General features: G+C 40.7%; 3 protein-coding genes and 1 pseudogene across 9 annotated transcripts; all 4 read left to right on the top strand.

The window, feature by feature from the left end:
• The first annotated feature begins 8958 nt into the window (after nt 1–8958).
• LOC133044374 (dihydrodiol dehydrogenase 3-like) lies at nt 8959–15641 on the top strand. Its single transcript, XM_061125765.1, has 7 exons — nt 8959–9042; nt 11276–11443; nt 11734–11850; nt 13095–13172; nt 13593–13715; nt 14527–14636; nt 15500–15641. Exons 1-7 carry the CDS (start codon nt 8959–8961, stop codon nt 15639–15641), a joined length of 822 nt encoding a protein of 273 aa, XP_060981748.1.
• Nucleotides 15642–30298: 14657 nt separating this feature from the next.
• LOC133044261 (prostaglandin F synthase 1-like) lies at nt 30299–33240 on the top strand (annotated as a pseudogene).
• A 17936-nt stretch (nt 33241–51176) lies between these two features.
• Nucleotides 51177–85799, top strand: LOC133044805 (dihydrodiol dehydrogenase 3). 6 transcript variants are annotated; one of them, XR_009690059.1, is made up of 10 exons: nt 51177–51328; nt 53150–53317; nt 62161–62277; nt 63559–63636; nt 64066–64188; nt 65200–65309; nt 66191–66356; nt 66550–66632; nt 71520–71627; nt 85286–85799. XR_009690059.1 is itself a non-coding variant. In XM_061126558.1 (10 exons), the coding sequence occupies exons 1-9, from the start codon at nt 51245–51247 to the stop codon at nt 71560–71562; spliced, it is 972 nt and encodes a 323-aa protein (XP_060982541.1). In that variant the 5' UTR covers nt 51177–51244; the 3' UTR covers nt 71563–71564; nt 85286–85799. The 6 variants fall into 6 exon arrangements, 4 of the variants coding, with proteins under 4 accessions (XP_060982541.1, XP_060982540.1, XP_060982539.1 ...); XR_009690058.1 differs by having other exon boundaries at nt 85340–85799; XM_061126558.1 differs by having other exon boundaries at nt 71520–71564.
• A 2019-nt stretch (nt 85800–87818) lies between these two features.
• On the top strand, nt 87819–110445 carry LOC133044808 (dihydrodiol dehydrogenase 3-like). Of its 2 annotated transcripts, none has more exons than XM_061126562.1 (10): nt 87819–87995; nt 88822–89104; nt 92105–92272; nt 93349–93465; nt 94876–94953; nt 95377–95499; nt 105455–105564; nt 107065–107230; nt 107423–107505; nt 110246–110445. In XM_061126562.1, exons 2-10 carry the CDS (start codon nt 89012–89014, stop codon nt 110286–110288), a joined length of 981 nt encoding a protein of 326 aa, XP_060982545.1. In that variant the 5' UTR covers nt 87819–87995; nt 88822–89011; the 3' UTR covers nt 110289–110445. The 2 variants fall into 2 exon arrangements, with proteins under 2 accessions (XP_060982545.1, XP_060982544.1); XM_061126561.1 differs by having other exon boundaries at nt 88930–89104.
• The last annotated feature ends 22835 nt before the right edge of the window (nt 110446–133280 follow it).

The raw sequence follows: 133280 nt of genomic DNA on the forward strand, positions 1-133280 counted from the left end.
TGGGTAGTATACTCATTTTCACTATATTGATTCTTCTGATCCATGAACTTGGTACATTTCTACATCTATTTGTGTCATCTTTGATTTCTTTCATCAGTGTTTTATAGTTTTCTATAAATAGGTCTTTTGTTTCTATAGGTATATTTGTTTCTAAGTATTTTATTCTTTTCTTCGCAATGGTGAAGAGAATTGCTTCCTTAATTTCTCTGTTTTCTCATTGTTAGTGTATAAGAATGCAAGGGATTTCTGTGTGTTAATTTTATATCCTGCAACTTTACTATATTCATTGATTAGCTCTAGTAATTGTCGATTTATTTTGTATTTCCATGAATCCTATAAGGTTTCACTTCACACATTTAATCTTGAGTTTCTGCTGTTGCAAAGTTCCTGGTCTAGACTGTGCTTATTTTTGCTAAGCTGTCTGTGTTTTGATTTCTGTGTAGGAGACCATTATTTTTACCCTTACAATAGCTGTACAGGAATATCTTCCCAGTTTCAGGATTTAATGCAGAGATCATTTCTGCATCTCTTGATTCTGTGGTTTGACAATCAGCTGGAACTCAGCTAAGCTGTTGTCCTCTAGGCTTGGTGCATTTGTGCATTTGCAGTTCAGAGGTTTACCAGGTGGATGTGACTCTTGTCAGAGGAGCCTGCACACTTCTTAGTATATTTTTCATATATATTTGGCTGTACTGTGACAACTATCTCAGCACAGCCCTATGATCCCAAGCCAGTCAGTCAGTTCAGTAATTCAGTTGGGTCTGACTCTGCAACCCCATGGACTGCAGCTTGCCAGACTTCCCTATCCATCAGCAACTCCTGGAGTTTACTCAAATTCATGTCCGTCGAGTTAGTGATGCCATCCAACCATGTCATCCTCTGTCATCCCCTTCTCCTCCTGCCTTCAATCTTTCTTAGCGTCAGGGTCTTTTCCAATGAGTCAGTACTTTGCAAAAGGTGGCCAAAGTATTGAAATTTCAGCTTCAGCATCAGTCCTTCAAATGAATATTCAGGAATGATTTCCTTTATGATTGACTAGTTTGATCTCCTTACAGTTCAAGGGACTCTCAAGAGTCTTCTCCAATGTCACAGTTCAAAAGCATAAATTCTTTGGTGTTCAGCTTTCTTTATAGTCCAACTATAACATCCATACATGACTAGAGGAAAAACCATAGCTTTGACTAGATGGACCTGTGTCAGAAAAGTGATGTCTCTGCTTTTTAAGAAGCTGTCTACGTTTGTCATAGCTTTTCTTCCAAGGAGCAAGCATCTTTTAATTTCCCAATTACGATCCCAAGCTAGGGAGTAGGAAAAAGTCCTCTTCATGTCTAGGCTCAGAATTAACTCACCATTTCTTCTGGCAAATTTCACTGCCCAATGCAAGTCAGGCCAAGTCAAGAGTCAACTACATGGTCCCATGAAAAGTTGTTTTTGTGTTTGCATTCAAATTTAGCTCTGAAATACATCTGGAACTGATTTTCTAATATGATATAAAATAACCTATATATATATATATATATATTAATTTAAATGGAAATTTAAGTGTCCACATTTTCCACAGATTTTCACTGCCAACTTTGTCATATATCAAATGTTCATAAATACATTTCTGGCCTCTCCCTTATATTTAACTATTCAGTTTTGTGTACTCTGTTACAAAAGTATAAAATAAGTCTTATTTTTCAGAATGGTATATTCCTCTTCTTTAAGGCCATCTGGACTGCTCTGGACTAGCTATTTCTTGTTTCAAACTTAGTATTACTTTACTGAATTCCACAAAATAATACGTACTTAAGTCTTTGGTTCATGTTGCACTGAAACCCTACATCACTTTAGAGAAAATGAATTTCTTGATAAAACTGAGCTTTCCGTTTCAAAATTATGATATGAATTTTTAATTATTTAGGTGTTCTCTAATGTCTTAAACACTTCACAACTTTTTCCACAAAGGCATTTACGAAAAGTTTTTTAGATTCAGTTGTAGGTAGTGAGTAAGCTTGATATCAGATTTTTGAATAGGCTTTCATGGAGGAGCCTCCTTCTGACACTGCTTCAGCTGAATGCTGTTACTCTTAGGGTATGTTGGGAGAGTTAATCAGACTAATGCTAGCTCAGGTTCGGTATCGAGTCAGAAATGTCCAACAACCGTGCTTGGTAAAAGAAGATTTTAATTTGTTTGTTTTCTGTCTCAAGTGATTCATTTAGAAAGATAAGGGACTGATGCACTGTAACATTTATGAGATGGACAGAGAAGGAGAAGGTGTGGGAAGGAGAGGTGAGAACTCAGCAGAGGCTCCCAGGCTTCTTCACCTGGAAGCTGAGGACAGACACAGCTTCCCTGTCCCCTCTTATCTCCATCCAGTGGGAAACTCCTCTTGTCCACAGAGGGAAGCCAGTTCTTGGGGGAGTTAGCCTGGTTCTTTCCTTTCTTCCAGGTGTTTGACTTTGAACTGAGTCCAGAGGATATGAAAGCAATTGATGGCCTCAACGGAAATAGAAGATACTATGAATTTCTACCGTAAGTGATTTGCAGATGTTTCACACATATGTTACTTTCTGTAGCAGGCGGTTCAGTAGGGGAACTAGGCTTTTTAAAGCTTAATTCTTGGAAGACAGTCCTGATTTTCAGCGTAGGAGTAAACCAGGGGCTTCCTGCAGACCTCACACCAGAGTTTTCCTCTAGGGGTTCATCTCTGACCAACAGAAATGTGATTGGAGCCCAGAACAGCACATCAATAAAATCCTGAGATCACATCATAGTGAATTCACTACTTCATGCCCCTGATCCCTATGCCTAGTGTGCTTCCTTTCAGGGCCGAGAGACTCAAGAAACAGATGGCACAGTGTCTGCAGCCCAGTATTCTTTCAGGGACTTGTGAACTTATTTCATCTTTAATTCTTTTTACATCAGGGAAAAATAATTATATTTATAATAAACATATAATAATGAATCCATCATGCATTACATTCATGTTTTGTTGTTTTTGTTTAATCTCTAAGTCCTGTATGACTCTCTACCCTCCCATGCTCTATAGACCAACAGGCTCCTCTGTTCTTGGGATTTCCCAGGCAGTAATACTGGAGTGGATTGCCGTTTCCTTCTCCAACAGATCTTGCAACCTTAGGGATCGAACCCAGGTCTCCTGCTTGGTGGGTGGACCCTTAACCACTGAGCCACCTGGGAAGAAGTCATTCATATTATGCCTAACAAAACTATAAAATGTATTGTTGATATTTTTTATGAAGAATGGTCCCATGAAATCCAATGTGCATCTGTGCTACGAAGTCACAGGGGGCCTGCTTCCACCCTGTCCCCTAAGTGTCTGGTGGATTTTGCATTTTTCTCCAAAACATCATCCATTTCTTTCAAATTGGCCTCTTAATTGGCCTTTTCTCCCTGTTATAACTCCCACATCCTCATCCTTGTTATCTCACAAAGCTGAATTACCAGTAGATCATGAGCTTAACTGACCCTCCAGTGAGTGACTGCTGTGTCATTAGCAGGACACACCCAGGTAAGATCATCTGCGTCTTCTGCTTTCTTGAGTAAAGACTCACACCTGTGTTGTATTTGTTCTTCAGTGATCCATCCACTGCGGAGTCCCTACCTCCTGTACTTTGACTTAGTCACTAGCATGGGATTCCAGCTGCCTAATTAGTGCAGGAGAATGTCAAGACTGAAGAGACAGATGACTGATCAAACTGGGGGAAGTTGGAAGGGAGTTTAGAGAGAAGAGAATACAAACTATTGGCAAAATGAAGATTTTATGTCTAATGAAGGATCTCAAAACTGTCCCTATTGCTTGTAAAGCAGTATAATGCTTCTGAGAAAAGCCATTATTAAAGAAAAGTTGGAAGGTTATTTTTCTGTACTTAGGGGCTCTTAAGTATAATTCTATGTTCTTCTTCATTAGGCTGTGAATGCCTAGACTTACTCATCTTTGTGGGCTCAGGTCCACAGCACAGCTCCTGGCACTTGGCATTGCTCATGCACTTTTTAATGAATTGAAAAGGACAAATTCAGAAAGAAAAATAAAAACATGGAAAAAAAGGAAAACAGCAGTAATACTAATTGCTGAGTAACAAGTGTTTTAATACAATATAAATTAAGAAAGCAATAATCCCACTTTGAGCTGTACGATTATTCAGGTTCTTGTAGTAGCTCTCCAAGAAATGACGGGTTCCAGGCACTCTGCATTTTTGGAGCACTCATTTGCTTATCCATGGATGTATGAAAAAGGGCAGTTAATTTGTTCACTGTGCACCTTTTCATCATCTAGGGGCAGAAGTTTCACCTGTGTCTGAAATGATTGCTACAGTTACTGCCAGGTCTTGTGGTCTCATATAAATTGTAACCTGAGTCAAACTACCTGTCACTGTGAAGTGAATATTACATGTGAATGTTGGGATTGGACGTGCAGGTGCAGTGTGCACATGGAGCAGACACCTGCGTGTGTGCTTGTCAGGGGAGAAGGAGGGATGTGTTTGTAGATTGAGAGTTTTAGCCCATCCTGACCACATTATAGAATAATGCTCTATGACAATATGACTGATTTAGTAAGTGAATCTTCCTCCTTCTCTTTCAATGGTGTTGGTCACCCTGAGTATCCATTCTCTGAAGAATATTGACTCTCAACTCTCACTGAGATTCTTTGAGAATTTCTTGCGTCTATGGTGGTGAAGACTTTTGTACTTGGTGGAGGTACTTAAATGAAGTGTCTGAACTTTTGAAAGCTTGCCTTTCCTTTTTAAAAAATAAAATGTTTATGAAATAATAAAGACTTCAAATAATAACTCTTGCTTCTGATCATTAAAATAATACCTCCAAATTATAGAAAATAGAAGGGACAGATAGAAAATAAACATCAGGTGTGTTTACCCATTTAAAATACTTACCTTTGGTATATTTACCCTTTGATTTTCCTAGACAAATATGTGCATTTGTTTACCTCCAAAGACAATTAAACTTCAATCCACAGGTTGTATACTTCTTTTGAAACTTAGCATAAGCATCTCGGTAAGCTAAAAGAATGATTTTAAAAAATTGGTGTTGTATTTTGCTTCCTGTAAAGCAGTACATTTTACTCATTTATGTAATTTCTTAATTGTCTGCCCATGCTTAGCATTTTGATGAATCCTTACATATTTTGAGTTCGTTCATTGGTCATTCAGCAAAACTTTATTGAACATTCTTTAGAAAGACATTGTTTCATCAAGAAATGTCAATAAGTGAAATAAATTCTTGAGTCGTTAGTCTCGTGGAGAATGAGACTATGAATGGTAGCAGGAGAATTTAGGTGTTAGAAATGGGTATGTGTCTGTTGAGATAGTTCTGCATAACATCTCACGTTTCTGTACATCTATTAGGCAGAGACACCAACTACCCTTCATCCCACACAAATTTTCATTTCTACAAAACAGCCTTGAAGATAGAGACAGTGGTTCCTGCATTTCTCTGGAACAGAAAACGCTTTTGCCAGGAAGGAAGAGTGTTCATGCAACATTTAAGGGCCAGCAAGTTGGCTGATGTGGGTGGAGTTTAGTGAGGTGGGGAGACAGGAGCTGAAGACAAGTCAGACAGCTGGTGGGGCAGGGGGTCCTTGTCACATAGGCTTTTAAAGGACTTTACTGTGAGGGAAATGGAGAAGGATATTTCCAGAACACTGCTCCTCGGGCCACTCGCTGATAGCTGATGGCCACCCTGACCTGTCCAGACATCCTTCTGGTCTGAGCTGGCTCTGTACCCCATACTGCCCACTCTGCCCAGTATGGGGGGCTCTCGCCCTGGGGGGGGGGGGAGTAAACTGGATCCAGAGGCACTGAGGGGGCATCTATGGGGCAGGGGGCACATGGGCTGCTCAGTAAGCCGGCCGACTCCTTGACAATGGCCGACTGCCTCCTCAGCCTGTTCCAGGAGCAGGAGTAGGTGCGTGTCTCAGGAGAGGAGTCAACTTCCTGGGCCTCTGGGGGGTCCACCCGAGTTCACAGCAGCTGTGGGGCTGCGACCTCCTGGGGTCGTCCCAGGGCTGCAGTGCCCAGTGTGTGGTGTGTATGGGTCTCTCCAGGGAGGACCTCTGAGCCCCTGCCCATCCTCCTCATCTAGGGCCCTCCTGTGGGCTCAGTCCTCATATGACGGCTTCTCTTCCCTTCCCATCCAGCTCCATGGGGATGGTTCTTTACAGCCTTGGTGTGGAGGAGGCTTCCTGCTTGTGTCATGTGTTTTCAGGAGATGGGACCCTCTAATGTGCTTCTGGGGGAGCTGAGTTCAGTGTCCTCTTGCCCACCCGGAGCTCCTCCCCAGGACAGTGTGTGACACTCACTGTGCACTAAGTGCGGCTCCTGTGATTGGTCAGGAAGAGTCAGTGTCGATTTTTTTTCTTCCTTTCATGGATCAGGCTTCCCAGGTAGGGCAGTTGTAAAGAATCTGCCTGACAGTGCAGGAGATATGGGATCTAGGAAGATCTACTGGAAAAGGAAATGGCAGTCCACTCTGGTATTCTTGCCTGGAGACTACCATGCACAGAGAAACCTGTGGGGTCCATTGGGTCACAGTAGAGGTATCTTGACTTAGCGACTAAACAGTAACAAAAACAGTTTCATGGCTCATGTTTTTCTCTCATTTTTTCTCTCTTTTTTTCCTCTCTCTCTCTTTTTTTAGCTTTGTTGTTTCACCTTTCTTTATTGTATGCTTTTTCCTCTCTCTTCTTCTGTGCATTCATGACTGGTTACTTGGACAAGTACAGCACACACACTATTCACAGATTTGTACCACATCCTGATTGTCCTTCACTAGCTGACGTGGCATGGCCTGGTCCTGGGTTCAGCCCAACAGGAAACTAAGGGAAATAGGTCATTTCTGAGTCAACAACTTACTTGGCTCATGAGTGGCCTTTTGATTCTGGGGTATTTATGATTATTTTTGAATGCCTTCAGTTCAGTTCATTCACTCACTTGTGTCCTACTCTGTGCGACCCCATGAATCACAGCACGCCAGGCCTCCTTGTCCATCACCAACTCTTGGAGTTTACTCAAACTCATGTCCATGGAGTCGATGATGCCATTTAGCCATCTCATCTTCTGTCATCCCCTTCTCCTCCTGTCCCCAATCCCTCCCAGCATCAGGGTCTTTTCCAATGAATCAACTCTTCACACGAGGTGGCCAAAGTATTGGAGTTTCAGCTTCAGCATCAGTCCTTCCAATGAACACCCAGGACTGATCTCCTTTAGGATGGACTGGTTGGATCTCCTTGCAGACCAAGGGACTCTCAAGAGTCTCTTTCAACATCACAGTTTTAAAACATCAAATTTTCTGCACTCAGCTTTCTTCACAGTCCAACTCTCACATCCATACGTGACCACTGGAAAAACCTTAGCCTTGACTAGACGGACCTTTGTTGGATGCCTTACTACCCCCCAAATCCACACCTAATTCTATCAGGGTTTTACATGATCTTGTGTGTGTTTCTACCCTTACTCCCTGACTCTGGCCCCATATATATCTAGTCCCACTGCAGGTGTAATGAGCCACTCCAGCTGCTCTTCAGTTCAAGCTCAGAGTTAAGTGAAATGGATGACAGTTTCCAGGCAGGCTCCAAGTAGGGGAGAATATTGCACATAAGGACTTCTGTGATGAGTTTGCTTTAAGGGAAGCAGCAGGGTGATGAGCTGCCGCTCTTTACAGATCAAGATGGCTCTGCTCAAGTCAGGGGAGAGGTGAGTCTGAATAAAAACATATGGAAATGTCCTTCCAGTCTTTTGGATCTTCCCTAGTTGCGTGTTCACTTTGTTGCTGTAGATGTTTTTTTGACTGTTTCCCATAACTCCTACATTTTTCAGCTGCTTTCTCTTTCCATACTTCCTACTCCTCCTAGCTCACAATTTTGCTGACATCACTATATACGCGAAATTGAATTTTTCTTCACCACATCTCCTTGTACCAGGGCATCATGATTTCCCTTACTCTCCCCAAATTTGTTGCAATTTCAGTTGCTTATAGGTTTTTCTTTTAGGCATAATGTTTAGCATGATAACAAACTGTAAAATATGTATTGGTTACATTATAAGGGTACTCTAAAAAGTTACATAGCTTAGTACAAGGTCTAAACACTCAAGCGTCTGTTTGAACCTACACATGGTATCCACAAACTGTTAATGATTAACACCAATAAACACTCTGCCAACACATCTGGTTTTGGTATCCTTTTCAGAATTTCACCCTAGTCAGGTCTGTAAGTGCTTCTCTGGTGGTCCAATGGTAAGAATTTGCCTGCCAATGTAAGTGACACAAGAAACTTGGGTTTGATCCCTGTATCAGGAAGTTACTGTGGTGTAGGAAATGGCAACTGACTCCAGTATTCTAACCTGGTAGTTCCATGAACTGTGGAGCCTGGCGGGGTACAGTCCATGGGGTTGTAAAAGAGTTGGATATGACTTACTGACTATACCTCTACCACCACAGGTGTGTAAAGCAAAATAATTTTGCTGCTGGAAAATTTTAAAAGGCAAAATTGGTTTGTTTCACATTTTGATTCTCTATTAAGAGATTACATTTTGGAAAATGCTTAATAATCAACACTTTTTAATTGTGTGATTAGTATGCCTTCTTGTACTCTGAAATAGTTGTTTCAATTGATGTTTGATCAAAAGTGGGCTTCATAATTAGAAAAGTGAAATGACTGGTGTGTGGAGGTTTCTGTGTAACATTTGGTCAATAATTGTTTGGCACATTTCATCATTATATAAGTGAAGTTATTCTGATAAAAAAACAAACAAACAAACTACCAATGTAACTGGCTTCATTCCTCTTCTTACGCTACATAGGTGCGCTGTTTTAATCCTCTCCTCCTCCAATGTATCTGCTTACATTGGACAGTCAGATGGGGTGTTAACTTCCTGTTATTTATAACATGTTAAGGCAGAAGAAAAGATCAGTCTGCTTATTCAGAGGTGAAATAAGCAATGGATCCCAAAGGCCAGAGAGTGAAGCTTAATGATGGCCACTTCATTCCTGTCCTGGGACTTGGCACCGCTGTACCTCCAGAGGTATCAGTACTGGTATGGGGTTGAGATATAAATACTAGTGGATGTAACATGAGTGGAAGGGACTTGGGTTGTCAAGCAATGAGATCCTGGTTAGCTCCTCTAGCCATGAACCAGGCTAGAATGATGCCCTGTGAAAGGGGAGAGAGCATCCAGTCTCCTTTCCGCATCAGGGTCTGAGGCTCGCTCACCTGCAGATTAGTCTGGGTTCCCCTCCAGATTCTATCTCTTTCCCAGCTTGGCAGAAGAGGTGAGACTTGACTGTCAAGATCACTGGCTGTCAACTGCTTTGCTTTGAGGGCGATTGCAGTGGCTGGGTTTCTCTGTGTATTTATTAGTTCCAGAACTCTTACCTCTCAAAAAAGATGTGACCCAGAGAAGTATTTGAGGGGGAAGGTCCTAAGGATGAGGTGAATAGGAACTAATTGAGGAGAATTGCTTTTCTACTGTGGGGTGCCTGGTAGGTGTCAGGCAAGACATTCCAGCTATGTTTTGCTTTGTACTTTGGTTGCTGCTTGGAAACTTCTTCTAATGTAAAATATAGTGTCATTTGAGGGGATAAGCTACCATCTTACAGGCCAGGTTTTGCAATGTATCCTTGGTTGTTTTAATGTCTTTTTATTAAAGTGTAGTTTTCAGTGCTTGGACAGAAAAGGGACTAGCAGACAAGTCTCTAGACCTGTAGCCAGAAAGTTTGCTGTCCCTCTTGTCTTTAGAGAATGTGGTTGTGACAAGGTCTGATCCTGAAACTTTCATTTCACTTTTATCATTTGGAGAATAGAAGGAAATATTCAGAGGCATTTTGGAAAGAGAAGGCAGGACTTTTTAGTGCAAAGTAGGGTGTGGGGAGTAAAGTGTCCAGGCTAGTACTGAAGCTCACTGGTCCATTGTTAGTATATCCTTGAATGCTCAAGTGTTTAAGAAAGACCAGGACTGCACCCAACAAAGGGTGATTACACCAATTGTCTACCTCCTTGAAATAGAAAAGATTCTGACACATGAAAAAGAAATGGAATATTATTCAGCATTTAAAACATAGTTAGTACTGGCATTTGAAATCACACAGGTGAACTGGGAGAACTTTAGCTAAGTGAAGTAAGCCAGAAATAAGAGACAAATACTACTTGATGTTTTTGTGAAAAGTGAAAGTGAAGTCGCTCAGTCGTGTCCGACTCTTTGCTACCCCATGGATTGTAGCCTACAAGACTCCTCTGTCCATGGGATTTTCCAGGCAAGAACACTGGAGTGGGTTGCCATTTCCTTCTCTAGGAGATCTTCTTGAACCAGGGATCAAACCCGGGTCTCCCTCATTGTAGGCAGACACTTTAACATCTGAGCCACCAAGGAAGTCTCTTTGTAGGTGGAATCTAAAATAGTGGAACATATAGAAACAGAGAGTAGAGAAATGAAGGCCAGAAGCTGGAGACAAATCTGTGAGAAATGGAAAGATGTTTGTCAACAGTCTAGACCTTCAGTGATAATATGAATAAGTTGGTGACCTGATGCACAGCACCATGACTATAGTTATAAATAATGGGTGATACCCTGAGATTTTGTAGAGACTAGATCTTAAGTTTTCTTACAAACCCCTAAAATAAGGTAAGTGAAATGAGGGATCTGCTAACTAGCTTGATTTTGGTGATCATCAGCAATGAATCCCTATATGAGAGCATCACTTTGTACACTTTGAATAGATACAGTTTTTATTTGGTGTATTCCATGTAGCTTCACTGGTAGACAGTGGTCTCGGAAGCTTTCACCTTGCTTCTTAATGCTTTTTGTTATTGTTGTTGTTCAGTCACTAAGTCATGTCTGATTCTTTGTGATTCTACGGATTGCAACAGGCCAGGCTCAATGTCTCTCACTATCTCCTGTAGTTTAATGTCTTTACTATATACCTTATACCTTTTTGATTTTTCTTCAAGTATCTTATAGTATAAATCATATTCATGACCACAACTTTATGCTGAGTCCTTTGGGTCCACTGAACCTGGAGGTTGTCTTGGGGTCCTCAGATGCCTGTGATCCACCACGGATCATTTGTGCTATAAGGGTTACTGTATATCTATTTAAAAACTGACCAGGAACGTTCAGGGAAACTGTCATGGGTTCAGCACCAGACATAGAGAACTAATCAAATATATGAAGAAAAGTTGATTCTTTGGAGGATCAAAGCTTGTGCTAGCAATCTCTTAATCATGTGGTTATTCAACTTCTACCTTTGTTGCTTATGTAGATTCCTAAGAGTGAAGCTCTGGAAGTCACCAAATTCGCTATAGAGGTTGGGTTCTGCCATATTGACTGTGCTCATATGTACCGAAATGAAGAACAGGTTGGCCAGGCCATTCAAAGCAAGATTGCAGATGGTACTGTGAAGAGAGAAGACATATTCTACACTTCAAAGGTGCTGCATGCTGTCTGTTTAACATGTGTGCTAGTGAGTGTGCCCAGGTGACTATTATATAATAGGATCATTTGTTTGGTGAACAGTTGATTGGTGAACTATGCTTCTTGGTATATTCTTAAGGTATTAGAAATCCTTGGTGTTCAGTCTTTAAGACTTGGCACATTACTATCATGGGCCCCCATTCCATCATGGGTCAGGAAAGTAATATCCCACAAGCCATGCAGTAAGACCAAAAGAAAATTTCCTAAAGTATTTTTAATAAAATTTTTATTCTTTTATATTTTCAGCTTTGGTGCACTTTCCTTCGACCAGAGTTGGTCAGACCAGCCTTGGAAAAATCACTGAAAACTCTTCAATTGGACTACATAGATCTCTATATTATTCATTTTCCACTGGCTGTGAAGGTTGGATATATGTGTGATCATATCAATTTTAAATCTTGCGTTAGAATGTGCGACAACTTGCATGGATGGTTGTATTAAGATTTTTCTTAGTAGATTGAAGTGATGATTACACTAGAGTAGAATCCCCCAAATAATCATTTGTGATCATCTTTTTACTGAGCTTCTTTGAATCTGTTACATGCCCCCCAGACAAAGGAGTTAATAATCCAAGACTCTCTGGCAGAAAAACTTGAGGAAGTAGAAATAGCCAAGTTCTGCACACAGTCTTGATTATGACTCCTGAGTCCCTGGGGATTTCATGAACCAAGAATTTGGTGCAGCTGTGGTGAAGCTGGCACTGCCTTATATTGAACATGATGAGTTTATCTTGTCTTTCACCCTTTCAAGGTGAGCAGATTTGGTGCTGTTCCCTCCGGGTGCGTCTAAATTTCATACCTTTATAAGGAGTTGGGATATTGTCTACAGTCTTCCTCAACTTTATGATGAGCTTTGTAGACTGCACTTGGTCATTAAGATTGGTTTACTTAGAAATCTTGATTTCTAGTTATATAAATCAACTCAAGCTATCTAATGCAAAATAACTTAGTGGAGTATGTAGGTGGCAAGTCCCAGACACAGAGAGTTTTGAGGATTTGCAGGACTCCTCAGAAATGTTTCTTTTTTTCTATCCCTTATAAAGGGATTACTTTATTTTTACTGAACATTTCCCATTGGTGGCAAACATGACCTTGGGGCATTTCAAAGCTCAGGGTCATAAACATTTGAGAGCATGTCTGGATCTTTCACATTCCATATCAACCTAATGAGAGCCTTGCTGGTTCACATGCCTGTCCTAGGGTATCTAATGCTAGAAGGGTAAAGGAAATCTGATTATCTAGCCCAGGTCTAGTTTACAATTTTTATTCTGGAAATTATGGCATGTAACTTACTGCCATTCTCAGATCAGAGACATTTCAAAAGAGCCAAGTACAGGGAACAGACAAAAATCACAGAAGTCACTGGAAGTCCCTTTTAGGACATAGAAAAATTATATATTTTGCAACATATATAAGTGTAAGGAATTAGAATAAGCCTCCCTCCTAAAGACACTGCTTACAACTCCATACACAAGTCACTTTGCAAATATTAGTAAGTATAAAGTTATAAATCTACCTCATGGAGGTTTAATTCTTAGTGCCTGGCAGCCTGGCTAAATGTGGAGAAATTATTTTGTCACATCTCTAATATATCTGTCTCTGTTCCAGCCAGGGGAGGAATTACTTCCAAAAGATGAAAATGGAAAACTGATAAGTGACTCAGTGGATCTCTGTCACACGTGCGAGGTGAGTCCAGGGAGGAGACAACCAGAAGAGGAACCAGGAGAAGGGGAAACTCCTTCATTTCTTCTACCTATGAGAATGGGCTGTGGGCCATCAGACTCAGTAGTTCATGAATCTAAGGGCTGGGATGCTGAGGTTGTGGTGAGGAAACCATTGATGAAATGTTCATAGAAAAGAACAGAGGAGGAGAATATGGGACAGTGCAGACAGATATCTCTTTCCTTCCATGTGATATGTCTTCTCCAGAGTTTTCTAAGGAGGAGTTGATAACTCATCTTCTTGTATCATGACCTTCTCCTCCTTTTTCCTTTCTTAAAATCAATGTAAATTCTTGACATGAGACACTTTTTACAGATTTTTTCAAATATTTATTCTTGATCTATCACTCATTTCAAATGACTGCTCACCAACCCTCCCTCCAAGGCCCTGGAGAAGTGTAAGGACGCAGGGCTGACCAAGTCCATTGGGGTGTCCAACTTCAACCACAAGCAGCTGGAGAAGATCCTGAACAAGCCGGGACTCAAGTACAAGCCTGTCTGCAACCAAGTGAGCAGCTCGACTCCTCTCCCTCCTGCTCTTTAGAGCCTCCTTCTTGCCCTGGAGCCTGATGTCTGTCTGTCCTCCCCTCCTGTTCATCCAACCTTTGTGGTACAGAGGATTCTAGAGTGTAGAGTCACTGTCTGGATGGTGTGAATAGAATCCCAAATGGTATCTCTATCTGATGTACCTGGATGGAAAAGGTCGGGAGGGCATCCTGCCAAATTTGGGTAGAACCTAGAGCTAGAGGTAGGATGTGTCATTTTCCTGAGATTAAAGGATGACAAGATTGGATGGGAAAATGCCCTGGAATAAACTTTGTGTACCAAGGAAGCCATGAAAACATTGAATGGGAAGTAAATTAATAAAGTAACCAATCAGCTGAGATGGGTGGTAAAGGTTTGTGTGGGGTTCCGATGGCTGATTCCTTAGTCTTGGTGTCTCAGCATTTATGAGTCTCAACAGGGAGCACAGAACAGAAAAATGTGCTGGAGATGATGAAACTCATCCAGGTTAGAGGGTGAAGTTAAAGGCTCGAGGTGATGCTAACAGAAGATAAAACATTTACCCGGGAATATCTACTGAAATATAGACTACACCTTTTTATTACTCAACTTCGACTGGTTCTCCCATCCACGGTCTGTCATAAAATTAACTGTATAAATACACTTTTCTCTACTTCTCTCTAGATGTTGATATTTCCATTTTACATTTAATGTTGCCATCTTTCATTTAGGCACTTAAAATTTTAATCTGCCTCTGTCATATTAATATTACCTTTTCAAATAATCTGACACTCTTCTCTGTTGACATTCTACAGGTGGAATGCCACCCTTATCTTAATCAGAGCAAACTGTTGGATTTCTGCAAGTCACATGATATTGTTCTTGTTGCCTATGGTGCTCTAGGATCCCAACGAATAAAAGAATGGTATTGAATCCTACTGAAGACAACTGGGAGTTTCCCTGAAATTCAATTTTTAATGAGATATTTTAAAATAGAGTACTCAGATAACTCTCATAAGCAAAGGGGAGAGAGGGGATGGATGGAATATTTTCTTCTATCTTCCTATCATCCAGCCATTTTTCTACACTGTATTAGCTTGTAGACTCATCATTAACAGATGTCTGCATTAAAATCTATATATAATCCCCCAGTTGAAACCAGAAACACAAGCTTATGTCATGATTTATATAGACATTAACTAATAAAACATTTCTAAAAATAGAAATTCCAAGCCTCACTTACCTTGTGTCTAAAACTGGGATAATAATATGCAATTCTCAGGTCTATTATGATAGAAAAAACTAAACTTGAACCATTTTTGTATATATCTAAAGAAGAGTAATGATGGAATAGATTTCTTTGATTTTGAGAGTATTCAATATTTATCAGTACCTTAGGAAACTGAAATTTTAAAAACTCCTTGGTTTTTCCCTTCTGTTCTCTGTTCATGCCCTTGATTATAGATGCAAAATAACCCCTGAGAATTAAAAAAAAAAAAAAAAATCCACGACTTTAGCAATCCTGGTCTCAGGTCATTAATGTATCAAAATAACCTGCGAAGCTTTGTAAACACAGAATGGGACGTGACACAGTTGAAATTCTGATTCAGTTTGTCTTTAGCTAGCCATGGAATTTTTATATCTGACAAGATCCCAGGTGATACTTATGATGCTGGTACACTTTGAGAAGCACTGATATAGAGTGGACCTACTTGATCTGTTTGGGAAAACTACTCACAAGTTGCATACTTAGTCTCAACTCCTCTGGATTTCTGATTTTTCTTCCAGGGTGAACTTGAACCTCCCCGTTCTCCTGGAGGACTCGGTTCTTTGTGCCTTTGCCAAAAAGCACAAGCAAACTCCAGCTCTGGTTGTCCTTCGTTACCAGATACAACGTGGGGTTGTGGTTCTGGCCAAAAGTTACAACTAGAAGCGAATCAAAGAGAACATACAGGTGATGAGTGGGGCTCTGGGCAGAGAGCTCCTATGGAATATCCTTCATGAGGGTCATTCTTTGTCTCTCAAGACTTTCCTTGAGTCAAGATGAATTACCTGTTCTTCCCTGTGCATGAATGCCTTGTGTGTATTCCCGATGGTTTTCTCCTCCTGCTGTGGCAACAGGAGAGGTGGCCTGCCTGGAGAGGGTTCAGTTCTGTTCAATTAAGTCACCCAGTCATGTCTGACTCTTTACAGCCTATGGATTTCAGCATGCCAGGCTTCCCTGTCTATTACCATCTCCTGGAGCTTGCTCAAACTCATGTCAATCATCTCATCCTCTGTCATCCTCCTTTCCTCCTGCCTTCCATCTTTCCCAGCATCAGGGTCTTTTCAAATGAGTCAGTTCTTTGCATCAGATGGCCAAAGTATTGGAGCTTCATCTTCAGCATCAGTCCTTCCAATGAATATTCAGAAATGATTTCCTTTACAATTGACTGGTTTGATCTCCTTGCAATCCAAGGGACTCTCAAGAGTCTTCTCCAACACCCCAGTTCAAAAGCATCAGTTCTTTGGTGCTCAGCTTTCTTTATGGTCCATGTCTCACATCTATACATGGCTACTGGAAAAACCATAGCTTTACTATATGAACCTTTGCGGTAAAGTAATATCTCTGCTTTATAATATGTTGTGCAGGTTTGTCACAGCTTTTCATAGAAAGAGCAAGGGTATTTTAATTTCATGGCTGCAGTCACCATCTGTAGTGATTTTGGAGCCCAAGAAAATAAAGTTGGACAGAAAAAAGAGATTTTAGTCCCAGTGATTATGTCTGCAATTTATCCTGTCACTTTGTACAAATGATGCCTCATTACCTTCTTTCTCATGGATGAAATTGCATTATGTGATTATTTTCAGCTGTTTGGACTGTCTTAACAAAACACCCCAGATTGGGTGTCTTGGAAACAATGAAAATTTGTTTGTCACATTTCTGAGGCTGGAAGTCTGAGGTCACGGTGCATTCATGGTCAGGTGAGGGCCCTCCTCCAGGTCACAGCCTTCTCCGTGTATCTTTACATGGTGAAGGGGCCAACAGAGCTCTCCCCAGTATCTTATATGACTATGATATTGTTGAAATTTCACTTTTGAAGGCTCCACCATCATGACCTAATTACCCCTCAAAGACTCCATTTCTAACACCATCCACTTGTGAAATTGGGGTCACAAAATTATGGATGATCTTTCACCTCTAAACCATAATGATTTTATTTTGCATTTCCCTGAATACTCATATGGTTTCGCCTTCATATATTTAATCTTCTTGAGTTTCTGTCTTTGTGAAGTCCACTTTTGCAAAGTGTCTGTCTTTAGTTTTCTGTGTAAGAGACCATTACTGTACCCTTAGGCAGAGCTGTATTGAAAACTCTACCCAGTTTTAAGATTTAATGCAGAAATCAGGTAAGCATCTCTTGATTGTGTGATTTGAGATACTGCCTGCACTCAGCTCAACTGTTGTCTTCTTGGCTGGGCTCTCTTATGCATTTGCTGTTCAGTGCAGAGCAGCTTGGCAGTTCTGCTTTAGCAGGTGGATATGACTCTTCTCAGAGGATCCTGCAGGCTTCTCCATATAGTTTTTCATATATATTTGGCTAGACTGTGGTCAGAAAACTTGATTTTCATCTCAGGACAGCACTGTGATTTCAAGCCAGGGAGTAGGAAAAAATCCACGTCATTGTGATTTATGTCAGAGAGGGTTTTACCTATGTTTTCCTCTAGGAGTTTTATAGTTTCTGGTTTCATATTTAGAGCTTTAATCCATTTTGAGTTTAATTTTGTGTATGATGCTAGAAAGTGTTCTAGTTTCGTTCTTTTGCAAGTGGTTGACCAGTTTTCCCAGCACCACTTGTTAAAAAGATTGTGTTTTCTCCATTGTATATTCTTGCCTCCTTTGTCAAAGATAAGGTGTCCATAGGTGCATGGATTTATCTCTGGGCTTTCTATTTTGTTCCACTGATCTATATTTCTGTCTTTGTGTCAGTACCATACTGTCTTAATGACTAGCTTTGTAGTATAGTCTGAGGTCAGGCAGGTTGATTACTCCAGTTCCATTCTTCTTTATCAAGATTGCTTTGGCTATCCGAGGTTTTTTGTGAAAGTGAAATGGCTCAGTCAGGTCCGACTCTGTGATCTCAAGGACTGTCGCCTACCAGGCTCCTCCGTCCATGGGATTTTCCAGGCAAGAGTACTGGAGTGAGTTGCCATTTCCTTCTCCAGGGGATCTCCCCAACCCAGGGATTGAACCCGGGTATCCGGCATTGTAAGCAGACGCTTTACTGTCTGAGCCATCAGGGAAGAGGTTTTTTGTATCTCCATACAAATTGTGAAATTATTTGTTCCAGTTCTGTGAAAAATACTGTTGGTAGCTTGATAGGGATTGTGTTGAATCTATAGATTGCTTTGGGTAGTAGAGTCATTTTTACTTTATTGATTCTTCTTATCCATGAACATGGTATATTTCTCCATCTATTTGTGTCATCTTTGATTTCTTTAAGGAGTGTTTTATAGTTTTCTATATATAGGTCTTTTGATTCTTTAGGTAGATTTATTCCTAAGTGTTTTGTTCTTTTCTTTGCAATGGTGAATGAAATTGTTTCCTTAATTTCTCTTTCTGCTTTCTCATTGTTAGTGTATAGGAACGCAAGGGATTTCTGTGTGTTAATTTTATATCCTGCAACTTTACTATATCCATTGATTCAGTTCAGTTCAGTTCAGTCGCTCAGTCATGTCCGACTCTTTGTGACCCCCAGGAGGCAGCACGACAGGCATCCCTGTCCATCACCAACTCCCAGAGTTTACTCAAACTCATGTCCACTGAGTCAGTGATGCCATCCAACCATCTCATCTTCTGTCACCCCCTTCTCCTCCTGCCTTCAATCTTTCCCAGTAGCAGGGTCTTTTCCAATGAGTAAGCTCCTCTCATCAGGTAGCCAAAGTATTGGCATTTCAGCTTCAGCATCAGGCCTTCCAATGAATATTCAGGGCTGATTTCCTTTAGGATGGACTGGTTGTATCTCCTTGCAGGCCATGGGACTCTCAAGAGTCTTCTCCAACACCATATTTTCAAGAGAACCAATTCTTCAGTGTTCAGCTTTCTTTATAGTCCAACTCTCACATCCATACATTACTATTGGAAAAACCATAGCCATGACTAGAACTAATGAATTGGTTAGCTCTAGTAATTTTCTGGTGGTGTCTTTAGGGTTTTTAATGTAGAGGATCATGTCATCTGCAAACAGTGAGAGTTTTACTTCTTCTTATCCAATCTGGATTCCTTTTTTTCTTTTTCTTCTCTCATTGCTGTGGCTAAAATCTCCAAAACTATGTTGAGTGGTAGTGGTGAGAGTGGCACCCTTGGCTTGCTCCTGACTTTAGGGGAAATGCTTTCAATTTTTCACCATTGAGGATAAACTTTGCTGTGGGTTTATTTTATATGGCTTTAATTATGTTGAGGTATGGTCCTTCTATGCCTGCTTTCTGGAGGGTTTTTATCTTAAATGGATGTTGAATTTTGTCAAAGGCCTTCTCTGCATCTATTGAGATAATCATATGTCTTTTATTTTTCAATTTGTTAATGTGGTATATCACATTGATTGATTTGTGAATATTGAAGAATCCTACATCACTGGTATAAAGCCCACTTGGTCATGATGTATCATCTTTTTGATATATTGTTGGATTCTGTTTGCTAGAATTTTGTTAAGGACTTTTGCATCTATGTTCATCAGTGATATTGGCCTGTAGTTTTATTTTTTGTGGCATCTTTGTCTGGTTTTGGTATTAGGGTGATGGTGGCCTCATAGAATGGGTATGGCAATTTACCTTCCTCTTCAATTTTCTGGAAGATTTTGAGTAAGATAGGTGTTAGCTCTTCTCTAAATTTTTGGTAGAATTCAGCTGTGAAACCATCTTGCCCTGGGCTTTTGTTTGTTGGAAGATTTTTTATTATAGTTTCGATTTCCATGCTTGTGATGGGTCTGTTAGGATTTTCTATTTCTTCCTGGTTCAGTTTTGGAAGGTTTTTTTTTCTAAGAATTCGTTCATTTCTTCCAAGTTGTCCATTTTATTGGCATATAGTTGCTGATAGTAGTCTCTTACTATCCTGTGTATTTCTGTTTTGTCTATTGTGATTTCTTCATTTTCATTTCTAATTTTGTTGATTTGATTCTTCTCCCCCCCCCCCCTTTTTTTTTTTGATGAGTCTGGCTAATGGATGGTCTATTTTATTTATCTTCTCAAAGAGCCAGCTTTCACTTTTGTAGATTTTTGCTATAGTCTCCTTTGCTTCTTTGTCATTCATTTCTGCCCTAATTTCTATTATTTCTTTCCTTCTACTAACCCTGGGGTGCTTCATTTCTTCTTCTAGCTGCTTTAGGTGCAAAGTTACATTATTTATTTGATTTTTCTCTTGGTTCTTGAGGTAAGCTTGTATTGCTATGAACCTTTCCCTTAGCACTGCTTTTACTGAATCCAATAGGTTTTGGGTGGTTGCATTTTCATTTTCTCATTTCTATGCATATTGTGATTTCTTCTGTGATTTTTAGGTTATTCAGAAGTGTGTTGTTCAGCCTCTGTATGCTTGTATCTTTAATAGTTTTTTTTTTTTTCTCCCTGTAGTTGATGTCTAATCTTTCTGCATTGTGATCAGAAAAGATGCTTGAAATGATTTAATTTTTCTTAAATTTACCAAGGCTAGATTTATGGCCCAGGATGTGGTCTATCCTGAAGAATGTTCCGTGTGAACTTGAGAAAAAGGTGAAATTCATTGTTTTGGGATGAAATATCCTATAGATATCAATTAGGTTTAACTGGTCCATTGCATCATTTAAAGTTTGTGTTTCCTTGCTAATTTTCTGTTTAGTTGATCTATCCATAGGTATGAGTGGGGGTATTTAAGTCTCCGACTCTTATTGTGTTACTGTTAATTTCCCCTTTCATACTTTTTAGCATTTGCCTTACATATTGCGGTGCTCCTATGTTGGGTGCATATATATTTATAATTGCTATATCTTCTTCTTGGATTGATCCTTTGATCATTATGTAGTGTCCTTCTTTGTCTCTTTTCACGGTCTTTATTTCAAAGTCTATTTTATCTGATATGAGTATTGCTATTCCTGCTTTCTTTTGGTCTCCATTTGCGTGAAATGTCTTTTTCCAGCCCTTCACTTTCAGTCTGTATGTGTCCCTTGTTTTGAGGTGGGTCTCTTATAGACAGCATATATAGAGGTCTTGTTTTTGTATCCATTCAGCCAGTCTTTGTCTTTTGGTTGGGGCATTCAATCCATTTACTTTTAAGGTAATTATTGATAAGTATGATCCTGTTGCCATTTACTTTATTGTTTTAGGTTTGAGTTTATAAACCATTTCTGTGTTTCCTGTCTAGAGAAGATCCTTTAGAATTTGTTGAAGTGCTGGTTTGGTGGTGCTGAATTCTCTCAGCCTTTGCTTGTCTGTAAAGCTTGCAATTTCTCCTTCATATTTGAATGAGATCCTTGCTGGATATAGTAATCTGGGTTGCTGGTTCTTCTCTTTCGTCACTTTAAATATGTCCCGCCATTCCCTTCTGGCCTGAAGAGGTTCTATTGACAGATCAGCTGTTATCCTTATGGGAATTCCCATGTGTGTGGTTTGTTGCTTTGCCCTTGCTACTTTTAATATTTGCTCTTTGTGTTTGATCTTCATTAATTTGATTAATATGTGTCTTGGAATGTTTCAGCTTGGGTTTATCCTGTTTGGGACTCTCTGGGTTCCTTGGACTTGTGTGACTATTTCCTTCCCCATTTTAGGAAAGTTTTCAACTATTATCTCCTCAAGTATTTTCTTATGGCCTTTCTTTTTGTCTTCTTCTTCTGGGACTCCTATGATTCGAATGTTGTGGCATTTAACATTGTCCCAGAGGTCTCTGAGATTGTCCTCATTTCTTTTCATTCTTTTTTCCTCTCTGCTTCATTTATTTCCACCATTCTATCTTCCACCTCACTTATGCTATCTTCTGCCTCAGTTATTCTACTGTTGGTTCCCTCCATCTTAGTTATTGCATTATTCATTATTGATTGACTCTTTTTTTTTTTAATTTTGTCTAGCTCCTTGTTAAATATTTCTTGCATCTTCTCAATACTTCTCTCTAGTCTATTTATCTGCAACTCTATTTTGTTTTCAAGATTTTGGATCATCTTTACTATCATTATTCTGAATTCTTTTTCAGGTAGACTCCCTATCGCTTCATCTTTTGTTTGGTATGGTGGGCATTTATCATGTCCCTTACCTGCTGAATATTTCTATGCCTTTTCATTTTGTTTAGATTGGTCTGTTTGGGGTGACCTTTCTGTATTCTGGAAGTTTATGGTTTCTCTTTATTGTGGAGGTTGCTCCCTGTGTGTAGGGTTGGACTAGTGTCTTGTCAACGTTTCCTTGACAAGGGGAGGAAGAGAAGCTTTTGCCAGTGTTTTGGTGGGTGGAGCTGGATCTCTTCTCTCTGGAGTGCAACGAAGTGTCCAGTAGTGAGTTTTGAGATGTCTATATGTTTGTTGTGACTTTGGGCAGCCTGTATTTTAATGCTCAGGGCTATGTTCCTGTATTGCTGGAGAATTAGCATTGTATGTCTTGCTCTGGAACTTGTTGGCTCTTCAGTGGAGCTGGGTTTCAGTGTAGATATGGAGGCTTTTGGATGAGCTCTTACTGATTAATGTTCCCTGCAGTCAGGAGTTGTCTGGTGTTCTCAAGTTTTGGATTTAAGCCTCCTGCCTCTGGCTTTCAGTCTTATTCTTACGGTAGCCTCAAGACTTCTCCATCCATACAGCATAGATGATAAAACATCTAGGTTAATGGTGAAAAGATTCTCCACAGTGAGGGACACCCAGAGAGGTTCTCAGAGTTACATGGAGATTAGAAGAGGGAGGAGGGAGATAGAGGTGACCAAGAGGAGAAGAGGGAAAATCAAAAGGGGAGAGAACAATCTGGCCAGTAATCAATTCCCTATGTGTTCTTCACAGTCTGGAACACCCAGAGAGGTTCACGGACTTACACAGAGAAGAGGGAGAAGGGAGATAGAGGTGACAAGGAGGAGAAGAGGGCCAGTCAAAAGGGGAGAGAACAATTTAGCCAGTAATCAGTTCCCTAAGTGTTCTCCACAGCTTGGAACACCCAGAGAGATGCACAGAGTTCAGCAGAGAAGCAAAGGGGGAGAGAGGAGATAGAGGTGACCTGGGGGAGAAAAGGAAGAGTCAAAAGGGAAGAGAGCAATGAAGCCAGTAATCACACCCCTAAGTGAAAATGGATACTGAAGATTAGATTCTTAAAGGTACAAAATTGACAGTAAATACCGAAAAGCAAAGATTAAAAATTTAGAGTAGTGGTTAGACTCTGAAAGATACAATAGTAAAAATACAAAACAAAAGCAATCACAAAAACTGTAAAAAATATGCATGTGAAATTTGCATTAAAAATAGTCTTTTTTTTTTTTGCAAGGTAATAGTAGGTTATAAAAATGAAAATTAAAGGAGTAATAACTTAAAAATAAAAATATTAAAAAAAAACTAAAAAAATGATAATAGTAAAAATGTTTCTAGGAATTTCTTTGGAGCTGTTGAGGGCAGTGTGGGGTCAGTTCAGTTTCAGATAGTTCCTTCTTCCAGTTTATACTTCTTCTCAAGGTCTATAGGCCCCTTCCAATGGTTAGTCAATGCTAACTACAGGGTTTTAATCTGTTGCACCTCTCACTTCCAGAGCAATTCCCTCTTCTTTGTTTATTTGGCTTCCTCTGTTTGCAAGTCTCTTCAGTGTCTAATTTCTGCCCGACACAAGGGGATGAAGGTGGTCACTTATTTAGGCTCACTTGCTCAGTTGTGCTGTGGGGAGGGAGGAACACTGCAAACAACCATCACTGGCATGTGTGGGGAGTGCTCACAGTGTATGGACCACAGTGGGTTTGCACCAGCTCACGGCGGCATGTGCTTTCCCAGTCTACACTGCTCAGGCTCCATGTTGCTCTGCAGGAGAACTGTCCAAAGTGGGCCCTGGGTGGCATGCACTTCCTGAGTCTAAGCTGCTCAGGTTCAGTTTCTTGTGTACTCCACAAAGGCACAGACTTGGTTGGGCCTGCGTTTTATGCCCTTCCCAGGTCCAAGGAGCTCAGGTGATCAGGTGCTTGGTGAGCACACTGTCCCAGGAGGGCTGTGCATCCTAATCACCTCCCTGGGTCCCAGCTGCTTGGTTTCCAGGGTACTTAGTAAGAGCGCCTTCTCATGTGTGCCTTGTGTCTCTTCTGGGGAGCTGATCTCAGGCTGTGACCCTCCTGGCAGATGTCAACCTTTCAAGAGCCCAGGAAGACTTGGTTAGCAACTGGGAGCCTGCTCACTGTTTGGTGGAGGATGCCATCTCTGGGGCTGAGATTGCCCCTCACCTTCTGGCCCTGGCTGTTGCCTGCCAGCCAATCTGCCTCTGGTAGGGGGGTGGGCCTGTCCGCAGCCAGCTAGCTCTCCTTTGGTATTCACTCAGTCCTTTGTTCTGTGAGTAGGCCAGGCTGTACCTTAGGTTAGAGCTTCTTACAGGAAAGTTCTCTCTCTCTCTCTCTCTCTCTCTTTTTTCTCTTTGGCTAACCCAAAGTTTGGGTTGCTATCTCAGGTTAGCTCCCTCAGATTGTTCTCAGGGCATTCAGGTCTGGGCCTTACCCTAAGCATGTAACCCCCGCCTCCCTGTTCAGCCCCCACTTGCTGGTGGCAGACATGAGTGTCTGGGCTATTCCTTGCTCAGAACTGTGGTTAAGGCACGTATTCTGTGGTTTATTTTTTTCCTCCTTGTTATGTTGCCTTCTGAGATTCCAACCCCCACCCCCCCCCCCCCCCGACCCCAGACCTGCTGGTGAGAGGGTTTCCTGGTGTTTGGAAACTTCTCCTCCTTCATGACTCCCTCCTTGGGTTGGGTCTCCATCCCTAACTCTTTTGTCTCTCTTTTTGTCTTCTATATTTCGTCCTACCTCCCTTTGAAGAGAATGGGCTGCCTTTCAGGGTGCCTGGTGTCCTCTGCTAGCATTCAGAAGTTGTTTTGTGGAAGTAGCTTAGCATTCAAGTGATCTTTTGATGAATTTGTGGGGGATAAAGTGGTCTCCCCATCCTATTCCTCCTCCATATTAGGACTGCCCTGGCCCTTCTCTATTTAACTATTCAGTTCTCTGTACTGTGTTCTTAAAATGGAAAATAAGTGTTCTTTCTCAGAATGGTACATTCATCTTTAAAGATGTCTTGACTGCTCTTGACTGTTCTTTTATTTAAAATTTAGTATCACTTTACTGGTTTCTACAAAAGAATATTTGTTTAACTTCTTGGATCATGCTGCACTGAAATATTAGATCACTCTGGAGAAATACATTTCTTTAGAAAGTTGAACTTTTCTTTTCATGACTGTGATGTTAACTTTTAATAATTTGCTGTTCTTCAATGTTTTAAACACTTTTCATAACTTTCTCCACTAAAGTGTTAGTTGCTTCAGTTGTGTGTGACTCCTTGCGACCCCATGGACTGTAGCCCATCAGGCTCCTCTGTCCATGCTATTCTCCAGGCAAGAATACTGAAGTCGGTTAGCATTTCCTTCTCCAGGGGATTTTTCCCAACACAGAGATCTTCTCCACTAAGGCACAGGCATATAGGTTTTGTTAGATTTATTCATAGGTAAGGAGTAAGTTTGAAATCAGATTCCTGAATACGCTTTCAAGGGGGAGCCTTCACCCACACTGCTTCAGCTGAATGCTGTCACCCTTAGGGTGTGTTGGGGAGAGGGAATCAGTCTAATGTTAGCTCAGGTTCAGCTATCAAGTCAGGAATGTCCACATCAGTTTGTTTGGAAAAAGAAGATTTTAGTTTGTTTCCTGTCACAAGTGATTCACTTAGAAAGATAAGGAACTGATGGCACAGTAATGTTAGTGAGGTGGACAGAGAAGGAGAAGGTGTGGGAAGGAGAGGTGAGAATTCAGCAAGGGTCCCAGGTTGTGCTCCTAGAAGCTGAGGACAGACACGGCTTCCCTGTCCCCTCTTCTTATCTCCATCCAGCTGGAAAGTCCTCCAGTTCCCAGGGGAAGGCTGGCTCCTTGCAGGAGAGGTTAATGTGATTCTTCCTTCCTTCCAGGTGTTTGACTTTGAACTGACTCCAGAAGACATGGAAGCAATCGAAGGCCTCAACAGAAATATAAGATACTGTGAATTTCTTATGTAAGTGACTGTTTCACAAACACAGTCCTTTTTGTTTGTTTGTTTTGTAGCAGAGAGGTGAGCAGGAGAACTAAGCTTTTTAAAAGCTTAAGTCTAGAAAGACAGTCCTGATTTCAAGCATAGGAGTGAGCCAGTTGCTTCCTGCAGACCTCAGCCCAGGGGATTCCTCCAGAGCTCCATCCTTGATCAACAGAAATGTGGTTGGCGACTAGGACAGCCCATCAGTAAAATTCCCACAGTTGACATTGTGATGAATAAATTCACTACTTTGTGCCCCTAAGCCCTGTGCCTGGTGTACTTCCTCTCAGAGCCCAGGGAGCCAGGAAACACAAAGGGCACAGTGCCTGCAGCCCACTATTCTTTCAGGGACCAGTGAACATGTTTAATTTTTAATTCTTTTTACATAAGGAAAAATGTTTATATTAATCATAACTATGTTATAATGAAGCCAGAGTTCATAAATGAGTCCATCTCTTTGTCTTCCAGTGGTGTTGGTCACCCTGAGTATCCATTCTCTGAAGAATATTGATCAACTCACTGTGGTTCTTCGATAACTTCTTACTTCTGGGGTGGTGAATAATTTTGTGCTTGATGAAGAAGTTTAAATAAAGTGTCTGAACTTCTGAAACCATGTCTTTCTTTTTAAAAATGAACAGTTTATGAAATAGCATAGACTTCAAAGTAAGAATACTCTTTCTTTCCTCTCATTGAAATAATACATATACATGACAGAATATTTACATAAAGAAGGGACAGGATAGGAAATAAAGATCAGTAGTGTTTGCCCACTTGATAATACTTACCTTTGGTGCATTTACCTTGTAATTTTCCTAGACACATATGTGCATTTGTTTATTTACAAAAACAAATAAACTTCATTCTACAGGTTATATACTTCTTTTGAAACATAGCCTAAGTATCTTGGTAAGCTAAAAATATGATTTAAAAAATCCAGTATTATATTTTGCTTCCTGTATAGCAAGCAGCACATCTTAGTCATTTATGTAATTTCTTATTTGTCTGCTCATGCTCAGCATTTTGATGAATCCTTACATATTTTGAGTTTATTCAGTGGTCATTCAGCAAAACTTTATTGACATTCTTTAGAAAGACATTGTCGTATCAACAAAAGTCAATAAGTGAAATGAGAAATATCTTGAGTTGTTAGTCTCATGGAGAGTGAGACTGTGAATGAAATCAGGAGAATTTAACTGTTAGAAATGGGTAGTGTCTGTTGAGATAATTCTGCACAATCTCTCCCATTTCTGTACTTCTGTTAGACAGAAGCATCAACTACACTTCATTCCACACAGCTTTTCCTTTGTACAAAACAGCCTTGAAATACAGAGAGAGTGGCTCCCTGCATTTCTCTGGAACAGAAAATGCTTATTCCAGGAAGGAAGAGTGTTCATGGAACATTTAAGGGCCAGCAAGTCTGCTGATGTGGATGGAGTTTAGTGAGGTGGGGAGACAGGAGCTAAAGGCAAATCAGAGAGCTGGTGGGGCGGGGGGTCCTTTTCACATAGGCTTTTAAAGGACTTTACTGTGAGGGAAATGGAGAAGGGTATTTCCAGGACATTGCTCCTCTGGCCCCTCTCTGATGGCCACCCTGCCCCATCCAGACATCCTGCTGGTCTGAGCTGGCTCTTTACCCACCACTGCCCCCTCTGCCCAGCATGGGCGGCCCTTGCCCCATAGAGAGTGAACTGGATCCAGTGGTGTTAAGGGGTCATTTGTGTGCTGGGGGGCACATGGGCTGCCCAGTAAAACCCACCGAGTCCTGGGCAGCGTCTGGTTACCCCCTCAGCCTGTTCCAGGAACAGGAGCAGGTATGTGTCTCAGGAGAGGAGTCAGGTTTCTGGGCCTCCTGCGAGTCCCCCTGGGTTCACAGCAACAGTGGGGCCGAGACCACTCAGGGTCGCTCCAGGGCTGCTGTGCCCAGTGCATGGTGTGCACGGGTCTCTCTAGGGAGGACCTTTGAGCCCCTGTCCTCCCCTCCTCGTCTGGGGCCCTCCCAGGGGCTCAATCCTGATCTGCCAGCTTCTCTTCCCTTCCCACCCAGCTCCGTGGGGATGGTTCTTTACAGTCTTGGTGTGGAGGGGGCTTCCTGCTGGTGTTGTGTGTTATTAGGAGATGGGACCCTGATGTGCTCCTAGGGGAGCTGAGCTCAGTGTCCTCTTGCCCACCTGGAGCTCCTCCCAGGACAGTTGAGACACTCCCTGTCCACTAAGTGTGGCTCCTGTGATTGTTCAGGAAGAGTCAGTGCCGATTTCTTTTCTTCCTTTCGTGGATCAAGCTTCCCAGGTAGGGCAGTGGTAAAGAATTTGCCTACCAAAGCAGTAGATGCGGGTTGGATCTCAGGTCCAGGAAGATCCACTGGAAAAGGAAATGGCAGCCCACTCCAGTATTCTTGTCTGCAGAATTCCATGGACAGAAAAACCTGTGGGGCTATTGTCCATTGGGTTGCAATAGAGGGGTCTGACATAGCAACTAAACAGTAATAAAAACTGTTTTATGGCTCATGTTTTTCTCTTTTTTCCTCTCTGTCTTTTTTTTTTTTTTTTTTTTTTAGCGTTCTTGTTTCACCTTTCTTTATTCTACGCATTCTCTATCTCTCCTTCTGTGTGTTCATGACAGGGTACTTGGAAAAGCACAGCACACCCACTGTTTGCAGACTTGTACCACATCCTGATTGTCCTTCAGTAGCTGACATGCCATGTGTCTGGTCCTGGGTTCAGCTCAACAGGAAACTAAGGGAAACTCAGGTAATTTCTAAGTCAACAACATACCGGGAGCATGAGTGGCTTTCTGATTCTGGGAAATTTATGATTGTTTTTGAATGCCTTACTATTCCCCAAATCCACACCCCAGTTATATCAGGGTTTTACATGGCCTTGTGTGTGTCTCCACCCTTCGTCCCTGGCACTGGTCCCATATATATCTAGTCTCCTTGCAGCTGTAACGAGCCACTCCAGCTGCTCTTCAGTTCAAGCTCAGAGTTAAGTGAAATGGATGCCAGTTTCTAGGCAAGCCCCAAATAGGGGAGAATATTGCACTCAAGGATTTCTGCAATGAATCTGCTTTGAGGGAGACAACAGGGTGCTGAGCTGCTGCCCTTTATAGAGCAAGATGGCTCTGTTCAAGTCAGGGGAGAGGTGAGTGTGAATAAAAACACACAGAAATGTCCTTCCACAGTTCTGGATCTTTCCTAGTCGTGAGTTCACTTTGTTGCTGTAGATGTATTTTTGACTGTTTCCCAGAACTCCTATGACATTTTTCAGCTGCTTTCTCTTTCCATACTTCCCTTTTGAAGGGAGACTTCACTCCTAGCTCACGATTTTGCTGACATCATTCTATGTATTAAAATGAATTTTCCTTCACAACATCCCCTTGTACCAGTACATCATGATTTCCCTTACTCTTCCCAAATTTGTTGCAATTTCAGTTGTTTATAGTTTTTTATTTTATGAATAATATTTAGCACTATAACAAACTGTGTAAAATATGTATTAGTTACATTATAAGAGTACTCTAAAAAGTTATGTAACTTAGTACAAGATATAAACACCGAAGCATCTGTCTGAACCTGCACATGGTATCCACAAATTGCTAATGATTAATGCCAATAAGCACTTTGCCAACATGTCTGGTTTTGGTATCCTTTTCAGAATTTCACCCTAGTCAGGTCTGTAAGGGCTTATCAGGTGGACCAGTGGTAAGAATTTGCCTGCCAATGTAAGTGACACAAGAGACTTGGGTTTGATCCCTGTATCAGGAAGATACTGTTGTATAGGAAATGGCAACTGACTCAAGTATTCTAGCCAGGAAATTCCATGAACTGTGGAGCCTGGTGGGATACAGTCCACAGGGTTGTAAGAGAGTCGGACATGACTTACTGACTATACCTCTACCACCATAGGCGTGTAAAGCAAAATAATTTTGCTGCTGGAAAATTTAAAAGGCAAATATGATTTGTTTCACATTTTGATTCTCTATTAAGAGATTGCATTTTGGAAAATGCTTAATAATCAACACTTTTAAATTGTGTGACTAATGTGTCTTTCTGTACTATGAAGTAGTTGATTCAATTGATGTTTGATCAAAAGTGGGCTTCATAATTAGAAAAGTGAAATGACTGGTGTGTGGAGGTTTCTGTGTAACATTTGGTCAATAACTGTTTGGCACATTTCATCTTTATATAACTTAAGTTTTTCTGATAAAAAAATGTAACTGGCTTCAATTCTCTTCTTACTCTATAGGCACTGGTTTAATCCTTCTCCTCCTCCAATGTATCTGCTAACATTGGACAGTCAGCTGGGGTGTTAACTTCCTGCTATTTATAACCTGTGAAGGCAGAAGGAAACATCAGTCTGCTTATTCAGATTAGAAAAAAGCAATGGATCCTAGAGGCCAGAGACTGAAGCTAAATGACAGCCACTCATTCCTATCATGGGATTTGGCACCACTGTAGCTAAAGAGGTAACAGAGGTGGTTTGGGGTTGAAGTATAAATAGTAGTGGATGTAACACGAGCAGAAGGGACTTGGGTTGTCAAGCATTGAGTTCCTGGGTGACTCTGGAAGGGTCACGTGGTTCCACTAACCAGGCTAGAACCATGCCCTGTGAAAGGGGAGAGAGTACCCAGTCTTCACTCTGCATCAGGGTCTGAGGCTGTGCTTACCTGTAGATTACTCTGGGTTCCCCTCCAGCTTCTGTATCTTTCCCAGCTTGGCAGAAGAGGTGAGACTCGACTGTCAAGATCACTGACTGTCAACTGCTTTGCTTTGAGGGCGATTGTGATGGCTGGGTTTCTATGTACGTTTTATTCCAGAACTCCTCCTCCTTCCAAAAAGACATGATCCAGAGAAGTATTTGAGGGGGAAGGTCCTAAGGATGAGGTGAATAGGAACTAATTGAAGAAAATTGCTTCTCTACCATGGGGTAACTGGTAGGTGCCAGGCAAGACACTGCAGCTGTGTTTTGCCTTGTACTTTGGTTGCTGCTTGGAAACTTCTTCTAATGGAAAATATAGTGTCATTTGAGGGGATAAGCTACCATCTTACAGGCCAGGTTTTGCAATGTATCCTTGGGTGTTGTAATGTCTTTTTTGTTAAAGTGGAGTTTTCAGTTCTTGGACAAAAATGGGTCTAGTGGACAAGTCTCTAGACCTGAAGCAAGAAAGTTTGCTGTCCATTTTGTCTTTAGAGAATGTAGTAGTGACAAGGTCTGATCCTGAAACTTTGCATCTCACTTTTTTCATCTGGAAAACAGAAGGAAATATTTAGAGGCATTTTGGAAAGAGAAGACAGGACTTTTTAGTGTAAAGTAGGGTGTGGGGAGTAAAATGTCCAGGCTAGTACTGAAGCTCACTGGTCCATTCCTCAGTACATTCCCCGAATGTCAGAGTGTTAAAGAAAGACCAGGACTGCACCCAACAGAGGGTGGTTACACCAATTATCTAACTTCTTGTAATGGAAAAGATTCTGACACATGAAATGGAATATCACTCAGCATTTAAAACGTTAGTCCTGCCATTTGAAACCACACAGGTGAACCGAGAGAACTTTAGCTAAGTGAAGTAAGCCAGAAATAAAAAGACAAATACTACATGATCTCTTTGTGAAAAGTGAAAGTGAAATCGCTCAGTCTTGTCTGTCTCATTGGGACCCCATGCACTGTAGCTTACCAGGCTCCTCTGTCCATGGAATTTTCCAGGCAAGAAACTTGAGTGGTTTGCCATTTCCTTCTCCAGGAGATCTTCTCAACCCAGGGATCTAACCCGGGTCTCCCATATTGTAGGTAGACGCTTTACCATCTGAAACACCAGAGGAGTCTGTTTGTAGGTGGAATCTAAAATAGTGGAACTTACAGAAACAGAGAGTAGAGAAATGAAGACCAGAAGCTGGAGATAAATCTGTGAAAAATGGAAAAATATTGGTCAGCAGTCTAGAACTTCAGTGATAAGATGAATAAGTTGGTGACCTGATGGACAGCACCATGACAATAGTTAAAAAATAATGGGTGATACCCTGAGATTTTTAAGAGAGTAGATATGACATCTTCTTACAAACCCCTTAAGTAAGGTAAGTGAAATGAAGGATCTGCTAACTAGCTTGATTTTGGTGATCATCAACAATGGATCCTTGTATGAGAACATCACTTTGTACACCTTGAATTGATACAGTTTATATTTGGTGTATTCCACGTAGCTTCACTGGTAGACAGTGGTCTTAGAAGTTTTCACCTTGCTTCTTGATGCTTTTTGTCATTGTTTCTTATTCAGTCACTAAGTCATGTCCGACTCTTTGTGATGCTATCGATTGCAACAGGTCTGACTCCCTGTCTCTCACTATCTCCTGTAATTTAATGTCTTTACCTTGTACCTTATACCTTTGTTGATTTTGCTTCAACTATCTTATAGTATAAATCATATTCATGACCACAACTTTATGCTGAGTCCTTTGGGTCCACTGAACCTGGAGGTGGACTTGGGGTCTTCTGATGCCAGTGATCAACCATGGATCATTAGGGATGTAAGGGTTACTGGGCGTGTATTTAAAATTTGACCAGGAACATTCAGGTAAGCTGTCCAGGGTTCAGCACCACACATACAGATCTAATCAAATACATGGAGAAAAGTTGATTCTTTGGGAGATCAAAGCTTGTGCTAGCAACCTCTTAATCATGTGGATATTCAGCTTCTACCTTATTTGCTTATGTAGGTTCCTAAGAGTGAAGCTTTGGAAGTCACCAAATTCGCTATACTGACTGTGCTCGTGTGTATGAAAATGAAGAGCACATTGGCCAGGCCATTCGAAGCACGATTATGGCACTGTGAAGAGAGAAGATATATTCTACACTTCAAAGGTGTTGTGTGCTGTGTGTGTGAACATGTGTGCTGGTGAATGTGCCAAGGGAATTATTATACATAGAATCATTTGTTTGGTGAACAGTTGATCGGTGAACTGTGCTTCTTGGTAAGTTCTTAAGGTTAGAAATCCTTGGTGTTCAGTGTTTAAGAATTGGCATATTAAAAAAAAAAAAAAAAGAAAGAATTGGCATATTACCATCATTGGCCAAGGAAGTAATATCACAAGCCACACGGTAAGATCAAATGAAAATTTACTAAGAATTATTAATAAAATTTCCATTCTTTACTATTTCCTTCGACCAGAGTTGGTCAGACCAGCCTTGAAAAAAATCACTGAAAACTCCTCAACTGGACTATGTCGATCTCTATGTTATTCATTATCCACTGTCTGAGAAGTTTGGAAATTTGTGTGATCACATCAATGTTATATCTTGTGTTAGAATGTGCATCAGGAGAGGGCAGTCCTAAGATGGCAGAGGAATAGGATGGGGAGACCACTTTCTCCCCCACAAATTCATTGAAAGAATATTTGAATGCTGAGCAAACTCCACAAAACAACTTCTGAACGCTGGCAGAAGACATCAGGCACTCATAAAAGCAGCCCATTGTCTTTGCAAGGAGGCAGGACAAAATATAAAAGATAAAAAGAGAGGCAAAAGAGTTAGGGACAGAGATCCAGTCCAGGAAGGGAGTCTTAATAGAGGAGAAGTTTCCAAACACCAGGAAACCCTCTCACCGGCGGATCTGGGGGAAGTTTTCAAATCTCGGAGGGCAACATAACCGGGAGGAAAAATAAATAAATAAAAACCCACAGATTACATGCTTAAAGGCAACTCCCAGGACAGAAGTACCCCAAATGCTCGCATCTGCCACCAGCAAGAGGGCGGGGGAGGGGGAGTGAACAGAGAGGAGCAGGCGGCATTGCTTATGGTAATGGCTGGGCCTGAATTCCCTGAGGGCAATCCGAGGGAGCTAATGTGAGATAGCAACCTAAACTGTGGGATAGCCAGAGAGAGAGAGAAAAAAAAAGAGAGAGAACTATTCTGCAAAAAGCCCTAACCTAAGGCACTGCCGGGACGCTCACAGAACAAAGGTCTGAGCCAATACCAGAGAAGAGCTAGCCGGCTGTGGACCTGCTCATCCCCCACTGGAGGCAGGGGCCAGGCGGGCACCAGTCAGAGCCAGAAAGGGGCAAACTCAGCCCCAGAGAGGGCATCCCCTACCAAACTGCAAACAGGCTTCCATTTTCTAACCAAAGACTTACTGAGATTCTGGATGGTTGACATCCACTAGGAGGGTTGCAGTCAGAGATCAGCTCCCCAGAAGAGACACACGGCACACCGGACACAGGTGCACCCGGAAACTGGAGCGGCTACAACCAGGGAGGTGATAAGACACACCGCACCTGAGCAGAGTGTGCTCACCACGCACCTGGTCGCCTGAGCTGCTCAGATGGGAACAGCACAAAATGCAGGCCCAACCAAGTCTGTGCCTTTGTGGAGTACCCGAGAAACTGAATCTGAGCGACTTAGACCTGGGAAGTGCACGCAACCGCTCCCTACAGAGCAACCTGAAGCCTGAACAGTGTGGTCTGGGAAAACACACACTCCATAAGCGGGGGCAAACCCAGTGTGACTGAGACACTGTGAGCACTCCCCACACACACCAGTGATATTTGTTTAGTGTTCCCCTCTCCCTACAGCACAACTGAATAAGTGAGCCTAATCAAGAAACCACCTTTGTCCCCCTGTGTCATGGCGGAAATTAGACACTGAAGACACCTGCAAACAGAAGAAGTCAAATAAACAGAGGGAACCCCTTTGGAAGTGACAGGTGCAATAGATTAAAATCCCTGTAGTTAATACCGACTACATTGGAAGGGGCCTATAGATCTTGAGGAGTATAAGCTGGAAGAAGGAACTATCTGAAACTGAACTGACCCCACACTGCCCACTACAGCACCAGAGAAATTCCTAGATATATTTTTACTATTATTTTTTTTTAATTAAAATTTTTTTTAAATTTTTTAAGTACTCTATTACTCCTTTAATTTTCATTTTTATAACATACTATTACCTTGTAACAGAGAAGGCAATGGCACCCCACTCCAGTACTCTTGCCTGGAGAATCCCAGGGATGGGGTTGCACAAAGTCAGACATGACTGAAGTGACTTAGAAGCAGCATTACCTTGCAAAAAAAAAAAAAAAAAAAAAAAACCTATTTTTAATGCAAACTTCATATGTATTTCTTACAATTTTTGTGATTTTTTTTAATACTGCATTTTTGAGAGTCTAACATCTACTCTAGATTTTTAATCTTTGCTCTATAGTATTTGTTATCAATTTTGTACATTTAAGAATCCAATCTTCGGTACCCATTTTTACTTAGGAGAGTGATTACTGGCTTGATTACTCTCTCCCCCTTTGACTCTCCCTCTTCTCCCCCAGGTCACCTCTATCTCCTCCCTCCCCATTCTCTTCTCAGTCCAACTTTGTGAATCTCTGTGGGTATTCCGGGCTGTGGAGAACACTTAGGGAACAGAGCACTGCCTAGATCTCTCTCTCTCTCCTTTTGATTCCCCCTTTTCTACTCCTGCTCACCTCTATCTCTTTCCTCCCTCTTCTCTTCTCTATGTAACTCCATGAACCTCTCTGAGGATTCCAGACTATGGAGAGCACATAGGTAACTGTTTACTGGCTAGATTACTCTCTCCCCTTTTGATTCCCCCTCTTCTCCTCCTGGTCACCTCTATCTCCCTCCTCCCTTTTCTCTTCTCCATGTAACTCTGTGTACCTCTCTGGGTGTCCCTCACTGTGGAGAAATTTTTCACCATTAACCTAGAAGCTTCATTATCAGTGCTATATGGATGGAGAAGTCTTGAGGCTTCTTGAGAAGAATAAGACAGAAAACCAGAGGCAGGAGGCTTAAGCCCAAATTTTGAGAACACCAGAGAACTCCTGACTTCAGGGAACATTAACTGATAAAAGCTCATCCAAAAGCCTCCATACCTACACTGAAACCAAGCACCACCCAAGAGCCAATAAGTTCCAGAGCATACCACGCAAATAAGACATACCACACAAATTCTTCAGCAATGCAGGAATATAGCCCTGATCTTCAATATACAGGCTGCCCAAAGTCACACCAAACCCATGGACACCTCAAAACTCACTACTGGATGCTTCATTGCACTCCAGAGAGAAGTAATCCAGATACACCCACCAGAACACCGATGCAAGCTTCCCTAAGCAGAAACCATGACAAGCCACTCGTCAAACCCTACCCACAGGGAGGAACCGCCACAATAAAGAGGAACCACAAACTGCCAAAACACAGAAAAGCCGCCCGAAACACAGCAATCTAAACAAGATGAAAAGGCAGAGAAATACTCAGCAGGTAAAGGAACATGATAAATGCCCACCAAGCCAAACAAAAGAGGAGGAGATAGGGAGTCTACTTGAAAAAGACTTTAGAATTATGATAATAAAAATGATTCAAAATCTTGAAAACAAAATGGAGTTACAAATAAATAGCCTGGAGACAAGGATTGAGGAGATGGAAGAAATGTTTAACAAGGACCTAGAAGAAATAAAAAAAGAGTCAATTAATAATGAATAATGCAATAAGTGATAGCAAAACACTCTTGAGGGAACCAGCAGTAGAATAATGGAGGCAGAAGATAGGATAAGTGTAGAAGACAGAATGGTAGAAATAAATGAAGCAAAGAGGAAAAAAGAAAAAATGATTAAAGGAAATGAGGACAACCTCAGGGACCTGTGGGACAATGTGAAACACCCCAACATTCCAGTCATAGGAGTCCCAGAAGAAGAAGACAAAAACAAAGGCCAAGAGAAAATACTCAAGGAGATAATAGTTGAAAACTTCCCTCAAATGGGGAAGGAAATAGTTATACAAGTCCAAGAAACCCAGAGAGTCCCAAACAGGATAAACCCAAGTCAAAACACCCCAAGACACATATTAATCAAATTAACAAATATCAAACACAAAGAACAAATATTAAAAGCAGCAAGGGAAAAACAACAAATAACACACAAGGGGATTCCCATAAGGATAACAGCTGCTTTTTCAATAGAACATCTTCAGGCCAGAAGGGAATGGCAGGACATACTTCAAATAATGAAAAAGAATAACCTACAACCTAGATTACTGTACCCAGCAAGGATCTCATTCAGATATGAAGGAGAATTCAAAAGCTTTACAGACAAGCAAAGGCTGAGAAAATTCAGCACCAACAAACCAGTTCTTCAACAAATGCTAAAGGATCTTCTCCAGACAGGAAACACAGAAAGTGTGTATAAACTCGAACCCAAAACAACAAAGTAAATGGCAACAGGACCATACTTATCAATATTTACCTTAAATGTAAATGGGTTGAATGCCCCAGCCAAAAGACAAAGACTGGCTGAATGGATACAAAAACAAGACCCCTATATATGCTGTCTACAAGAGACCCACCTCAAAACATGGGACACATACAGACTGGAAGCGAAGGGCTGGAAAATAATATTTCATGCAAATTGAGACCAAAAAAAAAAAAAAAAGGAAGAGTAGCAATACTCATATCAGATGAAATAAACTTTAAAATAAAGGCCGTGAAAAGAGACAAAGAAGGACACTACATAATGATCAAAGGATCAATCCAAGAAGAAGATATAGCAATTATAAATATATATGAATCCAACATAGGAGCACCACAATATGTAAGATAAATGATAACAAGTATGAAAGGGGAAATTAGCAATAACACAATAATAGTGGGGAACTTTAATACCCCACTGACAGCTATGGATAGATCAACTGAGCAGAAAATTAACAAGGAAACACAAACTTTAAATGACACAATGAACTAGCCAGACCTAATTGATATCTATAAGACATTTCATCCAAAACAATGAATTTCACATTTTTTTCAAGTGCACACAGAAACTTCTCCAGGATAGATCACATCCTGGGTCATAAATCTAGCCTTGGTAAATTCAAAAAAATTGAAATTATTCCAATCAACTTTTCTGACCACAATGCAGTAAGATTAGATCTCAATTACAGAAATAAAAAACTATTAAAAATTCCAACATATGGAGGCTAAAAAACACGCTTCCGAATAACCAAAAAGTCATAGAAGAAATAAAAAAAGAAATCAAAATATGCATTGAAAAGAATGAAAAAGAAAACACAACAACCCAAAACCAATGGGACACTGTAAAAGCAGTGCTAAGGGGGAGGATTCATAGTAATACAGTCTTACCTCAAGAAACAAGAAAAAAGTCAAATAAATAACTTAACTCTACACCTAAAGCAACTAGAAAAGGAAGAAATGAAAAACCCCAGGGTTAGTAGAAGGAAAGAAATCTTAAAAATTAGGGCAGAAATAAATACAAAAGAGACCATAGCAAAAATCTGCAAAGCTAAAAGCAGGTTCTTTGAGAAGATAAATAAAATAGACCATCCATTAGCCAGACTCATCAAGAAACAAAGGGAGAAGAATCAAATCAACAAAATTAGAAATGAAAATGAAGAAATCAAAACAGATAACACAGAAATACAAAGGATCATAAGAGACTACTATCAGCAACTATATGCCAATAAAATGGACAATTTGGAAGAAATGGACAAATTATTAGAAAAGTACAACTTTCCAAAACTGAACCAGGAAGAAATAGAAAATCTTAATAGACCCATCACAAGCATGGAAATTGAAACTGTAATAAAAAATATTCCAGCAAACAAAAGCCCAGGAACAGACGGCTTCACAGCTGGATTCTACCAAAAATTTAGAGAAGAGCTAACACCTATTCTACTCAAATTTTTCCAGAAAATTGAAGAGGAAGGTAAACTTCCAAACACATTCTATGAGGCCACCATCACCCTAATACCAAAGCCAGAGAAAGATGCCACAAAAAAAGAAAACTCAGGGCAATATCACTAATGAACAAAGATGCAAAACTCCTTAACAAAATTCTAGCAAACAGAATCCAACAACATATCAAAAAGATGACACATCATGACCAAGTGGGTTTTATCCCAGGGATGCAAGGATTCTTCAATATCAGCAAATCAATCAATGTAATATACCACTTTAACAAGTTGAAAGATAAAAATCATATTATTATTTCAGTAGATGATGATAAGGCCTTTGACAAAACTCAACATGCATTTATGATAAACAAAACAAAACAAAAACCTTCAGAAAGCAGGAATAGAAGGAACATACCTCAACATAATAAGAGCTATATATGACATACCCACAGCAAACATTATCCTCAATGGTGAAAAATTGAAAGCATTTCCCCTAAAGTCAGGAACAAGACAAGGATGCCCACTCTCACCACTACATTCAACATAGTTTTGGAAGTTTTGGCCACAGCAATCAGAGCAGAAAAATAAATAAAAGGAATCCAGATTGGAAAAGAAGTAAAACTCTCACTGTTTGCAGATGACATGATCCTCTACATAGGAAACCTAAAGGCTCCACCAGAAAATTACTAGAGCTAACAATGGATATAGTAAAGTTTCAGGATATAAAATTAATACACAGAAATCCCTTGCATTCCTATTCACTAACAATGAGAAAACAGAAAGAAAGTAAGGAAACAATACCATTCACCATTGCAATGAAGAGAATAAAATACTTAGGAGTATATCTACCTAAAGAAACAAAATACCTATACATAGAAAACTATAGAATATTGATGAAAAAAATCAAAGATGACACAAATAGATGGAGAAATATACCATGTTCATGTATCAGAAGAATCAATGTAGTGAAAATGAGTATACTACCCAAAGCAATCTATAGACTCAATGCAATCCCTATCAAGCTACCAATGGTATTCTTCACAGAACTAGAACAAATAATCTCACAGTTTGTATGGAAATACAAAAAACCTCAAATAGCCAAAGCAATTTAGAGAAAGAAGAATGGAACTGGAGGAATCAACCTGCCTGACTTCAGTCTCTACTACAAAGTTACAGTCATCAAGACAGTATGGTACTGGCACAAAGACAGAAACATAGATTAATGGAACAGAATAGAAAGCCCAGAGATAAATCCATGCACCTATGGACACCTTATCTTTGACAAAGGAGGCAAGGATATACAATGGCAAAAAGACAACCTCTTTAACAAGTGGTGCTGGGAAAACTGGTCAACCACTTGTAAAAGAATGAAACTAGAACAGTTTCTAACACCATACACAAAAATAAACTCAAAATGGATTAAAGATCTAAATGTAAGACCAGAAACTATAAAACTCCTAGAGGAAAATATAGGCAAAATATTCTCTGATGTAAATCAAAGCAGGATCCTCTATGACCCACCTCCCAGTGTATTAGAAATAAAAGCAAAAATAAACAAATGGGACCTAATTAAACTTTAAAAGCTTCTGAACAACAAAGGAAACTATAAGCAAGGTGAAAAGACAGCCTTCAGAATGGGAGAAAATAATAGCAAATGAAACAACTGACAAAGAATTAATCTCAAAAATATACAAGCAACACCTGAAGTTCAATTCCAGAAAAAAAAAATGACCCAATCAAAAAATGGGCTAAAAAATTAAATAGACAGTTCTCCAAAGAAGATATACAGATGGCTAACAAACACATGAAAAGATGCTCAACATCACTCATTATCAGAGAGATGAAAATCAAAACCACATGAGGTACCATCTCACGCCAGTCAGAATGGCTGCTATCCAAAACTTTATAAACAATAAATGCTGGAGAAGGTGTGGAGAAAAGTGAACCCTCTTACACTGTTGGTGGGAATGCAAACTAGTACAGCCACTATGGAGAATAGTGTGGAGATTCCTTAAAAAAACTGGAAATAGAACTGGCATATGACCCAGCAATCCCACTGCTGGGCATACACAGCGAGGAAACCAGAATTGAAAGAGACACGTGTACCCCAGTGTTCATCACAGCACTGTTTATAATAGCCAGGACATGGAAGAAACTTAGATGTCCATCAGCAGATGAATGGATAAGAAAGCTGTGGTAGATATACACAATGGAATATTCAGTTCAGTCGCTCAGTCGTGTCCGACACTTTGCGACCCCATGAATCGCAGCATGCCAGGCCTCCCTGTCCATCACCAACTCCCAGAGCTTACTCAAACTCATGTTCATCGAGTTGGTGATGCCATCCAGCCATCTCACTCTCTGTCGTCCCCTTCTCCTCATGTCCCCAATCCCTCCCAGCATCAGGGTCTTTCCCAGTGAGTCAACTCTTCGCATGAGGTGGCCAAAGTATTGGAGTTTCAGCTTCAGCATCAGTCTTTCCAATGAACACCAAGGACTGATCTCCTTTAGGATGGACTGGTTGGATCTCCTTGCAGTCCAAGGGACTCTCAAGAGTCTTCTCCAACACCACAATTCAAAAGCATCACTTTTTCGGTGCTCAGCTTTCTTCACAGTCCAACACTCACATCCATACAGGACCACTGGAGAAACCATAGCCTTGACTAGGCAGACCTTTGTTGGCAAAGTAATGTCTCTGCTTTTTAATATGCTATCTTTGTTGGTCATAACTTTCTTTCCAAAGAGTAAGTGTCTCTTTAGATGTTGATATTTCCATTTTACATTTATGTTGCAATTTTTCCTTTAGGCAATTAAAACTTCTAATCTGCCTCTCTCATATTAATATTACTTTTTCAAATAATCTTACACTATTCTCTTTTGACATTCTACAGGTGGAATGTCACCCTCATCTCAATCAGAGCAAATTGTTGGATTCCTGAAAGTCACATGATATTGTTCTTGTAGCCTATGGTGTGCTGGGATCACAAGGAGTAAAAGAATGATATTGAATCCCTTTGAAGACAAGTGGGAGTTTCCCTAACATTCAATTTTTGATGAGATACTTTAAAATACAGTACTCAGATAACTCTTATAAGCAAAGGGGAGAGAGGGGACAGATGGAATATTTTCTTTTAACTTCTCATCACCCAGCCATTTTTTGTACATTGTGTTAGCTTGTAAACTCATCATTAACAAATGTCTGCATTAAAATCTATTTATAATCCCCTAGTTGGAACCAGAGACACAAGCTTATGTCATGACTTATGTAGTTATTAACTAATAAAATGTTTCTAAAAATAGAAATTCCAAGCATCATTTATCTTATGCGTAAAATTGGGATAATGATATGCAATTGTGAGGTCTATTATGATAGAAAAAACCAAACTTAAACCACTTCTGTAAATAACTAAGAAAAATAATGAGGGCATAAATGTTTCTGATTTGAGACTACTTACTTTTTATTAACACCTTAGGAAAGTGAACAGAGAAATAATGGCACCACACTCCAGGGCTCTTGCCTGGAAAGTCCCATGGACGGAGGAGCCTGGTAGGCTGCAGTCCATGGGGTCGGTAAGAGTCGAACATGACTGAGCGACTTCACTTTCACTTTTCACTTTCATGCATTGGAGAAGGAAATGGCAACCTACTCCAGTGTTCTTGCCTAAAGAATCCCAGGGACGGGGGAACCTGGTGGGCTGCCGTCTATGGGGTCTCATGGAGTTGGACACAACTGAAGCAACTTACCAGCAGCAGCAGCAGTAGCAGGAAAGTGAAAGTTTAGAAAATCCCTGGTCTTTCACTTCTGTTTCTCTGTTCATGCCCTTGATTACAGAAGAAAAACAACCTTTGGGAATTAAAGAAAAAACCCACAACTTTAGCAATCCTGGTCTCAGGTCAATACTGCATCCAAATACCGGCAGAGCTTTGTAAACACAGAATGGGAGGTGATACAGTTGAGATGCTGATTCAGTTTGTCTTCAGCTAAGCCATAAAATTTGTATTTCTAACAAAATCCCAGGTGATACTGATGATGCTGGTCCATGGACCACACTTTGAGAGGCACTGGTGTAGAGTGTACCTACTTGATCTGTCTGGGAAAACTACTCACAAACTGAGTACTTAGTCTCAGCTCCTCAGGATTTCTGAATTTCCTTCCAGGGTGAATGTGAACCACCCCATTCTCTTGGAGGACCCAGTTCTTTGTGCCATTGCCAAAAAGCACAAGCAAACTTCAGCTTTGGTTGTCCTTTGCTACCAGATACAATGTGGGGTTGTGGTTCTGGCCAAGAGTTACAACAATAAATGGATCAAAGAGAACATACATGTGTTGAGTGGGGCTATGGGTAGAGGGCTCCTAAGGAATATCCTTCATGAGGGTCATTCTTTGTCTCTCAAGACTTTCCTTGAGTCAAGATGATTTACCTGTTCTTCCCTGTGCATGAATGCCTTGTGTGTATTCCTGATGCTTTTCTCCTCCTGCTGTGGCAACAGGAGAGGTGGCCTGCCTGGAGAGGGTTCGATTCAGTTCAGTTCAGTCACTCAGTCATGTCTGACTCTTGGTGACTTCATGGACTGCAGCACGCCAGGCTTCCCTGTCTATCACCAACTCCTGGAGCTTGCTCAAACTCATGTCAATCAAGTCGGTGATGCCATCCAACTATCTCATCCTCTGTCTTCCCCTTTTCCTCCCACCTTCAATCTTTCCCAACATCAGGGTCTTTTCCAGTAAGTCAGTTCTTTGCATCAGGTGGCCAAAGTATTGCAGCTTCACCTTTAGCATTAGTCCTTTCAATGAATATTCAGGACTGATTTCCTTTACAATTGACTGGTTTGATCTCCTTCCAGTCCAAGGGACTTTCAAGAGTCTTCTCCAACACCACAGTTCAAAAGCATTAGTTCTTTGGCACTCACCTTTCTTTATGGTCCACCTCTCACATCCATATATGGTTGCTGGAAAAACCACAAGTTTGACTATTATGGACCTTTGTCGGTAAAGTAATGTCTCTGCTTTTTAATATGCTGTCTAGGTTTGTCATAGCTTTTCTTAGAAGGAGCAAGGGTCTTTTAATTTCATGGCTGAGGTCACTGTCTTCAGTGATTTTGGAGTCCAAGAAAATAAATTTGGACAGAAAATTGAGATTTTACTTCCAGTTCTAGGTCTGCAATTTATCCTGTCACCTTGTACAAATGATGTCTTCTTACCTTCATACTCAATGGGTGAAATTGCATTATGTGATTATTTTCGCTGTTTGAACTGTTTTAACAAAATGCCACAGATTTGGTGTCTTAGAAACAATGAAAATTTGTTTCTCACATTTCTGAAGCTGGATATCTGAGGTCAGAGTGCACTCTTGGTCAGGTGAGGGCCCTCCTCCAGGTCACAGGCTTCTCTGTGTATCTTTACATGGTGGAGGGGCCAACAGAGTTCTCCCAAGTTTCTTATATGACTATGATGTTGTTGAAATCGCATTTACAAAGGCTCCACCATCATGACCTAATATCCCTCAAAGGCTCCATTTCTAATACCATCCACATATGAATTTGGGGGCATGAAAATTATGGCAGCAATCTTTCATCTCCAAACCATAGTGGTTTTATTTTGCATTTTCCTGAATACTGATAAGGTTTCATCTTCATATATTTAACCTTCTTGAGTTTCTGTCTTTGTGAAGTTCCTCTTCAAGACTTTGTCCACTTTTGCATGGTGTCTCTCATTTATTTTCTGTGTAACAGAGCATTACTGTACCTTTAAGCATAGGTGTACAGAAAACTCTCTCCAGTTTTAAGATTTAATGCAGAGATCAGTTATGTGTCTCTTGATTCTATGGTTTGAGATTCCACCTGCACTCAGCCCAACTGTTGTCCTCTTGGCTAAGCTCTCGTGCATTTGCTGCTCAGTGCAGTACAGCTCGGCTGTTCTGCTTTAGCAGGTGGATATGACTCTTGTCAGAGGAGTCTGCATGCTTCTCCATGTAATTTTTCATATATATTTGGCTAGAATCTGGTCACCTAACTTGGTTTTCATCTCAGGACAGCATTGTGATTTCAAGCCAGGGAGTGGGAAAAAATCCACCTCATTGTCTCAGCTCATAACTAACTCACCACTTCTCCTGGCAAACTTCAGTCTCCACTGCAAGTTTCAGGTCAGGCCATGTCAAGGGTCAGGTGCACGGTCCCCTGGAAAATTGTTTTTCTGTTTCCATTGAAATTTGATTTGAAAATACACCTGAAACTGATTTTCTAATATGATATAAAAATGATTGCCTATATGTTTATTTATTTAAATGGAAATCTAAATGTCTATGTATTTCATCAATTTCCATTATCAACTCTGTCATATAACAAGTGTCCATAAGTACATTTGTGACCCTTCTTTTCTATTTAACTATTCAGTTTTCTGTTCCGTGTTTTTAAAATGGAAAATAAGTGTTCTTTCTTAGAATGGTACATTTGTCTTTAAGGATGTCTTGACTGCTCTTGACTAGCTGTTCTTTTATTTAAAATTTAGTATTACTTTACTGATTTCCACTAAAGATTATGTGTTTAAGACTTTGGTTCATGTTGCACTGAATCACTAGATCACACTGGAAAATGTATTTCTTTAGAAAGTTAAGCTTTTCTTTTCATGACTGTGATGTGAATTTTTAATAATTTGTTGTTCTTTAATATTTTAAACACTTTTCATTCATAACTGTTTACATTAAAGCACTAGTTGCTTTAGTTGTGTCTGACGCTTTGTAACTCCATGGACTGTAGCCAACCTGGCTCCTCTGTCCATGTGATTCTCCAGGCAAGAATGCTGGAGTGGGTTGCCATTTTCTTCTCCAAGACATTTTCCCAACACAGGGGTCTTCTTCACTAAGGCATTGACATATAGGTTTTGTTAGATTTATTGTATTAGATAATGAGCAAGTTTCATATCAGATTTCTGAACAGGCTTTCATGGGGAGCCTCCTTCCCACATTGCTTCAGCTGAATGCTGTCACCCTTAGGGTGTGTTGGGGAGAGGCAATCAGTCTAATGTCAGCTCAGGTTCAGTATCGAGTCAGGAGTGTCTAATGCAGTGTGTTTGGAAAAAGCAGATTTTAGTTTGTTTTCTGTCACAAGTGATTCACTCAGAAAGATAAGGGACTGATGCATTGTAATATTTGTGAGGTGGACAGAGAAGGAGAAGGTGTGGGAAGGAGAGATGAGAACTCAGCAGAGGATCCCAGGTTGTTCTCCTGGAAGCTGAGGACAGACACAACTTCCCTGTCCCCTCCTCATGTCTCCATCCAGCTGGAAAGTCCTCCAGTGCCCAGAAGGAGGCCGGCTCCTTCCAGGAGACATTAATGTGACTGTTCCTTCCTTCCAGGTGTTTGACTTTGAACTGAATCCGGACGACATGAAAGCAATCAGTGGCCTCAACAGAAATATAAAATATTATTAATTTCTAATGTAAATGTTTCACACACACAGTTTTTTGTTTGTTTGTTGGTTGGTTTTTTTGGTAGCAGACAGGTGAGCAGGGGAACTACACTTTTTAAAAGCTCAAGTCAGTCCTTAAGTCAGTTCTCTTTTCAGGACTGAAAAGAAAGACAGTCCAACATAGGAGTCTTCCAGCACAGGAGTCAGTCAGGTACTTCCTGCAGACCTCAAACCAGAAGTTTCCTCCAGGGCTCCATCCTTGATCAACAGAAATGAGATTGGGGCCCAGAACAGCCCACCAGTAAAATTCCCACAGTTGACATTGAGGTGAATGAATTCACTACTTTGTGCCCCTAATCCCTGTGCCTGGTGTACCTCCTCTCAGAGCCCAGGGAGCCAGGAAACACAAAGGGCACAGTGCCTGCAGCCCACTATTCTTTCAGGGACCAGTGAACATGTTTAATGTTTAATTTTTTTCACATCAGGGGAAAATGATTATATTAATTATAAAACTCTGTTATAATGAAGCCAGATTTCATAAATGAATCCATCTTTGTCTTCCAGTGGTGTCAGTCACCCTGAATATCCATTCTCTGAAGAATATTGACTGTTAGCTCTCACTGTGACTCTTTGATAACTTCTTACTTCTAGGATGGTTAAGAAAATTTTTGTGCCTGAAGGAGAAGTTTAAATAAAGTGCCTGAACTTTCTGAAACCATGCCTTTCCTTTTAAAAATAAACTGTTTATGAAACAGCATAGACTTCAAAGTAAGAATACTCTTTTCCTGATGATTGAAATAATGCAGATAGATGGCAGAATATTTAGATAGAAAAGGGACAGGATAGGGAATGATGATCAGCTGTGTTTACCCACTTGAAAACACTTCCTTTGGTGCATTTACCTTATGATTTTATTTGACAAATGTGTGTGTTTGTTTACTTACAAAGACAAACAAACTTCAATGTACAGGTTGTATACTTCTTTTGAAACATAGCCTAAGTATCTTGGTAAGCTAAAAATATGATTTTAAAAATCCAGTATTATATTTTGCTTCCTGTATAGCAAGCAGCACATCTTAGTCATTTATGTAATTTCTTATTTGTCTGCCTGTCCTCAGCATTTTTATGAATGCTTACATATTTTGAGTTTATTCAGTGGTCATTCAGCAGAACTTTATTGACATTCTTTAGAAAGACATTGTCATATCAACAAAGGTCAATAAATGAAATGAGAAATGTCTTGAGTCATTAGTCTCGTGGAGAATGAGACCATGAATGATATCAAGAGAACTTAACTGTTAGAAATGGGTAGTGTCTGTTGAGATAATTCTGCACAATCTCTCCCATTTCTGTACTTCTGTTAGACAGAGACACAAACTACCCTTCACCCCACGTGACTCTTCATTTGTACCAAACAGCCTTGAAAACAGAGACAGTGGCTCCCTGCATTTCTCTGGAACAGAAAATGCTTATTCCAGGAAGGAAGAGTGTTCATGGAACATTTAAGGGCCAGCAAGTCTGCTGATGTGGATGGAGTTTAGTGAGGTGGGGAGACAGGAGCTGAAGACAAGTCAGAGAGCTGGTGGGGCAGGGGGTCCTTTTCACATAGGCTTTTAAAGACTTTACTGTGAGGGAAATGGAGAAGGATATTTCTAGAACACTGCTCCTCGGGTCCCTCTCTGATGGCCACCCTGGCCCGTCCAGACATCCTGCTGGTTTGAGCCGGATCTGTACCCCCATTGCCCACTCTGCCCAGCATGGGCGGCCCTTGCCCCAAGGGGAGTGAACTGGATCCAGAGGTGCTGAGGGGGCATTTGTGGGCCAGGGGGCACACGGGCTGCCCAGTAAACTGGCCGAGTCCTGGGCAGTGTCCTGCCGCCCCCTCAGCCTGTTCCAGGAGCAGAAGTGGGTGCATGTCTCAGGAGAGGAGTCAGGTTTCCGGGCCTCCTGTGGGTCCCCCTGGATTCACAGCAGCTGTGGGGTCGCTAACTCCCAGGGTTGTCCCAGGGCTGCTGTGCCCAGTGCATGGTGTGCACGGGTCTCTCCAGGGAGGACCTCTGCGTCCCTATCCCTTCTTCTCGTCTGGGGCCCTTCCTGGGGCTCCATTCTGATCTGCCGGCTTCTCTTCCCTTCCCACCCAGCTCTGTGAGAACAGTTCTTTATAGTCCTGGTGTGGACAAGGCTTCCTGCTGGTGTCACGTGTTTTTGTGAGATGTGACCCTGATGTGCTCCTGGGGGAGCTGAGTTCAGTGTTCTCTTGCCCACCTGGAGCTCCTCCCCAGGACAGTGTGTGACACTCACTGTTCACTAAGGGTGGCTCCCGTGATTGTTCAGGAAGAGTTGGTGCCGATTTCTTTTCTTCCTTTCATGGATCAGGCTTCCCAGATAGGGCAGTGGTAAAGAATCTGCCTGCCAATGCAGTAGATGCGGGTTGGATCTCAGGTCGAGGAAGATCCACTGGAAAAGGAAATGGCAGCCCACTCCAGTATTCTTGCCTGTAGAATCCCATGGACAGAGAAACCTGTAGGGCTACCGTCCATGGTGTCGCAAAAGAGCGGTTTTGACTTAGCCAACTAAACAATAACAACAACAGTTTCATGGCTCATGTCATTCTCTCTTTTTCCACTCTGTCTCTTTTTTTAGCTTTCTTGTTTCACCTTTCTTTATTGTACGCCTTTTCTCTCTCTTCCTCTGTATGTTCATGACTGGGTACTTGGACAAGCACAACACACCCACTGTTTGCAGATTTGTACCACATCCTGATTGTCCTTCACTAGGTGGCATGCCATGTGCCTGGTCCTGGGGTCAGCCCAACAGGAAACTAAGGGCAGTTCAGTTCAGTTCAGTTGCTCAGTTGTGTCCGACTCTTTGCAATCCCATGGACTGCAGTATGCTAGGCCTTCCTGTCCATCACCAACTCCCGGAGTTTGCTTAAACTCATGTCCATTGAGTCGGTGATGCCATCCAACCATCTCATCCTCTGTCGTCACCTCCTCCTCCCTCCTTCAATCTTTCCCAACATCAAGCTCTTTCAAATGAGTCAGCTCTTTGCATCAGGTGGCCAAAGGATTGGAGTTTCAGCTTCAGAATCAGTACTTCCAACGAATATTCACGACTGATTTCCTTTAGGATGGACTGATTTGGTCTCCTTGCAGTTCAAGGAACTCTTAAGCGTCTTCTCCAACACCACAGTTTAAAAGCATCAATTCTTTGGTGCTCAGCTTTCTCTATAGCCCAACTCTCACATCCATACATGATTACTGGAAAAACCATAGCCTTGACTAGATGGACCTTTGTTGGCAAAGCAATGTCTCTGCTTTTTAATATGCTGTCTAGGTTGGTCATAACTTTCCTTTCAAGGAGTAAGTGTTTTTTAATTTCATGGCTGCAGTCACTATCTGCAGTGATTTTGGAGCTCAAAAATATAAAATCAGCCACTGTTTCCACTGTTTCCCCATCTATTTGTCATGAAATGATGGGACCGGATGCCAAGATCTTAGTTTTCTGAATGTTGAGCCTTAAACCAACTTTTTCACTCTGCTCTTTCACTTTCATCAAGAGGCTCTTTAGTTCTTCTTCACTTTCTGCCATAAATATGGTGTCATCTGAAACTGAGTTCATTTCTGATTCAACAACATAGCTGACCCATGAATGACTCTTTCTGGGAAATTTATGACTGTTTGTGAATGCCTTACTATTCCCCAGATCCACATGCTTTATACTCAGTGTTTTGCATGGTCTAGTCTTGTGTCTCCACCGTTACTCCCTTGTCCCTGTCCCCACATATACAAATCCCTCTGAAGCTTATAATGAGCCACCCCAGCTGCTCTTCAGTTTAAGTTCAGAGTTAAGTGAAATGGACACCAGTCTTCAGTTAGCCCCACATAGATGAGAACTTTGCACATAAGGATTTCTGTCATCAGTTTGTTTTGAGGGAGGCAACTGGGTGCTGAATTGCTGCTGTTTATAGATCAAGACACCACTGTACAAGTCAGCAGAGAGGTGAATGTGAATAAAAACACATGGAAATGTCCTTCCACAGTTCTGGATCTTTCCTAGTTGAGTGTTCCCTTTGTTGCTGCAGATATTTGTTTGGCTGTTTCCCAGAATGCCTGTGACATTTCCAGCTGCTTTCTGTTTCCATACTTCCCTCTCCAAGGGAGACTTCACTCCTCCTAGCTCACTATTTTGCAGACATCACTCTATGTGTTAAACTGTATTTTCCTTCACAACATCTCCTTGTACTACATCATGATTTCCCTTACTCTTCTCAAATTTGTTGCAATTTCAGTTGTTCATAGGTTTTCCTTTAATGAATAATGTTGAGCAGGATAGTAAATTATATAAATATTTGTCAGCTACATTATGAATGTTTTTTAAAAATTATGTAACAAAGTCCATGGTATAAACACTCAGAGTCTGTTTGCACACTGCACATGGTATCCAATAATTATTAATATTTAATCTCCTATAAACATCTTGCCAAATGTGTGGCTTTGGTATCCTTTTCAGGATTTTACCCTTGTCAGATCTGTAAGGTCTTCCCAGGTGGCTCAATGTTAAAGAAACTGCCTGTCAATGCAGGAGTTTAAGAGATGTGAGTTAGATCCCTGGGTCAGGAATTTCCTGTGGTATAGTAAATGGCAACCCACTCCAGTATTCTTGCTGGGAAATTCCATGAACAGAGTAGCCTGCTAGGCTACAGTCCATGGGGTTGTAAAGGAGTCAGACAGGACTTAGCAATTAAACCTCCACCAGTACAGGTCTGTAAAGAAAAATAATTTTACTGGTGAGAAATATAAAAAGGCAGTTTTTTTTCTTTTGATATTTTTATTCTTTATTAAGGGATTACATTTTGAAAAATGCTTATGAAGCATTCATTCAAATTATGTGACTTGTGTGTTTTTATGTACTACAAGATAGTTGTTTCAAATGATGTTTGATCAAGAGTGGGCTTCTTAATTAGAAAAATGAAATGACTGGCATTGGAGGTTTTGGTGTAACATACGGTCAATAATTGTTCTGCACGTCTCATCATTATATAACTTAAGAAATTCTGATAAGAAGAAACAAACAAGCCAAGTGGCTAAATACTCCTCTTACCCTGTGGGACTCGTTTAATCGTTCTCCTCCTACAGTGTGTCTGCTAACATTGGACAGTCAGCTGGGGCGTTAACTTCCTGTTATTTATAACCTCTGAAGGCAGAAGAAAAAAATCAGCCTGCTTACTCAGAGGAGCAACAAGCAATGGATCCCAAAGGCCAGAAAGTGAAGCTTAATGATGGCCACTTCATTCCTGTCCTGGGATTTGGAACTTTTGCACCTCCAGAGGTAACATTAGTGGCTGTGGGTTGAGATATAAATAGTAAGTGAATGTAACATGAGAGGAAGGCACTTGGGTTGTCAAGCACTGAGCTCCTGTGTGACTCTGGGAGGATCATGAGGTTCCACTAACCAGGCTAGAACCATGTCTTGTGAAAGGGGAGAGAGCATCCAGTCTTCACTCTGCATCAGGATCTGAGGGTGTGCTCATCTGCAGATTACTCTGGGTACCCCTCCCGTTTCTGCCTCTTTCCCAGCTTGGCAGAAGAGATGAGTGTCAAGAGGATTGGCTGTCAAGAACACTGTCAACTGCTTTGCTTTGAGGGGGATTGCAATGATGGGGTTTCTCTGTGTATTTAATTAGATCAAAAATTCTTTGCTCTTTCTGAAAAGACATGACCCAGAGAAATATTTAAGGTAAAAGTTCTCAAAAATGAGGTGACTGAAAACTAATGGGAGACAATATCTCTTCTACTGTGGGGTGCCTGCTTGGTGCTAGGCAAGACACTCCAGCTGTATTTTGCCTGTACTTCTGTTTCTATTTGGAAACTTCTTCTAACGGAAAATGCAGTGTCATTTGAGGGCATAAGCTACAGTCTTACAGGCAAGGTTTTGCAATGTTTCCTTGGGTGTCGTAATGTGTTTTTATTAAAGTATAATTTTCAGTGCTTGGTCATAAGAGGAGTGTTGGTGATCATCAACAATGGATCTTTTATGAGAACATAGCTTTGTACACCTTGAATAGATACAGTTTTTATTGTTTCAGAGTGGTTTCACAGTTTACTTCACCTCTCTCTCTCTTTTTTTTTTCCATTTATTTTTATTAGTTGGAGGCTAATTACTGTACAATATTGTAGTGATTTTTGTCATACATTGACATGAATCAGCCATGGATTTACATGTATTCCCCATCCCAATCCCCCCTCCCACTTCCCTCTCTACCCGATCCCTCTGGGTCTTCCCAGTGCACCAGGCCCGAGCACTTGTCTCATGCCTCCAACCTGGGCTGGTGATCTGTTTCACTATAAATAATATACATGTTTCGATGCTGTTCTCTGGAAACATCCCACCCTCGCCTTCTCCCACAGAGTCCAAAAGTCTGTTCTGTACATCTGTGTCTCTTTTTCTGTTTTGCATATAGGGTTATCATTACCATCTTTTTAAATTCCATATATATGTGTTAGTATGCTGTAATGTTCTTTATCTTTCTGGTTTACTTCATTCTGTATAATGGGCTCCAGTTTCATCCATCTCATTAGAACTGATTCAAATGAATTCTTTTTAATGGCTGAGTAATATTCCATGGTGTATATGTACCACAGCTTCCTTATCCATTCGTCTGCTGATGGGCATCTAGGTTGCTTCCATGCATGACTACAACCTTATACTGAGTCTTATGATTTCTTCCAACAAATCTCTGAAACTTGAAGTGGCCTTGGGGTCATCTGATGCCAGCAATCAACCACTGATTGCCTGGTATTAAATGTTTCTGCGTGTCTGTTTAGTTACTTACTAGGAATGAAGCAGACGACAGATGATGAGATGGTTGGATGACATCACTGACCCAATGGACATGAGTTTGAGCAAACTCCAGAAGATAGTGAAAGACAGGGAAGTCTGACGTGCTGTAGTCTCTGAGGTCTCAAAGAGTTGGCCACGACTTGGTGACTAAGCAACAACAATGTTCAGGAAATATCATGGGTACATCACCACACATACAGAACTAACCAAAGGCACACAAAAAAGTGGGTTCTTGTGAAGGTCAACCTGGGCCTTAGCAATCTCTTAATCATGTGGACATTTAACTTGTACTTTTTTTTGCTTATGTAGGTTCCTAAGAGTGAAGCTCTGGAGGTCACCAAATTTGCTATAGAGGCTGGGTTCCGCCATATTGACAGTGCTCATTTGTACCAAAATGAAGAGCAGGTTGGCCAGGCCATTCGAAGCAAGATTGCCAATGGAACTGTGAAGAGAGAAGACATATTCTACACTTCAAAGGTGCTGTGTGTTTTGTGTGTGCACATGTGTGTAAGTGATTGTGTGCAGGGGACAATAGGTAATAGGATCAGTAGTTGTTTGGTCAATGGTGCTTATTCATACAACTTTTTTTCACACATATTTATATATTAAATCTAATATCCTTCTCCACCAAACCATACTCCCCCACCAAAGGAAGAGTGTGATTATATCCTTCTCTTCATCAGTGTGTTCAAATTTTAATTTTTTTTTTCAGTTTTCATGCAAATCCAACCAACATTTTGTGTTATCTTTTTATTTTTTATTTTTTTTTTTGTTTTTTATTTATTTATTTTTTTATTAGTTGGAAGCCAATCACTTCACAATATTTCAGTGGGTTTTGTCATACATTGCTATGAATCAGCCATGGATTTACACGTATTCCCCATCCCGATCACTGCTCCCACCTCCCTCTCCACCCGATTCCCCCGGGTCCTCCCAGTGCACCAGGCTGGAGCACTTGTCTCATGCATCCCACCTGGGCTGGTGATCTGTTTCACCATAGATAGTATACATGCTGTTCTTTTGAAATATCCCACCCTCATATTCTCCCACAGAGTTCAAAAGTCTGTTCTGTACTTCTGTGTCTCTTTTTCTGTTTTGCATATAGGGTTGTCGTTACCATCTTTCTAAATTCCATATATATGTGTTAGTATGCTGTAATGTTCTTTATCTTTCTGGCTTACTTCACTCTGTATAAGGGGCTACAGCTTCATCCATCTCATTAGGACTGGTTCAAATGAATTCTTTTTAAAGGCTGAGTAATATTCCATGGTGTATATGTACCACAGCTTCCTTATCCATTCATCTGCTGATGGGCATCTAGGTTGCTTCCATGTCCTGGCTATTATAAACACTGCTGTGATGAACATTGGGGTGCACGTGTCTCTTTCAGATCTGGTTTCCTCAGTGTGTATGCTCAGGAGTGGGATTGCTGGGTCATATGCCAGTTCTATTTCCAGTTTTTTAAGGAATCTCCACACTGTTCTCCATAGCGGCTGTACTAGTTTGCATTCCCACCAACAGTGTAAGAGGGTTCCCTTTTCTCCACAGCCTCTCCAGCATTTATTGCTTGTAGACTTTTGGATAGCAGCCATCCTGACTGGCCTGTAATGGTACCTCATTGTGGTTTTGATTTGCATTTCTCTAATAATGAGTGATGTTGAGCATCTTTTCATGTGTTTGTTAGCCATCTGTATGTCTTCTTTGGAGAAATGTCTGTTTAGTTCTTTGGCCCATTTTTTGATTGGGTCATTTATTTTTCTGGAATTGAGCTGCAGGAGTTGCTTGCATATTTTTGAGATTAAACCTTTGTTTGTTTCTTCATTTGCTATTATTTTCTCCAATCCGAGGGCTGTCTTTTCACCTTACTTATAGTTTCCTTTGTAGTGCAAAAGCTTTTAAGTTTCATTAGGTCCCATTTGTTTAGTTTTGCTTTTATTTCCAATATTCTAGGAGGTGGGTCATAGAGGATCTTGCTGTGGTTTATGTCTGAGAGTGTTTTGTCTATGTTCTCCTCTAGGAGTTTTATAGTTTCTGGTCTTACATTTAGATCTTTAATCCATTTTGAGTTTATTTTTGTGTATGGTGTTAGAAAGTGTTCTAGTTTCATTCTTTTACAAGTGGTTGACCAGTTTTCCCAGCACCACTTGTTAAAGAGGTTGTCTTTTTTCCATTGTATATCCTTGCCTCCTTTGTCAAAGATAAGGTGTCCATAGGTTGGTGGATTTATCTCTGGGCTTTCTATTCTGTTCCATTGATCTATATTTCTGTCTTTGTGCCAGTACCATACTGTCTTGATGACTGTGGCTTTGTAGTACAGTCTGAAGTCAGGCAGGTTGATTCCTCCAGTTCCATTCTTCTTTCTCAAGATTATTTTGGCTATTCGAGGTTTTTTGTATTTCCATACAAATTGTGAAATTCTTTGGTCTAGTTCTGTGGAAAAATACCGTTGGTAGCTTGATAGGGATTGCATTGAATCTATAGACTGCTTTGGGTAGAATAGCCATTTTGACATTATTGATTCTTCCAATCCATGAACACGGTATGTTTCTCCATCTGTTTGTGTCCTCTTTGATTTCTTTCATCAGTGTTTTATAGTTTTCTATGTATAGGTCTTTTGTTTCTTTAGGTAGATATACTCCTAAGTATTTTATTCTTTTTGTTGCAATGGTGATATTGTTTCCTTAATTTCTCTTTCTGTTTTCTCATTGTTAGTATATAGGAATGCAAGGGATTTCTGTGTGTTAATTTTATATCCTGCAACTTTACTGTATTCATTGATTAACTCTAGTAATTTTCTGGTAGAGTCTTTAGGGTTTTCTATATAGAGGATCATGTCATCTGCAAACAGCGAGAGTTTCACTTCTTCTTTTCCTATCTGGATTCCTTTTACTTCTTTTTCTGCCCTGATTGCTGTGGCCAGAACTTCCAACACTATGTTGAATAGTAATGGTGAGAGTGGGCACCCTTGTCTTGTTCCTGATTTCAGGGGAAATGCTTTCAATTTTTCACCATTGAGGGTGATGCTTGCTGTGGGTTTGTCATATATAGCTTTTATTATGTTGAGGTATGTTCCTTCTATTCCTGCTTTTTGGAGAGTTTTAATCATAAATGAGTGTTGAATTTTGTCAAAGGCTTTCTCTGCATCTATTGAGATAGTCATATGGTTTTTATCTTTCAATTTGTTAATGTGGTGTATTACATTGATTGATTTGCGGATATTAAAGAATCCTTGCATTCCTGGGATAAAGCCCACTTGGTCATGGTGTACGATTTTTTTAAAATGTTGTTGGATTCTGTTTGCTAGAATTTTGTTAAGGATTTTTGCATCTATGTTCATCAGTGATATTGGCCTGTAGTTTTCTTTTTTTGTGGCATCTTTGTCTGGTTTTGGAATTAGGGTGATGGTGTGCTCATAGAATGAGTTTGGAAGCTTACCTTCCTCTGCAATTTTCTGGAAGAGTTTGAGTAAGATAGGTGTTAGCTCTTCTCTAAATTTTTGGTAGAATTCAGCTGTGAAGCCATCTGGTCCTGGGCTTTTGTTTGCTGCAAGATTTTTGATTACAGTTTCGATTTCCTTGCTTGTGATGGGTCTGTTAAGATCTTCTATTTCTTCCTGGTTCAGTTTTGGAAGGTTATACTTTTCTAAGAATTTGTCCATTTCATCCAAGTTGTCCATTTTATTGGTATAGAGCTGCTGATAGTAGTCTCTTATGATCCTTTGTATTTCAATGTTGTCTGTTGTGATCTCTCCATTTTCATTTCTAATTTTGTTAATTTGGTTCTTCTCTCTTTGTTTCTTAATGAGTCTTGCTAATGGTTTGTCAATTTTGTTTATTTTTTGAAAAAACCAGCTTTTATCTTTGTTGATTTTTGCTATGGTCTCTTTAGTTTCTTTTGCATTTATTTCTACCCTAATTTTTAAGATTTCTTTCCTTCTGCTAACCCTGGGGTTCTTCATTTCTTCCTTCTCTAGTTGCTTTAGGTGTAGGGTTAGGTTATTTATTTGGCTTTTTTCTTGTTTCTTGATGTAAGCCTGTAATGCTATGAACCTTCCCCTTAGCACTGCTTTTACAGTGTCCCATAGGTTTTGGGTTGTTGTGTTTTCATTTTCATTCATTTCTATACATATTTTGATTTCTTTTTTGATTTCTTCTATGATTTGTTGGTTATTCAGAAGCGTGTTATTTAGCCTCCATGTGTTTGAATTTTTAACAATTTTTTTCCTGTACTTGAGATCTAATCTTACTGCACTGTGGTCAGAAAAGATGACTGGAATGAGTTCAATTTTTTTGAATTTTCCAAGACCAGATTTATGGCCCAGGATGTGATCTATTCTGGAGAAGGTTCCGTGTGCACTTGAGAAAAAGGTGAAGTTGATTGTTTTGGGGTGAAATGCCCTATAGATATCAATTAGCTCTAGCTGGTCCATTGTGTCATTTAAGGTTTGTGTTTCCTTGTTAATTTTCTGTTTAGTTGATCTATCCATAGTTGTGAGTGGGGTATTAAAGTCTCCAACTATTGTTGTGTTACTATTAATTTCCTCTTTCATACTAGTTAGTGTTTGCCGCACATATTGCGGTGCTCCTATGTTGGGTGCATATATATTTATAATTGTTATATCTTCTTCTTTGATTGATCTTTTGATCATTATGTAGTGTCCTTCTTTGTCTCTTTTCACATCCTTTATTTGAAAGTCTATTTTATCTGATATGAGTATTGCGACTCCTGCTTTCTTTTGGTCTCTGTTTGCATGAAATATTTTTTTCCAGCCCTTCACTTTTAGTCTGTATGTGTCTCTTGTTTTGAGGTGGGTCTCTTCTAGACAGCATATATAGGGGTCTTGTTTTTGTATCCATTCAGCCAATCTTTGTCTTTTGGTTGGGGCATTCAACCCATTTACATTTAAGGTAATTATTGATAGGTGTGGTCCCGTTGCCATTTACTTTGTTGTTTTGGGTTCACGTTTATACAACCTTTCTGCATTTCCTGTCTAGAGAAGATCCTTTAGCATTTGTTGAAGAGCTGGTTTGGTGGTGCTGAATTCTCTCAGCTTTTGCTTATCTGTAAAGCTTTTGAATTCTCCTTCATATCTGAATGAGATCCTTGCTGGGTACAGTAATCTAGGTTGTAGGTTATTCTCTTTCATTACTTTCAGTACGTCCTGCCATTCCCTTCTGGCCTGGAGGGTTTCTATTGATAGATCAGCTGTTATCCTTATGGGAATCCCTTTGTGTGTTATTTGTTGTTTCTCCCTTGTTGCTTTTAATATTTGTTCTTTGTGTTTGATCTTTGTTAATTTGATTAATATGTCTTGGGGTGTTTCGCCTTGGGTTTATCCTGTTTGGGACTCTCTGGGTTTCTTGGATTTGGGTGGCTATTTCCTTCCCCATTTTAGGGAAGTTTTCAGCTATTATCTCCTCCAGTATTTTCTCATGGCCTTTCTTTTTGTCTTCTTCTTCTGGAACTCCTATGATTCGAATGTTGGGGCATTTCACAGTGTCCCAGAGGTCCCTGAGGTTGTCCTCATTTCTTTTGATCCTTTTTTCTTTTTTCCTCTCTGCTTCATTTATTTCCACAATTTTATCTTCTCCCTCACTTGTCCTATCTTCTGCCTCCATTATTCTACTCTTGGTTCCCTCCAAAGTGTTTTTGATCTCATTCATTGCATTATTCATTTTTAATTGACTCTTTTTTATTTCTTCTAGGTCTTTATGAAACATTTCTTGAATCTTTTCAATCTTTGTTTCCAGGCTATTTATCTGTAACTCCATTTTGTTTTCAAGATTTTGGATCATTTTTATTATCATTATTCTAAATTCTTTTTCAGGTAGATTCCCTATCTCCTCCTCTTTTGTTTGACTTGGTGGGCATTTTTCATGTTCCTTTACCTGTTGGGTATTTCTTTGCCTTTTCATCTTGTTTAGATTGCTGTATCTGGAGTGGGCTTTCTGTATTCTGGAGGTCTGTGGTTCCTTTTTATTGAGGAGGATTAACCCAGTGGGTGGGGTTAGACGATTGGCTTGTCAAGGTTTCCTGGTTAGGGAAGCTTGTGTCAGTGTTCTGGTGCGTGGAACTTGATTTCTTCTCTTTGGAGAGCAATGGAGTGCCCAATAATGAGTTTTGAGATGGGTCTATGTGTTAGGTGTGACCTTGGGCAGCCTGTATGTTGATGTTCAGGGCTATGTTCCTGCGTTGCTGGAGAATTTGTGTGGTATGCATTGCTCTAAAACTTATTGGCTCTTGGGTGGTGGTTGGTTTCAGTGTAGGTATGAAGGCTTTTGGACAGTCACTTATTACTTAAAGTTCCATGTAGTCAGGAGTTTTCTGGTGTTCTCAGGTTTGGGGCTCAAGTCTCCTGCCTCTGGATTTCAGTTTTATTCTTCCTGTAGTCTCAGGACTTCTCCAACTATACAGCCCTGATAAGAAAACTCTAGGTTAATGGCTAAAAGATTCTCCCCTGTTAGGGACACCCAGAGAGGTTCACAGAGTTACATGAAGAAGAGGAGAGGGAGGAGGGAGATAGAGATGAGCAGGAGGAGAAAAAAGGGGACTCAAGAGGAGAGAGACAGATCTACGCAGCTGTCTGTTCCCAGAGTGTTCTCCGTAGCCCAGTCACCTACAAATATTCACAGAATTGGATTGGGAAGAGAAGGGGAAAGGAGGAAATAGAGGTGTTCTGAGGTAGAAAACAGAGAGTCGAGATTGGGAGAGAATAATCTTCGGTTTAAAAATAGGGCTTCTCTTCTTCTTCTTTTTTTTTTTTTGTAAGGTTATAGTGTATTGAAAATGAAAATTAAGGAGTAGTAGAGGAGTACTAGAGGACTTTAAAAGAAATAAGAGAAAAACAAAAATAGAAAATAGAAGAGAAAAAGGAAAGAAAAAAAGAAGAAAAAAGAAAAAAAAAGCAAGAAAAAGAAAAAAAAAAAGAAAAGAAAAAAAAATTTTTTTTTTCCCTAATTAAAAAAATCGTAAAAATCTATGGAAACGAAAGTTAAGGAGTAATGTGGGAGTAATAGGGGATTTTAAAGGAAAATAAAAGAGAAAAAATAAAAAAGAAAAAAAAAAGAGAAAAAAGTAAAATTATATCTAGGAGTTTTTCTGAAGCTGTTGCAGTCAGTGTGGGTTCGGCTCAGTTTCAGATAGCTCCTCGTTCCAGCTTATGCTTCTCGATATCTACAGGCCCCTTCCGGTGTAGTCAGTGTTTTCTAGAGGGATTTTAATCTGTTGCACCAGTCCCTTCTGAAGTGGTTCCCTTTGTTTATTTGGCTTCTGTTTGCCAGTCTCTTCAGAGCCTCATTTCTGCCCTGACACAGGCGGGCGGAGGTGGACTCTTATTCAAGTAGCTAGTTCCGTCGCTTTGTGGCGAGGGGCTTGTGCTGCCAGGAGGGGCTGGCGCTGCAGGGAGGGGCTGTCGCTGTGGGGAGGGGCTGGCGCTGCCGGGAGGGGCTGGTGCTGCTTTCTCCGTCTGCGCTGCTCAGGCTCCCGGCTGTTCTATATGGAGCGCGCCCTGCACTGCGCCAGGTTCCAGCCCTCGGGTGTTCCACAAAAGCGCGGAACGAAAAGCTGCACCTGCTCTCAGTGCCTTCCCCGTCAGAGCGGTCCAGGCAGCCAGGGGCTTGTTGGGCGCACTCTCCCCAGGTGTGGCGCACCCACTCCCTTCCACGGACCCAGTCTCAGTTTCCGCTGGCGCCAGTCGGGTGCTTGCGCCTTCTGCCCTCCGCGTCCCCAGCCCCAGTCTCCGCCCGCGCCGGTCGGGTGCCTGCGCCCTGTGTCTCGCCACGACCTTCCCCTCCCCCCTGCCTCCTGCCTCCGGCGGGGCTGGGCCGGTCCGCAGCCTGCGAGCTCTTCTCTGGATTTTCTCGGTCTCTTTGTTCTGCGAACGGCCGGCAGTGTGTTGGGGCCGGTTAATTTACTCTCTCTCTTTTGGTCTCCCACAGTTCAAGTTGGCAACTCACAGAAGCTCCCTCCAATTGTCCTCAGGGCACTCAGGCCCGGACCCTACCCCAAGCAATGCCGCCTAAGACTTCCCGGGACGGATCTCCGTCCTTAGCTCTTTTGTCTCACTTTTTATCTTTTATATTTTGTCCTACCTCCTTTCGAAGACAATGGGCTGCTTTTCTGGGTGCCTGATGACCTCAGCTAGCGATCAGAAGTTGTTTTGCGAAGTTTGCTCTGCGTTCAGTTATTCTTTTGATGAATTTGTAGGAGAGAAAGTGGTCTCCCCGTCCTACTCCTCCGCCATCTTGAAATTTTAATTTTAAATTAGCCACTTGCTTCTCTGAGCCTATACTAGAGCAATGTGATTTAGTATGGGTGAACGAATCAGACAGAACAGTTATCAGATTATAGCTTTCCTTATCACCTGGTAGACTTTCTAGAATTTCTTCTCATTCTGAATCAGTTCTTAAATCTGTCAGTATAGGAGCATTAGGACAGGCACTTTATGTATCACACAAGATCTAGCCAATGTGTCTTGACTTATCTTCTGTCCATGTTAATATGTTCAAGGTCTTTTCCCTACAGTTATGCAAACAGAAAGATATTAATTAATTCTGAGAGATATGATTGTTTGATCCAGTTAGAGCAAGTTTATGAGCAGGTTTCATGTTTTATCAAACCTAATTCAGATGATGAACATGGTAATTTTTCAATAATTCTTTTTATCTCTTCCTTCATTTCACTCCATTGTGACTGATGTAAGAACCTGCCTGATTCAACTGATGATAATTTAAGCAAATAATAAAGCTTACATGGGTAAGTTAGATCAAAAAGGACCTCAAAAGGAAAATGAGCATCTTTCTTGAGGTCATTTGTTTTAATCAGTAAAAATGTTTGAAGTGTTAGGCATAGCCCATCAGTTGTGTCCATCTCTTTGTGACCCCATGGACATAGCCTGCTAGGTTCCTCTATCCATGGAATTCTCCAGGCAAGAATACTGCAGTGGGTCTCCTTCTCCAGGGGACCTTCTCCAGGTAAGAATACTGGAGTGGGTTGCCATTCCCTTCTCCAGGGGATCTTCCCAACCCAGGGATCAAGCCTGGGTCTCCTGCATTGCAGGCAGATTCTTTACTGTCTCAGCCACCAGGGAAGCCCCCAATTGTCTAAATATTAGATGAAAGAAGAAAAAAGATTACCTGAAGTATTGGAATTCCCTGAGGGTCCAGTGGTTAGGACTCAGTGTATTATTGCCATGGACCTGGGTTCCATCCCTAATTAGGGAACTAAGATCTATTCAGCCTCTCATTTAGGGCCCCTCATGCCCCCCACAAAATTACCTAAAGAATTAATTTAACACAGTTTCTATTGTTTAACCTCTGCAGCTTTGGTCCACTTCCCTTCGTCCAGAGTTGGTCCGACCAGCCTTGGAAAAGTCACTGAATAATCTTCAACTGGACTATGTCGATCTCTATATTATTCATTTTCCAGTGGCTCTGAAGGTTGGCAATCTATTTTTAAAATCAATCACATATATATTTTTTCTTGCCTCAGAATGCTTATAAACTTGCATGAATGGTTGACAAGATTTTTTAGTAGGTTGTAGGGAAGCCCTCACTACAGCAGAATCCTCCCAAATAATCATTTGTGATCATCTTTTTACTGAGTTTCTTTGAATATGTTACCTGCCTCCCAGAGAAAGGAGTTAAATAATCTGACTAAAAAACTTGTGAAAATAAAAGTAGGCAAGTTCAACGCACAGTCAAGATTATGATGCTTGAGTCTCCGTGGATTTCATGAATCCAGAGTTTGGTGCAGTCATGGTGAGCTTGACACTGCCTTACATTGAACATGATGAGTTTATCTGCTTTTTCAAGTGGAGCAGATTTGGTAGTGCTCTTTCTGGATAAGTCTAAACCTCCCACCCTATATTGGGACTTGGGAAGCCTTGCCTACACTGATGTCCGTTTTCACAATGTTTGTAGACTGCACTCAACCACTAAGAGCTGTATCATGTAGAACTCTTGATTTTAAGTTATAGAAATCTACTCAAGCTATCTGATGAAAAATAGCTTGGAAAACTATGTAGATGGCAGGTCCCAACCATGGAGATCTAAGGATTTGCAGTAATCTTCAGAAATGTCTTTTTAAAACAACAACAATAACAACAACAACAACAACAACAACAACAACAACAACCTTTATCAAGGCAATCCTCTAGGTTTGCTTTACTTTTACTGAACATTTTCCATTGGTGCCAATATGGCTTTGGGATAGCTGAAAGCTCATGGTCATGAACATTTGAAAGCATGTCTGGATCGCCCACATTCCATATCAACTTAAGGGGAGCCTTGCTAGTTCACATGCCTGCCCTAGGGAATCAGATGCTCAGAGGGAAAAGGAAGTCTGATTATCTAGTCCAGGTCAAGGTTGCAATTTTTATTCTGGAAATAAGGCCATGTAGCTTACTGCCACTCCCAGCTCAAAAGAGGCATTTCAAAAGAGGCAAGTACAGGAAACAAACAAAATTCACATAAGATACTATGAATCCTATTAAGATATAGAAAAATTATATTTATTACAACAGATAGTATGTATAAGAGATTAGAATAAGCCTCCCTCTAAAGACATTGCTTACAACTCCATATGCAATCACTGCAAATATTAGTATCTAGAAACTTGTAAACCTACCTCATGAAGATTTAATCCCTGGTGCCTGGCAGGCTGGCTAAATGTGGAGAAATTACTTTGTGACATCTCTAAAATGACTGCTTCCATTCCAGCCAGGGGAAGCAATTTTTCCAACAGATGAAAATGGAAAACCAATATTTGACTCAGTGGATCTCTGTCACACGTGGGAGGTAAGTCTGGGGAGGAGAGAACCAGGGGAGGAACCAGGAGAGGGGGCAGCTCCTTCCTTTCTTCCACCTGTGAGAATGGGCTGTGGACCATCAGACTCAGCAGTTCATGAATCTAAGGCTTGTGATGCTAGGGTTGTGGGAGAGGAAACCATTGCTGAAATGTTCACAGAGAGGAATAGAGCAGGAGAATTTTGGCCAGTAAAACAAATATATATTTCCTTCCATGTGATATGTCTTCTCTGAGGTTTTTCTTAAGAAGAGATGGTAATTCTTCTTGTGTCATTACCTTCTTCCCCCTTTTCCTTCCTTATAATCAATGCTAATTCTTGAGAGAAGACATTTTTTACGGATTGTTTTTCAGCCTTTATTCTTGTTCTATTGCCCATTCCAAGTGACTGTTCATGACTGTTCACCACCCCTCCCTCCCAGGCCCTGGAGAAGTGTAAGGACGCAGGGTTGACCAAGTCCATTGGGGTGTCCAACTTCAACCACAAGCAGCTGGAGAAGATTCTGAACAAGCCGGGGCTCAAGTACAAGCCCGTCTGCAACCAGGTGAGCAGCTCGGCTCCTCTCCCTCCTGCTCTTCAAAACCTCCTTCTTGCCCTGGAGCCTGATGTCTGTCTGTCCTCCCCTACTTTGTGGGCAGAAGATTTTAGAGACTAGGACACACAATGGTTATCTGTGTCTGATAATGTCTGGGTAGAAAATGTGGGAGACCTTCCTGTTAAATTGTGGTGGGGACTGAGGGAAGGTAATGGAGGGGAAGGGGGTTAGACTAGACCTGCAGAACTAAAGGAAGGAGATGTTTTCCTGAGCTGAAAGCATGACCAGAAATTGATGTGAAAGTGCCCAGAGGGAACTGTGTACAGGAAGAAAGACAATGAATATATGAGTTTCCCAACTGGAGCATCAGTAAAGACTCTGTCTGCATTGAAGGAGAAGCAGTCTCCATCCCTGGGTTAGGAAGATCCCCTGGATGAGGAAAAGGCAACTCACTCCAGTATTCTTGCCTGGGAAATCCCATGAACAGAGGAGCCTGGCGGGCTACAGTTCATGGGGGTTGCAAGAGTTGGATAGGACCTAACAACTAAACCACCACCACCAAAGAAACATCATATAAGATGGGTTTCAGAGTTTGTATGGGGTTTGAATGATTGAATCCTTAGTCTTGGTGTCGTGGCATTTATGAGTACAGTACAGAAGCAAGCAGCACAGTACAGAAAAATGTGCTGGAGATGATGAAAATCATCCAGGTTTGAGGGTGAAGGTAAAGGATCATGGTGATGCTAACACTAGATGAAATATTTACTCTGAAACATTTACTCAAATGTAGAGCCCACCTTGTGATTTTCTCCATCTTGGATTGGTTCTCCCACCCGTGTCTATCATAAAATTAACTATATAAACACAATTTTCTCTATTTTTCTCTTGATGTTGATATTGCCAGTTTACATTTAAGTTGTAGTTTTCCCCTTAGCACCTTTTAAACTTTTGATCTGCCTCTGTCCTGTTAATATTACCTTTTCATATAATCTGACACTCTTCTTTGTTGGCATTCTGCAGGTGGAATGTCACCCTTATCTCAACCAGAGCAAACTGTTGGATTTCTGCAAGTCACATGATATTGTTCTTGTTGCCTATGGTGCTCTGGGATCCCAACGAATAAAAGAATGGTACTGAATCCTATTGAAGACAAGTAGGAGTTTCCCTAAAATTCAGTTTTTGATGAAATAGTTTAAATTGTACAGTACTCAGGTAACTCTCATAGGCAGAGGGGAGAAAGGGTAAGGAGGGAAAGAATTCTTCTCTTCTATTTTTCCCAGCTCCCAGACAATTTTTCTACATTGTATTAGTCTTGTAGGTTCATTAGGAACAAGTGTCCATATTAAAATCTCTATATAATCCCTCTTTGAGACCAAAGACACAAGTGTATGTCATGATTTACTTATCTATTAACTAATGAACAGATTTCTAAAAATATGCATTTCTAGCCTCACTTACCTTATGTTTAAAATTGGGATAGTAATATGCAACTCCCAAATCTATCATGATAGAAAAAATTCCAATATGAAGCATTTTTTTTAAACATCCATAGAAGACTAATGGTGAAATGAATTGCTCTCATTTTGAGACTATTCAATTTTGATCAATACCCTAGAAAAGTGAAAAGCAAAAAAAAAAAAAAAAAAAAAAAAAAATCCTAGTCTTTTCCTTCTCTTTTTCTATTCATGGTGGTTAAAGAGGAAAAAAAGTAAAGAAGAAATAAAATCCACCTGTTTTGGCAGCACTGGTCTTAACTCAAAAATGCATCCAAATCACCTGCATAGCTCTGTAAACACAGAATGGGAGGTGACACAGTTGCGGTTCTGATGCAGTTGGTCTTCAGCTCAGCCATGGAATTTGTATTTCTAACAAGATCCCAAGCGATGCTGATGATGTTGGTCCATGGACCACACTTTGAGAAGCACTGTCTAGAGTGGACCTACTTGGTCTGTTTGGGAAGTCGCCTCACAAATAAGTCTCAGCTCCTCAGCATTTCTGAATTTCCTTCCAGGGTGAACCCAAACCTCCCCTATCTCTTGGAGGACCCGGTTCTCTCTGCCATTGCCAAAAAACACAAGCAAACCCCAGCTCTGGTTGCCCTTCGCTACCAGATACAACGTGGGGTTGTGGTTCTGGCCAAGAGTTACAACAAGAAGCGGATCAAAGAGAACATACAGGTGATGAGTGGGGCTGTGGGCAGAGAGCTCCTAAGGAATATCTTTCACAAGGGTCATTCTTTGTCCAACTGAGGACAGATATGGCTTCCCTGTCCCCTCTTCTTGTCCCCATCCAGTTGGAAAGTCCTCCAGCCCCTAGGGGAAGACTGGCTCCTTGCGGGGAGAGGTTAATGTGAGTCTTCCTTCCTTCCAGGTGTTTGATTTTGAACTGACTCCAGAGGACATGAAAGCAATCGATGGCCTCAACGGCAATTTAAGATATAATGAGATACAAATGTAAGTGATTTGCAGATGTTTCACACAGTTTTCTGTAGCAGGCAGTCCAACAGGGAACTAAGTTTTTTCAAAATTTAGTTTCAGGGAGACAGTCCTAATTTCCAGCATAGGAGTAAACCAGGGGCTTCCTGCAGACCTCAGACCAGAGGTTTCCTCCAAGGCTCCATCTCTGGCCAACAGAAATGTGATTGGGGCCCAGGCCAGCCCCGAGATGACATGGTGGTTAATTCACTACTTTGTGCCACTCATCCCTGTGTCTGGTGTACCTCCTCTCATGGCCCAGGCCCCTGTGGACACAGACAGCACAGTGCTTTCAGCTCACTATTCTTTTAAGGACTTATGAAAATATTTCATCTTCAATTCTTTTTTACATCAGGGGGAAATGATTATATTAATGATTGCCATGTAATAACGAATCCATCCTTTAGCATGTCCATGTTTATCCTAATACAATTGTAAAATGCCATGCTTAAGTTCTTATGAAGGAGGGGCCCACAAAGGCCAGTGTGCATGGGTACTGAGAGGTCACAGTGGGCCTGCTTCAATACCCCTCCCCCCCCAAGAGTCTAGTCACTTTTCTCCCTAATGGGCATTTCTTTACCAAGCCATCATTCATTTCTTTCAAATTTATATCTTCATTGGCCTTTTCCCCCTGTTCCAATTCCCATTTCTTCATCATTATAATGTCATCAAATGAATTACAAGTAAATCATGAGCTTAACTGACCCTCCAGTGACTGATGGCCATGTCCTTGGCAGGGCACACTCAGATAACATCGTCTGGTCTCTGGTTTTTTGAGTCTAGATTCACCCCAGTGTAGCCTTTGTCCAGCAGGGCTCCATCCCATGGGGAGCCCCTACCTCCTTGACTTTGACTTAGTACCATGGAATTTCAACTGCCTAATTACTACAGGTGGTTGTTAGGATTGAAGAGACAGAAGGCTAATCAAACACAAGGAAGTTGAAAGGGAGTTTAAAGAGAAGGAAATACGATTCAGTGATAAAACAAGCATTTAGTTTTGAATGAAAGATCTCAAAACTCTCTCTTGTTTGTAAAGCTGTATCTTGATAAATGAAAAAAATTGATCCTTTTCTGTTCTCAGCCTTTGAAGTATATTTCTTTGTGCTCCTTCATTAAGCTGTGAATGCCTAGACTTACTTGTATTTGTGGGTTTAGGTCAACAGCACAGTTCTTTTGACATGTAATTGCTTAGAATACACTCTTAAATAAATTGAATTGAAAAGGACAAATTTAGAAAGAAAAATGAGAACATAAGAAGCAGAAGACAATGGTAATGCTAATTATGAACAATAAACATTCTCATAAATTATACAATGATTTAGTATATAGTTATGATCACTCAGATGAATGTGGCATCTCTTCATTATATTAGAAGTTTCTCACTGGGGGCACCCTGTGTCCTGGCTTCAGTAGTTATTTTCTGAATGTTGTGTGAAAAACATCAACTAATTCCTTAAGAGCTTTCCTTTTCATCATCTAGGGTCCTAAGTTCTACCTGTGGCTGAAATGACCTCCACCTTTTACCTTCGTTCATTTTTAAAAAGCTTCCCTTACTGTTAAATTTTTTTCATTATTTTTATTAGTTGGAGGCTAATTACTTTACAATATTGTAGTGGTATTTGTCATACATTGACATGAATCAGCCATGGATTTACATGTATTCCCCACCCTGATCCCCCCTCCCACCTCCCTCTCTACCCGATCCCTCTGGGTCTTCCCAGTGCACCAGGCCCGAGCACTTGTCTCATGCCTCCAACCTGGGCCGGTGATCTGTTTCACCCTAGATATATACATGTTTCGATGCTGTTCTCTGGAAACATCCCACCCTCGCCTTCTCCCACAGAGTCCAAAAGTCTGTTCTATACATCTGTGTCTCTTTTTCTGTTTTGCATATAGGGTTATCATTACCATCTTTTTAAATTCCATATATATGTGTTAGTATACTGTAATGGTCTTTATCTTTCTGGTTTACTTCATTCTGTATAATGGGCTCCAGTTTCATCCATCTCATTAGGACTGGTTCAAATGAATTCTTTTTAATGGCTGAGTAATATTCCATGGTGTATATGTACCACAGCTTCCTTATCCATTCATCTGCTGATGGGCATCTAGGTTGCTTCCATGTCCTGGCTATTATAAACACTGCTGCGATGAACATTGGGGTGCACGTGTCTCTTTCAGATCTGGTTTCCTCAGTGTGTATGCCCAGAAGTGGGATTGCTGGGTCATATGGCTGTTCTATTTCCAGTTTTTAAAGAAATCTCCACACTGTTCTCCATAGCGGCTGTACTAGTTTGCATTCCACCAACAGTGTAAGAGGGTTCCCTTTTCTCCACACCCTCTCCAGCATTTATTGCTTGTAGACTTTTGGATAGCAGCCTTCCTGACTGGTGTGTAATGGTACCTCATTGTGGTTTTGATTTGCATTTCTCTGATAATGAGTGATGTTGAGCATCTTTTCATGTGTTTGTTAGCCATCTGTATGTCTTCTTTGGAGAAATGTCTGTTTAGTTCTTTGGCCCATTTTTTGATTGGGTCATTTATTTTTCTGGAATTGAGCTGCAGGAGTTGCTTGCATATTTTTGAGATTAAACCTTTGTTTGTTTCTTCATTTGCTATTATTTTCTCCCAATCTGAGGGTTGTGTTTTCACCTTGCTTATAGTTTCCTTTGTTGTGCAAAAGCTTTTAAGTTTCATTAGGTCCCATTTGTTTAGTTTTGCTTTTATTTCCAATATTCTAGGAGGTGGGTCATAGAGGATCCTGCTGTGATTTATGTCGAAGAATGTTTTGCCTATGTTCTCCTCTAGGAGTTTTATAGTTTCTGGTCTTACATTTAGATCTTAATCCATTTTGAGTTTATTTTTGTGTATGGTGTTAGAAAGTGTTCTAGTTTCATTCTTTTACAAGTGGTTGACCAGTTTTCCCAGCACCGCTTGTTAAAGAGGTTGTCTTTTTTCCATTGTATATCCTTGCCTCCTTTGTCAAAGATAAGGTGTCCATAGGTTCGTGGATTTATCTCTGGGCTTTCTATTCTGTTCCATTGATCTATATTTCTGTCTTTGTGCCAGTACCATACTGTCTTGATGACTGTGGCTTTGTAGTAGAGACTGAAGTCAGGCAGGTTGATTCCTCCAGTTCCATTCTTCTTTCTCAAGATTATTTTGGCTATTCGAGGTTTTTTGTATTTCCATACAAATTGTGAAATTATTTATTCTAGTTCTGTGAAGAATACCGTTGGTAACTTGATAGGGATTACATTGAATCTATAGATTGCTTTGGGTAGTATAGCCATTTTGACAATATTGATTCTTCCAATCCATGAACACGGTATGTTTCTCCATCTGTTTGTGTCCTCTTTGATTTCTTTCGTCAGTGTTTTATAGTTTTCTACGTATAGGTCTTTTGTTTCTTTAGGTAGATATACTCCTAAGTATTTTATTCTTTTTGTTGCAATGGTGAATGGTATTGTTTCCTTAATTTCTCTTTCTGTTTTCTCATTGTTAGTATATAGGAATGCAAGGGATTTCTGTGTGTTAATTTTATATCCTGCAACTTTACTATATTCAATGATTAGCTCTAGTAATTTTCTGGTAGAGTCTTTAGGGTTTTCTATATAGAGGATCATGTCATCTGTGAACAGTGAGAGTTTCACTTCTTCTTTTCCTATCTGGATTCCTTTTACTTCTTTTTCTGCCCTGATTGCTGTGGGCAAAACTTCCAAAACTATGTTGAATAGTAGTGGTGAGAGTGGGTACCCTTGTTGTTCCTGATTTCAGGGGAAATGCTTTCAATTTTTCACCTTGGAGGGTAATGCTTGCTGTGGCTTTGTCATATATAGCTTTTATTATGTTGAGGTATGTTCCTTCTATTCCTGCTTTCTGGAGAGTTTTAATCATAAATGGATGTTGAATTTTGTCTGAGGCTTTCTCTGCATCTATTGAGATAATCATATGTTTTTTATCTTTCAATTTGTTAATGCGGTGTATTACATTGATTGATTTGTGGATATTAAAGAATCCTTGCATTCCTGGGATAAAGCCCACTTGGTCATGGTGTATGATTTTTTTTAATATGTTATTGGATTCTGTTTGCTAGAATTTTGTTAAGGATTTTTGCATCTATGTTCATCAGTGATATTGGCCTGTAGTTTTCTTTTTTTGTGGCATCTTCGTCTGGTTTTGGAATTAGGGTGATGGTGGCCTCATAGAATGAGTTTGGAAGTTTACCTTCTGCAATTTTCTGGAAGAGTTTGCGTAAGATAGTTGTTAAATTTTTAAAAAGAAATATTTATTTTTGGCTGTGCTGGATCTTTGTTGCCGCATGGGCTTTTTTCTTTAGCTGTGGCGAGTAGAGGCTACTCTGTAGTTGCGCATAGTGAGCTTCTCATTGTAGTGGCTTCTCTTGTTGTGGAGCACAAGCTCTAGGGTGCACAGGCTTCAGGAATTGTGGTCCCTGGGCTCTAGAACACAGGCTCAGTAGTTTTGATGCATGGGCTAAGTTTTTCCATGGCATATGGGATCTTCCTAGACCAGGGATCGAACCCGTGTCTCCTGGATTGGCAGGCAGGTTCTTATCCATTGAGCCACCAGGGAAGTCCCTAGCCATAGTTCTTGGGCCCTTTTATAAATTGTAACCTGGGTCAAATTACCTGTCACTGTCGAGTGAATATTACACGTGGATGTTGGGACTCGACGTGCAGGGGCAGTGTGCACATGAAGGCGACACCTGCATGTGTGCTCGTTGGGGGTGAAGGAGGGACTTGTTTGTAGATTCAGAGTGTTAGCCCATCCTGACTGCAACACAGAGTCAAGCTCTCTATGACAACATGACAGATCTAATAAATAACACTCCTCTTTCTCTTTCAGGTGTGTTGGTCACCCTGAGTATCCATTTTTCGAAGAATATTGACTGTGAGTTGTACACCGTGCATTCTACCAGAATGTCTTGCCTCTAGGGCTGTGAAGAGGATTTCTGTACGTGGTAGAGATGCTTAAAAGAACTGTCTTTCATTCCAAAAACTTGCCTTTCCTTTATTAAAAAACATTTTGTGAAATAGTGAAAGCTTGAAAGTATTGATTCTTGTCTTTCCCAATAATTAAAGTAATACATGTAAGCTACAGAAAATTTAGAAAATAAAAGGGAAAGTTTAGAAAATGAAGCCAACCTGTAATTAATCCATTTAGTAATACTTAACTTTGGTGCATTTTCCTTTGTCAGTGAAATATTAGTTGGTTGACCAAAGAAAGAAATGGAAAAGTTTATTTGGTTTAAATATGAGGATTAATAGCTTCAAGGAAGAGCATCTCAGAAAGTTTTGAGAACTGTTCTGTCCATTAGAGGTCTAGGTACAGTGGAAGTTTTTAGAAAGAAGGCTGTACATCAAATGACATATTATTGACAGTGTACATAATCCAGATCTAAGTATCATCGTGCCTCGGGTCCTGTATAAAGTCATCGTGCCCCTAATAAAGTCAAGATAGAATGCTCTCTTTTAAGGAACTGTGTTACTGATGCTGGGAGAATGTTGCTTTTCATGGTTGAACAGGTCTTCCCTCTGATGGGGGAGGTCTGATTCACGGGTCATGCAGACACACAGCTCACAGTGAGGAGAGAGAAGTTTGAAGGGCAGAGAAGAATTTTTTGTTGCTGAAGTTTATCTTGTCTTTTCACAAAATATGTAATTTATTTCACACCTTCGTAATTTTCCTTTCCAAATGTGTGTGCATTCGTGCTAAGTCACTTCAGTCGTGTCTGGCTGTTGGCGACCCTATGCACTGTAGCCTGTGAGGCTCTTCTATCCATGGCATTGTCCAGGCAAGAATACTGGAGTGGGTCCGGATCAAGAGATTGAATCTGCGTCTCTTGCGTCTCCTGCATTGGCAGGCAGGTTCTTTACCACTGGCGCCACCTTGTGTATTTATTTATAAATTGAAATAATCTTCAACACACAGGTTGCATACTTATATTTTACTTAGCTTAAGTATCTTGGTAAGCTATGACATAGTATTTTAAAATTCTAGTATTATATTTTGCCTATTGTAAAGCAGTGAATCATACCAAATTATCCAATTTTAAGTCATCTGCCCATGTTCAGCATTTTTTAAATTAATTAATTTTTTATTGAAGGATAATTGCTTTACAGAATTTTGCAGTTTTCTGTCAAACCTTAACGTGAATCAGCCATAGGTATACATATATCCCCTCCCTTTTTGAAACTACCTCCCATCTTCTTTCCCATCCCACACCTCTAGGTTGATGCAGAGCCCCTGTTTGAGTTTTCTGAGCCATACAGCAAATTCTCATTAGCTATCTATTTTACACACGGTAATGTAAGTTTCCATGTTACTCCTTCTATACATCTCACCCTCTCCTCCCCTCTATCCATGTCCATAAGTCTATTCTCTATGTCTATTTCTCCATTATTGCCCTGTAAATAATTTCTTCAGTACCATTTTTTGAGATTTTGTATATACGTGTTAGATTATGGTATTTATCTTTCTTTTTATGACTCACTTCACTCCGTATAATAGGTTCTAGGTTCATCCACCTCATTAGAACTGACTCAAACATGTTCCTTTTTTATGGCTGAGTAATATTCCATTGTGTGTATATACCACAACTTCCTTATCCATTCATCTGTTGATGGACAGCTAGGTTGCTTCCATGTTCTGGCTATTGTAAATAGTGCTGCAGGGAACAATGGGATACATATGTCTCTTTCAATTTTGGTTTCCTCAGGTATATTCCTAGGAGTGGGATTGCTGGGTCATATGGTGCTTTTATTCCTAGTTTTTTAAGGAATCTCCACACCATCTTCCAAAGTGGCTGTATCAATTTACATTCCCACCAACAGTGCAAAAGTGTTCCCTTTTCTCCATACCCTTTCCAGCATTTATTATTTGTAGACTTTTTGAGAGGGCCATTCTGACTGGTGTGAGGTAGTATCTCATTGTAATTTTGATTTGCATTTCTCTAATAATGAGCTATGTTAAGCATCTTTTTTTCTTAAGATTTATTTATTTATTTTTTATTAGTTGGAGGCTAATTACTTCACAACATTTCAGTGGGTTTTGTCATACATTGATACGAATCAGCCATAGAGTTACACGTATTCCCCATCCTGATCCCCCCTCCCACCTCCCTCTCCACCCGATTCCTCTGGGTCTTCCCAGTTCATATGTTTGTTAACCATCTATATGTCTTCTTTGGAGAAATGAATGTTTAGGTCTTTTTCCCACTTTTTCATTGGGTTGTTTGTTTTTCTGGTATTGACTTGTATGAGCTGCTTGTATATTTTGGATATTAATCCTTTATCAATTGTTTCATTTGTTATTTTCTCCCATTTTGAAGGTTGTGTTTTCACCTTGCTTATAGTTTCCTTTGCTGTGCAAAAGCTTTTAAGTTTAATCAGGTCCCACTTATTTACTTTTTTTTTTTTTTAATTCCCATTACTCTAGGAGGTGGGTCATAGAGAATCTTGCTTTGATTTATGTCATCGAGTATTCTGCCTATGTTTTCCTCTAAGAGTTTTATAGTTTCTGGCCTTAATTTAGGTATTTAATCCATTTTGAGTTTATCTTTGTGTATGGTGTTAGGAAGTGTTCTAATTTCATTCTTTTACATGTAGCTATACAGTTTTCCTAGCAACATTTATTGAGGAGGCTGTCTTTGCCCCATTGTATATTCTTGCCTCCTTTGTCAAAAATAAGGTACCCATAGGTTCATGGGTTTACTTCTGGACTTTCTATCTTGTTTCATTGGTCTATATTTCTGTTTTTGTGCCAGTACCATACTGTCTTAATGACTGCAGCTTTTTAGTATAAGCTGAAGTCAGGAAGCTTGATTCCTCCAGCTCCATTCTTCTTTCTCACTGTTTTGGCTTTTCGGGGTCTTTTGTGTTTCCATATGAATTGTGAAATTTTTTGTTCTAGTTCTGTGGAAAATGCCATTGGTAATTTGATAAGGATTGCACTAAATCTGTAGATTGCATTTGGCAGTATAATCATTTTCACAATATTAATTCTTCCTATTCAGGAACATGGAATATCTCTCCATCTGTTTATGTCATCTTGGATTTCTTTCATTAGTGTCTTATAATTTTCTTTGTACAGTTCTTTCATCTCCTTAGGTAAGTTTATTCCTAGATATTTAATTCTTTTTGTTGCAATGGTGAATAGGATTGATTCCTTAATTGCTCTTTCAGAGTTTTCATTGTTAGTATATAGAAATGCAAGGGATTTCTGTGTATTGATTTTGTATCCTGCAACCTTGCTAAATTCACTGATTCAGTTCAGTTCAGTTCAGTCACTCAGTCGTTTCCAACTCTTTGCAACCTCATGAACCGCAGCATGTCAGGCCTCCCTGTCCATCACCAACTCCCGGAGTTTACCCAAACTCATATCCATTGAGCTAGTGATGCCATCCAACCATCTCATCCTCTGTCACTCCCTTCTCCTCTTGCCCTCAATCTTTCCCAGCATCAGAGTCTTTTCAAATGCGTCGGCTCTTTGCATCAGGTGGCCAAAGTATTGGAGTTTCAGCTTCAACATCAGTCCTTCCAATGAACACCCAGGACTGATCTCCTTTAGAATGGACTGGTTGGATCTCCTTGCAGTCCAAGGGACCCTCAAGAGTCTTCTCCAACACCACAGTTCAAAAGCATCAATTCTTCTGCTCTCAGCTTTCTTTATAGTCCAACTCTCACATCCATACATGACTGCTGGAAAACCCATAGCATTAGCTCTAGTAATTTTCTGATACTATCTTTAGGGTTTTCTATGTACAGTCTCATGTCATCTGCAAACAGTGAGTGCTGTACTTCTTTTCTGATCTGGATTCCTTTTATTTCTTTCTGTTCTCTGATTGCTGTAGGTAGGGCTTCCAGAACTATGTTGAATAATAGTAGAGGAAGTGGACTCCCTTGTCTTGGGGATCTAGGGTCAGGGGATCTTAGGGGGAATGCTTTCAGTTTTTCACCACTGAGAATAATGTTTGCTGTAGGCTTATCATGTATGGCCTTTACTATGTTAAGGTAGGTTCCTTCTGTGCCCATTTTTTGAAGGGTTTTAATCATAAATAGGTGCTGAATTTTGTCAAAGGTTTTTTCTGCATCTATTGAGATTATCATATTGTTTTTATCTTTCAATTTGTTAATATGGTGTATCACATTATTGATTTCCATATATTGAAGAATCCTTCCATCCCTGGAATAAACCCAACTTGATCATGGTATATGAGCTGTTTGATGTGTTGCTGAATTCTGTTTGCTAAAATTTTGTTGAGGGTTTTTGCATTTATGTTCATCAGTGATATTGGCTTATAGTTTTCTTTTTTTGTGTTGTCTTTGTCTGGTTTTGATATCAGGGTGATGGTGGCCTTGTAGAATGAGTTTGGAAGTGTTCCTTCCTCTGCAATTTTTTGAAAGAGTTTTAGAAGGACAGGCGTTAGCTCTTCTCTAAATGTCTGGCAGAATTCTCCTGTGAAGCCATCAGGTCCTGGGCTTTTGTTTTTTGGGAGATTTTTGATCACAGCTTCAATTTCAGTGCTTGTAATTGGGTTGTTTATAATTTCTATTTCCTTCTGATTCAGTCTTGGAAGATTGAATTTTTCTAAGACTCTGTCCATTTCTTCCAGGTTATCTATTTTATTGCCATATAGTTGTTCATAATAGTCTCTTATAATCCTTTGTATTTTTGCATTGTCTGTTCTAACCTCTCCTTCTAATTTTGTTGATTTGGGTCTTCTCTCTTTTTCCCTTGATGAGTCTGGCTAAGGGTTTGTCAATTTTTTTTTATTTTCTCAAAGAACCAGCTTTTAGTTTTATTAATCTTTACTATTGTTTCTTTCATTTCTTTTTCATTTATTTCTGCTCGGATCTTTATGATTTCTTTCCTTCTACTAATTTTGGGCTTTTTTCTTCTTTTTCCAATTGCTTTAGGTGTAAAGTTAGTTTGTCTATTCGATGTTTTTCTTGTTTCTTGAGGTAGGATTGTATTGCTATAATCTTCCCTCTTAGAACTGCTTTTGTTTCATCCCATAGGTTTTGAGTTGTCATGTTTTCATTGTCATTTGTTTCTAGAAATCTTTTGATTTCCGTTTTGATTTCTTCAGTAACCTGTTGGTTATTTAGAGACGTGTTGTTTAATCTCCGTGTGTTTGTGTTTCTTGCAGCTTTTTTTTTTTTTTTTTTTTTGTAATTGATATCTAGTCTCATAGCATTGTGGTTGGAAGAGATGCTTGATACAATTTCAATTTTTTAAAATTTACTGAGGCGTGATTTGTGACCCAAGATGTGGTCTATCCTGGAGAATGTTCCATATGCACTTGAGAAGAAGGTGTATTCTTCTGCATTTGGATGGAATGTCCTGAAGATAACAGTGAGATCCATCTCATCTAATGTATCATTTAAGACTTGTATTTCCTTATTAATTTTCTGTATTGATGATCTGTCCATTGGTGTGGGTAGGGTGTTAAAGTCTCCTACTATTATTGTGTTGCTGTCAATTTCTCCTTTTATGTCTGTTAGTGTTTGTCTTATGTACTGAAGTGCTCCATTTTGGGTGCATATATATTTACAATTGTTATGTCTTCCTCTTGGATTGATCCCTTGATCATTATGTAGAGTCCTTCCTTATCTCTTGTAATCTTCTTTATTTTAAGATTTATTTTGTCTGATATGAGGATTGCTATTCCAGCTTTCTTTTGCTTCCCATTTGCATGGAATATATATTTCCAATCCTCTCACTTTCAGTCTATACATGTCTTGAGGTCTGAACTGGGTTTCTTGTAGACAGCATATATATGGGTCTTATTTTTGTATCTCTTCAGCCAAGCTGTATCTTTTGGTTGGAGCATTTAATCCATTTACATTTAAAGTAATTATTGATATATATGTTCCTATGGCAAAGAAGGCAATGGCACCCCACTCCAGTACTCTTGCCTGGAGATGGAGTACTTTTGCGCATGGATGGAGGAGCCTGGTGGGCTGCAGTCCACGGGGTCGCTAAGAGTTGGACATGACTGAGCGACTTCACTTTCACTTTTCATTTTCACACATTGGAGAAGGAAATGGCAACCCACTTCAGTGTTCTTGCTTGGAGAATCCCAGGAACGGGGGAGCCTGGTGGGCTGCCGTTTATGGGGTTGCACAGAGTCGGACATGAATGAAGCGATGCAGCAGCAGCAGCAGCATGTTCCTATTGGCATTTTCTAATTGTTTGAGGTTGATTTTGTAGATCTTTTTTCTTCTGTTATATTCCTTAGTTCTTCTAGGTCTTTGTTAATTGATTCTTGCATTTTCTCCATTTTGGTTTCAAGATTTCTGGTCATCTTTACTATCATTATTCTGAATTCTTTTTCAGGTAATTTTCCTATTTCCTATTGATTTTTTTTGGACTTCTGTGTTTCTAGTTTGTTCCCTCATTTGTGCAGCAGTTCTCTGCCTTTTCTTTCCTTTCTTTTTTTTTTTTTTTAAGGTGTAGTGTTTGAGGTATGCTTTTCCCAGGCTTCAAGGAAAGTTGAATTCTTTCCTTGAAGAAGGTTGAATTTTTTTTTTCCTTTTGGTTTCTGCCCTCCTAAGGTTGGTCCAGTGGTTTGTGTGAGCTTCTTATAGGGTGAGATTTGTGCTGAATTTTTGTTTGTTTGTTTGGTTTTCCTCTGATGGGCAAGGCTGAGCGAAGTGGTACTCCTGTCTACTGATGACTGTGTTTGTTTTTGCTTTGTTTGTTGTTTAGATGAGTCGTCCTGCCCAGGGTGCTACTGGTGGTTCAGTGATGCCAGGTCTTGTATTCAAGTGGTTTCCTTTTTGTGAGTTCTCACTATTTGATACTCCCTAGGGTTAGTTTTCTGGTAGTCTGGGGTCTTGGAGTCAGCGCTCCCACTCCAATGGCTCAGGGTTTGATCTCTGGTCAGGAACGAAGATTCCACAAGTGGTTTGTTATGACATTAAGGGATAGTAAAACAAATACCCAAAAACAAGAAACCAAAGATGAACCCCAGACAAATGGCAGTTACAAAAGCAGGCAAATAATAATTAAAATAATGGAATATATACATATACACCCATGAGCAAAGTGAAAACAGTCAAGCAAAAATAAAGTACAGTACATTGATTCAGCAAGCAAAGGAAATAAAAAATTGTATTTACCCATTAAGAAGAAAAAAGCTAACTTAAGCACAAACTGGAAAACAAAACTAAAGCAAGGTGCCAAGTGGAGAATAAAGCAATGAAAACAAAACTATCAAATATGTTGAGAAGAAAAGAAAGAAAGAAAAACAAGGATATGCAAAGTTAAATAGATATAGATGAAGAAGATTTATATACATTAAAGATTAACTGTAAGGGGAAAAGATCAGTAGGAAAGGCAAATGAAGGAATAAATGTAGAAAAATATAATAGGTTTAAAACATTAAAAATTAAAATTATAAAAGTGAGAAAAGAGAAAAAAATGGAAGAAGAAAGAGAAAAGGGGGAAAAAAAGGAAAATGCCACAGAACTGCAAAATCCTAATGTAGAGGCAGAGGTTTATAACAACAATAGAAGATGTGATTGAATATACACATATACAGATGCACTCATAAGCAAAATCATAACAGTCCAACAAAAATTAAGTACAATAGATTGACCGGTGAACAAAGGAAACCAAAAATTATATCTACCAGAACAAAACTAATTCAAGCACAAACTGTAAAACAAAACTAAGCAAGGTGCCAATTGGGGAATAAAGCAATGAAAATAAAACTAACAAATATGTTGAGAGGAAAGGAGAGAAAGAAAAGGAAGAAAGACTAGATATGCAAAGTTAAACAGAGGTAGATAAAGAAGATTTTTATACGTTAAAGATTAACTGAAAGGGGAGAAGAACAGTAGGAAAATCAAATAAAGGAATAAATGTAGAAAAAAATAATAATAGGTTTAAAAAACTAAACATTAAAATTTAAAAAAGAGAAAAGAAAATAAAAGAGGAACGCTCCACAGAACTGCAAAAGCCCAACATAGAGGTAAAGGGTTATGACAACAATAAAAAAATGTGACTGAGGAAAAAGGAAAAAAAGAAAAAAGCTCAAAAGTTTGATTAAATTTCTTAGTGCCAATAAAATTGACAACTACAACAGAGGGGGCAAAAAAGGAAAACAAAAAAAATCCAAAAGAATCTACAGAACAAGTGAAAAATAAGAATAATAAATGCTTTTCTTGAGTCACTGCTGTCAGAATCCTTCCCCTTGCTGGAAATCACAGTCCACCTCACCTCCCTAGGATGCTCTCCATCACTGTACTGATCTCTGGACCCGCTGTGGGGGCTGCTCAGATTCTAATCTGGTCCTACTCCTGTGTGTTCTTGCCTCCAATGTCCACAGCTATCAGAGCTAGTGCGTTTTCTTTTGTGGGAGCTCTCAGTGGCCTTTTATGTATTCCATAGACACAGAGTCTGCTTAGTTGATCATGTGGGCTTAACCTGCAGCTTGTACAGCTAGTGGGAAGGTTCTGAGTCTTCTTCCTTAGCCACACTGTCCCTGGGTTTCAATTGTGGTTTTATTTCCACCTCTACATGTGGGCCGTCCACTGAGGTTTAGCTCCTGAGGCTGCCCTGGAAGGCTTGGGTTTGTCCCTGTGAGGGCCAGGTGTGGTGGTGGTGCAGCTGCATGGGTTGCAGGGGTTCTGGCAGCACCAGGTACTCAGGGGAGTTGGTGGCTAGGGTAGTAGAAAATAAAGTGCTCTAGAAGGGTATGGCAACCAGTGTTGGCCAATACACTCCAGTATTCTTGCCTGGAGAACCCCCTGTCTGACAGAGAAACTTAGCAGGCCAAGTCCACAGGGTCGCAAAGAGTCAGACAGGACTGAAGCGAGGCTGTGTGCATAAACACAAGAATTTTTTTTTTTTTTTTTTTTTTGCCTATGGCAGCTCTACCACAGTGAGGGTTGAGTGTGAAGGTGGTGCACCTGCTTGACTTGTGGGGACCCCAGTGGCGCCAAGTGTGCAGGGACATGGATTGCCTCTGTGGCAGGAGTTATGGCTCTATCAGGGTCTTTTATCAAGCCTCTTGTAGCTGGCGATCAGAAGACCTCTTTGGCCATTCTTTGTCCATAGCTCTGCTCGCTAAGGCACTTAGAGGGCTCCCTTGCCTGGGGTCCTTCTTTGTTGTTGGGCACATCAGGCACTTAAAGGGGCATCCTGGGTCCTACTCTGTAGTTCAGTGTTCCAGGGGTTTGAAGGGCCAGCCTCTCTGCTGTTCATCTGCCGATGCTGGTGTGTGGGGAGAGAGAGAGGCTATGGTGATGGCTCCACCCCTTATGCGTGACTCAGCAGTATTGCCTTGCTTCCATGGCTGCCAGGTTTTCCTCCACAGACATTTCCCAAGACAATCTCCTCCCTCACATACCCTCAATCTGTCTGTCTCTCGACAGTCAACAGCAGCCCTCTCACTGAGATTGCTCCACAATCCCTAAACTCCAGCTCCCAGCCACTGTCCCTTCCAGGAGACCAGCATTCCTGCCCAGTGTCTATATGGCTGTGACAAGGACTGTCTGATTCTCATTCCATTTAGGCTGCCACAGATAAGCTGTTTCACTCTCAGCCTTAAATGTTTCTCCTCTGACTCAGACAATTGCCCTGCTGGGGGGGATCAGATGCCTGCTTCAGTTCCCCCACCCACCAAGTGCAGGTCCAGTCCTACTAACACTCCTGTTTTCCCCCCTAGTTCCTATGTCCTACTGAGTTTTGTGTGGTTCTATATATTCTTTTCCACTGGTCAGGTCCTCCTGTCTGCTCTCAGCTGTTGTTCTGCATGCACTTCTGTGTCTGAAGGTGTATTCCTGATGGATCCGTGGAGAGAGATGTACTCCACATCAACCTACTCCTCTGCCATCTTGTTCTCCCATGGTCAGCATTTGATGAGTTCTTTATTCATTCATTGATTTACTCAACAGAACTTTATTGAACACTTTTAATAAGAGTGTCTTGTCAATACATAAAGCAGACAAGAATGAAATGAAAGTAAGAAGTGTCTTGAGGTGACAGTCTAGTGGAGGGTGAGGATGATGAATGAAATCACAAGTCTTTAGATGTTATAAATGGATCAATGCCCTTTGGGAGATGACTGTCCACATAATCTTGCATTTCTGACACCTGATTGCAGAGGCACTGACTATCCTTCTTGCCATACTAATTCTTATTTGTACAGAGAACAGCCTTGCAACATACACAGTGGCACCCTCCAGAGAAATGGAGGGTGTGCTTACTGTCCAGTATTATGAAGAAAACATCTCCATCCAGAGAAAGGGCAGGCATGCTGAGTGCTTAGTGCAGTTGGTCCAGGGCCCCTTAGACTTAACCTTTTCCTCCTATAGTCCAATCCATCGCCTGTTTATGTGTCGCCTGGTCTCACCACTTCAACTTTTAGAAATAAAGAGTCAAGGATGAACCTTGCTGTGGTGAACATATTCACAATATATATGTACATCAGATTAAATGGTAACCTTTAAGACTACATACTGAGACATGTCAACTATGTCTCAGCAAAGCTGAAAAATGATATTCTTACGTTAGCTATGGCATATATTGTGGGTGATAAACATTCCATCTTTTGCTGGCATTCGTGAAACCGGGGCAAGGTGAATTGAAGGCCTGAAAGTCAGGTTAAAATCTTATATTCGTCATGAATTCTAACAGTGATATGGAGAGAAAGAAAGCAGGGAGGGGAATGGGTCATGCTGGGAGGTGGGGGGTTGGGTGCTCTAACAAGGTAGTTAGAAGAGATGTCACTGAGATGGATGCAGTTGAGCAAAAGTGAAGGCAAACAGTGGACACGTGGGGCACAGAACAGCAAACCTAAGTCCAGGAAGAGGGCTTCCATCTCATTTAAGGGCCAGCAAGTTGGTTGATGTGGGTGGAGTTTAGTGAGGGAGGGAGACAGGAGCTGAAGATACGGTAAGAAAGCCAGTGGGGCTAGGGGGTCTGTGTCCTGTAGGCTTCTGAATGGACTTCAGGCTTAGAGAAACAGACAACAATATTTCAGGTTTCGAGCATGGTAGTTACATGAGCAGAAGTTAAAAAAAAAAAAAAAAAAATCACTCCAGCTATTATGGTGCTGCATGCTGCAGTCCATGGGTTGCAAAGAGTTGGACATGACTAAGCCACTGAACTGAACTGATTGGGCTTCCAAAAATCTGTTTTGTTTTTTTTTTTTCCATCATAATACAAGGCCTCCCAGATGATCAGAGTAAGTTCTATAGCAATGAAAGAGAGTATCTCATTAGCTCTGTCATGCAAATATTTGATAACCCTTGGTGGAAAAATGATAGATGGGATTGATAACTAAGATAGCCGAATCATGTCTTCCACTTCTTATGTTCAATGATTTCCTGATTCTATGATAAGCTAGGAAACCTAAGTGGAAGGTCAGTGTGTGTGTGTGTGTGTGTGTGTGTGTGTGTATTTTTTCTTTTCCTTGCTTGTAGATCTAAGGCATATCCACTCTATCTGGACCTTGCTCAGGGTATCTCAACTGGTCTTTTTAAGAAAAAAGAGGTTCTGCTTTTTTTCCAAACAGCTATAAAATTTGCCTCCAAGTCATGATAACCTGACTATTGGCTTTTAATCTTAATGACTTCCCTGAGGGAATAAAAGCATTTGCATTTATTCTGGCACATAATACATTCTTGCATGCATTTATAATTCTTCCATGCACCTTCACATAGGTTCTCCAAGGTTAGTGCTTTCCAAAATATCATTTCTACGTTTTATGTCATATGGGGGATATGGAATAAGTTCTGGTGGGCCTCCCAGGTGGCACAGTAGTAAAGAATCTGCCTGCCAATGCAGGACACACAGGAGATGTGGGTTCAATGCCTGGGTCAGGAAAAATTCCTGGAGGAGGAAATGGCAACCCATTCTAGTATTCTTGCCTGGAATATCCATGGACAGAAGATCCTGGCAGGCTACAGCCCATAGGGTGGAAAAGGGTCAGATGCAACTGAGTGACTAAGCACAGGTGTTACATTGTGGGGTACAAAAGGAGGAAAAATATTCCTCTTTTAGGGCTCTACAAAAATTCAGGTGAGAGATGATATTGACCTGGACCATGGAATGAGCGATCAGTAAACGTGGTCAGAAGTTATTAGAATAGGGATATATTTTAAGAGCAGAGTCAACCAGAGTGTATTTATGGACATAAATGAAAGGAAAAGGGAATCAATTCCTTGCTGAAGGGGTCCTTGGTGGTGCGGAACATGGTTCCCTCCCATTTCTCTCTTCTTCAGTTCAAGTCCACCCTGCAGCCAAATCCACAAACTGGACTTTTACTGACAGGGAGCCAGACCAACTTCCTCTTTGTTTTCTCCTATATTCCTGGGTGGGCCCAGGAATTTGCATTTTTATAAAAATTTCAGAAGTAAGTTGAATGCAGCTATTCTGTAGACATATATTTGGGAGGATCCTTTTACTGATTTATTTTATTTTTTAACTTTTTATTTTATACTAGAGTATAGCCAATTGACAATGTTGTGATGATTTCAAGCAGACAGCAAAGGGACTCAGCCATATATATTCTTGTATCCATTTCCCCCCAAAACTTCTCTTATGCAGGCTGCCACATAATATAAAGCAGAGTTCCCTGTGCTATACAGTAGGTCCTTGTCAGTTATTCCTTTTAAGCATTGCAGTGTATGTGTCCATACCAAACCCCTAAATATCCCTTTCTCCCATTGGGAAGACCTTTTAGAGTTTGAGTCATTTATGGTTTTTTCTTTGGCGACATCTAATAACACCTAACAGGTGTAGTTTATGAGTCATTACCTGCTTCTTTCTTCATAAAGAATCTAACATCCCCAAGGCAATGCACTATTGTCTAACCATTCTTGTGTTCTAACCTTTGCTCCAGTCATACTGCATTCTGACTCTTCTAATTGCTAAGTAAACATAGAAATCAAGCAGGGGTTGATATAAGTTCAAATCTTATCAATTAAGAAAATATGATTGTTACTGAATCGCTTTGTTGTATGGCAGAAACATAAACAACATTGTAAAGCAATTTTCCTCCAACTTAAAAAAAATTAATGCATAAGAAAAGAAAATGTTGCATAGTTCTTGGCTATAGGGAATGGATGAGTGAGCTTTACTTAATAGGGGCAGGCTTTGTGTCTTTGACCCTGGAACTGAACAAGAATTGCAAGAGCAGTTTTGCATCATTTTGCCAAAACCATGTCTGTGTACATGTGACAGTGAATCTAGTGTTACCTGGATGGTGAGTAAAGAGGTGTCCCCCTTGGATCCACTAGATGTGTTGTGTACCTTAAATGTGTTGTGTATCCATCAGGTCAGGGTTCATCTCCAAAAGGGAAACTAAAGATGCTTTAGAGATGATGAACACAGACTTGACTGAAAGCAACTTAAAAAGTTTGTGACCAAATAATAAGATGAATGACCCTGAATTTCTATATATTTGAGCAGTATTCCTTGGTATGTTTCTACTGTGAGTGCCAAAATTCACACATAAAAGCTTCCAGATACTGTTTGAGAGAGACTTTCTGTGACCTGATATGGGATCTTTTCTCCCAGCACGGTCCGAAGTTGTCTTCTAGCCACACATTGTTAGGCGATTGTATTAAGACTTTTTTCTTGTTTCTGTTTTGCAGCAATAATTAGACATTGAGACCTCGAAGCAGTAATCCTCTCTTTTCCCTCTGTAGCTGGGCTGACCACCATGCAGGCAGCTGGACCTGAACGCACAAAGGACTTGGGGCAATGGGTGTCTCTGTGAAGCTAGTCCCTGAAGATGGGGGTACTCCCAAGTCTTTGCTCTGTATCTAAACCAGAGTATGTTCTTCAGCTACAATTTTCCAAGAAAGATCAAGATCTTCCAAAAAGAAGGAATAACTGTATTTTCTTCTTATTCATCTGAATTTGTGGGTGGAAATCACGAACACTGTATTGAGCAGAATTTTCTAGTTATCAGAACAAGAACAATAGTTGTGCTTGCTCCAGGACATGAAGAAATTGTTCTCATTGAAGATGGAGTAAATGAACACCCAGCAGATGTTGAAATGCACATCACCTAAGAAGAGATCCTTGAATGTTTGCTTGCGAATCTGAGCATTTCTTATACACTATTATCAGCCCCTTCTATAATAAAGATGTTTATGGATGTAACACTTTATTCCTGTTGTGATCTGATAACATTTATTCTGTGAAGGCAGGAGGAGAAGGGGACAACAGAGAATAAGATGGTTGGATGGCATCACCGACTCTATGGACATGAGTTTGAGTAAGCTCCAGGAGTTGGTAATGGACAGGGAATCCTGGTGGGCTGTGGTCAATGGGGTCGCAAAGAGTCAGACACAACTGAGGGGCTGAACTGAACTGAACTGAAGAAGGGCTCCTTGAACACGTCCTTGAGAATCTGAGATTTCTTTTATATTACTATCAGCTCCTTCTATAATAAAGATGCTTCATGGTGTAGCACTTTATTCCTGTTGTGATCTGATCATACTTATCCTCTGATTGTGACTGGCTTTCAAGTTTACTCAAACTCTGAGATCCGGTAAGTGCAAGAATAACAAGATGAAGAAGAACAGGTGGTGGTTCTGAGATGTGGAGGGGAAGAAACAGAAACAGGAACCAGGGGACATGACCAAAGCACCTGGGCCACTGTCACCTGGAGCTTACCATCATCCTGTCCCCACAGTTACTGTGGTTTGGGATGCACAGTGTAGAAAACTGGAGTCAAAGTGAAACAGAAGAGAAACAGAGGTGGCCTCTAGAGGGTGGGGAGTGAATACATCAGAGTGCTTGTTGTGATGTTTGTGGAACAATGTGTTTCCATTCCTGGGTGTCAGCTGTTCATATAAAGACTATAACAATTTCTGCCATGTCATGTCTGCTGGTTGGGAAACACTAGGACTAGGTGTAAACACTAGTTCAAGGTATAAAAACTAGTTCAAGTTATAAAAACACTAGTTCAAGGTATAAATCCAAATGCTGTTAGAAAGTGCTTTGAATTCAGTAGGGAAGAGAAATGGTGGTAGTCAACACAAATTCAGAATGAGTGAAGAAATATAAAAGCTATACATTTTTATTCAGTAGGCAGGGATAATCAAAAGATTAATTATGGAAATAGACAGCAAGAAGATCCAACCAGTCCATACTAAAGGAAATCAGTTCTTTAGTAAATATTCATTGGAAGGACTGATGTTGAAGCTAAAACTCCAATACTTTGGCCACCCGATGCGAGGAATTGACTCATTTGAAAACACTCTGATGCTGGGAAAGATTGAAGGTGGGGGGAGATGGGAATGACAGAGGACAAGGTGGTTGGATGGCATCACCAACTCAATGGACATGAGTTTGAGTAAACTCTGGGAGTTGATGATGGACAGGGAAGACAGGTGTGCTGCAGTCCATGGGATCACAAAGAATCAGAAATGACTGATTGACTGAACTGAACTAAACTGAAAGCATTGAGGTGTAAACGTCACCAAGAGAATTTGGCAGTTGAGCCAAGCGATTTGAGATAAAGTTTTAGGGTGTTTCCAGGAAGTTCCACTCCATTAAGCTTTATCATAAATGTGATTTGCAGTTTTTTTTTCCCATTCCGTGGATTGACTTTTCACAACCTTTGTATTAAATTTCCTTTATGCAAAAACATTTTGAGTTTTGATGAATACTGATTTACCTGTTTTTTCTTCGGTTGCCTGTGCTTTGGTAACATATCCAAATCTAGTGTCATCAAGCTTCTCTTCTAGTTTTTCTTCTAAGAGTTCCATATTTGTGTCATGTATGTGTGAGTCTTTGCTGCATATTGAGGTTTATGTGTGTGGGGAGTGAGTGTGTTCACAATGGGGCCCTGAAACAAGTGCAAAATACCCACTCTTTGCAGATTTGTGCCATGCCCTGACTGGCCTTCACTAGGTAACTTGGCATGCTTTAGTCCTGGGATTAGCCCAACAGTCAAGCTAAGGGCACTCAGTTCATATCTGAGTGAGTCAGCATCTTGCCTGGAGGAGGTATGCCTCTTTGATTCCCCTGAATGTATGGCTGTTTTAAAATGCCCTCTATCTCCAAAATCCACACCCCAGTTCTACTCAGGGCTTTATATGCTCTAGTCTATGCCTCCACCCTTACTTCCTTGTCCCTGGCACCATATAAATAGTCTCCCCTGCAACAGTAATGAGCTATTCCAGCTGTTCTTCAGTTTAAGCCTAGGTTTAGGTGAAACAGATAACAGTCTTCGGGCAGCCCCCAAACAGGTTGGAACACTGCATTAAGGTTTTACTGATCAGCCTGGTTTGCTGGAGGCAGCTGGGAATTCTTATAGATCAAGACTTCACTGTTCAAGTCAGGGGAGAGGTAAGTGTGAGAAAAAACACAATAAAATGTCCTTCCTCTCAGTTCTGGGATTTTCCTGATTGTTTGTTCAACATGTTCCTATAGATTTTGACTGTTTGACTGATTTCAGGGCTCCTATGAGGTTTTTCATCTGGTTTCTGATTGTTTTCTCGCATTTCTAAGGGAGAATTCAATACTTCCTAGCTCACCATTTTGCTGACATCACTCCAGGTGTTAAATTTTATTTGACTTCACAACACCCCATTGTATCAATGTATCTTGATCTCCCTAACTCTTTCCATATTTGTTACAGTTTAACTTGTGTATAGGTTCTTCATTTATGACTAACCATTGAGCAAGATAGTAAAGTACATGAACTCATTATTATTTCCATTATGGTATCTTTCTAAAAGTTACCTAACTAAGTCAAAAGATTAACCCCTGTAAGGGTCTGTTTGCACACTGCACATGGTATCCAAAAACTATTAATAATTAATCTCCAATAAACACTTTGTCGGAATGTGTGGGGTTTTGATATTCTTTTCAGAATCTCAACACTGTTGGGTCTGGATAGCAATATAATTATGCTCACGGGAAAAGTAAAAAGGCAATTTTATTTTCCTTTAGTTTTCTTTATTAAGAAATAATATTTTGTAAAATGTTTATTAATCATTCCCTTAGATTGTGTGGTTCTGTGAATGTGTGTATTGTAAAATAGTTAAATTTTTTCAATTGATGTTTGATAAATATTAAACTTAATATTGGAAAAATGAAAAAAAATTGTATGGAAGTTTCTAGTCTAACATTTGGTCAATAATTGTTCAATCTCATCATTATATAATTTAAGATTGCATCAGTAAAGAAGCAAACAAGTTAATTGGCTTCAATCCTCTTCTTATGCCCTGGGTATTGGTTTCACCTTGCCCCTCCTACAATGTATCTGCTAACATTGGAGAGTGCAGCTGGGGCGTGACCATCCTGGTGTTTATCAATTGTGAAGACAGAAGGGAAAAATCAGAGTCTGCTTAGTCAGAGAAATGACAATGGATCCCAAAAACCAGAAGAAAGTGAAGCTTAATGACGGCCACTTCATTCCTGTTCTGGGATTCGGCACTTTTGCATCTCCAGAGGTAAGAGTAGTGATTTGGGGTTGAGATATAAATAGTAAGTGGAGGTAACATGAATGGAAGAGAGCTTGGGTTGTCAAGCACTGAGCTCCTGTGTGACTCTGGGAGGATCTTGTTGTTCCACTAACCAGGTTAGAACCATGCCCTGTGAAAGGGGAGAAAGCATCCAGTCTGCATTCCACATCAGGGTCTGAAGCTGTGCTCACCTGCAGATTTCTCTCAGTTCCCCTCCAGTTTCCAGCTCTTTCACAGCTTAGCAGAAGAAGTGAGACTCGGCTGTCGAGAACACTGATTGTCAGCTGTTTGGCTTTGAGGGCAATTGCAATGGTGGGGTTTCTTTGTGTATTTCATTCCAGAACTCTTCCCTCCTTCCAAAGTAGTGTTTGACCCAGAGCAGTATTTGAGGTGGAAGGTCCTGAAGATAAGGTGACTGAAATCTAATGGGAGAGAATTGCTTTTCTACTGGGGGATACTTGCTCAGTCCAGGCGACACACAGCAGCTATGCTTTGCCTTGTGATTCTGTTTCTGCTTGGAAACTTTTTCTTATGGGAACTATAGTATCATTTGAGGCGATAAGCTACAATCTTACAGGTCAGGCTTTGTACTCTATCCTTGGGTTTTGTAGTGTCTTTTTATTAGAGTATAGTTTTCAGTCCTTGGGCATGAGATGGACCAGTGGACAAGTCTCTAGACTGGAAGCCAGAAAATTTGCTGTCCATCTTGTCTTTAGAGTATGTAGTTGTGACAAGGGACTGGTCTTTAAACTTTGAATCTCACTTTTCTAATTTATAGAATAGAAGAAAATATTCAGAGATGTTTTGCAGACAAAAGACAGCTATTGTTCACTTTGCAAAATGTGATGAGCTGAGGGAAGGGTCCAGCCTAGTACTGAACTCACTGGTTCATTCCTCAGTATATCCCACAAGGCATGCAATCATCAGGAAAACCAAGACTAGACCCAACAGGGGGAACTTGGACCAAGCATCTACCCCCTTGAAACATGAAAGATCCTGGATTGCAGAAACATATTGAAATATTATTCAGCGTGAAAAGGGAAGTTAATTCCACCATTTGCAAACACACAGATGAACCTGGAGAATAGTAAGCAAAGTGAAATAAACCAGAAATAGAAAGACAAATACTGCATGGTCTCTTCATAGGTAGAATCTAAAAAATTGAACTCATAGAAGCAGAGTGTAGAGGAATGGTGACCAGAAGCTGGGGACAAGGTTGGGAAAAATGGGAAGATGTTGGTCAAAGGTCCAGACCTTTTGTAATGCGATGAATGTCTAGAGACCTGAGGTACAGCATGGTGACTATACTTAATATAATCGGTTATATTTTGAAATTTTATAAGAGAATAGATATTAAGTATTCTCACAAACACTCCCCAAAGTTAGCTATGTGAGATGAAGGATCTGTTAACTAGCTTAATTGTGTTAATCATTAACAATAGATAGTTACATGAGAACAACACTTTGTACAGATTGAATAGATACAGTTTTCCTTTGGCGTTTTCTGTGTGATGTACTGGTAGACACAGGTCTTAAAAGCTTTCACCTGGTTTCTTGATGCATTTCAGTTCAGTTCAGTTGCTCAGTCATGTCCAAACTCTTTGTGACCCCATGGACTGCAGCACGCCAGTCGTCCCTGTTCATCACCCATCTGTTAGAGCCTGCTCTAACTCATGTCTATCGAGTCGGTGATGCCATCCATTATCTTGTCCTCTGTCATCCCATTCTCCTCCTGCCTTCAATCTTTCCCGACATCAGGGTCTTTTCCAACGAGTCAATTCTTCACATCAGGTGGCCAAAAATTGGAACTTCAGCATCAGTCTTTCCAGTGAATATTCAGGACTGATTTCCTTTAGGATTGACTGGTTTGATCTCTTTGAAGTCCAAGGGACCTTCGAGAATCTTCTGCAACACCACAGTTCAAAAGCATCAGTTCTTTGGTGCTCAGCTTTCTTTATGGTCCAATTCTCACATCCATACGTGATACTGGAAAAACCATACTTTTGACTAGACAGTCCTTTGTTGGCAAAGTAATTTCTCTGTTTTTTTAATATGTTGTCTAGTTTAGTCCTAGCTTTTCTTCCAAGGGACAAGCTTCTTTTATGTCTTCATGGCTGCAGTCACCAATTGCAGTGATCTTGGAGCCCAAGAAAATAAAGTCTGTCACTGTTTCAATTGTACCCTCATCTATTTGCCATAGATGTTTATTGATACCACTGTTAGGTAATAGGATCAGTAGTTTGGTGAATGGTGCTTATTGGTACCTCTTTTCCCCCCACATATTTGTATCTTAAATCTAGTACATGTCTCCTCTCACCATACCCCTCCCCAAAGTGAATGATCATAACTTTCTCATCATTGGTGTGTTCAAATTTTAATTTTAAATTAAATCACTTTACTTCCTGAACCTAGACCAGAGCAGTGTGATTTAATGCGGGGTAATGAGTCAGGGCTTCCCTGGTGGCTCAGATGGTAAAGAATCTGACTGAAATGTGGGAGACCTTACTTTGATCCCTGGGTTGGGAAGATTCCCTGGGGAGGGAACTGGCAACCCACTCCAATATTCTTGCCTGGGAACCCCATGGACAGGAGGCTCATGGGGTACAGTCCAGTCTTGATGTTTTTATCATTCATCTTGTACCTTTGTTGATTTTGCTTCAGACGTCTCACAATATAAATCCTATCCATGACTACAAGTTTATTCTGAGTCCTTTGGGTTCTTCCAGCAAATCACTAAAACTGGTGGTGGACTTGGGGGGTCTTCTGATGCCTGTGATCAACCACTGATCATCTGGGGTTGAAGGGTTCCTGGGTGCCCATTTAATCACTGACCAGGAACGTTCAGGGAAACTGTCATGGGCCCATCACCACACATACAGAGCTGAACAAAGTCATGAAGAAATGTTGGTTCTTAGTAAGATCAAGCTTCTCTCTTGGCAATCTCTTAATCATGTGAATATTCAACAACTGCTTTTCTTGCTTACATAGGTTCCTAAGAGTGAAGCTCTGGAGGTCACCAAATTTGCTATAGAGGTTGGATTTCGCCATATTGACTGTGCTTATTTGTACCAAAATGAAGAGCAAGTTGGCCAGGCCATTCGAAGCAAGATTGCAGATGGCACTGTGAAGAGAGAAGACATATTCTACACTTCAAAGGTGCTGTGTGTGTTGTGTGTGTGCACGTGTGTGCAAGTGACTGGGGCAGATGACAATTGCATCATAGGACCAGTGGTTTGCTGTACAGTGCTTATTGGTACCCCCTTTTCCACACATATTTGTATCTTAAATCTAGTATCCTTCTCCTCTCACTGTGTCCTCTCAAAGAGTGTAATTATAACTTTCTCATCATTGCTGTGTTCAAATTTTAATTTTAAATTAAAGTAACTTTGCTTCTTTGAACCTAGAGCAGAGCAATGTGGTTTAGTATGGGCTAAAAAATCAGGGCTTCCCTGGTGGCTCAGATGGTTAAGAATCTGTCTGAAATGCGGGAGACATGAGTTCAATCCCTGGGTCGGGAAGATCCACTGGAGAGGGAAATGGCTACCCATTCCAGTATTCTTGCCTGGGAATCCAATGGACAAATGAGCCTCGTGGGCTACACTCCAGGGGTCCCAAAGAGTCAGACGCAACTGAGTGGCCAAAACTATACTATATTTACTTAATGAATCAGAGAACCTGGGAGCAGATTATAGCTTTTCTTATCCTCTGGGAGGCTTCTCGAATTTCTTCACATTCTGAATCTCAGTTCTCAGTTCCAACAAAAAGAGCATTTGAGAGGCACTTTTTGCTTTACACAAAATCTAGCCAAAGTGTCTTGAATTATGTTCTTCTCACATTAATGTGTTCAAAGCAATTTTCCCTACAGTTATGTAAACAAGATAGTAATTAACTTTGAGAAGATGGATTGTTTGATTAAAATAGACTAAGTCTGTGCTTCTACACTCTATCAAGCATAGTTCAGTTGATGGGCATGGTAATTATTTGATAAAATTATTTATATCTTGATTCATTTCATTCCATTGTGAAAGATATACTGATGACAAACTCAATCAAATAATGAAATTTACATGGCTAGGTTAGATAAAGAATGGAACTCAAGAAGAAATGGAATGGTTTTTCCCATGGTCATCTCTTTCTAATGAATAATAATGCCTAATTTTTAAGTGAAAGAAGACAAACACAATCACATACAGAAATCGTTTCCCACAGCTTCCTTTGTTTAATCTCTGCAGGTTTGGTCCACTTTCCTTCGACCAGAGTTGGTCCGACCAGCCTTGGAAAAGTCACTGAAAGATCTTCAACTGGAATATGTCGATCTCTATATTATTCATCAGCCAGTGGCTCTGGTGGTAGGTGATTTGTGTGATCAGTTCTGTTTAATTTCTTGGGTCAGAATGTCTATAACTTGCATTGATGGTTGACAAGATTTTTCTTAGTAGGTTTGAAGGAATGATTACACTAGAGTAGAATCCTGTAAATAATCATTTGTCATCATCATTTTGGGGAGGTTCTTTGAGTCTCTTACCTGCCTCCAATAGAAATGAGTTAAATAATCTGAGTGTCTCTGCCTCAAAATCTTGAGGAAGTAGAAAGAGGCAAGTTCTGTGCATGACGCTGATTAGGACTCAGAGTCTACAGATCTCACTACAGAGTTCAGTGTGGAATGCTGAGCACTGACACAGCCTCACACCTGTACAGGATGAGGTCATTTCATCTCTCATCCTTTCATGTTTCATGGATTTGGTGGTGTCCTTTTGGGTGGATCTAAACCTCACAGTCTTCTCAGGACTCGGGAGACCTTGCCTCCACTGTCGCCTGTGTTCACAGTGACCTTTGCAGACTGTACTTAGCCGTTAAGAACTGTATTACGTGGAGGGGAATTTTCCAGTTGCTTCATTGGTTAGGACTGTGTGCTTTCATTGCTGAGTCAGGGTATTTTGGGGCAGTGGGTTCAATTCCTATTCAGGGAACTAAGATACAGCAAACCCATGGCACAGCCAAAACAAAGTAACAAGAACAAAGTCTATTATGCAAAACTCACTTTTAGAATACAGAATTCTACTCAAGTCATCCTTTGCCAAAGAGTGTATTGGACTATGTAGATGGTAATTCCCATCTACATAGATTTAAGGATTCATAATATTTGACAAAAATATCTCTGTTTTCCTATTCCTTATAATGACATCACTCTTGGTTTGCTTTATCTCAGCATTTTCCATGGGTGGCAGAATGACGTTGATCTGTTCAAGCCTCATTGTCCAGAATATTTGAGAGTATGTCTGCATATTCCACATAGCTTATCAGCCTAAAGAGAAGCTTACTGGTTCATGTGTATGCCCTGAAGCTATCAGATGTTCAGAGTGAAAAGGAATTTTTATATTTAGTCCAGGTCAAGATCGCAATTTTTATGCCAGCAGTAAGGCATAACTTACTGTCACTCCCTGTACAATAGAGGTATTTTGCAAGAGGAAAGTATAAGGGGCAGAAAAAAATTCACTTAAGGCACTGACAGTTCCCATGAGAATGTAAGAAAATTACATCTTTAAAAATATATAGTATGTATAAGAGATTAATGGAAAACTGTCTCCTAAAGGCATTGCTGTTAACTCCATTTGCAAATCACTTTGCAAATATTAGTATGCAGAATGTAATGGAACCTCACAGAGGTTTAGCATCCTAGTCCCAGATGTGCCTAGCAGGCTGGCTAAATGTGGAGAAATTATTTGGTGACATCTCTGAAATGACTGCTTCTATTCCAGCCAGGCGAGGCAATTCTGCCAACAGATGAAAATGGAAAACCAATATTTGACTCAGTGGATCTCTGTCACACATGGGAGGTGAGTCTGGGGAGGAGAGAACCAGGGAAGGAGCCAGGAGAATGGACCATTTCTTTCTCACATCCATTTCTTCCACCTGTGAGAATGGGCTGTGGACCATCAGACTCAGCAGTTCATGAATCTAAGGGCTGGGATGCTGGGGTTGTGGGGAGGGAACCATTGCTGAAATGTTCACAGAGAGGAATGAAATGGAGAATTTGGGACAGTGTAGACAGGCATCTCTTTCCTTCCATGTGATTGTCTTCTCCAGGGTTTTCTAAGGACGAGATGCTACTTCTTCTTCTTGTGTCATGACCTTCTTCCCTTTTATCTTCTTGCTAAGCAATGCTAATTCTTGACCAGAGACCCTCTTAGCGATTTTTCAGCATTTCTTATTGCTATATTGCCATTTCCAAGTGACTGCTCACTAACCCTCCCTCCTAGGCCCTGGAGAAGTGTAAGGATTCAGGGCTGACCAAGTCCATCGGGGTGTCCAACTTCAACCACAAGCAGCTGGAGAAGATCCTGAACAAGCCGGGGCTCAAGTACAAGCCCGTCTGCAACCAGGTGAGAAGCTCAGCTCCTCTCCCTCCTGCTCTCCAGAACCTCCTTCTTACACTGGAACCTGATGTCTGTCTGTCCCTCCCCCCTGTTCATCAGACCTTTGTGAACAGAGGATTCTACACAGCTGAGCCTGTGTCTGGTCCGTGTGAATAAAATCTGTAACAATATCTTTGATAAACTCTGGGTGGAAAATTGGGGATGGCTTCCTGCTCAATTGTGGTGGGGACTGAGGGAATATAATGGAGGTGAAGGAGGTGAAATTCCTCCAGAACTTAGAGGAAGGAGGCATTTCCCTGAGCTGAAAGCATGACCAGAAATCAGGTGTGAATGTGCTTGGATGAAACTGTGTACAGGAAGGAAGACCATGAAAACATGGAATGGGAAGTAAATACAGAGAAAAACCAAGTGAGACAGATGTTAATGGTTTGTGTGGGGTTTAGATGCCTAAATCCTTAGTCTTGGTGTCCCAGCTTCAACAGTACAGAGAAATGTGCTGGAGACGATGAAAGTCACCCAGGTTAGAGCATGAAGTTAAATGCTTATGTTGATCCTAACAGTTGATAAAAGAGTTACTCAGGAATTAGAGCAGACCGTGTGATTTCAGTTCAGTTCAATTCAGTCGCTTAGTTATGTCTGACTCTTTGCAACCCCATGGACTGCAGCATGCCAGGCCTCCCTGTCCATCACCAACTCCCAGAGCTTATTTAAACTCAAGTTCATTGAGTCGTTGAGGCCATCCAACAATCTCATCCTCTGTTGTCCCCTTTTCCTCCTGCCTTCAATCTCTCCCAGCATCAGGGTCTTTTCCAAAGCATCAGTTCTTTGCATCAGGTGGCCAAATTATTGGAGTTTCAGCCTCAGCATCAGTCCTTCCAATGATCATTCAGGATGATTTCCTTTAAGATTGACTGGTTGGATCTCCTTGCAGTCCAAATGACTCTCAAGAGTCTTCTCCAACACCACAGTTCAAAAGCATCAATTCTTCAGCACTCTGCTTTCTCTATGGTCCAACACTCACATCCATACATGACTACTGGAAAAACCACAGCTTTGACTAGACATTCCTTTGTCAGCAAAGTAACATGTCTGCTTTTTAATATGCTTTCTACGTTGGTCATGGTTTTTCTTCCAAGGAGCAATCATCTCTTAATTTCATGGCTGCAGTCACCATTTGTAATGAATGCAGTCACCATAAATAAAGTCTCTCACTGTTTCCATTGTTTCCCATCTATTTATCATGAAGTGATGGGACTGGATGCCATTATTTTCATTTTTTGAAAGTAGAATTTTAAACCAAATGTTCACTCTGTTTCACTTTCATCAAGAGGCTCTTAGTTCATCTTCACTTTCTGCCATAAGGGTGGTGTCATCTGCTTATCTGAGGCTATTGATATTTCTCTCAGCAATCTTGATTCCAGCATGTATTTCATCCATCCAGGCATTTCACAAGATGTACTTTGCATATAAAGTAAATAAGCAGGGTGAAAATATACAGCATTGATTTATTCATTTCCCATTTGGAACTTGTCTGTGGTTCCATGCTTCCCTGATGGCTCAGACGGTAAAGCATCTGCTGCAATGTAGGAGACCCGGGTTCGATTCCTGGGTCAGGAAGATCCCCTGGAGTTAGAAATGGCAACCCACTGCAGTACCCTTACCTGGAAAATCCCATGGATGGAGGAGCCTGGTAGTCTACAGTCCATAGGGTCACAAAGAGTTGGACATGACTGAGTGGTTTCACTTTCCTTTCCTGTTGTTTCATATCCGGTTCTAACTATTGCTTCTTAACCTACATACAGATTTATCAGGAGGCAGGTAAGGTGGTCTTGTATTCCCATTTCTTGCAAAATTTTCCAGTTTGTTGTGATCCACACAGTCAAAGGCTTTGGCATAGTCAATAAAGCAGAAATAGATGTTTTTCTGGAACTCTCTTGCTTTTTCAATGATCCAGCAGATGTTGCCAATTTGATCTGTTTCCTCTGCCTTTTCTAAATCTAGCTTGAATATCTGGAAGTTCACGGTTCACATTCTGTTGAAGCCTGGCTTGGAGAATTTTGAACATTACTTTACTAGTGTGTGAGATGAGTGCAATTGTGTGGTAGTTTGCGCATTCTTTGGTATTGCCTTTCTTTGGGGCTGGAATGAAAACTGATCTTTTCCTGTCTTGTGGCCACCGCTGAGTTTTCCCAGTTTGCTGGCATACTGAGTGCAGCACTTTCACAGCATCATCTTTTAGGATTTGAAAGAGCTCAACTGGTATTCCCAACGCTTCCACTAGGTTTATTCCTAGTGATACTTCCTAAGGCCCACTTGACTTCCCATTCCAGGATGTCTGGCTCTAGGTGAGCAATCACACCATCAAGATTATCTGGGTCATGAAGATCTTTTCTGTATAATTGTTCTGTGTATCCTTGCCACCTCTTCTTTATATCTTCTGCTTCTGTTAGGTCCATACAATTTCTGTCCTTTATTGAGCCCATCTTTGCATGAAATGTTCCCTTGGTATTGAAGGGTTGTTGCTGAACCACGAAAAGATGCTGGGATTCTTGACCTCCAGAGGAGAAGAATTCAATCCGGGGCCAGAGATGAGGCTTGATTGTTCAGTACTTTTGTGTAATAAAGTTTTAATAAAGTATAAAGGAGATAGAGAAAGCTTCTGACATAGGCATCAGAAGGGGATAGAAAGAGTACCCCACTCCTGCTAGTCTTCAGCTGGATGTTATATAGTCACTAGCAGTTTGTTAATGAAAGAAAGGAATGTCTTATAACTCAGAATGGCACCAGACCCCTCATCCATAAGATTATTTTGGGATAATCTTGGCACCAGAGGAGTCATCCTTGGCCATAAAACCACTGACTTGAATCTTGTAGATGGGCAGATTACCATACAAATAGTTTCGTTTACATAGATTAGGGGAACAATGTCTGAGTATAACATAATTGTTTGTCAAGTAGGTTCTGAGCTATTAGGCAGAACGGACTTGAAGACAGAGTCTGGGGTAAATGCATAGTACATGAACATAGCTTAAGATGAACATTTCCATAAGAAAAATGCATTGGTTAACTTATGGTTTGAGAATAGTTAACTTCAGGTGAAACCGGGTGTCATTATGGCAACACAGTATTTTAAGAGAAACCTTTTTAAATTTGTATAGAGAAGGGAAGAAAATATTGTTAGTTTCCTCCTGCCACTTATGAGAGATAAAAATGTCTGACAGTTGTAACCTATTTCCTCCATTTGGAGACCCCTGGCCTTCCTGCCTGTCACCCTCTCAGTATCTGTAATTTTCTTGAAGAGATCTCTACTCTTTCCCCTTCTATGGTTTTCCTCTATTTCTTTGCATTCATCACTGAGGGAGGCTTTCTTATCTCTCCTTGCCATTCTTTGGAACTCTGCATTCAAATGGGTATATCTTTCCTTTTCTCCTTTGCCTTTCATGTCTCTTCTTTTCATAGCTATTTGTAAGGCCTCCTTAGACAACCATTTTGCCTTTTTGTATTTCTTTTTATTAGGGATGGTCTTGATTACTGTCTCTTTTACAATGTCATGAACCTCTGTCCTTAGTTTTTCAGGCACTCTGTCTATCAGATCTAATCCTTTCAATCTATGTCTCACTTCCACTGTATAATCGTAAGGGATTTGATTTGGGTCATCCAAATGGTCTAGTAGTTTTCCCTACTTTCTTCAACTTAAGTCTGAATTTGGCAATAAGGAGTTCATGATCTGAGCCACAATCAGCTCCCAGTCTTGTTTTTGCTGACTGCATAGAGCTTCTCCATCTTTGGCTACAAAGAATATAATCAATCTGATTTTGGTATTGATTATCTGGTGATGTCCATGTGTAGAGTCTTCCCTTGTGTTGTTGGAAGAGGGTGTTTGCTATTGTTATGTAGTTAGAATAGGGAAAAGGAGTCCAAAATCGCGGTGGCTAAATGACAAGGAAGGGAAAAGCCCGTGAAAATAGAACAGAGGACGGTCAAAAGGAGGTCCCAGGAGCAGAGTGAGGACTTCAAGTAGAACAGCGCTTCTGCCCAAGTCCAATTTCCATACAGCAGGCCCAGGGGGAAGAAAAAACCATATAAAAAGAGGAGCCAAAGGGTGCTGTCTCCCTCTCTCTCTCTCTCCCACGCGTGTGTACGCTCTCTCTCTCTCCCACGCAATGGGGTGCTCTTCTCTTTGCATCTTTGGATCAACGTGCCCTCACATCTTGAAGATGGATTTTCCTGCTATCTTCTAAATAAAATAGAGCTGTAACACTGAGCGGTAACACTGATTCTCCTAGAGCTATAACATGGTCCATTCAAGACCTGAAAGCTATAACACGGTCTCTTCAAGACCCAAGAGCTGTGACCTGCTGAGGGGGCTTTAATGTCCGTCACTCCAAATCTTTGTTATGACGAGACAAAGAACCAAGGAGCACACACCACAGAGATCATTCTGTTGTTTTTGAGATTCTTTTGGTGACTATGATGGCTACTCCATTTCTTCTAAGGGATTCTTGCCCACAGTAGGAGATATAATTAACACTCATTTGAGTTAAATTCAGCCATTCCAGTCCATCCAGTCCACCTATCCAATCCAGTCATGATTCCTAAGACGTTGATGTTCACTATTGCCATCTCCTGCTTGACTACTTCTGATTTGCCTTGATTCATGGACCTAACATTCCAGGTTCCTACACAATATTGTTCTTTACAGCAACGGACTTTGCTTCCATCACCAGTGACATCCACAACTGGGCGTTGCTTTTGCATTGGCTCTGTCTTTTCATTTTTTCTGGAGTTATTTCTCCACTGATCTCCAGTAGCAAATTAGGCACCTACCGACCTGGAGAGTTCATCTTTCAGTGTCCTATCTTTTTGCCTTTTCATGGGGTTCTCAAGGCAAGAATACTGAAGTGGTTTGCCATTCCCTTCTCTAGCAGATCATGTTTTGTCAGACCTCTCCACCATGACCTGTCCATCTTGGGTGGCCCTACATGGCATGGCTCATAGTTTTATTGAGTTATTTATACAAGGCTATGTCCATGTGGTCAGTTTGGTTAGTTTTCTGTTATTGTGGTTTTCATCTGTCTGTCCTCTGATGGATAAGGATAAGAGGCTTATGGAAACTTCCTGATGGGAGAGACTGACTGAGCAGTATGGCAGGTCACTGCTGGTCCATACCTCTGCAGGAGAGACTCAAACACAGTTCTGGCTCAGTCTCTGTGGGGTCTCTGTATCCTGGTGCTCACAAGGTTTGTTTGAGCCCTCTGAGGTCTCTGGAGGGTACGAGGTTTGATTCTAAACGTGATTTTGCCCCTCCTACTGTCTTGCTGGGGCTTCTCCTTTGCCCTTGGATGTGGGGTATCTTTTTTTGGTGGGATCCAACATTATCCTGTTGATAGTTGTTCAGCAGTGAGTTGTAATTTTGGAGTTCTCACAGGAGAAGATGGGCACATGTCCTTCTACTTCACCGTCTTGTAGACTTGTAGGCTCATCATCCCTTGAGGCAACATTTTTCATTGGGACTGTTTCATGGGGGCTTGTTGGTTAATATTGGGTACCAAAAATGCAAATTCTTCTTTGTCTTGTGGGGCTAAGGGGATTGTATAAAAACAATCTTTAATATCCAGAACTATAATTGGCCAATTCTGAGGTATGGCCAAAGGGGATGGGAGTTCAGGCTGCAAGATCCCCAAGGTTTGCATTACTGCATTAATAGCTCAAAGTTCATGAAGCAGCCTCCATTTGCCCGATTTTTTATGGACTGTGAGAACTGGAGTATTCCAAGGACTAGTACTCTCCTCTATGTGTCCTGCTTGAAACTGTTCTTCTACCAAGTCTTGTAAATGTAGAAGGTTCTCCCTTGCTAGAGGCCATTGATCCACCCAGACAGGTTTATATGTAAGCCATGTTAGAGGTGTGGCATGTGGTGGCAGAGAAACTTTGGTGGTGGTTTAGTCACTAAGTCATGTCTGACTCTTTTGACCCCATGGACTGTAGCCTGCCAGGCTCCTCTGTCCATGGGGTTCTCCAGGCAAGAAAACTGGAGTGGGTTGCCATTTCCTTCGCTGGGGTATCTTCCTGACCCAGGAATTGAACCTGGGTCTCCTGCACTGCAGGCAGATTCTTTACCAACTGAGCTATAAAGGAAGCCCAGAGAAACTTTAATGGCCCTCAACTAGCCCTTTTCTGTCCAGTTTTGGCTGAACAGATGAAGGAGAAGTTCTCCCTATGAATTCTTTCCTAGCTGTTTTGCTGGTTGGCATCCCATTCTTGCCATCATATGATCTGCCTTTTCCTCATTGGAGAGGACTAGGTGCCAAAGGGCAAGCAGATCTCTGCCCCATAAATTACAGGGAATGTCTGCAATAAAAGGTTGGAAGTGAGTAAGTTGTTTGTTGGGCCCTAGGCAAGGAAGAACTGTTGCACTTCAAGCAAATTGTTGAGGTTCCCCCAAGCCTGATTATCTTTTCCTGGGGTTCATTCAAGGGCCAATCAGCTGGCCATTGAGGAGAAGTGATGACGGAAATGTCAGCCCCAGGATCTAAGAGTTCAGAGAACATTTTCCCATGGATTTTAGCCACACATGTGGGCCGATCTGAGAATATTTGTGTAAAGCACACTACTTGGTCACCTGTGCTCCTAAATCCTTGTTCTCCTCTGGTGACAGGATTATAGGTGTTAGGGGCAGCAGAAATTGCTTGGGCTAGCTTGCTTGGTTTGTGAGCCTGTGTACCAACATTTTGACACTCTTTTTTTTTTTTTTTTTTTCCATTTATTTTTATTAGCGGGAGGCTAATTACTTTACAATATTGTAGTGGTTTTTGTAATACATTGACATGAATCAGCCATGGATTTACATGTATTCCCCATCCCGATCCCCCCTCCCACCTCCCTCTCTACCCGATTCCGACACTCTTGAACAAAATCAGCAAGGCTGCCATCTTGACGAATAGTGTTAAGGGTGGCCTTGCAATCTTTATTGGCATTTTTATAGGCTAATTGTTTTAACAAAATGTCCTCTGCTGTAGGACTATTAATTTGATGGTTGACAGCAGATGAGAGCTGGTCTACAGATTCAGCAAAGTCTTTTTTGGGTCTCTGTAATATCATAACAAATGAACTGGTAGGCTCACTGGGTTCTCATACTGTCTGCTCTTGCTTCAGCAGAATTTTGCAATCTGTACATATGCTCCCACCAGTATACCTTCATAAGTCAGTTGGGCTGTTGGACTGATATACTGCCCTGTGCCTATGAGCATTTGAAAAGTAAGATTATTTATTGGCCAAATTAGTACAGGCTAGCTCTTGGCACAACTCAGTATAAGAGGTAAAAATCTGTAAACTGGGGGGACCATGTAAAGCTGTTTTGGCTAGCATTTTAACATCATAAGGAGAGCATCTCCCATGCAAGCAAATTTCCAACAGCTTCCCTGTATGTATACAGAGAATTGATCCCATTCAGTCTAACACTAGATTTAGTTCCTTTGAAACCTGACGTCAAAAGTTTCATGGGTTGCAATAACCTGAGTGGGATTATTGGGGTTGGGCCTGTAATTGATAAGGAAAGCAAGATGTTCCTCAATGTCTAAAGCACCCATAGGAAGGTCAGAGGCCATGGCCTGCTGAAACCATGTCAACGGCTTATCCTTCCGAGACATTTCTGGACACAGTGGAGCTGGCGGTGGTGAAAAATTGTCCTTGAGCTTGGGTGGCAAAGTGGCGGAAGGGTTAACAAAATGTCTGGGGACACTGTCTTCTCACATTATTTCTCAGTCTGTCAAGGGTATAGGACTGATTGCACTAGCCCCCAGGTGGCAAATACAGTCATGGGTATGCGATCCCCTTTCCTGTATGCTGTTTTCAAATTTTCTCCCACTGGATCCCAATTTTCAATATCTAGAGTGCCTTCTTCCAGAAACCAAAGATTATATTTAACCACCTCTACTAGCAATTGTGTCGATGGCTCCTCTTTCACCTGCACTCCTGCAGTCCAGAGAAGGTGCCTCAAAAGCTGGAGATGGTGTTTCTCAGCTCATGTTTCTCAAATCCTTCCCCACAGATAATCCTGACTTAGACAACAAGGGACTTCCCACCCTTAGAGTTTGAGGGCCTGGTCGTGATCCAGGCGTCTCACCTACAGCTCACTGTCTTCACTTTGAGTATTTTCCCTGGGGGGAAACCTTCCCAACTTCAGGTCCCTATTCAGGGCCACCTGCCATGTCCAGCACAGAGGGCGAGAAAGACCTGAACCAGGGGTGAGTGAGTAATGAAAAGACAGACACATCTAATTTGCAGGCGGGGGATCAGGGGGCCCTCCTGCTCTCCATGGCAGGAAGACAAGAGGGCTTCTTTCAGCCCGCACTTTTATGGGCAGAAGTCACATGAGATCATTAGGAAATAGCTGTACTGGAGAGTTTGATTAGCGCACCATAAAGAGGAAGTAAAGTTGAGGCTCTGCTGTTGATCAGGAACATTTGTTTTGTTTCCACGGGGATGCATGCAGGGGCCAGCAGTGAAGCAGAGCAGAGAGCATGCCCAGCCCCAAGTCTGTCCATTCAGCATGCTTACTAGCACAATCACGAGGGCACAGTTTGCCACACCCGCAAGCCATGGGGCAGGTTCTGGTCTCTGCTGTGCCAGGCTGCAACAATATTTTGCTCACCAGGGTCTGATTGTGGTTCACATGTCCTTTTGAGTCATCTTAAGCTCTTTTAATGTAAAATGGTCACTCAATCATTGTGTTACCAAGATATACAGGCAAGGTTTTGACAACTACATTGTATTTATCATTGTTATTTTGTGATGCTAATTAACTTGTTTCTGTAATCCTAGATTATGTAAATTAGTAGTTAAACCTGAACTCCTTAAAACATTAAGGTTAAATATTTTGACAAGAAAATGTTAGTTGCATGCTTTGTCTCTAAATGAACCCGGGTAGGAAGTGCATGGTGACAAGTTGTCCCACTGTGAGTGACAGTACATTTGTTCTTCTGGAAAAGTTATTATTAGCTAGATATTTTATTTTGAAATGTGTATTTTCCCTGGTGAAATTATCTAGTCATCTGTTGAATGATAACCATCATCAGGGGAAGTTTGATTTTCCCCAAGTTTTCATGTAATGGTTGAGAATCCATTGAGGACTTTCAACTGAATTAACTATTTCATTGGAATGTTTTTCATTATTTTCCATTTTAAAGACTCTTTTTAATCTTCTGACCTGACATTTTATTGTAAAAGTAAAATTCCCTCATTATTCAGGATAAAATACATCTATTCCTATAAGACAGGGTAAAACACTGCACTCCTTCACATTAACTGTCATTTTCTGAGAAAAGATTTATTATAATAATCACCATCTCTGGAGAGAAACGTTTTTGCTCTTTCTTCCTCTATCATGAATTTTTATTGCCTCTGTGTGCTACATTTGCTTTCACTCATGATTCCCTTTGGTGTTCAAATCTACTGAAATGTTACCAATGGGAATTCATCAAACGTTTTTGCTCTTTCTTCCTCTCTCAGGGATTTTTATTGCCTCTGTGTGCTACATTTGCTTTCACTCATGATTCCCTTTGGTGTTCAAATCTACTGAAATGTTACCAATGGGAATTCATTTTGTCCTTCAGACATTTCTTCATAAGACTGTGCAATTTCTTTCTTTCTGGCATAGTTTGATGTCCAAAGCTTAGTCAGCTCTTTTCCTGTCCCAGGTCTGGAATTAGGCATGTGTCTTGGTCTGTTCAGTGGTGTTCAGCAACCAAGATCTGGTGCATAGAATTACTTGTTCTCAGTAATGTCATTATTTTTTTACCTTTTCAGGGGACAGAAATATAATTTTTAAAAAATTCTTTCTTTGATATTTCCAGCTGTAATTTGATGTGACAGTTTTTCTTTAGCATATATAATTCTTACTTTTAGCTTTCTCTGGTGTATTACCTTTTCATATGATCTCTTTTTTGTTGGCATTCTACAGGTGGAATGTCACCCTTATCTCAACCAGAGCAAACTGCTGGAGTTCTGCAAGTCACACGATATTGCCTTAGTTGCCTATGGTGCTCTGGGAGCCCAACGAACATTACAATGGTAATGAACATTATTGATGGCCACAAGGGGTTTATCTAAAACTCATTTTTGATGAAAATTTTATTGTTCCGGACTCAGTGCTTTGGAGATAACTCTCAAAGGGTAGAGGGGAAAGAAGACAGATGGGAGAAATCCTCTTTTGTCTTTTCATCACCCAGCTAGATTTCTTACATTGCATGTGTCTTCTATATAGATTTTAGCACAAGTGTCTGCATTAAAATCTCTACATAATCCCCCAGTTGATAACTAAGACATAAACTTTGTCATAATTTACTTATTTATGGACTAATGAGCACATTACTATAGTAGACTTACCAAGCCTCCCTCACCTTATGTCTATTTTTTTTTTTTTTCATTAGTTGGAGGCTAATTACTTCACAACATTTCAGTGGGTTTTGTCATACATTGATATGAATCAGCCATAGATTTACACGTATTCCCCATCCCGGTCCCCCCTCCCACCTCCCTCTCCACCCGATTCCTCTGGGTCTTCCCAGTGCACCAGGCCCGAGCACTTGTCTCATGCATCCAACCTGGGCTGGTGATCTGTTTCACCATAGATAGTATACATGCTGTTCTTTTGAAACATCCCACCCTCACCTTCTCCCACAGAGTTCAAAAGTCTGTTCTGTACTTCTGTGTCTCTTTTTCTGTTTTGCATATAGGGTTATTGTTACCTTGTTTCTAAATTCCATATATATGTGTTAGTATGCTGTAATGTTCTTTATCTTTCTGGCTTACTTCACTCTGTATAATGGGCTCCAGTTTCATCCATCTCATTAGGACTGGTTCAAATGAATTCTTTTTAATGGCTGAGTAATATTCCATGGTGTATATGTACCACAGCTTCCTTATCCATTCATCTGCTGATGGGCATCTAGGTTGCTTCCATGTCCTGGCAAATTCAGGACAATAATGCATAATTCCCAGGTTTATCATGATTTAAAAATGAGTATAATGTGAACCATTTTTTGTAAACATTTGTAGAAGAATTTCACAATGTAAATAATTATGAAATGCATGGTCTTCATTTTCAGACAATTCAACTTTTATCAACACCTGAGACAAGTGAAAATTAGGAAAAAAATGAAAAACAAAGTATTTCCCAATCTTTCCCATCATGTTCTCCTTTCATACCATTGTTTTTACTTTTGAGCATTGATTAGAAAAGCAAAATAACTACAGAGAAGTAAAAGGAAACAAAATCCACGAGTTTGGCAGTCCTGGTCTCAACTCAATAATACATCTGAATCACTGGAAGAGATCTGTAATCATAGAATTGGAGGTGACATATTTGAGGTTCTGTATCAGTTTGTCTTCAATGAAGCCATGGAATTTTGTGTTTCTAACAATATCCAAGGTGATACTGATGATACTGGTTCATGGACCACACTTTGAGAAGCACTGGTCTAGAGCTGACATACCTAATCTGTTTGGGAAGCCTCTTCATAAACTGAGTACTTGATCTTAGCTCATCAGCATTTCTGAAATTCCTTCCAGGGTGAACCCGAACTTCCCCTTTCTCTTGGAGGACCCGGTTCTCTCTGCCATTGCCAAAAAGCACAAACAAACCCCAGCTCTGGTTGCCCTTCGCTACCAGATACAACGTGGGGTTGTGGTTCTGGCCAAGAGTTACAACAAGAAGCGGATCAAAGAGAACATACAGGTGATGAGTGGGGCTGTGGGCAGAGGGCTCCTAAGGAATATCCTTCACGAGGGGCATTCTTTGTCTAACTGAGGACAGACATGGCTTCCCTTTCCCCTCTTGTTATCCCTATACAGCTGGAAAGTCCTCCAGTCCCCAGGGGGAGGCCGGCTCCTTGGGGGAAAAATTAATGTGATTCTTCCTTCTTTTCAGGTGTTTGACTTTGAACTGACTCTGGAAGACATGAAAGCAATCGATGGCCTCAACAGCAATATAAGATACTATGATTTTCAACAGTAAGTGACTTGTATATGTTCCACAAATACTGTTTTCTCTTGCATGTAGATCCACAGAGGAATAAGTTTTCTTAAAGCTTAACTTCAGGGAGACAGCCCTGGTTTCCAATGTAGGAGTAAACCAAGGGCTTCCTGCAGACCTCATAGCAGAGATTTCCTCTAGAGTTCTGTCTTTGAGCAACAGAAATGTGACTGGGGCCCAGGACAGCCAATAAGTAAACCCCCCAGTGTTGACATTGTGGTGAATTCATTACATTGTGCCCCTAATCCCTGTGCCTGGTGTCCTTCCTCTCAGGGCCCAGAGGCCCAGGAAACACAGAGAGTGCAGTGCCTGCAGCCCATTCTTCTTTCAGAAAGTGAAAGCATTAGTTGCTCAGTCTTGTCTGACTCTTTGTGACCTCATCAACTGTAGCCCACCAGGCTCCTTCTTTCAGGGACTGATGCAAATGTTTCACCTTTAATTCTTTATAGAATTGGGAGGAAATGATACACAATGACTGTATAATAAGGAATCCATCCTGAATTACACTCCTGCTTATCCTAACACAATTGTAAATGCATCGTTGATATTTCTGGAGGAGGGGCCCATGAAGGCCAACATGCTTCAGTGTGAGAAGTCACAGTGAGCCTGGTGCCACTCCCTCTCCTAAGTGTCTGGTGGATTTTCTCTCTGATGGACTTTTCTTTATCAAGACACCGTCTATTTCTTCCAAATGTATCTCTTTATTGACCTTTTCCCCATCACATCTCCCATTTCCTCATCCTTAAAATGTCACCAAATGAATTTTGAGTATATCATGAACTGACCTTCCAGAGACAGACTTCTGTACTTAGCTGGACACACCTGGTAAGATTGTCTGGGTCTCTCTGGTTTCTTGAGTCAAGACTCACTCGAGAGTAGACTTTGTCCATCAGGGGTCCATCCACTGGGGAGTTCCTACCTCCTTGACTTTATTTACTTATTACTGTGTAATTCCAGCTGCCTAATTACTGCAGGAGGGTGTCAGGACTGAAGAGACAGAAGACTAATCAAACAGAGAGATATTGGGAGGGAGTTTAAAGAAAAGGGAACACAAATTAGTGATTTAATAAAGATTTAGTTTCAAATGAAAGATCTCAAAACTTCCCTTGTTTGTAGTGTTCAGTCACTTCAGTTGTGTCTGACTCTTTGCAGCCCTATGGAGTGTAGCCACCAGGCTCCTCTGCCCATGGTATTCTCCAGGCAAGAATACTGGAGTGGGTTGCCATGCCCTTCTTGAGGGGATCTTCCCCACCTGGGGATTGAATCCATGTCTCCTGTGTCTCCTGCATTTCAGGCAGATTCTTTACCCACTGAGAAGTGGGAAGCCTCCTTGTTTGTAAAGAAGATATATATATATATATGTATGTATGTACATTTACATATGGGCTTCCTAGTTGGCACTAATGGTGACAAACTCACCTGCCAATGCAGGAGACCTAAGAGGTGCAGGTTGGATCTCTGGGTTGTGAAGATCCCCTGGAGAAGGGAATGGTAACCCACTCCAGTATTCTTGCTGGAGAATCCCGTGGACCGAGGAACCTGGGGGGCTACAGTCCATGGAGCTGCAAAGAGTCAGACACGACTGAAGCGACAGCACACAGCACACAGCACGTACATCTGGGCTTCCTAGGGGGCGGTAGTGGTAAAAACCCGCCTGCCAATGCAGGAGACGTAAGAGATGCAGGTCTGATCCCTGGGTGGGAAGATCCTCTGGAGGAATGCAGGCAACTCACTCCACTATTCTTGCCTGGAGAATCTCATGGACAGAGAAGCCTGGTGGGCTATAGTCCATAGGGTCACTAAGAGTTGGACACAACTGAGCCACTTAGCATGCATGCATACTTATGTATATGTATATTATGATTCTGAATAAAGACATGATGAAAAATGAGAAAAGATAGCAAGTTACTTTTCTGTCCTCAAAAACTTTTATGTAGTTCTGTACTCTCCTTCATTATGCTGGGAATGCCTAGACTTACTCATCTTTGTAGCTTTACATTGATAGCATAGCTCCTGACACATGGAATGGCTCAGGATGCACTCTTAAATGAATTGAATTGAAAAGAACAAATTTAGAAAGAAACATCAGACTATAAGGAAGGAAAACAGCAGTAATATTAATAAATACAAGTGTAGTCATATAATACAAATTAAGAAAGCAGTGATCACATTTTATAGGTATGATTGTTTAGGTGTATGTGGTATTTCTTCAATTTAGTAGTTCCTTAATGGAAGCACCCTGTATTTGTGGGGTGCTCAATATTTTTTTTCCTGTTGAATAGATTTATGAAAAATAGCAAAGAATTCCTTAACTGTGATCCTTCTCACCACTTAGGGTCAAAAGATCCACCTGTGTCTGAAATGACCTTCACAGTTACCCCTAGTTCTGTGCCCTCTTTTTTTTTTTTTTTATTAGTTGGAGGCTAATTACTTCACAACATTTCAGTGGGTTTTGTCATACATTGATATGAATCAGCCATTGTAACCTGAGTCAAACTACCTGTCACTGTGGGGTGAATATTACAATTGAATGTTGGGATTGGACATGCAAGTGCCGTGTGCACATGGAGCAGACACCTGATGTGTGCTTGTCGGGGAAGAAGATGGGATGTGTTTATAGATTTAGAGTTTTAGCCCACCCTGACTGCGTCCACAGAGTAATGCTCTCTATTACAATATGACAGATATAATAAATTATTTCTCCTCTTTCCCTTTCAGAGCGGTTGATCACCCTGAGTATCCATATTCTGAAGAATATTGACTGAGCGGTCCACCATGCATTCTACCAGAACTTCTTTTCTAGGGTTGTGAAGAGCATTTCTGTACTTGGTGGAGATGTTTAAAAGAAGTGTATGAACTTTTGAAGCTTGTTTATCTTTTAAAACTTTTTATGAAATAAAGAAGACTTCAAATATGAATTCTAGTTTTTCATGATAACAAAACAATTTGGAAAATAAAACAGAAAGGACAGAAAATAAAGATAACCTCCAATTAACTTATTTAATAACTCAGATGCCTTTTCCTTTATTGAAAATGAATTAGTCGATCTAAGAAAGAAATGGAAAATTTTATTCGAGTCAGATTTGAGAAATATAACCCAGGAAGAGCATCTCAGAAAGCCTGAGAACTGTTCTGTCCTTTAGAAGTCAAGGCACAGGGATTTAAATTTTGGAGACAGAGGGCTCTGCATGAAAAGACATATTATTGACAGTGTACATAATCCAGATCTATGCATCATCATGGTGGGTCATGTGACCCCTTACAAGGTCAAGAAGAAATTTATCTTTTAAGGGATAAATTGTCTTACTGATGCTAGGAGACTGTTGCTCTTCAACGTCGTGTAGGTCTTCCCTCTGATGTGGGGGGTTCTGGTCCATGTGTCATGCAGACACAAAACTCACAGTAAGGGAGAGGAGAGCAAAGGTGGAGAAAGGTTTTTCATGTTTAAATTTTTCTTACCATAAAATATAAATTTAATCTCATACTTTCATGACTTTCCTATATAAAAGTATTTGCATGTTTATTTACAATATGAAATAATCTTCAATATATACATTTTACACTTTTTTTTTTTTCCCAGTGTAAGCATTTTTGTAAGCTATCAAGTATTATCTGATGGTTTGCAGGGAGGAAGGGCTTGGGAAAGAGTTGAACTGGGAGGTTGGGGTTAGCAGATGCATATTATTGTATACAAATTGGATTAACACAAAGCAAACTGTACAGCACAGGGGACCATATTAAATAGCCTATGGCAAACCATAATGGGAAAGAATATGAAAAAGAATATATATATATATGACTGAGTCACTTTGCTGTACTGCAGTAATTAACACAACATTGTAATTCAACTATATCTCAATAAAAATGAAATAAAATAGTTCCAGTATTATATATGCTTCTTATAATGCTTCCCAGGTGGCTAGTGGTAAGGAATTCTAAAGAATGAAGGAGACTCGGTTCAATCCCTGGTCAGGGACATCCCTTGGAGAAGGAAATGGCAACCTACTCCAGTATTTTTGCCTGGGAAATCCCATGGACAGAGGAGCCTGGTGGGCTACAGTCCTTGGTCACAAGAGTTGGACACAATTTAGCCACTGAGCAAGCACGCATATTACAAAGCAGTACATCATATTGATTTATTTAATTTTTTAAAACTGTGAGAAGTTCTTTATTTAAAAATTTTTTATTGAATTTGTAATACTTCAACTACCATTGTAGTTGGTTTACAATGGTCTGTTAATTTCTGCTATACAGGAAAATGATTCAGATATGTCTGGAAATGGCAACCCACTTCAGTATTCTTACTGGGAGAATCCCATGGACAAAGAAGCCTGGAAGGCTACAGTCCAAAGGGTCACAAAGAGTTGGATATGACTGAAGATTTTATATATATATATATATATATATATAATCATTCCTTGATTTATTCAGCAAAAGTTTATTGAACACTTTTAGTAAGACATTGTTTTATCAACAAATACAATAGAGAATAATAAATTAAAATAAATTCTTGAGTTGATAGTTTAGTGGAGGGTGACACTTGTAAATGAGATTAGAATTTAGCTGTTAGTAATGGGTAAGTGCCAGTAGGAGATATTTCTACAAAATCTCTCCCATTTTTGTACATCTGATTAGGTGGAGACACCAACTACCCTTCATCTCACACAAGCATTTGTCTGTATAACAAAGACCCTTGCAACACAGAGGCAGTGGCTCCTTGCAGAGACATGGAGGGCATGTTTGCTGTGGAGTAATGTAAAGAAAACATCTCCCTCCTGAGAAAAAGAGAGGGATCCTGAGTGCCTATGGCCATTGATCCAGGATCACTTGACTCAAGATTTTTCTCCTCTTACTCCACTCCCTGAATATTCATGGGTTGATATGAGTTCAAATCTTATCAATTAAGAAAATGTTACTATAGTTTTGGGCTGTAGAGGGTGGATAAGTGTGCTTTGCTTAATAGGTGCAGGCTTTGTGTCTTTGACTTTGGAACCCAACAAGTGTTGCAAAATCAGCTTTCTATTAGTTTGCCCATAGCCGAGTCTGTGTACATGTGACAGTAAATCTGGTGTTTGCTGATTGATGAATAACAAATAGCTGTCTCACTGGGATCCCACTAGAGGGGTTGTGTACCTTAGACGTGCTGTGTATCCAAGAGGTCAAGGTTCTTCCCCAAAAGGGAGACCTACAGATGTTTTAGAGTTGAGGAACACAGTCTTGATTGGAAGCAATTTCAAAAGTTTGGAACGAGTTGAGGAAGAAGCATTGACATATACACACTATCTAGTATACATGTGTAAAACACATAGATAAGAGAAGCTGCTATATAGCACAGGGAGCTCAGCTCTGTGCTCTGTGATGACCTAGAGGGGTGGGTGGGGGAGAGGGTGGGAGGGAGGTTCAAGGGGGAGGGGGAATATGTATAATTATGGCTGATCCTCAGTGCTTTACAGCAGAAACCAACAGAACACTGTAAAGCAATTATCCTCCAATTAAAACAAGATAAAATACAAAAAGTTTGTGATCAAATAAGATAAATAACACTGAATTTCTATATATTTGAGCAAATAGTCCTTGATACCTTTTACTGTGATTGCCAAAATTTACGTGAAACCTTCCAGATACTGTCTGAGTGAGACTCTCTGTGGTCTGGAGAATAAGAAAAGGGTCTTCTGATATGGGGTCTTTTCTCCCACCATGGTTCCAACTGTCCTCCATCCTCACACTCATATAGGCAATTATGTAAAGCCTTTTTGCTTGTTTCTTACATCAACATTGAGACTTTGAGACTTTGAAGCAGCAGTCTTGTGTATTCCCTTTGGAGCTGGGCTGACCACCATTCAGGCAGCTGTACCTGAATGGAACACATGACTTGGGACAATGCATGTTTCTGTGCGGCTGTTACCAAAACTCTGCCCCTGTTCACTGGTGCCAAATAGAAACACAGAGACAGAATATTGGGTGAAGTAGCAAAGAGCTGCTTTACCAGGAAAAGGGAGCCACAGAGGACTAGTGCCCTCAAGACCATGTGACTCTGCCTGGAGCAGTTAGTGAGGAGTTTCATGGTGTTTAAGGATCAGGGCAAGAACAGCTCGTGCACAGTCTTTGCATTGGTTGGCATCAACGTGAATTTTCAAGCATTATCAACCTCCTGCTTTCAATAAGCCTAGGGTCTACATGTTTGCTGTCATGAGTTCTTGTTTGGTGGGGGCTGCTTACTGTAAAAATAACTTAGGAATGTATGTCAGACTTTTGTTTATAAATTTCAGGGAACTGAGGGTTCCGTGATTTTGCAATGTGGCAGAATTATACTCTAAATTGTTACCAGTTCCCTAGTACCTCAGCTATTCTTTGTTTCCGCATCTTCACATTTCTCAGTCATTAACTCCTGAGTCAGCATTTTATTTCAAAGAACAAAGACACAGAAGCTTGTACATGGTTTCAGAGCTAGTCCCCGATGATCAGGGTCACCCTCAATTCTTGATTCCTTACCTAGAATGCAGTATGTTCTTCAGCTATGTTTTCCAAGAAAGATCAATTTCAAAACATCCCAAATAAACTCAATCCCAAGAAAAACTAAGAACTCTGCTTTCTTCTTACTCATCTAAATTTGTGAGTGGAAATCATGAACATTATGATGAAAGATGTTTCTAGTTATCACACCAAGAATACTAGATGTACTTGTGCCAAGTTGTGAAGAAATTGTTCTCATTGAAGGTGAGATTAGATGAACATCCAGCTGATGTTAGGATGCACGTTACATAAGAACTCTTTGAATGCTTGTTTGAGAATCTGACCTTTCTTATATATTATTATCAACTCCTTCTATAATAAAGATGCTTGTTGATGTAACACTTTATTCCTATTGTGATATGGTCACAATTATTCTATGCCTGTGACTGGTCTTCAAGTTCCCCCAAACTCTGAGATCCAGTAAGTACAAGAATACAAAGATGAAGAACAGATGGTGGTTCTGAGATGTGGAGAGGATGGAATAGAAGCAGGAACCAGGGGACATGACCAAAGCGCCTGGGCCACTGCCACCTCGAGCTTAACATCACCTGTCCACACAGTTACTTTGGTTTGGGATGCGCTGTGTAGAAAACTGGAGTCAAAAGAAAAACAGAAGAGAAACAGAGGTGACTACTGGAGGTCTGGAGAGAATACACCAGAGTGCTTGTGTGATGTTTGTGGAACAATGTGTTTCCATTCCTGAGTGTCAACTGTTCACATAGAGAATGTAAAAATTTCTACCATATCCATTTCTGCTAGTTGGGAGACACTAAAACTAGTTCAAGGTTTAAATCCAAATTCTCTTAGAAAATGCTTTAAATCAGTAAGGAAGAGAAATGGTGGTAGTCAAGACAAACTCAGAAGGAGTGAGGAAATATAAAAACTGTAAATTTTGCATCAACAGGCAAGGATAATCAGAGGATTAATTTTGGAAATATTAGGCAAAATAAAGAGTAAAGATCAACAATTGACCTTGGCTATTGAACCAAGCAATTTCAGATAAAGTTTTAGGATGTTTCCAGGAAATTCCAGTCAATTTAGCTTTATCAGAAATATGATTTGCAAAGGTTTTTCTTCCCGTTCTGTGGATTGATTTTCACTCTCTTGGTAGTTTATTTGAAGAAAAAACATTTTGATTTTTGATGAATACTGATTTACCTATTTTTCTTCTCTTGCTTGTGCTTTGGTTACAATAGTGGCTTCCCAGGTGGCATTAGTGGTAAAGAACCCACATGCCAGTGCAGGAGAATTAAGAGATGCAGGTTCGATCCCTGGGTGAGGAAGAACTGCTGGAGAAGGGCATGGCAATCTCCTCCAGTACTCATGCCTGGAGAATCCCATGGACATAAGAGCCATGGGTTGCACAGAGTCTGACATGACTGAAACAAATTACTACACATGCATGCTTGTGCTTTGGTGACATATCCAAATCTAAAGTCATGAAGCTTTCCCTCTAGTTTTTCTTCTAAGAGTATCATATTTGTATCTGTATGTGAAGGCCTTTGATCATTTGGTGGTGTGTGTGCATGTTCATGATTCCGTACTTAAAACAACAGCAAATATGCCCTCTTTGCAGATTTCTGCCATGTCACTGACTGGCCTTCACTAGTTAACTTGGCATGTTCCTAGTCCTGGGGTCAGTCCAACAGCTCAGCTAAGGACAACTCAGTTCATTTCTGAGTCAGCATCTCACCTGGCATACCTGTACCTATTTGTTCTCCAGAATATGTGGCTATTTTTGAATGTCCACACCCCAGTTTTACTCAGGGTTTTACAAGTTCTAGTCTATGTCTCCACCCTTAGTCCCTTGTCCGTGGCATCTGTGCATATATAGCCCCCTGCAGCTGTAACTGCCATTCCTACTTCCCCTGAAGGAGAACACCCACCTGTCTTCAGGCAGCCTGCAGATAGCCTGGAACATTGTATATTTTTTTGTGATCAGTCTGGTTTAAGGGAGGTAACTGAGAGTTGAACTGTCACCATTTAAAGACTGCCCTGCACAGCCAGGAGGAGGGTACAGGTGAGTAAAACCACAATGAAATGTCCTTCCACTGTGTTCTGGATTTTTCCTAATTGTGTGTTCACTTTGTTGCTGTAGATTTTCCCCAAGCTTTAAGCTTTTTATTTTGTATTGGGGTATAGCTGACTAACAATGTTGTGGTATTTTCAAGTGAACAGGGAAGAAACTCAGCCGTATGGTTACAATAGTGGCTTCCCAGGTGGCATTAGTGGTAAAGAACCCACATGCCAGTGCAGGAGAATTAAGAGATGCAGGTTCGATCCCTGGGTGAGGAAGAACTGCTGGAGAAGGGCATGGCAATCTCCTCCAGTACTCATGCCTGGAGAATCCCATGGACATAAGAGCCATGGGTTGCACAGAGTCTGACATGACTGAAACAAATTACTACACATGCACGCTTGTGCTTTGGTGTATGTATCTATTCTCCCCCAAACTCCACCGTCCAGGCTGCCACATAACACTGAGCTGAGTTCCATGTGCTATACAGTAGGTCCTTGTTGGTTATCCGTTTTAAGTATTGTTGCTGTAGATTTTTGACTGAGTGTTTTCCAGAGCTCCTATCAGGTTGCCCATCTGGTTTCTGGTTGCTTTTTTATCTTTCTAAGGGAGGCTTCAACAATTCCTGGCTCACCATTTTGCTGCCTTCCCTCCATGTGTTAAATTTTGTTTGGCTTCACAACTTCCCATTGTATCAATGCATCATGATTTCCTTAACTCTTTCTAAATGTGTTACAATTAGCTTGTTTACAGATTCTTCTTTTATGAATAACCACTTAGCAAGATAGTAAAGCATGCAATAGATATCACTTCTATTATCAAAGATTTCTTTTTTTTTAATTTATTTTTATTAGTTAGACGCTAATTACTTTATAACATTGTAGTGTTTTTTGCCATACATGACATGAATCAAATATTTCTGAAAGTTACATAACTAAGGTATAAAGCCTCTAAGAGCCTGTTTGCACACTCGACATGGTATCCAATAGCTATTAATAACTAATCTTCAATAAGGAGATCAAACCAGAAAATCCTAAAGGAAACCAACCCTGGATATACATTGGAAAGACTGATCCTGAAGCTGAAGCTCCAATACTTTGGCCACCTGATGCAAAGAGCCAACTCAGTGGAAAAGACCCTGATGCTGGGAAAGATTGAGGACAGGAGGAGAAGGAGGCAACAGAGGGTGAGATGGTTAGATGGATAAGTGAATCAATGGACATGAGCTTGAGCAAAGTCCTGGAGATAGTGAAGTACAAGTAATCCTGGTGTGCTACCATCCATGGGGTCACAAAGAGTTGGACATAACTTAGTTGCTGAACAACAACAAAATGTCTGGTTTTTGTGTCCTATTCAGAATTTCACCTGTCTCAAAATAAAACAAAATAATCTTGCCAATGGGAAACGTTAAAAAGCAAATTTATTTTCATTTGAAGTTTTCATACATTTTTTAGGGATAAGATTTTGAAAAAATTCTTACTATAACTCCCTTAAATTGTGTGATTCTGTATGGTGTTAGAAAGTGTTCTAGTTTCATTCTTTTACAAGTGGTTGACCAGTTTTCCCAGCACCACTTGTTAAAGAGGTTGTCTTTTTTCCATTGTATATCCTTGCATCCTTTGTCAAAGATAAGTTGTCCATAGGTACGTGGATTTATCTCTGGGCTTTCTATTCTGTTCCATTGATCTGTATTTCTGTCTTTGTGCCAGTACCATACTGTCTTGATGACTGTGGCTTTGTAGTACAGTCTGAAGTCAGGCAGGTTGATTCCTCCAGTTCCATTCTTCTTTCTCAAGATTGCTTTGGCTATTCGAGGTTTTTTGTATTTCCATACAAATTGTGAAATTATTTGTTCTAGTTCTGTGAAGAATACTGTTGGTAGCTTGATAGGGATTGCATTGAATCTATAGATTGCTTTGGGTAGTATAGTCATTTTGACAATATTGATTCTTCCAATCCATGAACACAGTATATTTCTCCATCTGTTTTTGTCCTCTTTGAATTCTTTCATCAGTGTTTTATAATTTTCTGTGTATAGGTCTTTTGTTTCTTTAGGTAGATATACTCCTAAGTATTTTATTCTTTTTGTTGCAATAGTGAATGATATTGTTTCCTTAATTTCTCTTTCTGTTTTCTCATTGTTGGTGTATAGGAATGCAGGGGATTTCTGTGTGTTAATTTTATATCCTGCAACTTTACTATATTCAATGATTAGCTCTAGTAATTTTCTGGTAGAATCTTTAGGGTTTTCTATGTAGAGGATTATGTCATCTGGAAACAGTGAGAGTTTCACTTCTTCTTTTCCTATCTGGATTCCTTTTATTTCTTTTTCTGCTCTGATGGCTGTGGCCAACACTTCCAGAACTATGTTGAATAGTAGTGGTGAGAGTGGGCACCCTTGTCTTGTTCCTGATTTTAGGGGAAATGCTGTCAGTTTCTCACCATTGAGGGTAATGCTTCCTGTGGGTTTGTCATATATAGCTTTGATTATGTTGAGGTATGTTTATTCTATTCCTGCTTTCTGGAGGGTTATTTTTTTTTTTTTATATATCATAAATGGATGTTGAATTTTGTCAAAGGCCTTCTCTGCATCTACTGAGATAATCATATGGTTTTTATTTTTCAATTTGTTAAAGTAGTGTATTACATTGATTGATTTGTGGATATTGAAGAATCTTTGCATCCCTGGGATAAAGCCCACTTGGTCATGATGTATGATTTTTTAAATATGTTGTTGGATTCTGTTTGCTAGAATTTTGTTAAGGATTTTTGCATCTATGTTCATCAGTGATATTGGCCTGTAGTTTTCTTTTTTTTGTGACATCTTCATCTGGTTTTGGAATTAGGGTGATGGTGGCCTCATAAATAGAACTGCCATATGACCCAGCAATCCCACTTCTGGGCATACACACCGAGGAAACCAGATCTGAAAGAGACACGTGCACCCCAATGTTCATTGCAGCACTATTTATAATAGCCAGGACATGGAAGCAACCTAGATGCCCATCCGCAGATGAATGGATAAGGAAGCTGTGGTACATATACACCATGGAATATTACTCAGCCATTAAAAAGAATTCATTTGAATCAGTTCTAATGAGATGGATGAAACTGGAGCCCATTATACAGAGTGAAGTAAGCCAGAAAGATAAAGACCAATAGAGTATACTAACACATATATATGGAGTTTAGAAAGATGGTAACAATAACCCTATATGCAAAACAGAAAAAGAGAGACAGATGTACAGATCAGACTTTTGAACTCTGTGGTAGAAGGCGAGGGTGGGATGTTTTGAGAGAACAGCATCGAAACATGTATATTATCAAGGGTGAAACAGACCACCAGCCCAGGGTGGATGCATGAGACAAGTGCTCGGGGCTGGTGCACTGGGAAGACCCAGAGGGATGGCGTGGGGAGGGAGGTGGGAGGGGGGATCAGGATGGGGAATACATGTAAATCCATGGCTGATTCATGTCAATGTATGGCAAAAACCACTACAATATTGTAAAGTAATTAGCCTCCAACTAATAAAAATAAATGGGAAAAAATAAAGATAAAAAATAAAGGCATTATAGGCATCAAAAAAAAAAAAAAAAAAAGGATTGGGCTTCATAATCAGAAAAATGCAGAAAGATTTCTATGTGGAAGTTTCTAGTCTAACATACAGTCAATACTTGTTCAGCCATTCTCATCATAATATAACTTAAGATAAAGCTGATTTAAAGAAAAAGCAAACAGGTTAACTGGCTTTGATTCTGTTCTGATTCCATGGGTACTGATTTCACCTTGCCCCTCCTACAATATAACTGCTAACATTGGACAGTGCAGCTCAAGCATTACATTTCTGTTATTTATAACATGTGAAGGCAGAAGAAGAAGAAAAAAAAAAAAAAAAGAGTCTGCTTACTCAGAGGAGCACCAGGCATTGGATCTCTGTAGCCAGAAGGTGAAGCTTAATGATGGCCATTTCTTTCCTGTCCTGGTTTATGGAACCTACGTACCTCCAGAGGGAACAATAGTGGTTTGGGGTTGAGATATAAATAGTAGTGGATGTAACATCAGTGAGAAGGGCTTGGGAAGTCAAGCACCGATTCCCTGTGCGACACTAGGAGGGCTACTTGGTTCCACTAACCAGGCTAGAACCATTCCCTGTGAAAGAGGAGAGAGCATTCAGTCTTCAGTCTGCATCAGGGTCTGAGGCTGTGTTAACCTGCCGATTACATTGCGTTCCCCTCCAGTTTCGTGATCTCTTTCCCTCAGAAACTTGTGGAAATAAAATTAAGAGAGTTCAGCAGAGTCCTGATTATGATGCCTGAGTCTCTTGGGGATTTCCTGAACCCACAGTTTGGTGCAGTAGTGGTGAGCAGTGACACTTTCTTACACTTTAACATGATGACTTTATCTCCTCTTTCACCCTTTCAAGTTGAACAAATTTGGTGGAGCTCCCTCTGGGTGGTTCTAAACCTAGGACCTTTATAGGGACTTGCAGACTTTGCCTACAATGATGGCTGTTTTCATGATGAGGTTTGTAGACTGCACTCAGCCACTAAGAACTGTATCATGTACAACCCTTGATTTTAAGTTATAGAAATCTACTCAAACCATCAGATGCAAAACAGCTTAGAGGACTATGTAGATGGCAGGTCCCAACCATGGAGACCTAAGGATTTGCAGAACTCTTCAAGTATGTCTCCTTTTTTTTTTTTTTACCCCTTACTAAGGCATAGCTCTTGGTTTGCTTTATTTTTACTGAACATTTTCCTTTGCTGTCAAATATGCCTTGGGGCAGCTCAAGGCTCATGGTCATGAACATTTGAGAGCCTGTCTTGATTGTCCATATTTCATACCAACCTAAAGAGAACCTTGCTGGTTCATATGACTGTCTAGGGCCTCTGATGCACAGAGGGAAAAGGAAGTCTGATTATCTAGCCCAGGTGAAGACTGCAATTTTTATTCTGGAAATAAAGCCATATAACTTACTGCCATTGCAAGCTCAAAAGAGGCACTTCAAAATAGGCAAGTACAGGGAAGAGACAAAATTCACATAAGCCACAATGAGCTCCTTTTAAAACCCAGAAAAAGTGTATTTATTGCAACATATATTAAGTTCTTCCCTGGTGGCTTATTATCTGCCTGAAATGCAGGAAACCTGGGTTTGATCCCTGAGTTGGGAAGATCTCCTGGAGAAGCAAATAGCAACCCAGTATTCAGTATTCTTGTCTGGAGAATGCCATGGGCAGAGGAGCCTGGCAGGCTACACTCCATGGGGTTGCAAAGACTCAGACATGACTGAAGTGACTGTGCGTGCATGCATGCAAAGGAGGTAAAGGAGGGTTAGACAAGTTACTGAGAACTTAGAGGGAAGAGGCATGTCCCTAACCTGAAAACATGACCAGAAATCAACTCAGGGGAATTGCATACAGAAAAAAAGACATGAAAATATGGAATGGGAAGTCAAAAGAAGAGAAAAATCAGATGAGATGGGTTTAAGAGGTTGTATGGGGTTTGGATGCCTGCATCTTAAGAGTTGGTGTTTCTGCATTTATGAGTCTTTAACAGGGAGCACAGTACAGAAAAATTTGCCAGAGACTGTGAAAGTCATTTATGTTAGATGGGTCATGATAAAGGCTCATGGTGATACTAACAGTAGATGGAATATCACTCAGGAACATTTACTCAAAAGTAGAGCACATCTTGTGATTTACTCAATCTTGGACTGGTTCTCCCTTTGATGTTCATCAGAAAATTAACTGTTTAGACACACTTTTCTCTGTTGGGTTCTGTGTTCTCATATTTTCTGTTATATTTTCTCTGTTTCATGATTGGTTGTGGTGGTGGTTTAGTTGCTAAGTCGTGTCTAACTCTTGCAACCCCATGGACTGTAGCCCGCCAGGCTCCTCTGTCCATGGAGTTTTCCAGGCAAGGATACTGGAGTGGATTGCCATTTCCTTCTCCAGGGGATCTTCCCAACCCAGGAATCGAACCCAGGTCTCCTGTATTGCAGGCAGATTCTTTATCGACTGAGCTATGAGGGTTAGGAAACTTAATATGAAATCCACCCTCATAAAAATTTTAAGCATACAATACTATTCAGTACAATGTAGTGTGGTATAATATTATTAACTCTAGGGGAAAAGTTGCTCTGCAGATCTCTAAAATTTATTCATCTTGTATAATTGAGAATTAGAAAAGCTTGATTTCTCCCCCCTCCTAGCCCCTGGTAACCATCACTCTCCTATTTAACTCTTTCAGTCTCACCAATTAAGATATGTCATATAATGCATGTTGACAGAAAATTATTCTTTTTCTGACAATCTTATTTCATATAATGCAATGTCCTCAAGGTATAAGCTAAAACCAGTGAGGAGGAGCGTTCTATGAAAAATACAGCTTTGTGAATTAAAGAATTGTATATATATATATATATATATATATATATATGCATATGTATATTTATATAAACACAATAAATATTTTTAATTATAAAAGTTAAAAATTAATGTGATTAGCATTAATTTTGTCCTTAAGTTTTTATCGTGGAAAATTTTTAAATAAAAGCAAAGGGTATTATAAAAAGCATCACTATTTTCCCTTTTATATGCAAAATTTTTGCCACATTGCCATATATATACATATAAGATTTCGCTCAGAGAATGCAATAGCACCGCACTCCAGTACTCTTGCCTGGAGAATCCCATGGATGGAGGAGCCTGGTGGGCTGCAGTCCATGGGGTCACTAAGAGTCAGACGCGACTGAGCGACTTCACTTTCACATTTCACTTTCATGCATTGGAGAAGGAAATGGCAACCCACTCCAGTATTCTTGCCTGGAGAATCCCAGGGACAGGGGAGCCTGGTGGGCTGCCATCTATGAGGTCGCACAGAGTCGGACACGACTGAAGCGACTTAGCAGCAGCAGCAAGATTTCGCTGACCTAGAACTGACTGTGCTTCACATGTCACTTTAAGCCATGTTTCTCAAGCTCTTTTAGCCCAGAATGGCCATTCTATCATTTTATGTTTTTTGTTTTGTTTTGTTTTTCAAAATTGGAGTATAGTTGACTTTGTCAACTACTCCAGGAGTTGGTGATGGACAGGGAAGCCTGGCATGCTGCAGTCCATGTGATTGCAAAGAGTCGGACACAACTGAACGACTGAACTGAACTGATAGTTCACTTGTAATGTTTCAAGGGTACAACAAAGTGATTCAGTTAAATATATATATATATATATATATATATATATATATACACACACACACATACACACACATATATAGGAGCCCTGGGTTTGATCCCTGGTCAGAAAGATCCCCCTAGAGGAGGGCATGGCAACCCACTCCATTATTCTTGCCTGCAGAATCTCATGGACAGAGGAGTCTCGTGGACTATAGTCCACAAGGTCACAACGAGTTGGACACAACTGAGCACAACACAGCACGCTTTTGCAGATTTTTTTATATCAGAGGTTATTGCAAGATACTTCGTATAGTTCCCTCCGCTATACAGCAGGTCCTTGATGTTTACCTATTTGATGAATCATAGTGTGTATCTGTTAATCCCAGTCTCCTAATTTATCCACACCCCCACTCTGGCCTCTTGTCCTGTTTGGGAACTGAGTGTTGGAGTGGAAGCCCCGAGACCTGGTTCAAAGCTGAGTGTGAGGTGGGGGGACTGGGGTGCTCCTGCCAGAAAGCATCCAGTGCATGTCCCTCTCTAAGAACTGTCAGCAGGGACACTTGCTCTGTGAGGTCACCTGCCACCCAGCATGAAAAACCCACGAGTAGACAGTTGGTGCTGCACCTGGCTTCACCTCCACCATGAGAACACTGGGATGGGCTCAGGTTTTAGCCCGTGCAAGTGTGCACACCCACAAAGCACACTGCTGCTGCTGGGGCCAGACCCACCTCAGCTGCGGGGACACCTGCCTGCTTAGAGGTTCCCAGGTACCAGGCTCACGAAGCTGCAGGTGTGCATCTGCCCAGGTGGCACACTTGCAGGGCTGTGGGGTTGCCGGGAATGGCTCAGGTTTGAGCCCCACCTCTGGGGGCGGCTGCTCCCTGGGGCTTCTGGGCTCACAGAGCTCTTAGCAGTGGAGCCCAGCTCCCTGGCTGTGGCCACCACCCTCCCATGCCCACCCCTTGACAGTGGGGCTCTGAGGGCAGACCCGGGCTCTGTCCTGCACGCACCCCCAGATGAGGCCCCGGCCACACTCCAGGCTCTTTCCAGGGGGCTGTCTCCTCACGGGCAAGCAGCATCCTCTCCCCAGTCTGTCCGCTGCAGCCTGAGTTCCAGCACCAGCCTCTGCATGCACCAGCGGGCATGCCTCTTGGCTGGGAAGGGCAGCAAGGATACAGGGACTGTCTCTGTCGGTCTCTCTCTGCCCCTCCCACTGCAAGCCAACAGCTCCATGACCCTCTGGGTCTCAGAAGCTCCTTACCTGTCCCAGACGACCTCCCAGCCTGTGAAGGAGGCTCTGAGGGTGAGGTACTGTTTCCTCTTTCATAGTTCCCTCCCTGGGGTGCATATCACTTCCTCACTCCAGTTATATTCTTTCCTCCTACCTGGTTCCACAGCAATTTTCTTGTAGCTCTGGTTGTACGAGATCTTCCACCAGCATTTGGTAGGTTCTCTGTGAGAACACTTAGACACGTGGATGTGGATGTCTTTTTGATGTATTCATGGGAAGGTGGGATCTACTCTGGTATCTTGACCTCCACCCTTGAAAATTCTTGCTTTCTGCACAGTAGGATGTCCAAGGCATAACAGTTGAGTACTGACCCACTGTGGAATTAGGCATGTCTCCTGCTAGAGCATGGTGGTCTTAGTAATCAAGATCTGGTCCCTGCTTATTCTCAGACAGGTTGTAATGTTTCACCTTTTCAGGGGACAGAGGCATAAAATTTCTTTTTTTAAAAAGCTCATTACTTGATGTTAATATTTCCAGGTCACATTTAATGTTCCAGTATTTCCTTTAGTATTGTTTAAACTTTTGTTCTTTCTCGGTCATATTAATATTATCTTTCCAGATAATTTGACACTTTTCTGTGTTGGCATTCTACACATAGAATGTCACCCTTACTTCAGTCAGAGCAAACTGTTGAAGTTCTGCAGGTCACACAATATTGTTCTTGTTGCCTATGGTTCTCTGGGATCCCAACAACTCAGGGCTCTGGAGATAACTCTCATAGCAGTAGGGAGAGAAGGGAGGGATGGAGCAAATTCTTTACTTTTGTCTTCTAGCACCCGGCCAGTTTCTCTACTGCAATCCATTGGGTAACAAAGAGTCGGACATGACTGAGTGACTAAACTGAACTGAACTTCTCTACATTGTATTAGTCTTATAGAAATATCAATAACAAACATCTGCATTAAAATCTATATAGGTTCTAAGTTGCTTAAGGCATGTCTGACTCTTTGCGATCCCATGCAGTATAGCCCAGCAAGCTCTTCTGTCCATGAGATTCTCCAGGCATGAATACTGGAGTGAGCTGCCATTTCCTTCTCCAAACACATAAGCTATGTCCTGACTTTGTTGCTCAGTTGCTCAGTCATCTCTGACTCTTTGCAACCTCATGGACTGTAGCACACAAGGCTTCCCCGTCCATCACCAGCTCCCAAAGCTTGCTCAAACTCATGTCCACTGAGCTGGTGATGCCATCCAATCATCTTGTCCTGTGTTGCCCCTTCTCTTCCTGCCTTCAATCTTTCCCACAATAAGGGTCTTTTATAATGAGCTGGCTCTACACATCAGGTGGGCAAAGTATTGGAGCTTCAGCTTCAGCATCAGACCTTCCAAGGAATATTGCAGGACTGGTTTCCTTTAGGATTGACTTGTTTGATCTCCTTGCAGTCCAAGGGACTCTCAAGAGTCTTCTCTAACACCAGAGTTCAAAAGCATCAATTTTTCAGTCCTTACCCTTCTTTATAGTCCAACTCTCACATCCATACATGACTACTGGAAAAACCATATTTGACTAGACATAACATTGTTGGCAAGGTAATGTCTCAGCTTTTTGATATGTTGTCTAGGTTTGTCTTAGCTTTTCTTCCAAGGAGTAAGCATCTTTTAACTTCATGGCTGCAGTTACCATCTGTAGTGATTTGGGAGACCAAGAAAGTAAAGTCTGTCACTGTTTCCATTGTTTTCCCATTTATTTGCCATAAAGCAATGGGACTGGATGACTTGGTCTTAGTTTTTTGAATGTTGAGTTTTAAGCCAGCCTTTTCACTCTCCTCTTTCACCTTCATCAAGAGGCTCTTTAGTTCCTCTTCACTTTCTGCCATAAGGGTGGTGTCACTTGCATATCTGAGGCATGTCATGATTTACTTATTTATTAACTAATGAACACATTTCTAAAAGTAGACTTTCCAAGGCTCACTTACCTTATGTCTAAAATTGGGAAAATAATATGTAACTCCTAGGTCTCAGTTCAGTTCAGTTCAGTTGCTCAGTCGTGTCCGACTCTTTGCGACCCCATGAACCACAGCATGCCAGGCCTCCTTGTCCATTACCAACTCCTGGACTTTACCCAAACTCATGTCCATTGAGTTGGTGATGCCATCCAACCATTTCATCCTCTACAATCGCCTTGTCCTTCCACCTTCAATATTTCCCAGCATCAGGGTCTTTTCAAATGTGTCAGTTCTCCACATCAGATGGCCAAAGTATTGGAGTTTCAGCTTTAACAATATTTCTGCCCTATCTCTAAACAAAGGATGTCTTAATTCTCAGCAACTGCAGCCACCACCTGAAGAAAATGAGCCATGAGCCCTGAGGGAACTCAGGAAGGAAACAAAGAATACCTGCCATCTAACACACATCTAGCGGCCATACTCTTCAAGCTGTGGTGCTGGAGAAAACTCTTCAGAGTCCCTTGGAGAGCAAGGAGATCAAGCCAGTCACTCTTAAAAGAAACCCACCATGAATATTCATTGGGAGGACTGATGTGGAAGCTGAAGCTCCAGTACTTTGGGCACCTGATGCAAACAGCTGACTCATTGGAAAAGACCTTGATGATGAGAAAGATTGAGGGCCAGAGGAGAAGCGGGCGATAGAGGATGAGATGGTTGGATTGCATCACTGACTCAATGGGCATGAGTTTGAGCGAACTCTGGGAGATTGTGAAGGACAGGGAAGCCTGATGTGCTGTAGATGGGGTACTGGGAATCCGACACAACTTAGTGACTGAACCGCAGCCATGAGATTACATCCATTCCCTAAGGTGAGCCTTGAGGAAAGTTGGGATATAAAAACATAGGAAACTGGCCCCATGCAGCTGAGATGCATATCAAAGGAATGATTTTAGTGGTCTCTGACTCTTACATCTTCCCATAAGTAGCATGTGTATGTTAACTGCTCAGTCATGTCCAACTCTTTGCGACGCCATGGACTGTAGCTCACCAGGCTCCTCTGTCCATGGAATTCTGCAGGCAAGAATACTGGAGTAGGTTGCCATTTCCTACTCCAGGGGATCTTCCTAACCCAGGGACGGAACCCAGGTCTCCTGCATTGCAGGCAGATTCTTTACTGTCTGAGCCACCAGGGAAGCCCTCCTATAAGAAGAAAAGCACTAAACTCTTTCTTGGGATATCTGGTTTTCTTTAATTAACAATAATCATTTTACATTCAGACTACCTGTCCTTTGTTGCAAAACTCCTATATAAGCAGGCTCTCTCCTTGGCTCTTTGGAGCATTTCTCTCAGGGTTACTTGAGATGCTTCATCCCAGGCTTAAGGTTGTACAAATTTCCACTGAACAAAATATAACTTTCAACTTTTAGGCTGTGAATACTTTTTTAGTAGACAAGTAATTAAAAAAAAATTGTTTGAAGAAAGACACAAGTATTGGAAGGACAACCATGTTCATGACTTACTATTAAGATGACAATACTAACCAAAGTGATTGACACACTCAATTGAATTTTATATATACCCCAAGGCCATTTTTTGCAGAAGCTGAAAAACTCACCCTAAAATTCATATGGGATCTCAAGACACCCTGAATGTTGTTGACCAACATTCTTGGCTTTCTCTGCCCACCAAAGCCAAGTAAAAAATAAGGGGACAGAGTTTGGAGGAAATAGAAAGGCGGCTTTAATTCTCAGCCAGCAGAGAGGGCAACACAGTAGACTCAAGCTGCAAGAACTGAGGCCTGACCCCCTCCATGAGGAGTTTCAGAACTTATATAAGCTGAGAGCTCGCAGTCAGGAGTTGGTGAAGAGGAACAGAGGTGATAGGATCTTCATTTCTTCCTCTTGCATTGTTTTGAAGACAGTCATAAGCTTGTGTCAGTAACCTAGTAATTGAATCTGGCAGTTTGGTGGCTCTGCAGCCTTCTTTCTGAAATATATCTACCAGGGGAAGGGTGTTGTAAGGGTAAACACCAGATACAGGATGAATTTAGCATAGCATCAAAAGAAAAATAGGTGTGAAGTGTAGTTCTTGCAAAGTTAGGGGTCAGAAAAGCAAACTTAGTTACAGAAATGCAGTGAAAAGCAGTTAAATTAGAAAAAAAAAAAAAAAACTTTCTCACTGTTTTCTCTATATGCTTTGCTCTCAGGAAAGGGAAAGAAAAAACTCATTCTTCTTTTTATTTTTCCTTTTCACTGCAACTAAGGGAAATTAAAAAAAATCACTCTTTTTGTTTTCCTTTGCAATGCAACATGAGCAAAGAAAGCAATCTTGAAAAGAAAAAAATAAATTTTGGAAAATAAAAAGTAAATTAAAAAGAAAGAATAGATTTGGGTTTGTCACAATGCCAGATTTTATAACTTACTCCAAGTGTGGAATGGAGTTTTTCCTACCATATCAACAAACAAGGATGCCACGGCCATCAGCTATTCCAGCCCTCCAAATATGAATTTCTGAGCCCAGAGAACACCCAGGAAAAACAATGCCTCCTATCCAGTAGCCACTGAGTTGCTGGCACTCCCTCTTGCAAGCACTGAGGAGCTCAGGAAAATGTGAAAAGACACAGGACACTGGCCCCAGATAGCTGAAATACATACAAAAGGAATGATTTCAGCAAGCCAAGACTCTTGCATCTTCCCATACATAGAAAAGCACTTAATTCTTTAAGTTAAGATATCTGAACTTCCTTAATTAATAATAATCTTTTGATGTTCAGACTACTTGCCCCTTCTCCCAAAACTTATATATAACCTGTCTTCTCCCCCTCCACCCCCAGCCTCCATGGACCACTTCTTTCAGGGTTACTTGAGATGCTGTATCCCAGGCCTGAAATCCTAAAAATTACCACTGAATAGAGCATAACTCTCAACTTTTAGGTTGTGCATATATTTTCAATCAACAAAAGCTACTCTTATCAAAAACAGTGTGAGTATGGTATAAAGACAGATATAAAGACCAGCGAAATAGAACAGAATACAAAAGTCAACATAAATATAAGTAATGTTGTTTGACAAGGTTGCCAAGATCATTTAAAGGAAAGGTGCAGTCTTTTCAACAAGCAATGCTGAGAAAACTATGTATCAGTGTGCAAAAGAAAGTTAGACCTCTCTAGATCTAATTACCTTACACCACACACACACACACACACACACACACACACAGAAAATTCAAACTGCATCAAAGACCTAAACATACAAGATGCAATATGACACCCTTAGAAGAAAAGCTAGAGGGAAATCTTCATGACATTGGAGTTAGATATGTCACCAAAGCACAGGCAACAGAAGGAAAAACAGATAAAATACTTTTAGCATCAAAGGAAACTATCAAGAGCGTGAAACGTCAATACACAGGAGAGGGAAAAAACAAAAACAAAAAAACAAAAACAAACCTTTTTGAATCATGTTTATGATAAAGCTGAATAGAATGGACCTTCTTGTAAACACTCTAAAACTTTATCTCAGATCACTTTTGCTCAACTGCTACAGACTTTACTTGGTGACCTTTACTCTTTAATGCTTAATACTTCCATAATCAATTTTTGTATCCCTGCCTTTTGATGAAAAATATAAAGATGTTATATTTCTTCACTTGTCTTGACTACCATTTCTCTTCCCTACTGAATTAAAAGCATTTTCTAAGAGCATTTGGATTTAAACCTTGAAGTTGTTCTACTGTCTCCCAACTGGCAGACCTGGACATGGTAAAAATTGTCACAGCCTCTATGTGAAGATTTGACACTCAGGAATGGAAACACATTGTTCCACAAACATCACATCAAGCACTCTGGTGTATTCTCTCCCCACCTTCTAGTGGTCACCTCTGTTTCTCTTCTGTTTCTCTTTGACTCCAGTTTTCTACACAGTGCATCCCAAACCAAAGTAACTGTGTGGACAGGATGATGGTAAGCTCCAGGTGACAGTGGCCCAGGTGCTTTGACCACATCCCCTGGTTCCTGCTTCTGTTCCCTCCCCTCCACATCTCAGAACCACCACCTGTTAGTCTTCATCTTTGCACTCTTACACTTACCGGATCTCAGATTTTGAGTGAAGTTGAAGCCCAGTCACAGTCACAGAATAAATGTAATCAGATCACAACAGGAATAAAGTGCTACATCAGTAAACATCATTATTATAGAAGGAGTTGATAATAATGTATAAGAAATGCTCAGATTCTCAAATAAGCGTTCAAGGAGATGTTCTTAGGTAACATTCGCTTCTACATGTACTGGGTATTCATCCAATCCATCTTCAATGAGAACAAAGTCTTCATGTCCTGAAGCAAGTACATCTATTGTTCTTGATCTGGTAACTAGAGAAGTCTTCTCACTATAGTGTTCATGATTGACACCCACAAATTCAGATGTGTAAGAAGAAAACAGAGTTGTCTGTTATTCTTGGAATTGATTTTATTTGGGCTGTTGTGAAATTGGTCTTTCTCAGAAAAGGTAGCTGAAGAATATACTGTATTCTAGATAAAGAACCAAGATTAGCTGTTGCCCTGATCATCCGGGTCTAGCTCTGAAACCATGTTCGAGCTTCTGTGTCCTTGTCCTTTGAAGTAAAATGCTGCCTCAAGAGTTAATGATTGGGAAATGTGAAGATGTAGAAACAAAGAATAACTGTAGGACTAGGGAACTGGTAACAGTTTAGACTATAATTCTCCCACACTACAGAATCAGGGAACTCACAGTTTCCTGATAGATACAGACAAAGGCCTGACACACATTCCTAAATTGTTTTTACAGGAAGCATATCCCCTCTGGATGAAAACTTCTGACCAGAAGAACATACACCCTAGACTTTTATTTGTCCTCACTCAATCCCTAGAAGAGACTTGCCAGTATAAAGAGAAAAGCAAATATCTGCTCACCAAACAGCATACTGCCATGTTATTTAGAAAAAATAAAATGATAGAGCCAGTGGTATTTGTCTCTAGAAAGTGGTCTCTTGTTTAATGAGGCATTTGTGGTGTGAGAGGGGTATTTTGTGTTCTGTATGAACAAAACTAGATTACACTTGAACTTGACAGAGGCTTGTGTGTGGGGAAGTGCTGGCCAATGGTCAGAATGGCATTGCTTTGGAAGGTGGGGGAGAAGCTGGGAGCTGCAAGGGACAAGCGATGGGAAAGCAAGGGAGGATGTAGAGAGGAGAGCAGACACTGTTGTCCTGGGAGGAATTTGGGGGAAAAGAACCAAAATATTTATGAGGCTTTAATTATGATGCTTGATGAAATGAGTAACCCTGTAATTTTTAGTAAAATCCACTTTCTTCACTAATGTGTCATGGAGTGGGTCCAGACTGAAGAATAAAAGCTATCTCAAATGTGGCCTCAGGATGTGTGAAGAAGAAAGCCGATGCTTTTTTGCTTCACTTATTACTCAGATCACTCAGTACCATCATCAAATCCTTAGAGTCCACTACAGAAATGGTCTCAAAGATGACTCAGCAGTTTCCTCAGGTTCTGAAACTCCTGGCTAGGTGCAAAGTGCAGGGGGGGTGTCAACGGAAAATTGATAACTTTGTTAGCTGTTTGCGTTCTGAAGCAGAGCTTGAAAGAAAGTGCAAGTCAAGAACACTTATCTCAAAATTGGCTGAGTCCCCACAGAAATGTGTTACCTCCATAACAGGAATGCATTACCTCCAGAGGCAGCTGACTTGCTGTCCCTTAAGTGTGACAGGAGACTCTTCCTGGTCTTAGCTTCTCTGTTCTGTGTCCCACTTGTCCACAGAGCTCACTGTTTGCCTTCACGTTTGCTCAGTAAAATCTTTTCTAACCATCTTATAATAGTGCCCAACCTCCCAACTCCCAGCATGGCCTGTTCTCCTCCCTGCTTTCTTTTTCTTCCTTTCACAGTGAAGAGTTATGAAGAATCTAAGATTTTAACCTGACCTGCAAGCCTACAAATCACCTTGCCTTGGTTTCATGGATGCTTATAGAAGATGGACTCTTTATCACCCACAACAAATGGACCCACAACAAAAGCTGTAGCCAAAATAGGAGTGTCATTTTCCAGCTTTGTTGAGACATAATTGATATATAACATTGTATAGGCTTAGGGTATACAACCCCTAACAAAGGTCCGTCTAGTCAAAGCTATGGTTTTTCCAGTAGTAAAGTATGGATGTGAGAGTTAAACCATAAAGCAGGGTGAGAACCAAAGAGCTGATGCTTTTGAACTCCAGTGTTGAAGAACAATCCTGAGAACCCCTTGAACTTCCAGGAGATGAAACTAGTCAATCCTAAAGGAAATCTGTCCTGAATATTCATTGGAAGGACTGACGCTGAAGGTGAAGTTCCAATACTTTGGCCACCTGATGCAAAGAACTGACTCCTTGATGAAAAGACAGCCTTCAGAATGGGAGAAAATAATAGCAAATGAAGGAACAGACAAAGGATTAATCTCAAAAATATACAAGCAACTCCTGCAGCTCAATTCCAGAAAAATAAATGACCCAATCAAAAAATGGGCCAAAGATCTAAACAGACATTTCTCCTAAGAAGACATACAGATGGCTAACAAACACATGAAAAGATGCTCAACATCACTCGTTATCAGAGAAATGCAAATCAAAACCACAATGAAGTACCATTACATGCCAGTCAGGATGGCTGCTATCCAAAAGTCTACAAGTAATAAATGCTGGAGAGGGTGTGGAGAAAAGGGAACCCTCTTACACTATTGGTGGGAATGCAAACTAGTACAGCCGTTATTGAGAACAGTGTGGAGATTCCTTAAAAAACTGGAAATAGAACTGCCATATGACCCAGCAATCCCACTGCTGGGCATACACACTGAGGAAACCAGAAT

Source organism: Dama dama, chromosome 23 (assembly GCF_033118175.1).
Source record: "Dama dama isolate Ldn47 chromosome 23, ASM3311817v1, whole genome shotgun sequence".
In the NCBI taxonomy this organism is placed as follows: domain Eukaryota; kingdom Metazoa; phylum Chordata; class Mammalia; order Artiodactyla; family Cervidae; genus Dama; species Dama dama.

What these genes read in the sequence shown, in the direction of transcription:
- LOC133044374 (XM_061125765.1), top strand. Translation starts at nt 8,959, where the DNA reads ATGGATCCCAAAGGCCAGAGAGTGAAGCTTAATGATGGCCACTTCATT. An exon ending in ATCTCTGTCACACGTGCGAG is followed by an intron (nt 13,173 to 13,592) that starts GTGAGTCCAGGG and finishes CCTCCCTCCAAG; the next exon opens with GCCCTGGAGAAGTGTAAGGA. An exon ending in ACAAGCCTGTCTGCAACCAA is followed by an intron (nt 13,716 to 14,526) that starts GTGAGCAGCTCG and finishes GACATTCTACAG; the next exon opens with GTGGAATGCCACCCTTATCT.
- LOC133044805 (XM_061126558.1), top strand. Translation starts at nt 51,245, where the DNA reads ATGGATCCCAAAGGCCAGAAAGTGAAGCTTAATGATGGCCACTTCATT. An exon ending in GAACTTTTGCACCTCCAGAG is followed by an intron (nt 51,329 to 53,149) that starts GTAACATTAGTG and finishes TTGCTTATGTAG; the next exon opens with GTTCCTAAGAGTGAAGCTCT. An exon ending in AGATATAATGAGATACAAAT is followed by an intron (nt 66,633 to 71,519) that starts GTAAGTGATTTG and finishes TTTCTCTTTCAG; the next exon opens with GTGTGTTGGTCACCCTGAGT.
- LOC133044808 (XM_061126562.1), top strand. Translation starts at nt 89,012, where the DNA reads ATGACAATGGATCCCAAAAACCAGAAGAAAGTGAAGCTTAATGACGGC. An exon ending in ACAAGCCCGTCTGCAACCAG is followed by an intron (nt 95,500 to 105,454) that starts GTGAGAAGCTCA and finishes GGCATTCTACAG; the next exon opens with GTGGAATGTCACCCTTATCT. An exon ending in GCCCAACGAACATTACAATG is followed by an intron (nt 105,565 to 107,064) that starts GTAATGAACATT and finishes AATTCCTTCCAG; the next exon opens with GGTGAACCCGAACTTCCCCT.